Below are 144,179 nucleotides of genomic sequence, written 5' to 3'. Positions count from 1 at the left end.
TTTTAATATTTTCGGTCATTTTTTAGCGTATAATAATATTTCTGGTATTTTTTAGCACCTAATAATTTTTTTGGTCATTTTTTTAAAAAAATACGTCCAATAATAATAAAAACCGGTCATTTTTAACGCCTAATAATGTTTTCAGTCATTTTTATCGGTTTTGTTATTTAAACAATGACAAAATTAATAATATTTTTTAACTATATATTAAAACTGCCGCACGTAATCATTCTCCGACAAGTGTTGGTTTTTGTCGTAATTGGTAAAGGACAACATGACGACTCTCTTAGATTGAGATATTAAAAGCGTGCAACGTCAATAATTTAATGTCTAAAGCTTTAATAAAAAAAATTCAGCCTACCCCATTCCGTGTCACATGTTGTTTTTAAATTAATCATTAATATTTATTTTATTTATCATTTAATTTAAATTCAATATTATGAAAGTTTAGTATAAAATTGTTACTCACAATTGAATGCATTTAATTTATAATATTAAAAGTTAAACACTTAATTTTATTTAAGAATTTAATATTTTATTAAATCAATTATTGATATTTTTTTTGTTAATATGTGTAAGAGTGTGAAAAATGAAAACTAACGAAGACCGCCACTTCCTTAAATTGAAATAATGAATGGTCCCTAATTTTGACATACCATAGTTTTGCAAAGAATTCTTGGAATTAATGGACCCACGGTTTTTAATAGAAAATTGGAAGTGGGGGGCGGCATGGTTTTGACATTACATCATTTGATGCCAACAAGAAGAAAATGTTCAGATCAGATTCCTTGTACATGGGGAACTTCCAATTATTACAGTTTCTACCATTAAAAAATGTTTGGAGATTTTAATTTATTGTGTTAAGATAATAATAATAATATATTTTTATATTCATATCGGGTTGGATTGAATGTAGCCTTTTATCTTAAAAATGAGTCGAGTTTCAGATTGGATGATACATTTTTGAACTCGGATTGAGTTTGAGTGGAGGGGTATGCTTCTTGGGTTAGATTAAATCACGTTGACAAAAATTCAAGTTAACCCAATCTGTTGTCACCCCTAATACCTTCACGCTATACTCGATTTTAGATTAATAGCCTCTCCCAAATCCGACCCAAAACATAGAGTGAAAATGTATCTCGACCCTACTAATTTGACATTAACATTTTAAATATCAACCAAAAGTGAAATAAAAACACAAAGCATATAGAAAAAAAGGTAAATGCTTATTTTTTTAATATGGTGATGTCTGAAGATTAAGAGTTATTTTCGACGATCTCAATTATAAATATATTTCTCTTACTAAGAAAAAAAAAATGACATAATTGTATTTTGGTTTGGTCTAACAAGGAGGAAGGATATCAAAATTAAAAGACAATAACAATTTTAGCCTAACTTAATAGGTATCAAAGTATTTTTCAATGAAACAGACACCACTGAGAGCTAACCCAATATGTTATCACTCCTGATACCTTCACGTGATACTTGACTTTAGATTAATCTCCTATCGCACTGAGAGCAATTCATAACGGATGTCTTTCACGGAAGCTGCTCTCAACCTGGTGTTGGGGGCAGCCTACTACCCTATCTCCTCCTTACCCCATTACATATGAGAATAGGGTCAGCTATATCCTATCCCAAATCCAACCCAAAACATAGAGTGAAAATGTATCTCGACCATACTAATTTGACATTAACATTTTTAAATCTTAACTAAAAGTGAAATAAAAAAAGGTAAATACCTATTTTTTTAATATGGTGATGCCTGAAGACTAAGGGTGCGTTTGGTTAATGAAATGTAAGATTACCAGTGAGAATAAAAGATTACCAGAGAATAGGATTACTGAGAATGTTGTATTTTGTGTTTGGTTGGTTTAGCATGAATGTAAGATTACCGTGTTTGGTTAGAGGAATAAAAGATTATTAGAATATATATTTAACCAAATTGTCTTTATTATATATTTGTTTTTTAACAAGTTGGAAAATATTTATATATTTTCTTTAAACAAATTAAATTCATAAAATTCATATAAAGGGTAAAATTTTATTTTAACCCCTAAACTTCATATAAAATTTTAATTAGATTTTTTTTGTAAATCTAAAATAGTTTAAGGATAAATTTGTAATTTAACCTTCGTAGAATTTTTATTATTCAATGACAGAAGAATGATATTTTTGAAAAAAAATTAAGGGCATTTTAGTCTAAAACGCCGGTAATCCAACAATACCTAAGGAAAATGATGTAATGACATTTCCGATAATATACCCAAAAAAAATCTACTATTGGTAATAAAGCATTACCGGGAATGAGATTCCCGACCAACCAAACATGAGAATATGGATTCCATTCCTATGGGAATCCCACATTCCCTGAACCAAACATCCTCTAAAAATTATTTTCGACGATCTCAATAATAAATATATTTCTCTTCCTGAAAAAAACAATATAATTATATTTTGATCGAACAATACAGGAAGGATATCAAAATTAAAAGGCAATAGCAATTTTAGCCTAACTTAATAGGTATCAAAGTATTTTTCAATGAACAGACACCAAATTTGAAATTAAGAGACTTGAGAGGAATTGCTTTAAAATTTTGGAGTTTAATATCAACCAATGATAAAAGTACGTGATTTTCGATATTTTTTAAAATGTTTTAGAGAAATAACTTGTGGGAGGAGACAAAAGAAAAATCGATAATTAAAATTTTAAAAATATTTTTTATAATAAATTAATTTTGTATTAGTCAGATATTTTTATTATAAACTCAATTTTAATTTAAATTCTATTATCATTCTCTTAAATGTGACGTATCTTAATCTGAATCTAATTTCCTTTTAAATATAACCTTATAAATCAAATACGATATCAAAATTCATCAAATCTAAATCCGAATCAAAACTCATTATCTGTATCCCTTACTTTCCAATGATTTATGTCATTTTGTTGGTATGAATTTACTTGCCAGAAATGGAAACATCATTTATCATATAACCACCCTAATCTGTCATTTTGTGTAATTCTGTTGTACGATATCTTAATATAAGGTTAAAGAAAGGCGCAACTGAAAATTTTAATATTGTTTTAACATTTCTGGTAAAGTGCTACCTAAAATATTTTTTTTACTGAAAATGTTAATTTCGATACGTAAAATAATATTTATGATATTAACATTTATGATAAAAAAAAATAATATTTTAGGTATCACTTTATCAAAAATATTAAAAAATATTAACATTTCCGGTAATGTATTTTTTAACATTATATTAGGATGCATTTTTTAGACATCCTGTACATCTTTCTCTTTTCTTTACCTGACAATGAATTAGTGATTTAATTTTAATATTTTATTTATGAAACGCTAGAAGTACTATTAAATGGAGATGTTAATATAACAACAAATGACGATTTTTTAAATAATAAAAATTCACTAAACTCATTCAATACTCGGGTGGATGTGATAAAAATTAAACTTTAATTATAAAATATAAAATACTGAAAATTAAAAATGATTATTGCATGTATTCATGATAAAAAATATTAACTTTATAAGCGGTATTAAAATAGTGATAATTATTATATTATTTTTATTTTAAATTGATCATATTTCTATTATATTTATGAAAAATATTTTCATTATTTATGTATCAAAAGATTATTTAAATATCAATGTCTTAATCCACTTTTTCGGTTAACTTTTTCAGATAATACAGTTGAGTTTTTTATTTCATAAAATAATGCATTTTGGAATTATTTCTTCATCCATTGAAAGAAATAATTTCGAAAGTGTATTATTTTACGAAATAAAAAACTATTATTGAAAAATTCAGCCGTATTATGATAATATGAAAAATATATAATTATGAAAATTATATAATAAAAAAGTTTAACAGCTAAATTGGAAGAAAAGTATGTGTCGAAGATGCTACAGTTGGAGATGACATGAGTGGGAACATGACAATTTTGCATAAACCAAAACGTATTGACCCTTTCCCAATTGTCCGTATACCTAAACCAACTAAACTATCCCCGTTTCTAACTTAAATTCTGCCGATTCAAATTCTCAATTTCTCTATTTCAAGCTCTGCAACCTCCTCCAGTCTCAAACTAAGGTAATTATTTTACTTTATTCTTTTTAATGTTTGAATTTAGCGATATGGTGACGATCAGCTGGTAGTTGAGATTTTTATTTCGGATTTTAGTTTGATTAATTAGTTAAACCTTATTTAAGTTAAACTGTTATTTTTAATGATTTGATCTGGATATTGAGGCAGTGTGAGCTTCTTAATTAGTGAATTCGTTATATTTTTATGATTTTTTGTCAAGTAAAGGTGTAAATCATGTGAACTGTGAGAGGTTGGTTAGAACTGAGATATTGCAGAGGTAGACATGAGTTGCGGTTGTTTCGGTGGATCAGTTGTTCAGCGTAAACGGAGCACCGCTCCGTCCACCACCGGCGGTATAGAAGGTGAGGATTCTCTTTAGACTTAAAATATTATCGTCTAGAATTTTTCTTTTTTGAATTTTATAGAGTTATTACATTTTGATTTACTGCTTGTTCAAGAATTGTATTTCGGTTTGTTCTGTATTTTAAACATTATTATTGTGTTTAAAATGTTTGAAAAAAAATTCAGAGCAATTGCTTCGGAGAGTCGATCATTTCTCATACAATCAATTAAGATCAGCCACAGATGATTTTCACTCAAGCAATAAAATAGGGCGTGGAGGTTTTGGAACCGTTTACAAGGTGCTTTAAATTTACTTATATTTATTAGTTTATTACAAGGTGCTTTAAATTTACTTATATTTATTAGTTTATCTAATCAAATTATGCAGACTCAAATCTAAATTAACACGTTAATTGATTAGTGAAAAGTTGAGAACCTTGACGCTGGAATGTTTCGTAGAAACTATTTTATCTATGCTATTCTGAGTTCTTATTTTTCTTTATTATCTCCTCCAATTACCCTTCAAATGCATAGAAAAACTCAAAAAGAAATGAAACGAATATACCTGAATTCGATACATACCGGTACCCAAAACTCACACCGAGTTTGAGGAATATAGGCTTTAACTATGCATATTTTTCCTTTCAGTTTTATATTTTCTTATGTTATTGGAGGACCTTTATATCTTGTTGACTGCTGTGCACAATCACAGGGATATCAGCAAATCCTTTAGTACTGCTTAAAGTTTGATTTGATAATATTAGTACTGCTTCTAACTTCTATTGATTTGAATCCAAGTTCATCATTGCTATGTTTTGGCTTAGAACTGATTTCATAAAAGATTGAGAACATTAGAGAACTAAAACATGGACTTATTAACAGAAATTTAGCTTTCTGTTGCAACCTTCAATGGTGGCAGACTTAAACTAGAGGCTAGCTAGACCTAGAGGGTCAGGAATCTACAAGCTCGAATGTGATTTCCTAATATCGATTCCTTCGTTAAGACATTCTAGCGTTCACTTGTGAGTCAAACTTGGTGTCTGACTAATTATATATATGTTGCTAGGGAATTCTAAAAGATGGAACTGAAATTGCCGTGAAGACACTTGCTGCCCAATCAAAACAGGGAGATCGTGAATTTTTGACAGAGATCAATACTATATCAAATGTCAAGCATCCAAACCTTGTAGAGCTGATCGGATGTTGTATTCAAGGAGCGAACCGGATATTGGTCTATGAATATGTTGAAAATAAGAGTCTTGATAAAGTTTTATTAGGTAAGATGGTCTGAAGTTTGTGTTTCAATGGTGGCCAATAACATTGAGGAAGACTTGATTATCATTTTTGAATTCCTTGGTTTTCAGATCAAAGGAGTACAAATATTGAATTTGATTGGAGCAAGAGATCAGCTGTTTGTATAGGTATTGCTAGGGGTCTTGCTTTCCTTCATGAAGAACTTGTTCCCCATATTGTTCATAGAGACATCAAATCTAGTAACATACTTCTCGACAAAGACTTAAACCCTAAAATTGGAGATTTTGGGTTGGCGAAACTTTTTCCAGATAATATCACTCATATTAGTACCAGAATAGCGGGAACAACGTAAGTCGCTGCTTCTTTATCTGCTCTTCTTCTACGTTAGATTATTTTTCTGCTCTGTTTTCCTTTGAGGCTTTTTGTATTGTCATCCAGTATTTGACTTCTTTGAGAAGTCATTCTCAACATAGAATATAAAGATCCTAATCACCTTAGCATTGTCTTTGAAACCGAAGATGCTTTCATAGATTCACGTTTATTTTGCACACTTTGACAGCTCAAGGGGGAAATGGAATCTGTATAATCAGCATCACCTACATGTGAACAAATCCTTGCTTAATGTTGGGACAAAAAATTGATTTGGATAGCATTTGTATTTGCTTTCTTTATTTTCTTTAATGAGCATATTGTAGCTGAACTCGAACCTGATATCAAACAAGCTAAATTGCATAGCAAGTAGTAGGGAAAGAACTTAGTACATGCTTTATCCAAAGCTTCTCCATTATCCTATTTCCCTTATGGGTTTGGACTAAGTTTCCGTAGTATGGATAATCAGCATTTCAGCCACTGAATCTGTGAAGAAAATGCTGGATCTCTTGGTTTTTGTTTCTGATGAAACCCAAATCTCTAAAATAAAATTTGTATAATGATGAAAAGGGAAAGGTGATGATTTGTGCTTTTACTTCATTCTGTGCAGTGGTTATCTGGCCCCGGAATATGCTTTGGGTGGTCAGTTAACCATGAAGGCTGATGTTTATAGCTTCGGTGTACTTGTACTCGAAATCATTAGTGGCCGAAGCAGCTCAAAGACCGACTGGGGAGGCACGGGGATGCTACTCTTGGAATGGGTACGTGTTTATTTTTGTTTACGATATTTCTGTAGTTTTACCTTGTATCATTCTTCAATGTATTCAACATATTATTATTGTTTGCTTTGATAGGCATGGCAGCTCCATGAAGAAGGCAAGCTCCTCGAGCTTGTGGATCCTGAGCTCGGAGAATTCCCGGAGGAAGATGTCCTTAGGTACATGAAAGTAGCCTTTTTCTGCACGCAAGCAGCAGCCAATCGAAGGCCTTTAATGAGCCAGGTTATTAAAATGCTGGTACGAAATGTTCGGCTGAACGATAAAGAACTTATGGCACCAGGATTCTTTCAAGATGGAGGGGCATCTTCGAGTAAGAAGTCGATCGAATCGTCTGCCATGTCAAGCATTCAGATGAGTTCTGTTCCTGTCACTATCACTGATGTTACCCCCAGGTGAGCATCCAAGTGTTCTTTTTCTTTTCCTTTTTTCCGGCTATGCAGCCTTGAAAGCACAGCAAGAGGGCGTGGAGTTGTAGACTTTTTTTTTTTAATATAGGAAAATGAGGCTGAAAGCCTGATGTTGGCGCTGAATATCCCGTTAGTTTTAGTTATTAGTTTTGCAGTTTTTCTTGTTATATTTTGTTAATGATTATTATTAAAATTAACACAAGCTAAAGGGAAATCTTATTTGAAGGCATTCTTCATTCACAATCAGCTCTAATTACACCGTTATCCTATTTAATTTTAGGAAATTTTTTATATACATCAAAATTTTATTATTGGGGATGATTTCACGTTTTTAAAAAGTCATTGAGGAAACGATCGGAAGATGAATATTTTGCATCTATAAATATTTTGGATTTATAGTGATTTTACTTTTAATTAATTTTATTTTTACTATTTTAATTATTCACCCTAAATTTATTAAATTTGTGTACCTTTAAAGATAAGATATAATTTTACATATTCTTGAGAAGTCTTAAAATTTTGACTATTAAATTTGAATACCTTTAAAGACTTAATATAATTAATATAAGTAAAATGACTTTTTTGGCCCAATACGGCTGGCTAGAAAAAAATTAGAGAAATATAGTACCACCTTGACTTTTAATTTAATTTGGGATATACGGTATTTGTTATAATATATAGAACTCGTCACTTCGAGATGATATTTTACCCTTATGTGAGAAAAATTTCATAAAAAAATTAAATTTTATTAGAACTCGTCATCTCAACATTACGAGTTCCTAAATACTGTAGTAAATACCATAGATCTCCAATTACAAGTGAAGGTCTCCTATTTCCCTAATTTTTTTCCTCTCTTCCCTATTAAGCCAAAAAAAACCATGTAAAATTCCTTGCACCAATATCATTAAAAAAATGAAGCAAATTATCACTTATCATTTTCTTATAAAGTAAATTCTTAATATTTTTTATCTTTAGGGTTTTGCCCTTTTTTCTGTCCGATGGCACGTCTTAGGGTTTTGTTCTTTTCGTTTTCTTACTATTTCGACGTTTTTGTTTGCAACGTTTGGTGTGGTTTCTGATTCTTATTCTCGATGGGTGATTTGGAATAGTAGATGGATAATCTTCAATTGAATGAGGCGGAGGAGGATGTTTTGGAGTTGGACTCGGGGGAGAAAGATTCACTTATCTCCTATGATAATTGTTTCGTTGGTACTTTCTTAACGTCTAGTATGATAAACTTCCAGGTTATGAGGACTACGCTAGAAAATGTTTGGCATATGATAGGAGGCATATCCATATCGAATTTGGGGGAGAGTCGGTACTTGTTTCGTCTCTATCATGTTGTTAATGCTGATAGAATTGCTTTGGATGGCCCTTGGTATTTTAACTCCCACTTGTTGGTTTACATAGATTAAGTGTATCCGTTGGTTATGCCGTTGCATTTTGTTGGTTTTTTGGGTTAGGATAGTTGATTTTCCTGTGGGTTTTGTTTCGAAAAATGTTGTAAAGAATCTCGGAAATTTCATTGGACAATTTCTGGAATATGATGCTTCGACTGTGACATTGAGCTACAAGAGTTGTATTTGTATACATGTGCGAGTGGATGTTCGTCAACCACTTAAGAGGAAAAAGAAGATAGATTTATAGGCTGAGAAGCAAGGGTATACGTTGTTTCAATATGAAAAATTGAAGCTTTTCTGTTTTCTTTATGGCAAATTGGGGCATGAGGATGGGTTTTGTGCCCTTCGTATTTTAAGGAGAAGAAGGAGCTGGTATTTCAATGGGATGTGTTGTTGAGGGCACCACCACGTCAAAGAGGGAATCTACATAGCCTTTAGCTACGAGAGGATGATGGTGAGGACAAATCAAGCTCAATTTGAGGATTTGTGCGAAGTGGAAGGGCTGATGTTAAATATACGGGTGTGGTTAAGGGGGCTAATTTAGCGATGGCAACTAAAGTTAATGCTATGGGAACACATAATATGTCATTAGGGGAAGCAAACTGTCAGTTAGCTAGATAGACGTCTTCAGATGTCATAATGATTGGGGTCGATAAGGAGAGTCATATGGACAAGATTGATAGTAACAGACGCCAGCTTTTCGCCCTCAGCCTAATATAACGAGAAAAGGAGTTGGTTTTTCAGGGGAGCAAAATAAACCAGCGGCAGGCCTGTAGAATCAGGCCAGCCAATCTTAATGAAATTCCTAAGTTGGAATGTTAGGGCTTGGGGCAGCCTCAGACGGTTAAATACCTTCGGTATTTGCTAAGGGATGTTAAACCTTCTGTAGTTTTTCTGATGAAAATAAAACTATAAAATAAATATATAGAGATGGTTCGACGGATGTGTGGTTTTCCGAATGGAATTTATGTGAGTTCAATGGGAAGTAGTGGAGGTTTATGTCTTGGTTGGCGAGGTGACTGTGATGTCCATATTTAATCTTATTCAAACGCGCACACCGATGTCTTGATGTCAATAGAAGGTCTTACATGGTGAGTTACTAGTTTCTATGGAGCATCGGAGGAGTACAAAAAAAGGAATATTGGGATATTTTACGTCGTCTGGCACATGGTTCGGATGTCCCGTGGCTAGTTATTGACGACTTTAATGAAATTCTCTTTTCCACAGAAAAGCAATGGGGTGTTTTGCGCAATGAGAGACAAATGAAGGAGTTCAAAAGGGCTTTGGGAGATTGCGGATTGGAAGATATAAGGTACAGTGGATCTTGGTTCACATGGGAAAAAGGAGGAGAGAGGAGACTAATATTAGCACTACAGCAAAACTGATATGTAGCGGCGTTTTTAGCGGCGTTTGGAGAAGAAACGCCACAAAAGTTAAACATATAACAGCGTTTCCAATCGTAGCGCCACAAATTGATACTTTAGCGGCGTTTGTAGTAAAAACGCTGCAATAGAGTTGACATATAGCGGCGTTTTTACAAAAAATGCCGCAATAGGGTGGTAAATTAGCGGCGTTTATACCACAAACGCCACAATAGAGTATAAATTTTGCGGCGATTGAGCCAAAACGCCGCAATAGAGTGGTAAATTAGTGGCGTTTATACCACAAACGCCGCAATATATTACACACATAGTGTCGTTTATTCCTCAAACGCCGCAATAGTGATAATCAATAGTGGTGTTTTTAGACAAACGCCATAATAGTGTTAATCAATAATGGTGTTTTTAGAAAAACGCCGCAATAGTGATAATCAATAGTGGCGTTTTTTAACAAACGCCAGAATAGTGTAATCAATAGTGGCGTTTTTTTTGTATAAACGCCGCAAAATGTTAAATATATAGTCCTCATTTTCTCTTACCCGAACCCTAAAATCATTTAAACTCTTCTTCCCTCAAAGATTCTTCTCTGGTACAACAACAACTCTCAAACGATTCCAAGTGACGTCGTCGTTTGTATGTCCCGGCGACCAAATTGGGCCTCTCACCGACGAACTATAACACAATTGCACGGTTTGATCCATATAGAGTTTACAAGGATGAAAAACTTAACGATGCGTCGTCAAACAAAGAAAACAACTTTCCTACATCCTTTCCCCACGAATGACCAAAACTAAATTCTACTGAACAATATGGCGAAGACTGTTTATGCATAGCTTTAATGTTTCTAAATTGTAATGTATTATGTTGTTAAGCATTTTTATGCATACCTTATGTCTTAATTCAAATGTATGGTTGTTGTTACTTATATAAAGCTACATATATCAGTGAATTTAGTAGATGTAGAGCAGAAATGATTAGTTGTAAAATGAACTAATATTATGTAAATTAAATGTTATTAGCGACGTTTTTGATAGATTTACTTTTGCGGTATTTGTATCCAAAAACGCCGATAAAGAATAATATTTTAGTGGCGTTTTTTTTATAAAACGCCGTAAATACTCTTAATTTTGTGGCGTTCGGTAAAAAACGCCGCTAAAAAGTTATACTTTAGTGGCGTTTTTGGATACAAACGCCGCAATAGAGTTGTTATTAGGTGGCTTTTTTAATAAACACCGCAATAGAATAGTTCCTTAGTGGCGTTTTCGTAAAAAAATGCAGCAATAAAATAGTTCCTTTGCGGCGTTTTTATTAAAAACGCCGCAATATCCTGATATATAGTGGCATTTGTATAAAAACGCCAGTATTGACATGTACAAACGCGGCGTTTATGTTAAAAGCGCAGCCATTACATGCTACAGTAGCGGCGTTTGTATAAACAAACGCCGCAATAGTTAAACAATTTAATACCCATCATTCCAAATCCCTAATTTTCGTACCCATTTACTGAATATCGTTCATAACATTCTCTACCAGCGCAAACTTCTCCACCAGTGCAACCACCACCAGCGCAGCCTCACGTTGTCGTTGACCTTGCGTCCTTGACAACCCTTCTCTAATTTGGGTCCTACCAAAAGTTTCTCCACCAACGCAGCCACAGAATCGAAACGGTTAGTCAACCTTGAACCATCGATCGACCGAATTAAGGGTTGATTGATTTTTATTTGTTTCAAATTTTATGACAATTGAGTTTTGTAGTTGGAGATTGAATACCTGCATTTGTTCAAAAAAAAATTATTCTTGCCCTCGTTCAAAACATATTAGGTTTCTTGTAAATTCAAAAACTTTACAAATATAAGAAAACAACTGAAAATTACAGAATAATTCTAATATTTCAAGTTCAAAACTTCACAAAAACATGAAGTTACAGAGAATAAAACAGAGATATTAGTAACATCAGCAGTAAAAGTAGTTAATGTTCAGCAAAAGTTGCTACAATTAAACATTGTTACTGTTAGCATGAAAAAACCACAGGAGTATACACAATTTTGAAAGGAAATGTACAGATAAAAATTTGATGACATCACTGAAATCATTAAATAAATAAAATGGCGTTTCTTTAAAAACAAAGAGAGAAGATCAAACCTTTGCCTCACTTTAGCATGTTGAACCAATTTCATTATATGTTGTGAATTGTGTACAAAGAATTCAGCCGTGTGTGGAGGGGGTCTAAATCCCCAATCTGAAACTTGGATAAAAGCTTGGTAAGTGACATGTACCTTAGGAGTATGGAGTAATGTGGTAGATAAGTATAGGACTTAAGTGTTATATTGTATAAATTGTAGTTTGCACAATGTTATATGTTTTAGTGTCAAGTATTCTATTTAAAATTTAGAGTTTATGATTTTAGGGTTTAAGGTTTAAATTTTAGGTTTTAGAATTTAAAGTTTTATATTGTAGTGTTTAGCATTAAAATAGACATATTATATAAATTATTTGTTACACAATATGTATATCAAATACTTTCTCTAAATTAAGACTCGATATGTCACTCAAATACAAAAAAAAAATCAAATTTATTCAGTAAGAGTCTTTAGAATTTATTTAGCAATCTCAGTTAGAAATTGAGAAATCTTGTTAACTAGAAATCTTTGTACGGAAGAAGGAAAAGAGGGGTGGGGGTGAGAATCTGGAGCCTAGACAGTGAGAGCCTATATCGTGTTTGTATATGATCTAATTACTTTTCAATCTCAATACTTTTAAAAGCTCTTATTGAATTGTTGAGTGGAATGTAATGTTTGTGTTAATTCAAATCAGTATAAAAGTCTAGTCTCCATAATGGTCCGTTCATATGTTCTGTTTTTGTTAACATTTATGTAATTATCTGTTTCTTTTTACCTTTTTAACTTGCGGTTGGGTTGATAAAAGCGTGTGTCTTGATTAGTTATTCATTGGTTTGGTATGCTTCAGTTTGTATTTATACACTTTTGAAGCAACGAAAATAAGGTAGAAGTATTTCTACTTTGTGTAATGTGGTACTATATAAAAGCCATTAACTTTTCTAACCTGCTTATAAAAAATATTTCTTCCTAATTTATATAGGAGATCTTCTTGTCCAGTTTAAGTGCTTTGTAGCCTGAACTTTGCATTACTGCAGCATATGGGAATATTTTACCCACCAAGTTTTTCAACATTCTACCATTAGGTTAGTCTATGATATTTTTGTTAATGGATTTGGAGTTTAATGTTTCTGCTTGTTTGCCATGTCTATGTTTGTGCTTGTCTAATGTTTATTCTCCAGTCAACAAACACTGCAACTATTTTTTCTTTGAATGTATAGTAGTAATGTTATCTTTATTGATTCAACTTTCCATAAATGCTAGACTTCTAGTTTCTTTCATAAAAGATTGTTTCTAGTTTTGTTGACTTGAACTTGTGAAGCATCTACCACTTAGCAGGGAGGTTTTTCATTGTAGTTGGTGTCTTAACTATGCCAACTATATGTATTGTCAGATATTTGCATTATTAAAAATCTTTTGGTATTAAGAACAATGATATTGTTAAGGATAAATGATGTGCTATCTTACTTGAGAAGTTGCAACGCATCCTTCTGTCTTCTCAGGAACAGTCAACAAACACCCAAGTCTACTGCCTTTGTACCGTCGTGCTGCCCCTGTTCAAAGATCACTTCAGGTTCCTCGCTATAAATTTCATTGTAATTATGAGTGCATATAATATTTGTCATGGAAGTTTATCAATATTTCTCTTGTCATGGAAGTTTATATTTTCTTGATTACATTTGATACCTTGGTAGTACTTAAGACACTTATACAAACCTATGTTCAATGTTAGTTTATGATTTGATCATCAATAGAAGTATGTTAAAGTTTAATTTTTCCTAGAAATGTTGTTTGGGAATTTGCTTTGATTTTAGTAGAGGAGACATTGGGAGATAAAGACAAAACGACTGTAGCATCCATTGAATTCCTCGCAATACCTCTCATCATTTGCAAATTACTTGCTAACTCTTTGGCATTTTCCTTATTATTATGTCAAACAAGACAATAATGAATCAATCAAGTGATCAATCTAAATTAGTAGGATACTTTATTTTACATATTGTTTCTTGCATGAATATAGGGCTTTGATGGAGGAGATGCTTGAGTGTATGTGTGGGGAGAGATTTGGGGGTTCATTATGTGAATTTTTAAATTGAATTCTTCATGTTATAAATTACTTTAAATTAAAATATTGAAAAGTTGTCGAGTCAGAAAAAGATGCTAAATAAGTTTAAGATTTAAGTCTAACATAAACCAGAAATTACAATATTCCTCTAGTGTCAATTTATTATGATGTGAAATTAAATGTAATGCTTCTGTTTAGGTTCTAAATTTATCTATAATATTAGCAATTAACATTTGAATTTGAATTAAATTGGAAGTACTGAAGAGCCAAATGGAGAAGCGGCAAAGTTTTACAAGTTGCTGAATGAAATGAATGAACAACTTTATGAGGGATCAAAGTTTTCAAAGCTTTCTTTCTGCATTCGTCTTTTCCACTTAAAATGTCTAGGAGGGTGGACTGGTAACTCCTTTACGCAATTGTTGGAGTTACTAGGAGAAGTGTTTCCTTTTACAAAAATCTCTCAATCATGCAAAGATATTAAGAAAATGATAAAAGATTTGGGTCTTGGATATGACAAAATTCATAGTTGTCTGAATTATTATATGTTGTATTGGGGTGATCGAAAAAATCATGACTCTTGCCATGTTTGTGGAAAATCTTGATGGATGATTAGGGAGGCAAAAAATGTTACTGAGGATGAAGCTCAAGCACGATCAAGAAAGAAACCGATTAAGATTTTGCGATATTTTCCTCTCATACCTAGGCTACAAAGAATGTTTATGTCCTCCAAGACTGCTGAGTCTATGAGGTGGCATCATGATGGCAGAACCGATGATGGATTATTACGGTATCCTACGGATTTTTTAGCTTGGAAGTCATTTGACAACAAGTATCTAAGTTTTGCGAGAGATCCTCGAAATGTCAGGCTCGGTCTTGCAACTGATGGGTTTAATCCATTCAAAATCATGAGTACTTCGTATAGTACTTGGCCTGTTGTACTTGTTCCATACAATTTGCCTCCCTGGAGTTGCATGAAACAATCATCTTTCATCTTATCCATGATAATCCCCGGCGAGAAAGGCCCCAGAAATGATATTGATATTTACATGCAGCTGCTAATTGCAAAGTTGAAACAGTTATGGGAAAGGGTCGAAACGTACGATGTGTTGACGAAGGAGAACTTTAATTTACGCGCGATTTTATTATGGACAATTAATGATTTTCCTGCGTATGCAAATTTATCGGGTTGGAGTACCAAAGGTCGTTACGAATGTCCTTGTTGTGCTGTAGAAACATGTTCGAAGTGGTTGGTTAATGGAAATAAGTTCTCTTATATGGGACATCGTCGGTGGTTACCTGATAATCATAGATTTAGAAGTCAAAAGAATATGTTTGATGGTGATGAAGAGTTTCGAAATGCTCCTGACCAAACAACCGGTTCTCAAATATTCAGAATGTTGAAAAATATCAATTTTACTTATGGAAAGATGAATCAACCAAGTAGTGCACGATCAAAGAAAAATGCAAAGTAAGTCAATGAAAAGGTTAAAGTTGACGAACAAACTAATGATGAGTCTGATGAAGAGGATGATCTAAACGAGGTAGACTTGTGGAAAAAGAGGGGTATATTTTTCGAGTTGCCTTATTGGAAAAAACATATTTTGAGACATAATCTTGATATAATGCATATTGAGAAGAATGTTTGTGAGAATATTATCGGGACCATTATGAATGATGGCAAAAAATCTAAAGATAATCTTAAGAGTCGACTTGACTTAGTGGACATGGGAATTCATCATGATCTTCATCCGCAATTACATCCGAATGGAATAAATTTCTTGCCGCCATCTATTTTTTCTCTTTCGAAGAAAGAAAAAGAAGTGTTTTGCACGGTGTTGAAGGATATAAAAGTCCCAGATGGGTATGCATCAAACATTTCTCGATGTGTCAATGTTAAAGATCGAAGACTTTATGGTTTAAAGTCACATGATTATCACATATTAATGCAAGATTTACTGTCAGTAGCTATTCGCGGTTGTATGTCGAGTAAGGTGACGTCTTGTATAATTGAACTTTCTAATATAATGAAAGCCATATGTGGGAAAGTTCTAATGGTTGAAGAACTTGATAAACTACAAGATCGAGTCGTCTTGACTTTATGCAACTTGGAGAAAATATTTCCACCTTCATTCTTCACAATTATGGTGTATATGCTAATTCATCTTCCTCACGAAGCAATAGTTGGTGGTCCAGTTTTCTATCGATGGATGTACCCTATAGAGAGGTGTTATTTGAATTACACGTTTCAAATTACTACTGATTATACCTCTCACTCAAATGTATTTACGTAGTATGTTGTTTTGTGTATAGGTTCTTAGGCAAGTTGAAGTCTTATTGTCGTAATAAGCGTTATCTGGAAGGATCAATTGCTGAAGGGTATTTGGCAGAGGAATGTATGGCATTTTGCTCTAGATATTTGGAAGATATTGAAACAAGATGGAATAGACCAAATCTAAATGATGTGTTAAGTACTGATGACTTACCTCAACATTATTTCTTTGGAAGTTATGGTCAACCATTAGGGAAAGTTGAAATTGCACACTAAGATGACACGTCTTGGGTACAAGCACACCGATATGTTCTTTCCATCACGATTCAATAGATCCCTTTTTCACGTAAGTCTTTCAGACCCAATCCTAATGAAATCTCTTTATCTTTTATATTTATCAATATTTAACGACATAATATTCTTTATAGTGAGTTTAAAGAAGTATTGAGATCTTGAGCACGCTCCCGAAGATTAAATCAACGAGAGCTACATAAGTTATTCACATAAACTTTTCATGAATGGTTAGGCCAGACGGTAAGCAACTAAATCTTACGAAACACTTATAAATTATATACGTCTTGCTTTTTATATCGACATCAATACAAATTAATTCACCATTCATGTGTAATAGGTTTGGAGTGGGAGAGAAGTTAGTGAAGAAGTTAAATGGTTTTCTCAAGGTCTGAATAGAATAATTAAAAGATATAATGCCTTCCTCATTAATGGGTTCAGGTTTCACACAAAATCTCGTGAAAGATTAAGAAGGACACAAAATTGTGGAGTCATAGTTACTTCATCAACTACAATTTATGCTTCTGTAAGGGATAATAATCCGCAGGAGGGAGAGGTCGATTATTATGGAAATCTTACGGACATTATTGAGTTAGATTATTATGGAAAACGAAAGGTTGTGTTGTTTCGGTGTGACTGGCTTGATGTAAACAGATGTATAAAAAGATATAAATTCGGGTTTACAATGGTGAATTTCTCTCGATTAATTCACACGGGTCAACGTTTGATGGATGAACCATATGTATTTTCTTCTCAAGTGAAACAAGTATTTTATTGTCACGATCCAATGGCTGACGGTTGGTATGGTGTGCTTCGAAATACTCCTAGAGACTTGATAGACATCGGGGATGGAAGTAGAGATGACATTGAAACAAGATCAGAAAGTTTACCTCTACTACCACAAAACCTAGATGAAACTATCAGTAATACAACACAATTTCAATGGGTTCGGGAGGACGTTGATGAAGATATTTATGACAACTGACATTATATAAGACTTTTGTACGATTTTATATCTTCATTTATTTATTTATTTATAATGTTATAACCTTTAACATGTTGTCTTTTAATATATTCATTAATTAATTCATTTTTTATTACTCATGTTTGTTTATTATAGATATCATGCCGAGGAGAAAAATAAATGATTTGCGGGTTGTTCGAGCTTTTGAAGACCATGAAGAAAGAAATAACGAGGAATCGAATGCACTTGAGTCTTCCAAAGTTCCGGAAACTGTTGAAGAAGACATAGAAATTCAAAGTAATCTTCGAAACATTATTTACTACTTTGTTTATTTTCAAAACTGGCATTTAATAATTTCTTATATAGTTGAAAATGCTGAAACGCACAAGACTCGAGGACGTACAACTTTGAAGGAATTATACCAACTTCCTCCTGGTCATCGTATCAAAGTTTCAAGAAACGATGCCGGACAACCTATTGGCCCAGAATCACGTCTTCTAGTACGTTACTTAGGCATAGTTGGACGTAATGCGAATTTGTTACCGATCAATTACGAGTCATGGCACGAAATGCCTAATAGTAACAAAAATCAAGCGTTGGATTTTATTAAGGTAATAATGTCATTATAATTACATACTCTATAGAAATTCAATACTAATTTATACTTACGGTGCACACTTATTTGTTGTATAGGAGAAATTTTCTTTAGAGGTCTCTGACGATTATGTGAAGCAAACGTTAGGGATAGATGGAGGGATCACAAGAGCTCCTTAAAGAAGAAATACTTCAAGAATGATCTCAGCCTTGAAGAGAAGCTGTAAACAGTCCCACCAGGAATACTAAGGTACCAATGGGAAGATGCAGTCAGATTTTGGAGTTCACAAAAAGGACATATATGATGTATTTTTCAGAAATAATTGTAACGAATTGTAAATTATCATTAAAAGTGGTTGTTTGACATTGTAGGACCGAGAGCATATTGGTGTTGCTAGCAGGCAACAACAAAAGTTTATGCACACGGCTGGATCGAAGAGTTTTGCTTGTATAGCTCATAAGGAGGTATTATAGATTATTGAAATAGTTTTTTTGTATTCCATGTACATACTAACTCATAGTAATTATATTATGGTACATTGTAGGAAAATACATCCGGTTCTAAAGTTGGTCGAATCCAACTCTTCGACATGACACATACGAAGAAGGATGTCACTCCTATGACTGCTGACGCTGCAGAAATTATGGTACATTTTTTGGGTAGATGTTTTAAATTTACTTGACTTTATTTATATTTGTACCATGACATTTTTTATTTTAATTAATTATTCACTTTATTAGGAAAAATTGAGGGAGAAAAAGGCGGAGTATCATGTTACTGCTTCGAGTCAAGGTATTGTTAATGATGATGACATTGAAAACCAAGCTATTAACGATGTTTTGGGTCCTGAAAGATATGGTCGGGTGCGCTGTCAAGGATCATTCGTTACTCCCACCAAATATTTTGGATCCAGTTCATCACAGTACATGTCATCACAGTCTCGATCTTCCCACCAAGAAGTTTGTCGTTTAAAAGAAAAGTTGGCTGAGATGGATCAACAAATGGCTAACTTGAAAAAGGAAAATGAAGCAAGGGAAACAGAGAGAGCATCAGCAGAAGCAGCCAGAGCAGCAGAGAAAGAAGCAGCGACAGCACAGAGAGAAGCAGCATATCAACAGAGATGTGAAGAATTTGAAAAATGACTCAATGATATGATGCTGATGATTCAGAAAATGTAACCTCAGAATCCACCATCGTAGTCTCATTTATGTTATGAGCATTCTACTGAACCTTGTTTAACTGAACTTATATTACGTTAGTGAAAACTTTTATTTATTATATTGGATTTGATATTTTTTATTATGAATATAGAGTTTGATGTTATTATAGTTTTGTTTGTTGGATAATGGAACAGGTTGGAAAAAAAGTTTTGGGGTAATCAAGCATAATTTTTAGGACTATTAAATTCTATGTTATTTAGCGGTGTTTGTAACAAAAAACGCCGCAATATACCTTATATTTAGCGGCGTTTTTATCCTAGAAATGACGCTATATACAGACCTTTACCGGCGTTTTTAGCAAAAATGCCGCAAAACATCAATACCTACTACGGCGTTTGTGAGAAAAATGCCACAAAACATCAAAACCTACTGCGGTGTTTGTGGGAAAACGCCGCAAAACATCAATACCTACTACGTCGTTTGTGAGAAAAACTCCGCAAAACATCAAAACCTACTGCAGCGTTTGTGTGAAAACGCCGCAAAACAGCAACACCTACTACGGCGTTTGTGAGAAAAACACCGCAAAACATCAACATCTACTGCGACGTTTACATCATAACCTATTACGTCGTTTTTTATGACAAACGCCGTTAATTATCAACACCTATTGCGGCGTTTTTCTGAAAAACGCCGCTAAATATCAACACCTATTGCAGCGTTTGTGTACAAACGCCGCTAAATATCAATACCTATTGCGGCATTTTTTGTTAAAAAACGCCGCGAACTTTAGCGACGCTATTTTCAACGACGGTTTTTGCGACGTTTGTCTAAACGCTGTATGTGTTTTAGCGGCGCTTATAAACGCCGCTAAAGGTAAAAAACGCCGCAAAAAGCCTGTTTTGCTGTAGTGTAAGGAAAGATTGGACAGAGGGGTGGCCAACCCTAAATGGTTTGAACTTTTTCCTAATTTTCCCTGTCTCACCTAGTGCATTCCATTTTTTATAATTGTCCATTGTTGTTAAATTTTACGCCAACAAACCGAGATTGAAGATACTGACATTTTAAATTTGAATCCTTCTGGTTACTGGAGGAGACTTATAAGAGGTCCATCATATATGGGAATCTTCTTCGGGTTTCTTTTTTAGATAGATTAGACTATGTACATGGAGGGATGGATAGATGGTTTTAAAAGTTACAAAGAGAAAAATAAATTACTATGCAGGATCTACAACGTCGACTAAGAAAGTTGGAGGATGCATTCCCACATCGAATAATTTGGGCGATATGATAGACATTAAGTTTCGGCTTAATATGGAGATAGACAAATTTGAATTTTATTGGGAATAAAAGGTAAGGGCTAATGGCTTCGTAATTGATATAATAACACGACATTTTTCCATAAGTATGTGACTCAAAGGGAGCAGAAGAATAAAATTCTTTTTTTGGAATCATCGAATGAGGATTGTTTTGAGGGGGAGTAAAATTAAAGCTGAGGCTCGAAGTTATTTCTTATACCTATTTAGGATTAATGACAATAATGGTGCGTTGCAAATTTTGGAGGGTATCTCCCATTCTATATTGGTAGATTTGAATAATGGCTTGTTGAAGGATTTCTCGTATGAGGGTGCATATTTAGCAATAAAGAGTATTAGTCCTTTAAAAGCTTATGTTTCAGACGGTCTTGGTGTGATATTTTACCATTGGTTTTGACATATCTTTAGCGAGGAGACTGCTCAATTTTGTCTTGGTTTGATCAAAGGGTAGTATGAAATGCAGTCGGTTAATTTGATGCATATTGTTTTGATCCCAAAGGTGAAATCTCCTTCAAAACTTTCACAGTACCGTCATATTAACATGTGCAATGTAATCTTTAAGATTGTTTCCAAAATGATTATAACACGTATGCAGAGTTTACTTAATATTTGTATTGATGACTGTAGAGTACCTTTGTTATTGGTCGACATATTACATATAATATTATCTCAACTTATGAGCTCCTTCACACGTTTGTGAACAAACAATCAGGGAGGAGAAATTATTTTTCCCTTAAGCTAAGTATGAGCAAGGCATACGATCAGGTGGAATGGTCGTATCTATGAGAGGTGATGGCTAGAATGGGTTTCGCACACGGCTGGATTGAGATCGTTAGACGATGTGTTAGTTCGATCTCCTATTTAGTGTTCTTTTTAATTGCCTTTGTAGTAATTTCCATTGACATCTACTTTTTATACGTTTATGTCATTGGAATTTATGAATGCTTATAACTAGGGTAGCGGAGTAGTGTTGCCTTAGTTTAGGTTTTAACCCTTTTGACTTTATTCCTTCTCGTAGCTTGCTATCGCTGACTTCTGTGTATCATTCTTTGCCTATGAAGACTGTTCAACTATTTATTTATTTATACATGCATTGTATTTTATCTTTATTTTTAATTTTCTTATTGCCGGAGGTCTTCAACGGAAGCTGCTCTCAACCTGGCGTTAGGGGCAGCCTACTACTCTACCTCCCCCTTACCCCATTGCATATGGAATAGGGTTTTGTTGTTGTTGTTGTTGTTGTAATGGAGTTGTGGGGGAGGTTTTTCGTTTAGTGTGTGGTCTTCTCCAAGGTGATCCACTTAACCCCTCTCTTTTCCTTATATGTAGTGAAGTATTATCCTCTTTCATAAGACAAGCACGAAGTATGAGATAGTTGAAAGGTGTCAGGATTAACACATATGCATCGAAGTCATGCATATTCTTTTTATGGATGATTGTCTTCTCTTTAGAGAAACGAATGTGTAACACCCTAATCCAGTCCGACTCGACGATCATTAGATCATGATGCCACACGGGACCACCTAAGTGGCTAACCCATTTTTTTTAAATAACTAAGTATAAAACATCGGGTAAAAATCATCCATGGTAAACAAATAAAACATAATAATAAAGTTCACAAATATGAGAAAGCTAATATAATACTGAGTTTAAAACAACATAGTTACGACTGAATACATAAGGGTTCATAACTAGTACATGCCCTCTAAGAATAACTTATGACGTACATTGAATGCTCTGACTGATCTGATTTGCTACACTGGAATGTTTGGCGACGATAACTCCCCATGAACGACATTTTAACCTATGTACGGAAACACATTTTGAACGCTAAGCTTACGAGCTTAGTGCCTCACTAATAATTGTACTATACAACATGCATTCACTCAAAGCGCTTGTTGGTGGCATAAATATAAAGACATAATAAGTACTGAACTACTATATTGTGGCTAGCATCATGGAACGACCGAGGGTTCTGCATCTCATAGCTTGTGCACCCCTCTAGCCTACTGAAATACACTTGGGTACTCTAGGGTGAGATTCGAAACTACATTAGAAACGTACACCCAATTAACTTACACCGTCTAGTCTTGGATTATTTGCGCCCAAGTGGCTGTTAAGCGCCTTGGCACTGACTGGGATATCCATATGACTGTCGTATTCTGTTAAAGTGACTAGGGTTTCCTGATTGTGCCCCTAGCATTAAACAAGGCTAGTTTTATGTCATCCTAATTGTTATTATCCTAGTTGTTATGAGTTAATTACTGTTCTCACTTATAGTTTTATTTCATGGTATTTTAATATAAATAGGACCCATCAATCTATCCCTTTAAGCTCTTGGGTTCTCTACCTAGAACTGTCTATGGGTACCGATATTGGACCTTCAGTATCGGTATTGACCCCTTGGGTATTGATACCAACGTCTGGGTATTATTATTGCTAAATGGTCTTAGGTTGAGAAAATAGGTTGGTATCGATACCCGAGATAAAGTATTGATACCCTTGGTCTGTGGTATCGATACTTGCTTGAGTATCGATACTTGTTTGAGTATCGATACCAATTTTAGTTTTGATGTTTTAGAAAATAGTTGAGTATCAATACACCTATGGAGAGTATGAGTATGAGTATATGTATTGATATTATCTTAGTATCGACACCAAATTTGGCTTTGATGTTTTGAAAAATACATAGGTAGTATCGATACCTACCCCTGCTACCGATACCCAATGAAGGAATATCGATATTTCTATCCCTAAACTCTTTGTTATTTCAAGCCTAAAGAATAATATCGATATTGTTCTTTTAGTACCGATACTCATGACCAGAAATATCATATTTTGGGCACGAAAAATACCAACTTTTGACTCAAAACATCCTATTGAGTGTCCCAAATGTTATTAATCTCTTATTGATAAGTGTTCTATTTGATTAATATTTTATTATTAATTAATCCATGTTAGCTCTTTTATAGTGCTAATTTGGATTATTTACTTTAGATTATGTATATGGCTCTACTTCTTAGAAAACAATAATTAAATAACGAATTAAAGCAGATTTATCCTATTTATGGGAATAGTTTGCACCAACTCAGATTGAAAGATCAAGTTAGGCGTCGCTCTAATTAAATAATCCAATCAACAATATCAAAGAAGAAAAACAAGGCAAACCACAATTCTTTAAGAATTAAAAGATGTAATTAAAATCAAACACTTTAGATTTTATTATTTTATTTGGATTTTATTATTTTTATTAGGAATTTTAGTTTACTATTAATTAAGTATTTTAATGTAATTAAAAGTTAGTGTTTTATTTTCATTAACTTATCTCAAAGCTATAAATACCCTTTAGGGGAGAAACTTAAGAGATGTACTAGTGCATAATTCAGTATAGAAATGATTTTGGCTTTATATAATTATTTTCATTTTCATCTTTTCTCTCTTCCACGTGCCAAGTACGAATTCTATCATACTTTGCTAAACTTTTTCTTAGCCTATATTTGAGCTACGATTCAATCCGATCTCGCGAGACTCGCAAAAGCGTTTCATATCTTCATTTTTTAGTTTCAGCAGACAAAGAGATGCAATCGACGTTTTCTTTAAAAATCTCAATACCTTCAATCCAAAGAGTGTACGTTGATTTGATCGAAGTTGTGATCTACAGTTGGGGAGGAGAGTCGACTTGTAACAAATTCAATTCCCTAAGAACAAATTTTGAGGCGGTCTACTAAGAGAAATCAAGATCGAGTTCGATTCTCATCGAGACACCATAATCCGAGCACGAGTTTTTTCATCATTAAAGAAAGAATATGCGTTAACATCGATAGTTGTTGTTAATCTAAACAAGGATTAAATTTCAAAGATTGTCTTTGGGAATTAATTCATCTGAGAAAAGAGTAAGTTACAAGGGTTGGGCCTTGTAAACTGTAACCGGCAAGCACCTGAAGTAAAACTTATTTCAGTGATCGAGACGGATTGAGGCAAAGCAAAGCTGGTGGCTATTTCTCATCATAATTAATTTTTCGACAATTTACTTTTCATATTTTTATTGCTTTCGTTGCTTTAATTTTATTTTATTTTATTTTATTTACTTGATTATTTAAAACCTTTTTTTAATTATTCGTTTTACAGTTTTCTTGGTTCAAGATCAAAATAATCAGAATTAGAAAATTTTGAATCCCTGTGGATCTACACCCTTCTTCCATATTATGTGTTTTTAGAATAATTGTCTGAGAAAAATGATTAATTATTTGAAAATTACAATGCTTGTCACTTATATATGATTATAGGGGTCATAAAGAGTATAGGCACGCTGGAAAACAATAATTTTTGAATTCTACCATGAAAATGCTTCATAACTCATGCAAGCTACCAAACACCTAATAATAATCTATATATGGTAAAGTTGAGTTTAAAGTAGTTACCTTTTTGTTCTAAAATGTTTGAAACACTCAAGGTTCAACCAAGAGTGAGTTTCTCATTCCTCTTAGCTTTGAAGCTTTCTCTAACTTCTCTCACTAAGCAAGAATTCAAAGAAATAGTTACTAAAGTTGTTGGAAAGCTTATAGAAGAATTTAAAACATTTCAAGAGGCTAGAATCTCCCCAAAAAATGAGCTAGAACATTTTGGTTTTTAAAACTCCCACTAAGCCTATATTTTGGAAACTTGGTGGAAATAGGAGATTAATGGCTTAATTTAAAGCTATGAAGATGGAGATTATGAAACTTACCTTTAGAAATCCTAACTAGGGTTGTAAGGTCACCAAGTTAAGACATTTTATTAGTTTTTGGGGAGGAAGACTGAAATGGTGAAGAAGATGAGAAGGAGACAAAGTTTGTGAAGAAAAACAGAGGCATGCTTCAAACGGGATATAACCGATCTTAATTGGTTTTCGGCTTTTGTTTTTAAAAATGGTATACTTGTTTCCTCCTTATTTTAAGAATACCCAGTTGTTACATGATTGGGCCCATCCCAAGCCCAATCTCAAAGCTATCTTGAATACATACATTCTCTATAAGGCTAAAGGTTTTATTTAACCCAATCAAGTTACCAAAAACTACTAACCCGAGATTCAAAGCGTTATAACTCTCCCCTCCTAATTAAAATTTCATCCTCAAAATTTACCTGGATAGAAGAAGTAAGGGCACTGAAGTTGCATGCTTTCATCGGTTTCCCAAATTGCTTTCTCAACACCATGGTTCTTTTATAACACATTCATTAAAGGAATCATATTGTTCCTTAGTTCCTTGACCTCTTTGGCTAAGATTCTGATTGGTTATTCCTCGTAGGTCACGTTTGTACTCATATCGATCTACTATAGGGGTAAGACGTGAGAATGATCAGAACAATATCTCCTGAGCATAAATACATGGAACACATTATAGATGCACTCCAACTCTGGTGGTAAGGGTAACCTGTAAGCCAATGGTTCAATCATCTTCAATACCTCGTAATGTCCTATGAAATGGGGTCAACTTCCCTTTGCGATCAAAATGAAACACCTTTTTCCATAGGCAAACCTTGAGGAACACTTTATCCCTGAGAATTATATATCTTTACGCTTCAAATCTGCGTAGGGTCTCTGCCTATATGAGGATTCTCTCAACCAGCTCTAGATTAGTCAAAATTTATCTTCGATATCTTTAATCAAGTCTGGACCTACAATCTTACCCTCACTGAGCTCTATCCAACAAAGCGGAGTCCTGTATTTATGCCCATACAAGCCCTCATAAGGAGTCATCCGAATGCTTAATTGAAAGATGTTGTTATACACAAACTCCACTAAAGACAAGTTGTCATCCCAACTACCCTCTAGATCTATGATAGTGTACCTGAGCATATTCTCTAAGATATAGGTAACCCATTTTGACTGGCCATCTGTATGGGATGGAAAGCTATGCTAAAATTTAGTTTGGTTCCTAGAGACTCATGAAGGGCTCTCCAAAAGTGAGAAGTGAATCTAGGGTCTCTGTTTGATATGATGGATGTTGTTACCCCGTGTAGCTTCATTATTTTATGGATGTACAACTGAGCCAACCTCTTCAAGGTATAATCCATCATAACTGAGAGAAAGTGGGCTAATTTGGTTAAGCGACCCAAATTGCATAATGTCTCTACCTAGTCATTATTAACCCAGTCACAAAGTCTATGGTCACTCTGTCCCATTTTCACTGAGGAATCTAAATGGGCTAAAGTAAACCTGAAGGGACCTGATGTTTTGTTTTAACCTACTGACATACTAGACACCTAGTGACAAACTCTAACACTTCCCTTTTCATGCCCGACTACCAATACAACTATCGAAGCTCTTGGTACATCTTATTACTTTCAGGATGAACTCAGAATAGAATCCAATACGCCTCATGAAGTATCTTATTACACAACTAAACATCTGCGGGTATACACAATCGACCTCTAAAGTACAAAGTACCATCACACAACTCAAATTTTGATGTTCCACTTTGGTGAGTATGTTCAATCCGAGTCCTTAACCGATCATCTGAACTCTGTAGCCTCTTAGTCTAACCTACTAACTCTGGCTTGACTCATAACTCAACTAATAACATACATTCACTAGGCAAGCTCAAACGTGCTAAAAGGGCTCCAACTCTGACATCTACTTTGTGCTTAAGACATCTACCACAATATTTGCCTTACTTGAATGATAGTCTATCACATAATTGTAGCCCTTAAGTAGTTCAACCCATCTACGCTGCCTCAAGTTTAATTCTTTATGTGTGAGTTGGTACTTAAGACTCTTGTGATCTGTAAAGATATGTCATTTCTCATCGAAGAGGTAATATTGCCAAATCTTCAAGACAAACACCACTGCTTCTAGTTTGAGGTTATGGGGTTTAAGCTGGTGGGATGCATAGGCCACTAGTTTACCTTCTTGTATTAAGACGCATCCAAGACCTTTTAGCAATGTGTCACTAAAAATAATGAAGTCTTTACTCGACTCTAGTTGAGTAAGAATTGAGGCCTGATTTAAGATGGTCTTTAACTGTTCGAAACTTTTATGTTGCTTCTTATCCCACACAATAGGAACTTTGTTCTGGAGTAACTTGGTCAGTGGGGAAGCTATCATCGAGAAGCCCTGGACAAATCGGTGATAGTACCCGTCTAATCCTATAAAGCTACGCACTTTTGACATATTCTTAGGTGGCTCCCACACAACAATAGCCTGAACCTTCTGTGGGTTAACTATGATGTCATCTTCTGCCATGACATGACTAAAGAATTCTACCTCTGAAAGCCAAAACTCATATTTCCTAAACTTGGCATACAACTGACGGTCTTGGTGTATTTTGAGGATGATGTAGAGATGCTGATCATGCTCCTCCTCTGACCGCGAGTACACTATCTATGAATACCACCACAAACTGGTCTAAGTAAGGGTGAAAGACTCGGTTCATCAAGTCCATGAATGTTGTTGGGGCGTTGGTGAGTCCAAACGACATTACTAGGAACTCATAATGATTGTATCTTGTCCTGAAATTTGATTAGCTACGTCGACATCCTTAACTTTCAGCTGGTAATACCCAGACTTAAAGTCGATCTCGGAGAACACACATGCTCCCCTAAGTTGGTCGAATAGATCGTCAATCATCGGGAGTGGGTAACGGTTCTTGATGGTTAATTTTATTCAATTGTTTATAGTCGATGCACAACCTCATCGACCCATCTTTCTTCTTGACAAACAAGATCAAAGCTCCCCAACAAAAAATGCTTAGTCGGATAAAACATTTCTTTAACAACTCATGTATCTGAGATTTCAATTCCTTCAATTCTGTCGGTGCCATACGGTAGGGAGCAATAAACACAAGGATCGAGCCTGACATTACCTCAATGTCAAACTCTAATTCACGATCAGGTGGTAAATTCGATAACTCCTTTGGGAACACATCAATTATCGACCACGTGAGCTAAGAAGGCCTCGTATCCGTGATTGACCATCCTTAGGGATTTTATGGTCGATACTAACCTTGAACGACCTATATTCTCACTAGTCATCACTAACTTGGTACCATCATTTGTTCTGAGCTTGAGTTATCTTGCTTTGCATTTCAAACTAGCGTTGAGTGTGGACAATCAATCCATGCCTAGGATCATGTCGAACTCTTCACAAAGTAACTCCATTAAGTTCGCTAAGATTTTCTGACCTTGGATTTCTATTGGGCATCGTCTGTAGACTTTGTCCACAAGAACATCTAGACATAAAGAGCTCAATACACAAACTCATACCTCTAAGTTTTTTGTTGGAATTCTATCTCTTGAACTAGATAGGAGCAAATATAGAAGTGGGTGGAACCGAGATCTATCAAAGTTGTAACTAAATTGAAAACACTATGAAGGTATTTGAGATCACACCAACTGCATCACACTTCTCATGGATTCTCACCGTATACTATCTGGAGGCTACCCTTGGATCTGCACCATAACTGATCTGGCTATCCATCTGCTCTATTGTCCATATGCACTACTACTACCTCTCACTGGCCCTCGATCTCTCTACACATACAAGACTGACCTCTGAGTCATTATCGGGGTCACTCTCTGAACTTCAGACAATCTCTGATGAAGTGGTTTAAGGAGCCACACCTATAGTAACCCTTCGATCCCTAGTCGTACATCCTTGGATGCCTTTTCCCACACTGTGCATACACAAAATGAGTGAAGCCTCTAGTCAGCTCACTGGCACTAGATCTAGATCATAGTATCAAGGGTCTCCTACTAGACTCGGATTTACCTCCTCAATCCAAGCTCTATCCAGTCCTCTTTGACTATATTGTAAGGGGTTTCCCTGAACCCTAATTATCTCGAGCCCTCTTAATCGGGACCTGAACTGATCTCTCTAACTTGGAGGCTCTCATAGTATGCTTCACAGTCTCATTGGTCTGTATGTCCCTCTGGATCAAGACTTCTCGATCTTCTTTGAATTGGTGAGTTAAGTGAGCAAAGAATCTGGGTGGGTTTATGGTAAGAAGCAACAAAATGTCAAGATGTAAGCCCTCTCTAAATCTGTAACAGCGGTACTCCTCCGTCGGAACTAACCCATTCACATACTCCATAACTAAACGATCTCTCTAGGTCAAGTGTAAGAACTGCTCTCTCAAATCATTGGTGTACGTCTCCCTGATGTACTTTTGACGAAACTCTGCTAGAAATATCTCACATGTCAGCTTCTCTGGCTCTAATGCCAGTTCTATGGTCTCCCACATGTCAATAACGTCACATTTGAGTAGGGCAATGACACACTTAAACTTACCCTTAGAGGGTAAAATATAACTACCTAAAGGTGCAGAGGATCTTCCTAAGCCAATGGTCAGCTGCGATGGGATCGTCATCCCCTGTACCAAAGAACTCATTAGTCTTGTACCTATAGTCTCTCTATAAGGAACTTTTGGTACAATGTTATGGCTAGGGTGATGGTGGGAGAGGTGATGCTGTTGAGGCATTCGACAATGATCTAGAAATATGCCTAAGTACAGAGGTGAGGTCCCTGAAAAAAGGTCGCCTCCTCAACCCCTACGTCTACTAGAGAGTTATACTGGTCTATGTCTGGGACGAACTCTTCTTCGGAGTCAGCCGCTAACGAGGCGTTACTCTCGACTCTATCGTCCTAATTATAAGTTAGGCCATATGTTATCTGAAACTAATAGTTGAGTTTAACATAAAAATTTTCTTTTTAAATAACTGAATATAAAACATCGGGTAAAAATAATCCATGGTAAACAAATAAAACATAATAATAGCATTCACAAATATAGGGGAGCACCCAAAATATTCAAAATAATAAAATACTGAGTTTAAATCAATAAGTTATGATTGAATATAAATGGTTTATAACTAGTACATGCCCTCTAGGAATAACTCAATACGTACTTTGAATGCTCTAACTAATCTGATATGCTACATTGGAATGTCTGACGAAGATAACTCCCCACGAACAACCTCTTAACCTGTGCACAAAAACACATTATGTACGCTAAGCTTACGAACTCAGTGCCTTACTGATAATTGTACTATACTACATGCATTCACTCAAAGTGTTAGTTGATGGCATATGTATAAAGACATAAGAAGTACTAAACTGCTATATTATGGATGACATCATGGTGCGGTTGAGGGTTCTATATCTCGGAGCTTGCACAACCCTTTAGCCTACGAAAATACTTTGGGTACTATAGGTTGAGATTCGGAATAACATCTGTCGAGTCTTGGGGCATCTACGCCCAGCCAGTGATTAAGTGCCTTGGCACTGACTGGGATATCCATCTTATTTTTCATTACGCTGAAGTGACTCTGGTGTCTTTACTGTCTCGAGCATCAAACAAGGCTAGTTTTATGTCATTCTAGTTGTTTTTATTCTTGTTATTTTGAGCTAATTACTATTATCACTTGTAGTTTTATTTTATGATATTCTAATATAAATGAGACCTCTCAATCTACCCCTTTAAGATCTTGGGTTCTCTACCTAAAACTGTCAATGGGTACCTATATTGGACCTTTAATATCTATATTGATCCATTGAGTATCGATATCGACGTCTGGGTGTCGATAATATTGATTGATCTTAAGCTAAGAAAATATATTGATATCGATACCTGAGATGGAGTATCGATATCCTTGGTTTGTGGTATCGATACTTTCCTGAGTATCGATACCAATTTTAGCTTCGATGCTTTGAAAAATAGTTGAGTATTGATACTCCTATGAAGAGTATCAGTACCAAATTTAGCTTCAATGTTCTAAAAAATGCCTAGGTAAGGAGTATCGATACCCTACCCCTGATATAGATACCCTATTAAGGACTATTGATACTTATGTCCCAAAACTCTTTGTTATTTCAAGCCTGAAGAATAATATCAATACTTTTCTTCTAGTATTAATACTCGTGCCCAAAAATATTTTGTTTTGGGCACAAAAAATACCAACTTTCGACCCAAAACATCTTATTAAGGGTCGCAACTGTTATTAATGTCTTATGTATGACTATAGGGGTTATAAAGAGTCTATAAACATGCTGGAAAACAATAATTTCTAAATTCTACCATGAAAATGCTTCATAACTCATGCAACCTACCAAACACCTTATAATGACCTACAAGCAGAAGAGTTGAGTTAGAAGTGAGTTACCTTACTATTCTAAACTACTAGAAACACTTAAGGTTCAACCAAGAGTGAGCTTATCATTCCCCTTACCTTTGGAGCTTTTTCCAACTTCTCTCACTAAGCAATAATTCAAAGAAATGGTTACTAAAGTTGTTGGGAAGCTTAGAGGAGAATTTAAAATGTTTCTGGAGGCTAGAACCTCCCAAAAATGAGTTAGAACCCCTTGGTTTGTAAATCCCTACTAAACCCACATTTTGGGAACTATGGTGGAAATAGGAGATTGATAGCTTAATTTAAATCTATGAAGATGAAGATTATGAAATTTACCTTCAGAAATTCTAACTAGGGTTGCAAGGGCACCAAGTTAAGACATTTGCTTGGTTCTTGAGAAGGAAGAATGAAACGGTGAATAAGGTGAGAATGAGACAAAGTTTGTGAAGAAAAATAGAGGCATGCTTCAAACATGATATCACCAATCTTAATTGGTTTTCAGCTTTTATTTTGAAAAATGATATAATTACTCATTTGGTCACTTTTGTTTCTTCTTTATTTTATGAATACCCAATTGTTACATGATGGGGCCCATCCCAAACCCAATATCAAAGTGACTTGAATCCATGCGTTCTTTATAAGGCTAAAGGTTTTGTTTAACCCACTCGGGTTACCCGAAACTACTGACCCTAGATTTGGAACGTTACAGAATATAAGGGTAGCGAGTTTTATTAAAAGTATCATTCGGACTTATGGTCAGTGTTCTGGTCAGGTTATTAACTTTTATAAGTCCATATTGTTCTTTAGTTCGAATGCTATTGAAGAGAAAAGAGCTAATGTTCGTCGAATTTTGGAGGTTGATAGCACGATTAACCTGGAGAAATATTTGGAGTTACCCACGATGGTGGGTCGTAATAAAAAGGGGGCGTTCATGTAGTACAAGGAGAAGATTGTCTCAAGGATCAACTCATAGAGTATCCGATACTTGTCCAGGGATGGAAAGGAAAGTTCATTAAATCAGTTCTCCATGCACTCCCCTTTTTTGTTATAAACTGTTTTCTCCTTCCCAAAAGCTTGTGCATTGAATTAGAAGGAATAATTTTGGTGGTGTAAATCAGAAAACAAACATGAAATACATTGGTGTGTTTGGGAGGATTTGTGTGAGTTATAGGAAAATGGTGGGCTGGGTTTTCGGGACTTAGTAAAATAATGTGGCCTTTTTAGCTAAGTAGGGATGTCGATTAATTATGTCCCCATCTTTTCTTGCTAGCTTAATAATTCGGGTGAAGTATTATGCTTCCACTAATTTTTTGAATTCTGGACCAGGTTCCCATCCATCGTATATATGGCTTAGCATTTGGAGTGCCAGTTATTTGTTGGAGAAGGGGATTCGATGGAGAATGAGGTTGGGAGCTTCAATCTCTATTTGTAATTTTTTTGGTTGCCAATATACCCTCTAGAAAAAGTCACTTCGCCACAACAGGACTCAGTGGAGTTGGTTTCAGAGTTAATGCTAGAGGGTCATAATGAATAGAATGTAGAACTAGCGAGGGAGATTCTTCATGCAGCGGAGGTTGAGCAGATTTTAGATATTCGCCTCCCTTCGACTTAGATGGTCGATGCTTGGGTCTGGGGTGGGGAAAAGTCAATGATATATTTGGTCCGAAGTGGGTATAGGCTCCTGTTGAGTAGCAATTCCGATTCGCCTCAGCCCTCATCTACGTATAACAGAATTTGGGCAAGTTCTTGTCAACGTAAAATATCGTCCATTGATATGTTTGTTCGAGTTTACCCGTACCCCACAATTTTCTGCCCTTTTTATGTTTTTGTTTTGATTGATAATATTATTCTTTGTAGAAGTATACGCATTCTTGATGCAGGCAAAGACTCAGTGTATATGAAAGTGAAGTATAATGAAAAAGATTTTCATTGCCTTGTAATAATTGTAATCCCATCCCACTCCCAAATTATCTCTGTGTTAAGGCATTTTTCCTCATGAGTTTAAATAGGATCTTCTGTTTGGAGGACCTGATAGTTCGGATCAGATATCACTAATTATCATGTACATTAACCACCGACCAGTTCAGATCCGATATCACTGATTATCTTGTAATTAACCACTGACTAGTTTGGATCCGATGTCACCGGTGATCATTGCAAGAACAATTAAAATTGTCTATTGTATTTATCTTATACAATATTCAAAAGTGATTAAAGTAATATTTGTTGTTCTTAGAGATCACATGTTCGAGCATAAAAAATCACACCAGTATAATTGAGTATTTATTATCAAATGGATGAGAGTGTTTAGGATAAATATTACTTTGTAATCATGTTAACTTAATAAAAAAAGTTGGTAAAAGACAAATTTTATTATTTTGTTTGCATTTGTATTTGTACTTGTATATGTATCTTTTATATTCTATACAATCTTTATATAAAATAAAGGGTAAACTATGCGAATATTATTTTGTTTTGATCTGACCGACTTTGGTCACCTATTTAAAATTTGTGTTTGGCTCTTTACGTTATCGATTTAATATATAATGGTCCCTCATACGTTAATATATGTTAACATATTAACGGATGTTGACATGACAATTAAAAATTCTAAAAAAAACCACGTTAGTCAACCAGCTCTGTGGGTTTTGGGGTGAAATTCAGGATTAAGGTTCTTCTTCTACCCTAACTTGCAAAAGAGGATAATGAACTATAAAACCTCGTGCTACTTCAATTTCAATTACTTCGAGTTTTTTAAAAATTATAATAGCATCAATTAAATATGGATGAATGTTTCTGCTCAAGCCGTTGACGTTAGTGAGAAACTCGACCTTCTTATACGGAAAATACGATCGTCGTTTAACACATTCCTTTTGTGCTCAGTTTTTAACGTAAAGCTTTCTGTGAGCTGAAGGCGACGACGTTTTATCGCTCTTCTTCGCCTTTGGTTTCTCTTCGCTTACTTTCACTTTTGATTTCTCATCTCTTCTTCGTTTTTCTTCTCAGTTTTTCCGACGACAAAGAAGAAGGCATATGACGGTTTAAGAAGACGAACACGTCCTTATGTTGCTACTATATGGGAGCTTCAAATCTCTGAACCTCCAATGCTCGGAGAATCTCATTGAGTTGCTCTCCCGACAAGTGTCCTGTGAGGCTTCCCCTATAGTCCTTCCGCAATTTCGCCTCTCCACTCGTAGTACAGGCCCGCCAGCTCTAATGTGCTAGACGACGTGTCATTGTCACCACTCTCCACTTAACAAAATCAACTCATCTTCGTACAACTTTTTCCTTCCAAAAAAACGTTCAACGCCAACCTATCTCTTCTTCAGTCCCCTCCCTAGCAACAATTTCCTTCTGGTGTTGATGAGAATGGACAATGGGGACCGAAGGAGATATGGATTGACGTTAAACATTTTTCGGAAGGAGAAAGCTCCCGGAAAAAAATGAGTTGATTTTATTAAATGAAGAGTGGTGGCGGTGACAAAGATTAGATGGTGTTGGACAGTTGGGATTAGAGAAACCATGGTTTTCAGAATTGGACCGGTCAGCGAACCGGTTCACTGGTTCAACCGGTCGAACTGATCAGACCGGTCATAAGAACGGACGACGTCATAATTATTTAAAAAATTAAATAAAAATATCAAAAACATTTAATAAAAAATCAAAAAAATTTAGGTTGAATCGGTTCACGGTCCGGTCCGGTTCAAGCGGTTCAAAACTAGTTCGAACGATTCTTTGCGGTTCACTAAAACCGGTTGAACCGGGTAGAATGGACCGGACAAGGCAGCGGTTCCCGGTTAAACCGGCCAGTCCGTTTTCAAAACACTGAAAGAAACTTTTATAGATGGCTACAAAATCTTTATTTCTTTGCAGACCTTTTTGGTATATATGTTTTTTTCGAGAAATAGAGGAAGAAAACAAGAGTATTACGTTACAATTAAAAAATAAAAGAAAAATCATCGCACCATTCAATTAATTATTAAAATACAAATCCCCTATGTTTTTTTTCTTTAATACTTTAATTGTCACATAACGTTTTTGTCGAGGGTAAATGAGAGTTGACGATTGAGAGACTTAAATCGAACGGACCGATAATATAAGGGATCAAAAATATTTAATTTTTGAACATGTGACAAAAATATCAATCAAACAAAAAATGAAAGACTATTCGTATAAATTACCTTAAAATAATTTAGAAATACAAGATTTGATAAAATAAAATAATTTATTATTCTAGTTAAAATTGTTTGAGTAAATTTTAATAGATATATTTTTGTGAATTTGCTAAAATATCTCATTTGAGAATTGTATTTTAATATTTAATTTGAATGGTGTGATTGTTTTTTAATTGAATTAGTATCATATCAAGTTGTAATAATTCTACTAGAGATTCTTAATTTTATATGGAAAAAGATGGCAAATTTTTTTGAATAATGCTTTGAAAAAAATAGGACATGGAATATCAGGGTATGAATTAAGCAATTAGTATTGTCAGGATAATAGGATATGAGTTCGAGCAATTTGGAATCTAGCGATGCATAATTCAATCAACTTGTAATATCAGGGTACCAAGATATGATAACAGAGTATGGTTCTAACAACTTGTAAGTTTAGGGTATGAAAAATACAGACATATAAACATTCACGAAAAAAAAACAAAAATCAAATGAAATGCGTGGTGTACCATGCACCATGCATGGGTGTGTCGCATGGCACTCCATGCGACATGCATAGAAATCACATGATAATCCATGCGCCATGCAGGGTGTCACCAGGTAATCTATGCGTAATACCATCTACTCTAACATTCACTTTATTTCAACAAACAAATAATTCGAGGTGAATGTTATTCAATGATTTTTTTTTCAAAGTATTATTCAAAAAATTTTGCCGGAAAAAGACTTAACATACAAAAAAAAGTTTGATATTCTTAGTAAAGAAAGAATGAATTATTTTTAATAATTATTTATTAAAATAATTTATTTACGTAAATTAGATTTATTCAAAGAGTTAAATTAGTTTTGACTCATTCTTTTAGTACGAGTATAAACGATAAAAATATTATATTTTTAATTTAATTATACGATAGATAAATATTAATACAGAAATAAGTTTTTAAAATAATGAAGTTATCCACTCATCAGATTGGTCAGATTCATTAAACATAATTTATATGGCCAAATTAGATTTTTTAAAGATTTGAATAATATTATTTCAAAACGAGTTGTATAAAATGATAAAAATATTATTAAATAAAATAAAAAAAATTAAGGATTACTTTTGTCTACATAGGAAATTTAATTTATCAATTTTGTCTTTATTATTTTTTTTCCATCAATTTAGCCTTCAAAGTTGTTTACATTATTCATCCTAACCCTTGAAGTCCGTTGACTAATAAAACTGTGAGTATTTGGTGTTTGTCGATTAATAGATTAATTTAAAATATTTATTATATATAGTGATTAGAACAAATTTTCAAAATTTTATTATTTATTTCAGTAGATTAAAAGATTAGGTTAAATTTTTGAGAATTTTTTTCTAACCATTATATATAATAAATATTTTAAATATTTTATTACATGTCATATCATCATAAACCACGACAGTAATGTTGATTAATTTGAAAATTATTGGTATTGATAAACGTAAAAAATTAACGGTTTTCAAAACGAATTTTAAAGTTAAGATGAACACTCTAAATAACTTCAGTGGTTAAATTGATAAAAAAACGGTTGAGGTAAAATTACAAATTCAGTTTATTACAAAGACAAAAATGACCGTTAAACCTAAAATAAACTAGACACCCACTATATTAATTCGAACTTTAAACTAGCCCAATTTCTCCCTAAAGCCCAACAATTCTCACGTGCCAGCGAAACCACACGAGCTATCCATCTCCATGTTTAGGCATTTAGGGCCTCCTTTCCATCTTCTTCCCCATTTTCCAGCTTTCTCGAAAACCTTCTCCTAGTTCTGTTCGTCGGATTAAACACAAAGAATGACCGCAGAAATACTCTCGAACCAAAACGGCCCCGTTTCTTTCAACGGAGATCTGAGTAAGGGAAACTCTAACCCTAACTCCTCCGCAGCCTCCAAGAAGACCCGCGAGAGCGAACGACGTCGTAGGAGGCGTAAGCAGAAGAAAAACAAGAACAAGAAGATCTCCCAGAAAGAAAATGACGCCGCGGACGGTGGTGCTTCCGAAGCCGGTGACAGCGATTCTGGCGAAGATGTAACGAAGAACAGTTCCAATCACCAGCAGGTATCTAACCGTTTTCTTCTTTGAGATTTCTGTGCTTTTAGTTAATATCGATTTTTTCGTTGTTATTCGCCGGTATACATGTGTAATATAGTTTTTGATAGTTATGTATGGGTTTTCGATTTTCATTACTTATAATGGAATTGAAAATTTTTGTTCCGTTTAACTGTAGGTTGTAATTTGACAATTTTTAAATAGAAGTTCGTTGTTCCTCGTAGTGCACTTTAAATTAACTTACATTTGTTTAATATTTGATTTAGCGTTTCTTGTGATTCAAACTGTAGGTGATGGAACAAGTTGAAATTGAGTACGTTCCTGAAAAAGCTGAGTTAGATGATGGTATTGATGATGAATTTAGGAAGGTTTTCGAAAAATTCAGCTTCTGGGAAGCTGCTGGTTCTGAGGTAAAATGAAACTCATATATAATTGGTTAATTTTTTAATTTCCTTGTTAGTTCTCTAAAACCCTTGTGATTCTATTTATACAGGAGACGGATAAGAAGGATGAGTCTGCTCAAGATGCAGATGCTAAGAAGAAGACTGATTCTGATTCAGACGAGGAGGAGCAGGATAATCAACAGAAAGAGAAAGGCAGCATATCAAATAAGAAGAAGAAGGTTTTTGGTTTCTCATTCGTTATGGTTCTAATATTGATTATATTATAATATTAATTAGTTCATGCAATCACGCTGAAGAGTGAAAATACTTGTTTTGATATTGCTGACAGCTACAAAGGCGAATGAAAATTGCTGAATTGAAACAAATTTGCTCAAGGCCTGATGTTGTAGAGGTGTGTTTTCCTCTTGCTGTTTATTTGATGTTTGCTTCTTTTAATGGTTAGTTGATAACCCGTCTTGTTGTTTATATTATTTTCTAAACCAGTGTTAAAAAAAAATTATTGTCCAATGTCAAATCAGAGCACATTTGCTATGAAATTTTTATTTATTTTTCCTTAAATGATTTCCCCCCCTTTTTGCGGCTATTAAGGGATGTATTTTTCCAATCTTTTCCTTTGGATTATCTCATGCAATGCTGTTGGGATGATGCAACTCGTATGGAGAACAGTGTTTACTCTTGCGTTTATAATTCAATTGTTAATATTATTTTGTCAGGTTTGGGATGCCACTTCTGCAGATCCTAAGTTGCTGGTGTTTTTGAAGGCATATCGAAATACTGTTCCTGTGCCAAGGCACTGGTCTCAGAAAAGGAAATATTTGCAGGTTAGAAATTCTTACATCCCTCACTATTAATATGGGTCAGATATGCATTCATGATTGGTAGTTGTAATCTTCTGTGAGTGATTTAGGGAAGTCGGTGAGGGAAGATCAAGTCGACAAGGCTTCTCTTATATGTATATATGTACTTCTTGCAGGGGAACAGCTGTTAAAGCCTTGGAGCCTGGACTTATAGGTGTTTGCTGAAAGGACTCATGATTGATTTCTCTTTAATATGCCTGCCTTTTGGGTTGGGATATGGATACTTATAGAGTGGCATAACTTGCATGCTAGATGTCGGGGGATAATTTGTTAATTGATAAGGTTCTAATTAATCTGTTTTAGATTTTCAGATGCCTTTCCTTTGTGCTAAATGCCCGGGATAGATCCATCTAAAATTTAATTTTTTAAGTGACCCTACTTTGATGCAGAAGCTTCCTAGATATTATTAATAATTATTATTATTTGAACTTCTGTTTCTCATCACCTTGTGGATATTCTCTGTAGGGGAAGCGTGGTATTGAGAAGCAACCCTTTCAGCTTCCTGACTTCATTGCTGCAACAGGGATAGAGAAAATTAGACAGGTAAATTTAGTTCATTATAATAGCAGTTTTGTAGTGTCCTGTGGTTTATGTCGTGGAAATCTATATATTGCTTTAAGCTGAAATTGATTTTGAATGGATAATGACATTATTTTAACCGAATAAATGTTCTCTACCTGTCCTTTTCTCATTTAGGCTTACATTGAAAAAGAGGACAGTAAGAAGCTGAAGCAAAAGCAACGGGAGCGTATGCAGCCAAAGATGGGGAAAATGGATATCGACTATCAGGTTCCTTAGTTTCTTGCTTCATTGATTATTTCTTTTATTTTTGTAGATTTGAATTTTGATTCAACCCATTTTTAACTGTCGTGGAAAGTTAATCATCTATTCCTTTGTGAAATTATATTGTCATGCTGTTATAGCTAATGATGTTCTGGCTTCTGTTTTTAAGGTTCTTCATGATGCATTCTTTAAATATCAGACAAAGCCAAAGCTGACAACTCACGGGGATCTCTATCATGAAGGGAAGGAATTTGAGGTACACTTCTGCTATTTCTACATGGATAATAGGTTGCCTCCTATGCTTTTTCAATGTAATGAATGTTTCAATTAATTTAGAATTGATGTGCAGGTGTACAACATAAGTCTATGTGTTGAATTCTGAAGATTATAGGGAGTTAGGGGCATTGTCGAATACCAATATAATTAAATTTTGCTAATGATAGTATCATACACTGGACCCTAAGCAGAGGATGATTTTTTGGTTGCTGTAAAATTTCAAGTACTTTATATAAGTTTAGCTTAATTTGAACCTGTGATTTAAGAAATTTTTTCTATAAAATCTTTTGGGTTACAGAAACTGGTTTTTGCAGTGAACATTTTGTGGAATAAGTTATGCATGTATGCAGTCTTCTGTTGCTATTTTCATGTTACTGTGTGAATTCAATGGCCATCTAGTTGCCTGGGTGGCTTTTTGTTTTGCGGAAACATTCAACCTTTGGATAAATTTGAGCTGCTACTGGCTATTGTGATATACCTGAATGAAATGATATTGGCACTTATGTAGTTAATCTTGAATGACTAATGTCTGGTTATAGATGTCTTTTCAGTTTCTTCCCAGTCTTGAATTAATATTGTGTCTTTGGAATACAGGTTAAGTTGAGGGAGATGAAGCCAGGCTCTCTATCACATGAGTTAAAAGAAGCTCTTGGTATGCCAGATGGTGCTCCACCCCCATGGCTTATCAATATGCAGGTTAATTTGGTTAATGTTCTCAGTTTATTTTTGCATCTGATGTCTTGGTATTGTTGGTGTTATTAACTGGTAATTTTTTTTTGCAGAGGTATGGTCCTCCACCATCATACCCACATTTGAAAATACCTGGTCTAAATGCACCCATTCCTCCTGGAGCAAGCTTTGGTTATCACCCTGGTGGTTGGGGCAAACCTCCAGTAGATGAGGTAAGCCTCTTAGAAAATTTTCGCGTTCTGTGTTCTATTAAGCTTGAAAGCTATCTTTAGATGAGGTGATCTTTTTAATACACCTCCTTATAACTTTCTTGCTTTTTCCAACTTTCAATAGTATGGACGGCCTCTGTATGGAGATGTATTTGGAGTCCAGCAACAAGATCAGCCAAACTATGAGGTACTTCCAAGTTCCAAGTTTCCAATGAAGTTTTGATTTTGGATAATTTTAGTTTAGAGATGGATTAATATGCTGACACTTGGTTTTTTGCTTCTGTTTTGATCCTTTATTGGTATTGGTCTTCCTGTGAAACAAAATTAGTAACGTGGATAAAACAAAGTAAATAAATAAGAAAAGAACTATTAAGGGTGAAGTAGCATCTTAACATTATGCTCAACCCACACAAGTACCATCAACATTATTTTCTCCTTCTAGGAGTATACCAGCTTCTATAGACTGTTTTATGACGTTCTCCATTGCAATGTATTTAACTTCTGTCAAATTTTTTTGAAGCAATTGACTTTATTGGCAATATCCCACTATAAACATTCTTCAAAACCTTTCTTGGTGTGGGTTGTGTGCTTGACTACAGGTGCCATTTATATTAAAAATGAAAAGTAGCATTGATAGCTTCAACATTTTGGGTTAAACTTTTTTTTTGAGTCTGATTCAATTTTGCAATATGTTATTTCCTTGTATCTAATGATAAAAACCCAGGAGGAGCCTGTTGATAAGTCAAAGCATTGGGGTGATTTGGAGGAAGAGGAGGAGGAAGAGGAAGAGGAGGAGGAGGAGGAAGAGGAGGAGATTGAGGAAGAGGAATTAGAGGATGGAATCCAATCTGTCGATAGCCTTTCAAGGTAATAATATTCTACAATTTTCTTTCTGTTTAGGGTGTTAATCTTTTTACTGCCTAAAATTATCAGGGCAAATGCTTTCAGTTTGGTTTTTACTGATTAATAGCCATGATTTTTCTACGTTTTATGTGGAGTATTAACTATTTTATTGATGACCCCTCCCCCTTTTGACTACAGTACTCCAACTGGAGTTGAAACACCTGATGTCATTGACCTTCGTAAACAGCAGAGAAAGGAACCGGAGAGGCCTCTTTACCAAGTGAGTATTATACTTGAAACTTTACTGTCCCCAGTTGTCATTTATATCTCCCGTATATTGTTCTTGAGATTCCTTCTGACTGCATCATATTTGTCTTGTTTCTTTGAAGGTGCTTGAAGAAAAAGAAGAGAGGATTGCCCCTGGGACTTTACTTGGCACAACTCACACGTAAGAATATAATTTGTTGTTTTTTTATTTATGTTTCTATAGCTTCAAATCTTTGACTGATATCATGAAACTTGTTTTTTGCTTACAGATATGTGGTTAACACTGGCACCCAAGACAAGTCAGCTGCCAAAAGGGTAAGAGAGATGAGTAGTCATTTTTTGATCTTGAAGTTCCTTTACCCCTGGTTATGCAAATAAAGTTGTGCGTAGATTTAGAACATCATCCCAGATTTGCTACAATAGGCAGTTTTGTCCTTCTTGACAAACCTTTTGGGTCATTTGCAACGTTAATAAGTAGTATTTCCCTGCTGTAACTGGACATATCACCACCGACTCTGAGATAAACTAGCCGTTGTAAGGGGGTTTTCAACTCTGAATCCCTTGGGTCAAACAAATGCTTTTAAATGCTGAAATCAGATGTTTTATTTAGCCTGAAGTTGAAATCTTTGTGACTTAATTGGTTATGTTGCCATAATTTGACGTCTGATTATAAATTTTCTTCTGTTTCAGGTTGATCTTCTCAAGGGCCAAAAATCTGACAGGGTGGAAGTCAGTCTACAGCCAGAGGAGTTGGAACTAATGGACAATGTCTTGCCTGCAAAGTGAGTTGGACTCTTACGACTTTTACCATATAAGAATATCTAGACCCCAAAGTTAAAATCTAGTTTACTCACTTCGGCAAATTTCACAGGTATGAAGAAGCTAGAGAGGAGGAGAAGCTACGGAGTCAGCGTGAGGACTTCAGCGATATGGTGGCTGAGGTAAGGCTTACTGGAATCTTTTGGATGAAATTTTGGGTGTTACCGAATTTATCCAAAAATGTCGTAATAATAATAATAATGCTTCAAATATGTGATTGTTTCATTTCACATGATTTTGTAAAAAACTCGCTATCCTCCTGATTATCGTCTAAGTCTAAACAATAAAAGTTCAGTCTTTATGTTTGACTATGGTGGATTAGTTAGGCCTAACCTGAAGTTAGGTCTGTTGATGTGCTTGATACCAAAATTAGACATTTAGCGGAATGTTTTCAACAGTATCTCATACAAACTATCTGAAATGGAAGATATGTATATTTCTTAAAGATGGTTTAATAATTTGGAGTTGATTTGGGTCAAACCTTGATTTTTTTTAACTGGAATAATGGGTTGCAATGGATGTGTATGATTGTTAATTCCATGTATTTTGATGCAGAATGAGAAGAAAAGGAAGCGTAAGATGCAAGAGAAAGAAGGGAAATCAAAGAAAAAGGATTTCAAATTCTAGGTAGACCAAAGATTCCGACCGCGAAGGAGAAGCCGATTTGCGTTGCATCGCCTGTCAATTGAGAGAATGAGGCCCTTTTAACATTTGTGCTTAGATGTGCTGAATTCGTTTCCCCATGTCAACATATATGCTTGTAATAATATGAATATATATGAAGATTGACGCCAATCATGATGACACCTAAAATCCTCATTTGCTCCGACTGTGTTTCGGCGACGTAGCTTTTTTCCGGACGGAATTGAAAACGATACTCCTATCCTGTAACTTGTTGAATGCATCAGTAGAATGAGTGTAGAATGCTGCAGTTCTTTTTCTTATTTGAAGTAGTTGCTAGTCAGGTGAAAATCTTCATTATCTTCCGGACTGCAATTTGAGGGGAATACACATAAAGCCTATGCTTGTCCATGAATTCGCAATTTACGAAATCATGGAACCGACTGCAGTCCATAAATAGGAGGAATCTAATCAGAATTTTATTTTGGGTAACCTACTTTAATAGTCACTAATGTTTTGATAAGTTTATTTTTTACCATTAAAGTTTGAAGTCAGATTACGGTCACTAACGTTTTTGATTTCTAACAAAAAGATCATTCCATTACATATAAAATAACGTTTTTGATTTCTCAAAAGATCATTCCATTATCAATAAAACATCAAATAAATTGATGATGTGATAATTAGGGGACGGGCATGACTCCTCCACCCGAAATCCGACCTGACCCGTATAATATATATCTTCTACTCGACACGAACCCGACTCGATTTTTTGAAATAAAATCCAAACCCGACCCGAAAAAATAAAAAAATATATTTTTATTTAATAAAAACAGTGATTTAATTAAAAAATAATATATAAAGGGGTATTATTGTAATTATTCCTAAATATATAAGGTAAAATTATATTTTTTCCGGGTCGGGTCAGGTCGGGTATTTTTCACCCTAAACCCGAATCCGACCTGAATACAACCTTTAAAAAAACTCGACTTAACTCGAACCCGAATTAAAAAAAAAACGACCCGATCGGGTTGGGTCCATGCACATCCCTAATGATAATGTTTTGAAAAAAGTGTAATATTTAATTTTACTGTTAAATTATATCATTAAAACATCAAATAAAAAGACAATTTTATATTTAATTTGTCGTCAAATGATTTCTAATTTCTAACTCTTGACAGAGTCGAGAAATGCTCGAGAGAGATCATCTTCGTTTACATGGCTGACAACAAGATCGTTCACGGCTTTCGTCCCGCGTCTATACAAAAATGTAATACTTAAAGGTAATGCTTTTGAAAGTAATTGATTTCAGTGAAAATTGAAAGGTAATACTTTTGAAAGTATTAGATTTCCATAATATTGAATCTTTCGTATGCCGCATCAAATAAGAAATAAATAGCAGAATTCCCTCCGCAACAACATTGTCAAAGGATAAATGTGGGCTGCACAATTCCATCTTTAGCCCAAGGATCTCAGCAACGATCTCGTTCTACTCCAATAAACATAGTTGTTCAAACTTAAATCATCGAAAGCAATAAATTATCTTCAATCACTGCAACGACTCAATAATTCAGTCATAGAATCTCGTTTTGGTCATGGATAGTTCCGTTTGTGGATTTGTATATCACTACTTTGATTATCAACCCTCGTAACAATGTTAATCCAAAGTAGTGTCGGTCCTTAAACAAAATATCCGTACCATAACGATGTTCAAAGTCCCTCCTTATTATTAGTATCGATATTGTACGAATACAATTTGATACATTTTAAATAGTATCGATATCGATTGTTTAAAAGATTATAATTAAACATTTAATCCATGTATTTTATATTGTTTATGTTTTGACCTCAATTGATGTGATTCTTACACTTTAACCCTTAAAGTCATAATTAGTCTAAATAATTATCTCATATCAAATTAGGGTCAATAAAATATTAAATTAATTTTGATCAGTTAATGTAACATCGTCAATCCAATTCTCGACTAGACCGAATTGAAGGGGTCATACATAAGATAACAACTTTAGCATGAATTTACTGTAGACATGTGTCATACATTTTGGGATAAAAATTACTCTAACATTATAAGGAATTCAATAAATTAGTAAAAAAATATTTATTAAAAAGAATATCAAGAGAAATTTAAAAATTAATCTAAAATTTATCGGGACAGGGCGGGGTCGTGTTTAAGTAATACAATCTCGGGTCGGGATAGGGTATTGTACTGAGGGTAAGTAGTGCTCTTTGGAGAAGGCTTGTACCATTTGGAGAAGTCCTTGATTGGAGCTTACAAACAAGCCAAGTTAACTGAATTATCTTTGGGTTAAAAACAAAATGGTACAAGCCTTCTCCAAAGAGCACTACTTATCCCAACTAGAACCTTAACAATAAAATATAGGGTAAAGTACACAAATGTTCCCCCAATATAGGCACTATTTTATTGAGTCTCACAACTATTAAAAGTTATAAAATGGTCCCTCAACTATTGAGTGTTGTTTTGTTAAGTCCTTTGACTATTAAGAGTTATAAAATTGTCATCCAACTATTCTGATGTTCCAAACTCGTTTGAGCCAGACGTTAATCTGTTGATTGAGATATGATAAAATCTGATCCTAGAACCGTGTTGATAGGCACCAATAAAATATGATTTTATCATATATCAATCAGCAGGTTAATGTCCAACTTAAATGACCATAAATTTTTAACGAAAAATGACGAGTTTTTGAACATATGAATAGTATCCTATAATGGAGAGACAATTTTATAACTTTTAATAATCAAAAACTCAATAAAGAAATACTCTCAGTACACCATTTATGTACAATACCCTAAAATATATTTAGGGATGGACACGGGCGGGACGAGACGAATTTTTACTATTACTTAAACACGACCCTGCCCGATCCCGATAAATTTTATTGTTAAATGGTACAGCCTTCTCCAAAGAGCACTACTTACCCTCAGTACAATATCCTATCCCGACTCGAGATTGTATTACTTAAACACGACCCTGTCCGTCCCGATAAATTTTAATATTTCTCCCACCCTGCCCCCGCCTCAAATTTTAGATTAAAAACCCAACCCCAACCCGACCCAAATATATTAATATTTTAAAATAATATATTTTATAATAATATTTTATATTTATTTATTATATTTTAAATTATTAAAATAATATATTATATAATAATTTTATATTTTTAATAATTAAATAATATATTTTAATATATAAAAATAAAATCCTTAAAATCTTAAATATATTATATAAATATAAAAATTAATAATTTAAACCAAGTTGGGTCTGTTTTTTCCACCTTAAATCCGGCCTCGACCCACCCCGAAATTATTTTTCATATAACCCGTCCCGCCTCGCCCCCAAACCTCAAAAATTAAAAAAAACCGTCCCTATAGGGTCGAGTCGGGATCCGTCGATTCGAGCTTTTTGACCATCCCTAAATGGCTAAATATATTAACATGCCAAGTTCAAGTCTAAACATATACTAATATAAGAGTGATTCAGAAAAGAAAATCAAGTTTTATACAATCTCAAGCAGGGGAGTTTTGTTGTTTTTATAAGAGCTCTGCGTTCAAACTCGTGAAGCAACTTTCGATTTCACAGTCCATCAAATTCACAACTGGAACAAAAGTAGATTTAATTTACAAAGAAATTCGATTCCACAAGTTGCTAATGCTATATAAACACTATATGCTATACCTTACATATATCGGTGAAACAATCACTGATTTTCAGGATCAGTCTCGATTTCATGGGCCAGTTCTCTGGTCAGCCTATCGGCACGATCATCGTGTCCGCCGGCGAACGTATAGACCCGGAAAGCGAATTGGAAAGCCCTCCACAGCATTTTAGTGCACACTTTCTTTGTTGCTTCACCTTTTCCTTTGGACACTTCATTTCCTGCCAATTTTGCTTCTCTTCTCTCCTGAATTAAGTGAGGGAAAAAAGAAAAAAAACAGGCTTTACATTTGGTTGAGAAGGGAGACACAGAGTTATATTAATGACATTGTAGTCTGGGTTCGAGTTACCTTCAGTATCAACTCCATGCAGTTGGAGGAAACATCGACCATTGCTTCTTTGATTCGTACAATAATTTGGAAGTCAAAATCTATGTTGTGTGTCTTTAATTTCTTGGCTTCTTCATCCTTGGTTCGCTCCAGGGAGTCTATTTCCTTTTTTATCTGTTCAAGTAATAATCTGTATTAATGTCTATTGATGAGAACTGCATTACAAACTGTTATGTCAATTCAAGAGCCAAGTGATACCTTGTCGAAGTAACGTTCAACCTTCTCATAAAGCTGGGTTAAAGGAAGCTCAATCTTCATGTTTTGTAGCTCAGTCAACCTTGATTCTAACTTCAAATAAAGAGCCGCTGCTGTCCTTATTGCTTCCAGCTTTTTTCCAGGGAAGCCTTCAAACCTTGCTAGAACCTGCAAATTGCAAAATTTTGGAGGTCGTCCAACGATTCATGCGACAATTGGTTCATCCGTATGTAGAACGATAAAACTAGAAACAAGAGAAAATTTTACCTGACTTTCATCTGTTAAGTTCTCGAGAATGGATTCCACTGATTTGTGGAACTTTATTAGCTCAGACATGTCACTGGTTTTGAATGTACTGATGGAAGTTTTGATTTCTTTGATTGATTTTTCATATTTCTTAGCATCTTCTTCGATTTGTATGAAGTAAGTTGATCTGAGACCAAAACAAAGTGAGAAAAAAATATGAAGAGCCGCTTATTGGATTTTGATGCAAGATATATATACCTCTTTGTCATCTCTGCTAATGCATCAGCCATTCCTTGTTTTCCATTGCCGCTGTTTGCAGCACCACCTCCACCCTTTTTTCCATTAGCTGCAAAGGGGCCTCGCTTTGGAACTCCTTCTACTTTCCCCTTGAGATTTCGATATAGATTACCCATATGACTTGATCTCTTCAATCTAGTGTCTGCTTTCTTGGAGCGCACGCTACCAGGTAGAGGAGGCGGTGGAGCACCTCCATTCGCCCGTGACGCTCCTGGTGGTGGCGGCAGCATTGGTCCTGATCCTTTTGAAGCCATCATGGGTGGTGCTGGTGGTGAGGGTCGTATTGATGCAGTTCTAGTAGGAGGAGGTGGTGGTGGTTCTGTAATTGGTGCTGATATACTTCTGGGAAGAGGAGGTGGTGCTGGTGTAACTGGTGCTTCTTTTGCCACTACAGGAGGTGCTGATGGAGGGAGTGCTGCTTTTACTTCTATAACTGGCGCTGGTAATGGTTGTGCTGCTGTTACCTCTATATTTGGCATTGTTGGCGCTGGTAGTGGTTGTGCTGCTGTTACCTCTATATTTGGCATTGTTGGTGCTGATATACATCTAGGAAGAGGAGGTGGTGTTGGTGCAACTGGAAGTGCTGGTGGAGGGAGTGCTGCTGTTACCTCTATATCTGGCTCTGTTGGCGCTGATGGTGGTGCTGCTGTTACCTCTATATTTGGCTCCGTTGGCGCTGATGGTGCTGCTGTTATTACCTCTATATTTGGCTTTGATGGAGCTGGCGGCGATGGTACTCCGGTTGCTGCTGTTTCTTCCAATGCTGAACCCTGTGAGGGGGCCTCTGGTTCTTTTGCTTCTGAAATTGGTTGGGATGGCGTTGGTGGAATCTTCGATAAATCTTCTTCTGCTGCTGCTGCTGGTGGTGGTGGTGGTGATGCTGATCTGTCTTCATCAGCTTCTACATCTCCCGACAACTCAGGAGGTGGTGTCACTTCCGCCGGCGGAGTTAACAATGGTGTTATTGGTGGAGCTTTGCTTCCATTTATCGTTGTATCACCATATGCACCGTCTGAATCAGAAACTGGATCCTCTAGTGTCTCGTTCTGAGAGTTCAGATCCTCGGTTTCATCAACAAATTCATCATTTTCTTCATCTTGTTCCTCAATCAAAACCTTGTTTTGCTTCATTTCATCAACATCTTCACCATTTTCTTCTTTATCTTGTTCCTCAATCAAAACCTTGTTTTGCTTCGTTTCATCAACAACATCATTTTCTTCATTATCTTGTTCCTCAATCATAACCTTGTTTTGCTTCAAAAAACTGGGAACTTCATCTCCATAATCAGGAAGCATATATTTCAGTTGCTTAACATCCATGGGGCTCAGTTTCCCCACTGCTTGAATATTGACGGACAACACAACAGGCGAGGGATAAGAATGTTTTAATGGACCGTTCATCAACTGAGGCAGCACCGAAGTCGGTGAAGGGAAGCAATAGTCGCTTTCTTTACAAGGATTAACCTTTTGACATAAACCCTTATCATTCTCTTCATCTTCATTAATCATATCAGATTTCTCTCTTGCTATCTTAATCAACCCATTCAGTGACGCCACAGTAATTTCAACTGCCAAACGATGAAGAAGAAAGTGAAAACCATTATAAATTCCAATCAAGAACAAGCAAATTAACAAGGCAACTAGACTCTTTTTCGATACTGGAAACCGCAAACGAAAACGTTCCCAAAAGTTCTTGCAAGTGCTTCCTTTCTTCAAAAACCTTTAATCCCATTTTTCTTTGCAGTTTATCAGATTCAAACAGATATACATATAACAACAGGTAACATTCTCTGAGAAAATTTATTACATACCAAGTTTTTTAACACTTTTGTGCTCTTCATTGTTTATATCAAGTGTGCATTTGTCTATCCCTTCACCACTCATATTCGATACATCTGCTAGATCTTGCAATGTCTTGCAAAAGTAGATCAGTAGCTGTTTATAGGAAAATTCATGTAGATTGTTAGCATGAGATCAATCTTGAACTTATGCTAGAATCTAAACAGAATAACAGAGTTTTATGGAAAGGTTGCAAACCGTATCAAGAGGTAATTTTTTTAGTTTAGATCTACGGAACCGAGGTATGCTTTGAGGGTAGTACTTATGTAGATCTTTCACTGTTCCTATTATCATCTGCAGAATTAAGACATACTGGAAGATTAACTAAATGACTCCAAATGCATGAAGATTTTCGAATAAAACGAATAACTCGTCAGGGCCTAGTCAGAGTAATACATTTCAGGCTGATCATGAAGAGTTGCCTAAGAAGAAGGAGGCAATAAATGATACCTGATCTGTTGCTAAAGCTGTATTACAAGGTGGTAGATCAATGATGTCTCTAAATGTTATAATTTTCTTCCTAAGCTCCATCATCAGAATGAAGTTGCATTGCAATGGGGGTGAATTATCCTGATTGAAGCCCTTCCTTCTCTTTTGACTCTTGCATACCTTTGATAGAGAGGTACTTCCCTGTGCATATATACACATATATTCATGTAAGACCAAAATTTTCTTGAGGATTGCTGAGAAACATTATTGCATGATTTGTGAAGCAACATATAACATCATGACTTTTATCAAACATGACTCATGCAATCATTCAACAAAAAGAAAAATTGTGTTGAAATGGGAATTCTGTACAAATTTAACCATACAATAATCATAAAAAAAGACATTTTAAACAAATGAGCATGTTTTTCACATTGCCAACAACGGTGGGCTAGAGCCAGAATTTTATATTTCTGCAGACTGGACAACAATATATACACACACACACGCGATAAAGTACAATAAAAAAATCCAAGAGAGATTGAAAACATTTACCGGGACAAGTTCGACTGTTTTGGAACCAAAGAACATTGGCGTGAAACCACAGCATAGTGCACGCATGATCACTTAAAACGACGATCAGAATTCAATATAAAGAAGAAAGAAAAAAAAACGTCAATGGAACAATGATAGATGGACGTTGGATAATCTTAATAAAAGAAATATAAGAATATCCAAACGATAACAATCAAGAAGAAGAAACCCAGGTTCCAAAAGAAAGATCGATTTCGTGCAGCGCATTCGATCCCTGGATTTGTGACCTGAAACTCAAACCCAAAAGAAAAAGAAAAAAGAAAATAAAAAAATCTTAAACGACGAAGACGAGATGTTGTTTGAACATTGTTAGCAACTTTCTCTAAAAAGTTTGAACGTCAATAATAGAAATTTGCTTATTATGGACTGCACTCTCATCTTCTCTAACACTCCTGCTTTCTTGTGCGTGCTTTTACAAGTTAGTTGCTCAACCTCCTGCAATTCTTGGGTTTTGACCTTGTAAGTTTGGTACCATATCATCAATTCTTTTCTATTTTTGGTTATTCACTTTTGAAATTTCTTTCATATTAAAAGATTTAGTTTAATATATTTCGATTAATAGATCGGATATTATTTAATTAATTTTTAAAAAATATTAAAACTAATGTTATAAAATTTTTATGGTTAAGCATAAAGTCCTTAAACTATGCTCCATTTTCCTTTACGTTCCTAAATTATTTTTTATCAAAACAAATATTTAATTTTGTGTGATATGTCAATATTTTATTGGTTGAAGAAATTTTTCTAACTGAAAAAATTACTGGACTTAGAATGTTTACATATAATTGTTTAAGGATTTATTTGTAAAAAATATAGTTTAGAGACTTAAAGCAAAAAAGACATTTAAGGACTTATTTCTACTCTAAGCCTTAAAATTTTGAACTTTATTTGATAGAGTAGAAAGAAAATTGGAAGGATGAAAAATTAGAAGGGTAGAAAGGTGAATAGAATTAAAATTTTATTTCTATTGATTTGCAATGAGTCGAAACAAACTACTTAATATCTAACTCAAAAAGTTCGTTGGAAATTCGAAAATATAATATTTATTAATTTTTTTAATTAAATCATTAATAATATTAAAATTTATATGTTGTTTTTTAATACATTATAAGATTTTTATATACGTAAGGTTCAAGTTTGAGTTCGACCTTGTATCGAGCTCTATTTCAAGCTTCAATTGAGCTAAGTATGAGAATGTTTCTAGTTAAAAAATTTTCGAGCTCAAGTCAAACTTCAATTTAAATTTTGAGTTCGAGTCGAGTTTGACAATTTTAAACTCACAAACTTTTGAATTAAGTTGAGTTCGACTTTAAACATTTTGAATCAAGTAAATCTCAACAATACTCAAACATCGTTTGTTTACAACCCTAAATGTGAGTACAACTTTCTTTCTTTAGGTAATTTTCTTTTAGGGTTCATCATTTATGTCATTTTGGGGGCAGTTAAAGACCAAACCCACTAACTTTATGTTGAGATACCCTAAGCTAGGATACCTCATCTAATAAAGTGAGCCAATAAAACTCAATTGTGGTTAAAGCCTATGCTCAAAGCGATTTATAAAGGCCGTCACTCCCTTATTCGGTGACAAAGTACACGCAATAGTTATTAGTCAAAAGCAAAGAAAGATGCATTGAATTCATATATTATATATAGGATAACAATCCTTATATGTATAAAGAAAATGTTATGTTTTGATATCTAGTGTCTCCTGTTTTAAAAAATTATTAAGTAACACGTGTGATATTTATATTTTTTAAATAAAAATATTATTAAAAAATATGAACATGAAATCTGTCACTTAACGATTTTTTAACGATAGACGCCTAAAAATATAACGAAAAAAATATTAAATACCTATTTTTTTAAAAAAAATTATAGAAACCAATGTAAACAGATTCACAAGCTCTCCCTCTAGTAGCCCAACTCAGCTACTGCTACTACTACAGCCCAATACAATAGTCAAAATCTTCACCGAATCCGAATAAAGAACCCTTAAAAAAACCATCCACAAACTCTGCACCAATCATAGCAGATAGCAGAGCCCCCCATCCATCTCTTTCCTCCTCTTCTTCCTCGCCAAAGATGGTTGAACAAGAAGAAAATCTCAATTACTGGGGAAACATCTCAGAGGAAGAGTACTACAAGCAGCAAGGTATCAAAGGTTCAAAATCGTTCTACACTTCACCGAGAGGCCTCTCCCTCTTCACAAGATCATGGCTTCCCCTGTCTCAAAACCCTCCACGTGGCATCATCTTTGGGATCCATGGGTATGGCAATGACATAAGTTGGACCTTCCAGTCCACCTCCATCTTCCTTGCTCAGAAAGGGTTCGCTTGCTTCGCCCTCGACATCGAAGGCCACGGCAGATCTCAGGGTTTGAGATGTTATGTCCCGAGTGTTGATTTAGTTGTCCAAGATTGTCTCTCCTTCTTCAATTCAATCAAGCAAGATCCGAGCTTTGATGGGTTACCCTGTTTTTTGTATGGAGAATCCATGGGGGGTGCCATTGCTTTGCTGGTTCATTTTGCTGATCCCAAGGGTTTCCAAGGTGCGGTTTTGGTTGCACCCATGGTTAAAATCTCGGACAAGGTTAAACCCAGATGGCCAATTCCTCAAGCCCTCACTTTTATCTCCAATTTCTTGCCCACTTTAGCCATTGTACCGACAGAAGATCTCTTGCACAAGTCGATCAAGGTTGAAGAAAAGAAGATTGTCGGGAACAGTAATCCGTTCAGGTATAGAGGGAAACCCAGACTGGGAACCGTTGTTGAGCTCTTGAGGGTGACCGAGTTGTTGAGTCAAAAACTGAGTCATGTGAGTATCCCGTTTTTGGTTGTCCATGGCAGTGCTGATGTCGTTACTGATCCGGAAGTGAGCCGGACGTTGTACGAGGAAGCGTCGAGTCGAGACAAGACGTTGAAGATCTATGAAGGGATGTGGCACTCGTTGTTGTTTGGTGAGCCTGATGAGAACATTGAGATCGTTCGTAGTGATGTATTGTCTTGGTTGAATGATAGATGTAACACAAAGATCTGAGTAGGGTTTAATTTATGTATGATCTTTTGACTTCAAAAAGAAGATTAAATAATGAAACATATCATGTTTTATGAAATCTGAAAACCTGCCCAGAAACAAAAATGGAAATTCAATTCATTGAACAAAAAGAGCAAATCTTCTTCCCTACAAGCTCCAGCTCTGCTGAACTCAAACAACACAATGAACAAAGAAATAACATTAAAACGACAAACATTGATTCAACATTTAACCCAAGCAACATAAACCCACATGATGTTCTTACACTCTGATTGATTCCGAAACCGAACAACTTCGGTCATGTTTGCGGCTAAACCAGAACGGCAGCCACGAGTCGAAATTGAGAGCATAACTGGAAGGATCGTACTGTGACATGAACCGTTGTTTGCTTTGACTCTTCATTGCTTTCTTCAAACCTGCTTTAACTCCAAAATAAACTCATGCATCGTTTCTTCCCATATCTTCCCATGAAATCCATATGTTTTTTCTGTCATTGGAAACAAAATTCAATGACCCTTTAGGCTAAAATGTATGTCTTTTCAAAGAAACTTGCAATTTTCAACGGCAAACACTGGTTTTTATCTGGAATTTTACATTGGAGTGATGAGATTCTATCCGAAAGTGAGAGAGAAAAAGGGGTTACAATGGTCAGTGTGCAGTGGCAGTGAGACTTCCCTATTGTCGTAGTGTCAACATCTGATACGTTTGGTTTCAATCCAGAGTTTAAATTGGATGGCCATTGGGACCATTTCCCAGTTTGGTCTGCTGCCTGTGCAGTACTCAAAAGTCCAACCTTACCTAATGAAGTTAGATTCTTCTTAGCTCTTATAAATATTCGTATCCGATCTGAAAAATAGTCCTAAAATTATTGATGTCTCGGTCTTAAAAATAATATCAATTTCTTGTTTAAAACGGTTGATTTTATTCTTTTGATTCTCGTACGACGTATCAGCTCATTTGAACTCTCTAAACATATGATAATCTTCAAAATTAATCGAATATACATTGTTGGACGCATCCAATGTCAGACCTCACAGTCTAATGTCAAGCTACTTTCAACCAAATTGATGCATAAAAAACAAGCAATGCAAATTCCTCTTTAACTCGTCTCTTTTTGTCATCTTCAAAGCCATTTTGCTTTTAAAGATTCTACGTAAATTTCCCTCGTCTCATTTAACAACTCCACCCCTCGAATTCAATGCTTTGTGTTTAGGGTTGTTGTGCTCGCACCCGAATCCGAATTCCAGACAAAACGATGATGCAAGTAGTCAGTCCCTTTGAACGGAATAATGAGCCTTTTGAAATGGAAACAGAGGATATGGAAGCATGTTTGCTGTCAAAGGTGAAGTCCAGGGATATGTGGGCTAATTACTCTCAAAGTTCCGGCTACGCATCGCACCCGACATTCAACGATATCTGGCTGTCGATTCGTCTTCTATATCTGTTTCATGGAAGAGTGGTATAGTGGAAGGTAGATGATCCCTGCATCATTTCTGAAGTGAGAGGCCTCCTTTCCTTGCACTGGTTTTGACATGACACTGTACATATGTATGTTAAAGTTTTAGACTTTAGACATGAATATAGAAATGCTTCAAAATCATTTTAATACGAATAATTAACATATTAAAATACTTTAAACATGATTATAATTCACATAAAAGCTATATAAATACATGAATTACCAGTGTAATAAAATAAAAGCTATATAATTAACATATTTTAAACATGATTAAAATTAATAGTTAAAGTACTAAACGCGTTAAATTTTTAACAGTTAGATACTAAAATAAAACAATAACTTAAAATTAAGTATTATTTTAAAAAATTAAAAATTTAAATACTAAGATCAATATTAATAATTTGGTTCTAAATTTGTTGCTTACCCTAGAAAATTTTGGGTTTTGCTCTTCAATAAAGATATACCCGATTATAAAAACCAAAGTAAAGTGGATATGGACAAATACAAACAATACAATTAGTCCGTTTCAGTGTGCGAAAATCGTTAAATTACAATTGATAACTTAATTATTATAAAATTACAATTGGATCATTAAATTTCAAGACAAATACAAATAGGTCACACCATTAATAGATTATAATAAACAAATCATTTTATCGTTACTATTTTTTATTTTTAATAATAAGATGTCATGTCTTTTTACGATTAATTAATTGAATAAACCGTTTGTAACTTTTCTAAACTTGGTTATCCGTTTATAATAATATTAATAATAGCGCAGACTATAATGTATTTTACTTGCAAAACTAAAAGAATGTACAAAAGATAAACTAATAATAATACATTAAAACCAACAATCAGTTGCTATAGTAGAATGAGATACTAGATTCCTCAAACAAGATTAAGGGTTCGAACTCTGATGTTTATGAAACGAACAAATAGGATGCAAGGATCTGACACTACTCACGTGTTCATGATGGTAATGTCACTGATCCAAGGATCCGACACTACTCACGTGTTCGTGACGGTATAACATAGGATAATAGGATGCAATTAAAGCTAATTATGGAAGCTATTAGTATCCTCTTGGTGTTTCTTAATTAGCCTCAACTAATGCTTAACCTTGGAACTTTGAAGTTTGCCTTTGCCACAATCTTGGCCTAATGTGGTAATGTTTGACAAAAAAGGTTCAAGGCTCGAGTCTTGCTTGCCGGACTTCATCAAGCATAAATTTTGTGGGTTTCTAGTTGAGGAATGTAGTTTGGTTCGTGGCCGTTTTTCGATTCCTTGCTGTCCACTTAAACTATTTATGGTGAATGCTTGATGTTGATGTCGACGGTATTTCAAATGCACTATTATGAGTCGAGGTCTTTATAACCCAACTATATGATTAAGGATGTGTATTTATTGGATTATGATGAGCTTTCCTTGTTTAAGAACAAAGGAGTTGCAGAATAATATTTTGTTTTACAGTAAATTTATTTTCCTACACCGAGATCAATTGAGGAGCTTTAAACCTCCGAAAAGAGCAAACCCCAAATCACGATCGAAACCAATCCCCGAATCTTCTAAACAAACCAGGTTCTTGCTTATCGAACCGTAAAGCAGAGGAATCAAGAAGAAGAGGAGGGAAAATAGATGGGGAATGAAAGAAAAAAAGTAAGGAGTGAATAAAAAAACACTGAAATTGAGGGGGAAACGTTTACTAAGATTACCACGATGATCGCTCTTTTGATGATGTTTCAAACGATGGGAACACGAACATAAATCGACATGAAAAAGGGTCAAAGAAGGGATCAAAGGGAGCAAAATCGATTCAAAGGGTAACGAAGTCATATTATCTCCATATGCTCTTCGTCGACCCCAAATTGTGTTGAGAGAAAAATACCTTATTTTTCTGTTGTTTTAATGGATCGAATGAAGAAAAAACCAAACACAAAAGGATGAGACATATAAGAAAGAGGAAGAAAGCAAGACGACGAGGGGATCGGCGTAGGAGAAGCAGAGAAAGGTGAAGCATTGATGAACAGTACATGGCTTGACTTGGAACTCCCTGTTCGAAGAAGATTAACAGCAAGAAATGGGTGTGCGGCGGAGCAAATGGGGAAGCTAGGGGAAGAAGAAAAGTATATTGAAAAAGGGTAACAAAATTATAAAACGATCTCTAACTAGTATTTTACCCCGTGTTTCTTAGTAACATGTATTATTGCTCATAACATTTTGTGAGCTTTAACACCTGTATCTACCAGACTACCATTATACCAAGCAAGTAGCATGCAATTTCTTTTGAGATGATACAGTACATGTTTTCCAGGCCACTCTCCAACAAAAGCAACGAAACAAGCTATAAAAACCAATAATCTCTTCCATCGATCCGTATTTATTTCAAAAACTTATATAAGAAAAGGACTAGAATATTCATTTACTATGTTGTTCTTGCCGTCCATTCTGATAATATATTCCTTTAGGTTCATAGACCATCGGAGTACTCTACGTCGGGAGCTTTGGCCAATTTACCCATGTCCGCTCACCGCGATCGGAACCCTTTTGCCGAGGAAGAAGATGATGTCAACCCCTTTTCTGTGAGCTTCATTTCTCTTTATCCGCCGCCTTTATGATTTTCAAGTTCAATGAGTACATTATTTATTCTGATTACCGATTTGTGGATGTGATTCTCGCGATGTAAAATTTGCAGAACCCCTCACATAATTCACACTCAGGCTGCCGGCTCTTCCTCCTGAACCAGTCAGCTACAATTATGATCGCAATCCTGCCATTAACATGTCTCTCGATAGAGCAACGGTACGACGTTATTTTCTTCCTAAAATTCATAATATTTCTAAATTATGAATACAGTTGCCATGTTGTAATTACGGCTATAACCTAATCGAATTGAGTTTAAATATTGCTAATTTTGATTCTACTTAAATAGTTTGTAGTTGAGTTCGACTCGAGTAAATTTGCAAGTTTAAAATTGTCAAATTCGATTCGAACTCGAAATAAAAATTGAAATTCAATGCAAGCTTGAAAAAAATTAAACTCAAAACATTCTTAAACTTTTTCGATTGAAGCACGAACTCGAGCTTGAACATGAATTTTAACTACATGAAAACCTTATATTGCATTTAAAAAACATATAAATATATTGTTTTATTAGTTATTCATGAACTTTTCTAGTAGATATTAAGTAATTTATTTTGACTCGTTAAAACTCGAGTCGAGTTAAATATGAACCGTACTTTAACTAAATTAAATATGAGTAATTTGTGATTTATCTTGTCTCATTTACAAACCTAGTTGCAATAACTTTAAAAATTATTATAATACGACAGCTACTTAATATTGCGTTCAATGAAATTATCGCATCAGTTTCTCGGAATATATGTATTAATTATGATGCTTGAAATGTAGACTTTGAAGCAGAAAGAGAGAGAACTTCAAGCCAAGGAAGCTGAACTCAAGAAAAGGGAAGAGGTAGTTAATTCATTTACAAACATGTTAATAACATGTTGTAATTGCTATGTAGTCCCTAGAATAGATTTCCTGCTTTGCACTGGATGAAACCTTGCGTTGCCCTTTATCAAATTTCTTATTACTATTATCTTTTGGGGACATGCATGCAGGAAGTTAAAAAGAAAGAAGAAGCTCTAGCAAAAGGTAATATTTGCCATTGAAGTTTGATTAGCCTTTCTTCTCTGGGTATTTTTAACCTTGTTCAAGTTAGATTATAGTAGGTCTGATGATTGTTCTTAAAGTTGCAATGCAACTTGTTGTTTACATCATATGTTTTCATTGTTGCAGCTGGGGTTTTTCTGGATGTGAAAAATTGGCCACCATTTTTCCCAGTCATTCATCATGATATTGCAAATGAGATACCAAATTATCTACACCGAATGCAATATGTAGCTTTCTCCACTTTCTTAGGTGTGCAAGCTACTTGTCGAAAATGCATAACTTAGATTCGAAGCTACGTTGTTTCCATTCTTCATTTTTGTTGAATTAGCGTATTCGAAACTTATGTTGCAACACTTGCATACGAGTCCGAGTAAACCCTAGGATCCAAGACGAGAAAAATGATGAATGTTAAATTATGCAGGATGGACCCTGTGTCTTTCTTAGGTATGCAAGCTACTTATCAAAGTGTATAACTTAAATCCGAATCTATGTTGTTTCGATTCTTCGTTTTTGTTGAATTATCGTGTTCGAAACTTGTGTTGCAACACTTGCATACGAGTCTGAGAAACACCTAGGATCCCAGACGACAAACATGATGAATGTTAACTTTATGCAGGGCTGACCCTGTGTCTTGTCTGGAATGTCATAGCTGTTTCCACAGCAAGCGTCAAAGGGAAAGGTTGGATTAGAAACCTCTTTACTTCCTTTTTATAATCTTTTGGTTTTGATTGATAAATCCTAAATCTTTAACATTTTTTAGGCATAAAGATATGGCTCGTGGCAGTCATCTACTTCATCATAGGTGTACCAGGCGCCTATTTTCTATGGTATCGTCCTCTTTATCGAGCTTGCAGGTACTAACTAATGTTGGGGAAAACGGGTTATTTCCCACACGAACGTAGTTTTAAAATTGACCTAGAATGTCAAGATCAAAATCACCAAAGCTTGCACAGCGGATAAACCTGTCAAACTATTGAATATTGAAACACAATGAAAAAACCGAATAAAAACAATAAAGGAGAGAACACACCAAATTTACGAGGTTCGACGAGAATATCGTCTACTCCTCGGGCACCACACCGGATGATAACTTCACTATATCGCCAATATTACAACAAATGGAATTCTTTAGAATTCCCAAAGTGGGAGAATGAAGAATACAAGAGGAAGAGAGAACTTGTTTTTGGGATGATTTCTAATGGAAATACTTAGGCATATTTATAGTTGAGTTTTAATAACAATATGTTCAAAGTTTGGCCACCTACCAAAGAATTTTTCAATGTGTACAAGTTAGCCACCAAATATGAAATTCACATGTTCAAAGTTTGGCCACCAACCAAGATGAAATTTCCAATAAGTTGGCCACCAACCAAGATGAAATTTCCAACTTGTCAACTTAATTTCTAGACAAATCTAACAAATCTCCACCTTGGCTTGAAATTACCAAGCCTACTCAACTTCTTCAACTCCCCAAATTTGTAGTGCTCTAATTGCGCTCACAAGCGCCACACACCCGAAGGTGTTCATACTTTTAGGATGTTAATCAAGTTCAAACAATGATTGAACTTGATTACTGTACCACCTTGGTCATTATATCTGCAGGATTTTCTGATGTCGTAATTTTCTGAAGTATAATCTTTCCTTCTTCAAAGATCTCCCGCACAAAGTGATACCTCACGTCGATATGCTTAGTCCTTGAATGGTAGACTTGATTTTTCGCTAAGTGAATAGCGCTCTGACTGTCACAATAGAGACTAATGTGACTTTGAACAACTCCCAAGTCTTCCATCAACCCGTTAAGCCAAATTGCTTCCTTTACAGCCTCTGAAACTGACATGTATTCTGCCTCTGTAGTAGACAAGGCCACCGTAGATTGCAATGTAGACTTCCAACTTACTGGGGCTTTAGCAAGAGTAAACAAATACCCAGTAGTTGATCGACGCTTATCCAAATCACCAGCATAATCGGAATCAACATATCCAACCACACACTGACCAAGTGCTTCATCCTGTTCAAAAACTAAACCAACATCCACAGTTTGTTGGAGATACCGTAGAATCCATTTTACAGCTTGCCAATGTCCTTCTCCAGGATCATGCATGTACCTGCTCACAACTCCAACTACTTGTGAAATGTCAGGACGCGTACACACCATTGCATACATCAAGCTCCCAATTGCATTAGCATATGGAACTTTTGCCATATACACTCGTTCTTCGTTAGTTTTAGGAGATAATTGAGAACTAAGTTTCAAATGAGAAGCCAATGGGATACTTATATGTTTGGTATTTTCATTCATGCCAAAACATTGTAATACCTTTCTCAGATACTACTTCTGTGTTAAACAAAGCTTCCCTCTCTGTCTATCTTTGCTTATCTCCATACCAAGAATCTTCTTGGCCTCACCTAGATCTTTCATCTCAAACTCTTGATTCAACTGAGCCTTTAATTCTATATCCTTTTGACTCTTCGAAGCGATCAACATATCGTCAACGTACAAGAGAAGATAAATGAAAGATCCATCTTTGAGCTTTTGCAAATACACGCAATGATCATATTTTCTTCTAGTATACTTTTGCCTCCTCATAAAGCTATCAAATCGCTTGTACCACTGCCCCGAAGATTGCTTCAATCCATATAGCGATTTTTTCAGCTTACAAAACTATTTCTCACAACCACCATCTTTGTATCCTTGTGGCTGAGTCATATAGATCTCCTCTTCTAAATCACCGTGCAAAAAGCCGTCTTTACATCAAGTTGAGCTAGCTCCAAATTCAACTGTGCTACCAAGGCCAACAATATTGTAATGGAGGAATGCTTCACAACAGGGGAAAATACTTCATTGTAGTCGATTCCTCCTTTTGAGCGTAGCCTTTAGCTATCAACCGTGCCTTGTAGCGAACATCTTTCTTTCTATGAGATCCATCTTTCTTTACAAATACCCACTTGCATCCAATGGCTCTTTTACCTTTCGGTAATTGTGCCAGTTTACAAGTGTTGTTCTTTTGGAGAGATTGCATTTCTTCATCCATGGCACTTTTCCACTTATCACTTTCCAAGCTTTGTATTGCTTCTTGGTAAGTGATAGGGATATCATCATCAACAATTGGAAGAACATAGGCCACTATATCAACAAATCGAACAGGTCTACGAATTTCTCTCTTTGGCCTTGTAACTGCAAGTGGTTCTGGTGTCTCCAATGGTTCTTGGGTTTGAACCTCTTTATCTTTTGATTATTCTATTGGAGTTGAAGAATCAGCTGCATAAACTTCTGGGATCATCGTCTGCTGAAACTCCACCTGTTTTGGAGTATGCTCTACTTGCTGCGGAGTATTACTTGTCTGGACAGCTTCACTTGTTACCTTTTTTACTAGGGCAGATTCATCAAAGGTAACATCTCTGCTACAAATTATCTTCTTGGTGTCTAAACACCAAAGGCGGAATCCCTTCACTCCATGGGTGATTCCCATAAAGAGAGCCTTCTTTGCTCTCGGATCAAGCTTGGATTCCTTCACATGATAATAAGCAGTGGATCCAAATACATGTAAGGAATCATAATCAGTAGCAGGTTCTCCAGACCATACCTCCAATGGTGTTTTTCCTCCTATCGCTGATGACGGCAGACGATTGATGAGATGGCCAGCATATGTCACAGCCTCAGCCCAAAATGCCTTGCCTAACCCAGCATTAGACAACATACATCGAACTTTCTCCAATAGTGTTCGATTCATACGCTCTGCCACCCCATTCTGTTGTGGTGTACGTCTAACAGTGAAGTGTCGAACAATACCATACTCATGGCAAACGTCAAAGAATGGGTCACTTTTATATTCCCCTCCATTGTCCGTCCTAAGACGTTTGATCTTTCTACCAGTCTGGTTCTCGATCATATTTTTCCATTTCAGGAAAATTTGAAGCACTTCATCTTTAGACTTCATCGGATACACCGAAACTCTTCTGGAAAAGTCATCTACAAATGTTACAAAATAATGGTTTCCTCCCAAAGACGATGTCTTTGAAGGACCCCATACATCTGAGTGAATATAATCTACAATACCTTTTGTATTATGTATAGTGGTGCCAAACTTCACTCTCTTCTGCTTTCTCAGAACACAATGCTCGCAAAAGTTCAATTTGCAAGCCTTTGCACCTTTCAACAATCTTTTCTTTGCCAGAATTTGCAAGGATTTCTCTCCAGCATGTCCCAACCGCATATGCCACAACTGGGTTGCGTCCAAATCATCACCCCCGGAAACTGCTGCAACTGCTCCAATAATTGTACTACCTTGGTAGTAATACAAATTATTTTTCCTGATGCCCTTCATCATCACAAGTGTGTCATATGTGACTTTTAAAACTCATCTCTCATAGTGACTACTGAGCCTTTGGATTCCAAGGCTCCCAACGAGATGAGATTTTTCTTCAAACTGGGCACGTATCGGACATCCGTCAGAACTCTGGTTGATCCATCTTGATTCTTCAATCGAATTGAACCTATCCCAACAGTTTTACAGGCATTGTCATTGCCCATATAAACAACTCCTGCATTTAGTTCCACTAAATCGGAGAACCACTCCCGATTAGGGGACATATGATAGGTGCAACCCGAATCTAATATCCACTCATCGGAATGGAATGTTGTTGATGAAGCAAACAATGATATGTCAGAGTCATGTGCATCATGCTCTGCAACTAGGGCTGTAAATGAGACGAGACAGATCGCGAGCTACTCGAGATCAACTCGATCAAGGCTCGATAAATACTCGGATCGAATGGACTCGACTTGAGCTCGAGCTCGACTCGATTTCTTAACGAGCCGAAACGAACTACTCGATACTCGACTCGAACAGCTCGTGAGCAGCTCGAAAAAAATGTTATATTATAATTTTATATTTTTTAAAATTACATTATTAAAAATACATTATTGATAATTATAAAATTTTAAAAATATATTAAAAATTCAATAATACAACTAAGACATCTCATCCCTTATAATTATGTGATAGGGTTTATAGTTTAGTATTTAGGGTTTATGGTTTAGAGTTTATAGTTAGGGTTTATGGTTTAGTGTTTATAGTTTAGTGTTTATGGTTTATGATTTAAGGTTTATGGTTTAGAGTTTAAGGTTTAAGGTTTAGGGTTTAGGGTTTAGGTTTTAAGTTATGCACATGAAGCTAACATACAAATTATGCAAAATGATGTTATGTGATATGGTACTAAAAGAAAAATAAAAGTCCATTTAATTAAGCACATGTTAGATTACACCCTAAACCATAAACCCTAAACACTAAACACTAAATCCTTAACCCGATTATGTGATAGGGGTTAACTTATGAAGGTAACATACAAATTATGCAAAATGAAATTAATGAAATTAACAAGGGTTTATATGTAAATAAACTAATAAATCACACTTGGTCAAATCAATCAATAGGTCCATTATCAAAACAAACGGTGATCAAAACATAAAATAAAAATAAATTAGCAACCCAAATCATAAAAACGTAAACCTTGATTAATGACGAAATCAGAAGATTACAAATATAACAGGTCCTAAAATGGTAATACTCTATTTCTAAAACACGGCTTGAATACCTGTCCACTGTCCACGTTTCTTTGGTTTTATTTTTTCTCTTCAACTCTCTGTTTTTTGTATCCTCAAGTTTTCTGCAACAAACATGGGGACTCTCGATTATATTTCAAACTTTTGCATTGTCTCCGAAAGGAGGAGTAAACACAAGCCAATGCAGTACCTTTCTTCTTCTTCTTCTTTGAATCAACAATTCAAGAAACCACCTGCAAAACTCCACTTCCCTACTAATTGTGTCAAAATTTCTCAGAGGGGCCAACTGAAAGTTCCTTATTCTTATTATGAGCCTGCAATGTACTTTCAGTACATTTTTTAAACTAGAGCCTATTTTCTACTATCAGATTCGAATACTCAGAAGTCACCAGACTCATCAGAAATGAAAATATAAAAGAAGTTCGGCCAGTCCCCTGTTTTCGTTGCTTCCACTCTTCTGGAGAATAGTGGGCTTCCTCATAATGCAAGCCCTACGTCATTACTGAGTGAAGCTATTCAAGTCATAAGTTGTGGTTATGAAGATAAAACTGAATGGGGGAAGGAAGTAAGTGAAACCTTGAAATAAATCCAAGTTCTTAATCTAGGCAAGTTGTAATTTTATTAACATATGGTAATCCTAAAAATTTCAACTTGCAATACAGGTCGGCTTGATATATGGCTCGGTGACTGAGGATATCCTAACTGGATTCAAGAACGAGCATGATTTTTGTTGCAGAGCTTTCACAAAAGCAATCATGCTCCCTAAAGATCGATGATATTCTTTTCTTCAAAGCTTGATAATGTGACCATTTTATGTGCACAGGCAATGATGTTCTGTTGGTTGTAATTAAGATGTTGGAATCAATAAAAACAAGCTGCAGTGATTATTTATCTTCCTTAACCAATAAAGTTATAGCATAAGAAAAATGGAGAAAAGTCAATCCCCAACCAGTTGTTTTCTATTTCAGGGCCAGTAAGTTGAAATGGGTGTTGCCTAACATCCCACATCATAAAGATTTAAAGAAACAAGGCGAGAAGCAGCTTATAAAAGAAGCGGGATTGAACGTGGAAAAAATTACTTTTTGAGCTCAAAATTCGAGCTCCAATCGAGCTCAAATTCGAGCTTGAATTGAGTCTTGAGCTTTAATTAAGCTCTTGAATTTTTTTTAATTCGAGCCTTTTCGAGTTCGAGTCGAGTTTTAATATTATCTTTCGAGTTCGAGTCGAGCTTGAAAATTTTAGGCTTGCGAGTTTTCGAGTCGAGTCGAGCTTACATTTAAAGTTTTTGAGTTCGAGTCGAGCTCAGCAATACTCGAGCTCGACTCGACTCGTTTACACCCCTATCTGCAACACATGTATATGGATCAACTTTTCCTTTCTTCTTCAGCTTCGGACAATCTTTCTTCCAATGGCCTTTCTCATGACAAAAGGCACATTCATCTTTTCCCAGTCTGGACTTCGACTTTGATCTCCCTCTCCACTTTGGCTTTTGACTTTTCGAGCGACATCTTGCCATCATGGCCTCCGCTGCTTCGTACTTGCTCTCTTTCTTGGTTTGGAGCAGCTTTTCCTTTCTTCTTCAGCTTCGGACAATCTTTTTCCAATGGTCTTTCTCATGACAAAAGGCACATTCATCTTTTCCCAGTCTGGACTTCGACTTTGATCTCCCTCTCCACTTTGGCTTTTGACTTTTCGAGCGACCTCTTGCCACCATGGCCTCCGCTGCTTCGTACTTGCTCTCCTTCTTGGTTTTCTTCCTGAGTTCATAACTATACAAAGCAGCAGTTACATCTTTAAGGGTAACATTATCCTTACCATGAAGTAACGTTGTCTCAGGTGCTCAAATTCATCTGGAAGAGATGACAACAACATCAAAGCCAAATCTTCATCTTTGAAGGTTTCATCCATGCCCAATAAGTCTTCCACTAGCTCATTGAATGCAGTGATGTGTTCATTCATACTGGTGCCTAGTTGATAATCAAATCTGAACAATCTTTTCTTCATGTGGAGACAATTCTGAGAGCTTTTCTTCAGGAATTTTTCCTCCAAAGCTTTCCACATCTTACTTGTAGAAGTCTCGTTCTTGTAGCCATACTTCTGCTCCCTGAAAGACAAGATCGAATCGTGCTGCACGCCAAACGATTGATTGTTCCCCATTCTTTCTCCTCCATATATTCGGGTCTTTCTTCCTCAATGTCGATGTCTAGACCTTGTTGGAATAAAAATAAATCGTCTAACACCTCGCCTTACCACATGCCAAAATGACCGGATCCATCGAACAACTCCACCGAGAAATTTGTATTTGACATCACCCTCCTCACCGGTCCAAATGAAGAGCTTGATATCTCAATTGATCCATATTTTGGCATTTTAATTCTAACGAACAATATTCAATATCATGAATTGTATCTTTTCAGCAACGGAACCACCAGGATAACCTTAACCGAAGCTCTGATGCCAATTGTTGGGGAAAACGGGTTATTTCCTACACGAACGTAGTTTTAAAATTGACCTAGAATGTCAAGATCAAAACCACCAAAGCTTGCACATCAGATAAACCTGTCAAACTATTGAATATTAAAACACAATGAAAAAACTGAATAAAAACAATAAAGGAGAGAACACACCAAATTTACAAGGTTCGACGAGAATATCGTTTACTCCTCGGGCACCACACCGGGTGATAACTTCACTATATCGCCAATATTACAAAAATGAAATTCTTGAGAATTCCCAAAGTGGGAGAATGAAGAATACAAGAGGAAGATATAACTTGTTTTTGGGATGATTTCTAATGGAAATACTTAGGCCTATTTATAGTTGAGTTTTAATAACAATATGTTCAAAGTTTGGCCACCTACCAAAGAATTTTCCAATGTGTACAAGTTAGCCACCAAATATGAAATTCACATGTTCAAAGTTTGGCCACCAACCAAGATGAAATTTTCAATAAGTTGGCCACCAACCAAGATGAAATTTCCAACTTGTCAACTTAATTTCTAGACAAATCTAACAACTAAAACCCCGTTCGATCATTTCGAATTATGTTCTTCGATCTTTGTTATGTTTAATGAGTTATCTTCTCATAATCATGTTGCAGGAAAGACAGTGCGTTTAGGTTTGGATGGTTTTTCATGTTTTATATGGTAATGTGCATCGTTTTTATGTATCTGGTGACTAGTAACCCTTGCCAGCTTCCTATAACTAGCTATTTTATACCTTTTTTCCCTGTTCTGGCTTACAGATACATATTTGCTTCTGCATCTATGCTTCGGTTGCTCCACCTATAGTTTACGATGGATTATCATTCTCGTGAGTTACTATCCTAATCTATTTCTTCCATCAGCCTACCTATACTTGGATAGGAGTGTTTCAACTTTAATATACTCGCAACTGACATATTTTCGTAACTTGATTAAGACTTAATATGATGTTATGGGTGGTGCAAGGGAATCTTGAGTGCAATAAATGTTATGAGCCACCATGCTTTAGTTGGGGTGAAGTTAAAGATCGTTTCTTTCTCTTGAATCCTTTGATCAGAAATCAGAAATTAACAAAACATTTTGCATTTTCCTATTTGCAGATATTCTACCTCGTTGGGTTTGGGTTATTCTGCGTCGAAACACTGTTAAGCATGTGGGTCATTCAGGTATATCGTCGAACACCTTGAAATCATTTCATTCTTCCGTAAAGCATGGATCGCTTGATTTGATTTCGTGGGGGATTTCTAAGAATTACCTTTTTTTTACAGAGAGTTTACAGGTATTTCCGTGGCGCTGGTAAGGCGGCAGAGGGAAAACGTAATGCTGCAAGAGGAGTCGCCGTGGAAACAACACGATAATGAAGCAAACTCATCATCTTCATTCATGGCTACTTGCTTAGATCACTTTCTGTGTGAAACCTCGGTTATTCGATCTCGACTGTAAAAAATTAAGCTACTCAACTTATAAATATCATTTAATTATGGGTAAAGTATAGTAATGGTCACTGAGCTTTTTTAAAACTTTCATTTATGTCCCCAACTTTTAAAACATACAATACAATCCTCCAACATTTAGGTCATTTGCAATATGGTCCCCGATGTTATACTACATTTAGTACATTTGCAATATGGTCACTAAACTTTTCAAGCACTTGCATTTAGGTCCCCTAACTTTTAAAACTTGCAACACAATCCTAAATTTCATTTTAAACCCCAAATTCCTTTTCGATCTCAAAATTCCTTTTCGATCTCGAATTTTATTTTTCGCTTCTCTCTTCTCATTTCCAGCATAACTTTTCAGTCGGGGATGAGAAATTCTAATCTAACTTTGAATTATGTGGAGGTGTTGACTTGAATAAGGGTCCATTGAGAGAAGACCAAACCAATGGACTATCAGGACTATCAACGATTCAAGGTGTAATGTTAGATACATGTCATCTCAGGTGAATCATAGATGTTCGATGAAATGCTTGTGAGAAAAAAAATGGGATTAGAAATACAGAGTTGACAAATACTACTAAGATGAACTAAGTATCTTTGTTGAAAGTCACCAACAAAGCTGGAATTATTTTGTATAAATGACATATAATAATTTCTTCGTTTAATCCTTGTGGTTAAAGATTTTCCAAAAGATGATCAAATAAATGAAATCATAAACAGCGCATTCACCTCTTAGTCTCTTTCTCTCACATGCACTCTCGTTTGGTTTTTGTTCTTTAATTTTCCGCCATGTAAAATCGTAAACCCAAGCAGTGCTCTGTCTTTCAGCTTTTTTTACAAAGAAAAAATGGAGGAATAATTGTTGGAACGCAACACCGATTGCGTTTATTTCTTAGCCTTTCCCCCTCACTTGCAAGAAGGTATTTATTTTCTCCTTTTGGGCTATCCGAAAGTAAGCTTTTCCTCTTTCGTACTTTCCCATTTTCAGCTCACATTTTTTGTTTTTTGTTGAAATTTTTATGTTTCTGGAACTGCATGTCAATGATATGTATATTCAGTGTTAGTTTTGAACCAAAACCATCTAATTTTCGTTCTTTCTTCTTAATCAAAACTTTTAATACTCTTTATGAAAAATATTCAATTCATCAGAATAGAAGTGAAAGATGGTCCTAGGCTAACTTTTTTTATCTTATTGTTTGATTTTTCTTTAAATCAGGGAATTGATTGTGAGTATCGACATAGTGAAATCGCCAGACTCAATCCGAGATAATGCTGGTACTAGTTTACTGGGAATTGTATTGATCCTATCTGTGGTTTTCGGCATCCTGTGAGCTCATATTATTTTTAATAAGTTCATGTTGATTATGGGATTGATATATCGTGAACAAATTGGATTTTTTACATGTTTTGGAAATTTTACAGTTTTATTGTATTGAATTATAACTTTAGAAGACAATTATGTATGCACGCAACTCGAAAGTCATCATGACATGTAATATATTTGGAGCAGCTACTTGACCCTGTCATAATGCCTTTCGAGTTACGAAAGAGACTGAGAGGTGAATGCGCTGTTTGGTATTTCGTTATATTTGATCATCTATTGGAAAATCTTTAACCACAAGGATTAAACGAAGAAATTATTATATGTCATTTATACAAAATAATTCCAACTTTGTTGGTGACTTTCAACAATGATACTTAGTTCATCTTAGTAGTATTTGTCAACTCTGCATTTCTAACCCTATTTTTTACTCACAAGCATTTCATCGAACATCTATGTTTCACCTGAGATGACTTGTATCTAACATTACACCTTGAATCGTTGATGGTCCTGATAATCCCTTAGTCGGGTCTTCTCTCAATTGACCCTTATTCAAGTCAACACCTCACATAATTCAAAGTTAGATTAGAATTTCCTATGCATCTCCGACTGAAAAGTTACTCTTGAAATGAGCAGAGAGAAGCGAAAAAGGAAATTTGAGATCGCAAAGGAATTTGGGGTTTAGAATGAAATTAAGGATTGTGTTGTAAGTTTTAAAAGTTGGAGGCCCTAAATGCAAGTGCCTGAAAAGTTCAGTGACCATATTACAAATGTACTAACGACAGTGTAATGTCGGGGACTACATTGCAAACGAACTAAATGTTGGAGGATTGTATTGCAAGTTTTAAAAGTTAGAGGACCTAAATGAAAATTTTAGAAAAGTTCAGTGACCATGACTATACTTGACCCTTTAATTATTTAAACGTTATTCTCAAAATTTTAAATTTAATAATTAAAAATAAAAGGTTAAACGCGTTTTTGTTAATTAAATTGTACTATCAGTATCACATCCCTTCCAATTTTATATATCTAAAAGCAAAAATGATCAACAGTACTAATCTTCGTGAGCTTGCGCCAAACGTTTTCTCTATTTTTTTTCTTCTAAAATGTTAAAATGTTCTACAATGTAAAACTAGGGATGGGACCTTAACCCAACGGGTTTCAAACTGATTCGATTCGATCGGGTTAGATTTTTTATTTTAAATTTTGGGTTTGAGTCAGGTTGGGTCAGATTCGGTTTTATGGTAAAAAATATACGACCCGATTCGACTTAAAAATATATAATTTTATCTTATATATTTAAGAATAATTACAATAATAATTACCTATATATATTTTTTCAATTAAATAACCGTTTTTATTGAATAAAAATAATATTTTTTATTATTTCAGGTTGAGTCGGATCGAGTTTAGATTTTATCTCAAAAATCGAATTGGGTGAAGGATATATATTTTTCGAGGTAGGATCGGATCGGATGAAGGAAGTAAAATTTTTGAGTCGAGTCGAGTTGACTCAAACCCGACCTATACCCATCCCTAGGTAAAACCAGAAAAATATTAATGAAATGAAGTTAGTACGGATTTATTTAGAGATGTGAGATACATTTTACAGTGTATTTCAAATTTGTTATATATACATTTTTAATGAAACGAAGTTAGTAAGGATTTATTTGGAGTAAAAAATAGAAAAATCATAATTGGAATGAAAATAAAGAATTAACATAAAAAATACTACGAATCTCGACTCTATTTTTTTATTTAATTTCGGTAATTTTAAAAATTCATTCAAAAAAAATAACTTAAAAAATAAACGTCATAATTATATCACGACTTTAAGATGTAATAATGTATTCTAAATCCCTAAATAAATTCGCGAACCCATTTTTATTTTTTTTTCAATGTGCAAATCTGCCTTATTTCAATTCCTGAAATTAAATAATTAAATTATTTTTTTATCAAATCAATTATTCAATTCCTAAATTATTGAATTAGTTCATTCATTTTGAACTTTTCAACTTCATTGGTCTAATGTATATGTATAGCCACGGAATCTTCTAGATGTTTAAAACAGTGAAATATTTATTTTTAATATGAATTTTATAAATATATGATTTTCGTTGGAAGCAGAAGTAGGGATGACAAACGGGCGGGTCGGGTGCGAATACCCCTTCCTCTATCCTCATACACATTTAATATTTTCAAATCTACTACTTGTCCACCACCCATGAGGGGTAAAATTTTTCAAATACACACCCGTTCAAGCGGATACATTCTCAAATCCATCCCCACATCCACTACCAAATGGAGATGTACCCGACTAGACCCACATGACAACAACCTTAAGTTATAAATAAACAACAAACATAAAACAAACACGTCTATTAAGAACCATAATATTAGTCTCTAAAAGTATACCTAATATTTGGTTAAATTATAATTTATATCTTATACAATATTAATATTTATAAATTAGTTTATAAAATTATACTTAAATTCATAATGGTCCAAAATTTAATGGGTATTTAGTGGGCAGAGGAATGTGGGGCAGGCGGATAAGGACGGGTAAGATCTCAAACCCATCACCCACCTGCTACCCGGGTATCACTTTCTAAATCCACACTCATCTATTACCCACTAAAATTATACCCATCCCCTCTCCAATTGAAACGGGTACGATATAGAATCTACGAAATTATACGAAAGTTATTAAAGAAAATTAAGTTCAATTTTTTATTCCGTCGTGTGACAAAAATCCGAATTAAATAAGTGTTTAGTACAACTCATAAGAAAATGGGTAAACTCCACCAAAAAGTCATTTAATTATGTGTTTACTACAAAATATGTTCCTTTTCTAAAAGTTATAAATAAGTCTCTTCGGATGTCTAATGTGTCATAGTATAATAGCTTTTTTAATCTCTAAAACTTAAACATTTCATCATTTTTATCTTAAATAAAATTCATTAAACATTATGAATTATTTTAAAATATTTAAAACACATTTGAAATTAAATTACTTTTAAATTCAAATATTTAAAATATATTTTTTAAAATTTAATTGATATTGTACTTTTTAGAATACTACTAAATTATAGATTTATGCATGTTTTAAATTAAGTATAAAGAATAATATGTAAATAATTTACTGGTAATTCATTAAATACTTTGTTCATTTTTCCATATGAATAAAATGAATACACGCAACTACCACACGGGACGGCAGCCTTATTAACAATGTCTAAATTTTTAACGATATAATCATATTTTTTAAAATAAGAATAATTTAAATAAAAATTGTTGAGACTAAATTTAGCTTAAAAGTATGTCCAAATTAATAATAATATAAATATTGAGGGCTATATTTGTTATTATACCAAAGTAACATAATTTTCCCGCTGTTTCATCCTACGTTATATTCCCAACAAAAATTGCAACCGAAAAGTCCAACTTCTCCTTCCCTCTCTATCTCCTCAACCGCGAACCCGCGTTTTATCTCTCTAGAAAACTTCGCTCTTATTTCTGTAAGAACACAAAACTTATTCGAAGGGATAAAATTCTTGACTTTGAGCTTTCATTTAGCTTCTTATAAAAGCTTCTTCCTTTTTCTTCTCTCTAGTTTAGATCTTCATCATATATATTTATCCCATTTTCAATTTCCTTTTTAAAAAAAGGTTTTTGCAGAAAAAAAATCCTAACCCATGGCTGGTCGTTACGACGAAAACCCATTCGCTCAAGAAGAAGACGAAGTTAACCCTTTCTCGGTCAGTTTCTCTTCCTGTTGTTGGATGATGCTTTGGTAGCGAGCTCTCGTGTCTTCGTTTTATTTAAGACTCTATTTTCGAAGCTGTTAGGCGTCTGATGAAAAATTTATTAAAAGATTATACGTTGACATTAATTTTACTCACTGATCTGAAATTTGGGCTGAATTCATTTATGGGAAGTGTTTTGCTTGGTTGTTGTAGTTGATGTGATCATTTCAACGACTTTTATGTTTTCTTTGTTACTGAAATCGCATTAAATAAAGTAGAAATCAATATTAAGCTTGTTCAGTTCTTCAAATCGATTTTGTTTTAAAAATAAGCATTTTCCCAGAGCTAAAAAACATTTTCTTTTGCACTTTGATGAACCTTAATCCTTGAAATGAAGACTATGATGCATAATTTTACTTGGTTTTAGAACTTGATTCGCATGTATAAGTTAGTATACAGATGCTAGGCAACTTCAGTTCTAATATTACTCTTTGGTTTAAATAATTTGTGCCTGCAGGATCCCGCCGTGAGAGGGAAGGCATCTGGTCAGTCTAAATTTGGTGGTCTATTTTCAAAGGTAAACTAAACCCCTGTTTATAAAGTTTCAAGGGAATGTTTAATTCAAAACTTGTTGCCGAGGTTAAGACGAGAACTGTTTTTAGGACATATATTGACTAGAATGTGCATAAAATGTGAAATTTAGCGTAAGGTTTTGGTTGTTTTGTCTCTTTTATATCCATGGAGATTGGAGAGTTCTTTGAATTTGAAAGGCCGGGTTTTAGGCTCTTTGTCAATACATGGATACTTGGTCACCGATGATATGTAAAACCATAACTTGAGGTGATGTTGTGCTAAACTACCACTGTTTAATCCCTTGAGCACATTGAATCATAGTGATCAACCTAGAAACTTAGTTCTTTCTCTAATGCTAATAGGGTTAGGAGTTAGCTTGGATATGTTAAGGTTTAGGATGATTTCGTTCAGAAAAGATAGGTTATTTGATATATTTTTGTGATTTGGTTATGTCAAATTCGGCCTTTGAGCATTTCTTCTAAACATAGGTACTCCGGAAAGTTTTCTTATACTAATACTTGCTTCTCGAATATGTGTTACGAATAATTTTTCAGAATGTTCCAAGTGCTCCACCTGCGTCAAACTCGAGACTTTCACCACTACCTCCAGAACCTGCTGGTTTCAATTATGATCGTGATGCGACAATTGACATTCCTCTGGATACAACTTCAGGAGGATCATATCAGGTTATTGAAGACTGAAAACCTGTCTCTAAATGCTATTTCCATAGTTTGGTTAAGCGTTTAATCTCACTGTTATGGTTTTACGGCATAAATCTAGGATTTGAAGAAGAAGGAGAAGGAACTACAAGCTAAGGAGGCTGAACTGAAAAGGCGGGAGCAGGTATATTGCGGAAAGAAATTTTATAACTTTGAACTCATTCTTATTTTATAGATCATAGATTTTATTTTTGTTTCAAATTTGCTCCCTATCATATTTTATCAAACATTTAGAATCAAATGTAATGAAAGGCCAAATATATCTAAACAGTTTGTCTTACAAATTAGGCTTAATTCACCATTTCCCCTCAAAGCAACACTTTTTCTCAGCTTGCCCCTAAACTGTCATTTTCATCTCAGCTTACCCCAAAAAAAACGGCTAATAAGAATGTGACATGTGGCATGTGACGCCAATAATTTTCAGGGTGAAATGATACGAAAATGATAGTTTAAGGGGGCAAACTTAGAAAAAAATAGATTAGGGTGCCAAATGAGAAAAATTTTATACTTTGAGGGAGCAATCATGAATTAAGCCTACAAATTATTATTAAGACACAATTAGGCTGCTGATGGGATATCTTATGTGTTCTCTCCTTGTATTTTAGTGCCCTATGTTTTTTTGGATAGCTGTAAGACTCATCATTCATACTTGTTTGTTTCATAAATAAATCGAAAATGTGTATGTCGTTGTATTTAGTGTGCTAAGTTAGAGGGATGGTTTGAAGATGCAAGTTTCTGTTCATGCATGATTGTTCCATAAATAAATAGAAAGAGCTGAATTCGTTTCCTTCCCTTTGGCACCCAATGAATTATTGGATCCCTACAATTTTCGCTGATCATCTTATTCCATGCAGGAAGTGAGGCGGAAAGAAGAGGCAGCAGCAAGAGGTACCTTTCATTCTAATTTGATTATTTACATCAAAAACATTTAGCTTTTCTCATTGTTTCAAATTTTGTTGTTGATATCATTTCTTTTGCAAAATATTTTGACCTGATTCCATTTTCTATTTATGGTCAATTACTCTTGCATTTCTCCCATTAGCTAGAGTTTGACTTCTCTGTTTTGCAGCTGGAATTGTTTTGGAAGAGAAAAATTGGCCACCATTTTTCCCAATCATTCATCATGATATTGCAAATGACATACCGGTTCATCTACAAAGAGTGCAGTATGTCGCATTTTCAACATTTTTAGGTATGCAAAGTTTTCTGAAGGCTTATTTACCTTTTGTTATATTGCCTGGTCCATCTATGCATCACTCAATGTTCAATCTTGTTGACAAAAATGAAAATTTGTGATCGTTCATATGAGTTTATAACCTCTGAATGATTGCATTGGGTGATTATTTGTACTATGCTTTTATTTTGTTTAACTCTTTAGCTGGAAAAGGCTTTTTGTGTAAGTCATTTGATTACATGCAGTATGGTGATTTTATGCAGGATTGTTTCTGTGCCTTCTATGGAACATCGTTGCTGTCACTGCAGGATGGATAAGAGGAGAAGGTTAGTTTGGAAATGCACTTCCTTATTTATTGTTTTCCTTCGAATATATAATGTTAGGATCATGTTGTGTTTACTGTATTTATTATTGTTTAGGTGTGAGGATCTGGTTCTTGGCAATTATCTTCTTCGTAGCAGGAGTTCCGGGAGCCTATGTTTTGTGGTATCGCCCACTGTATCGTGCTTTTAGGTGCTCAACATACTCCACTCTGTTCCTTAATATTGCAATTCAGTTTTGCATACTAAACGTTGGGTTGCCTCTAATGCCAACTTCCATTGTCATTTTCTTAAATTTGGCTGTGTAAGTTCCTTGCACTTGCTAACCAATAATCATCCCTTATGCAGGAAAGAGAGTGCTTTATCATTTGGCCGGTTCTTCCTCTTTTATTTGGTAATACCTTGTGTTTCTTCGATAGATATGTTGCTTTTGTTCGAGGATTCGATGGGTACTGATCCTTTTATCACTTCTTTCCTGTTTATAGGTTCACATCGGCTTCTGCATCTTTGCTGCTGTGGCTCCCCCTATAGTTTTTAGAGGGAAATCACTAACGTATGTACCTAAACTATTTTTCTACTTATCACATTCTCTATCTTAACTTGGACTGATAAATTGCATCTATCTGTCTTTATTTGCATTACATCAATGCATTTGAGTTGACATGATGCACTTATCTTCTAAAATGTACATTTCTTCATAAATCTTATGGATGTTGTTTTGCCCTATACAGCGGGATCCTACCGGCAGTAGATCTTATCGGAGACCACATATTGGTTGGGGTAAGCACTTCCTTTTAAAATAGTGAAGCATTTAACCTGAGAAATTTATCGCATTGAGATACTTAGTGGGAATATAGATGGGAGCAAAAAGAATGAATGAATGATGTTTACTACTTAAGGCTCGAACTTCGCCATTGCAGTTCATGTTAGCAGAAAAGGTTTAACTGTTCTACTCTTGATTTCTGTTAACCATTTTGATGGAAATTTTAATTTGTTTGCATAGATCTTCTACTTCATCGGGTTTGGATTATTCTGCGTTGAATCAATTGTAAGCATCTGGGTTATCCAGGTTAGTTCAGCTTCTGATCTTGTTGGTTGTGACGATCACGTAAACGTGCAGGAACGGGATTCGTAATAACATTGGGTTATTGTTGGGTTTGCAGCAAGTATACATGTATTTCCGGGGGAGCGGTAGAGCTGCCGAGATGAAGCATGAGGCTGCAAGAGGAGCTATGAGGGCTGCCATATAATGCCACAGACTAGCTGCAACGAGATATACGTTCAGCCTCGTGTTTATTATTCTTCTCGTCCCTGGCGATTTGTTGCGCCGATCTCTGTAATTTATTGTGTATGTTTTCCTATAAATTTCTCTTCAATTTTTTTTTTTGGTTCTTGGAGTTTGATTAGCAGACAGCATATACAAAGACTTGAATGATTTATTTTTCATGTATAGAGAGTTCCATTTTGCGATTGTAAGCCAAGTTAAGACCATGAGTTTCAAGATGACAAATATGCTCGTCCCATCATATGAAGAGTGCAATGGGAATCAATAGGGACAGTGAACTGATACATTCAATTTAGGGTAAGCTAGTCGAATAATCAAATTCAACTTGCATCTTACTCTTGTTTAAAAATATTAATTTTGACATTATTTTTTATCACTTGTCATTAAATAGTTAATGGTGTTATAACATGACAAATAAATTAAATAATTATTAAAAAAAACATATTAAATATATACCAAAACGACATTATTTTGGATTTTTGTAAAAATTATTTTTACCAAAAATAACTTTAGGTGTTTATTTTGACCAAAAAAATAATTTAGGTACTTAAATGAAAGAGTGAGTATATTCTAAGTATTTATTTGTAATACAAACATAAAGAAAATGAGTAAAAAGAATGGAGACAAAGTATAACATCTTTACCCCAATCTAGTCGAGAATTGGATCGATGATGTCACATTAACTGATCGAAACAATATCTATTTCAGAAACAAAAAAAAATCGAAGATTCACAACCTTTAAGCATAATTAAGGACTCGAATAAGAACATTACAAACATATTGGTTAAATATATAAATCGATCATAATTGAAGGATTCCTTAAATAATTTATCTTACATAAGACTATTAGTATCGATACTAAACTACGAATTTATCTTACATAAGACTATTAGTATCGATACTAAACTACGAATTTATCTTACATAAGACTATTAGTATCGATACTAAACTATGGATACCATATTATATAAGTAGTTTTGATACTCTTGGACAGTATTGATACTAGATTGGTATACTATGTCACAAATTCGTTTGTTTAATATCAATGCCTATACTTGAATTCTAATATTGATGGTACGATACTGATACCAAATTCGAGTATCTATATCAAAATGGCACAACGTAATCTAAAATTTGCTTATGCTATCGAGGTGCTATCATCGGTAATATTAATACATCCTATTAATTTGGTATCGATACCACATGTACAATATCGATATTAGATGTTTTAAATGTTCAAAATCTTCCTTAAACATATTTAATAACTTATCAAACTTTACCTAAACCACGTATAGACAATGACAATTCAAACATACATAAAGTACGAATTTCATCATGGATTCATCAGTGTACATAAGACATCAAAAGAAAGCTTGTTGCATAACATTTACTCTTTACTATTTAATGCAATTAGTAACCACTATATGCATATCATATCTAGTCACTTACTAATCATGTTTTTCATGGATTAAAATATGGATTGCATGCTTAGCTTCTAACATCATCATGCCATCAAACATCATGAAAACATAGTAAAACATGAAATATATGTCTTAGTTATACAAATCAATAATGCAATGGCCAAAATTTGAAGTTAACATTCTAGTATTGATATGATCTATGGATGAATCAATTTATAAATTTCTTTGAGCTTGATATATGTCTCATCTACCTGCTTTCTTTGATTTTTATAAAGTAGACGTTTTTATTTTCCTCTCTGGTTTTCCTCCAGATTTCTTGGTGGTTGTAGGCTAAACGTGTGGAAAGAAAGAGATCAAAGGAAGCACGACGAACGATGAGAAGCTTCAACTTATTCGGGAGACTATCGAGAGCTTTTAATGATTATCCTTCGCTTTCTAAGATTATCGTCGTCTCTACCATCAGGTAAACTGCTCTCTTCATTCGCCGCTTCTTTTTCTATATATTTTGTTATGTTTATAGAAATACTTGATTTACTTTTGTGTTAACTAGTTAAAAGCTTGGCGAAGTGCTTGTTTGTGTTTCTATTTTAGTTCTCATTACAGATTTAGTAATATTGATTTGTGGTTCATGCTTCATGCTGTTGTTTTAGTAGATTTTCTGTGAATTTATGTTAGTTTTTCTCATCGATCTGGTGATTGAATGTTTATTAGATTTTGAGCTGAAAATGTAGCAAGACATTGGATATATGAAATGCTCTGTCGAAACTCTGAAAACGGAGCAACTGTCTGAGTATAGGAAGTGAAGTGTCATCTCTGTTCAATGGCCGGTGAAAACGAATTTGCAGTCACCAGATTATTTAGGAGTTTGAGTGAATAGTTTATTATTATGCTTATATTATTTAAAAAAAGAACTCTGTTTTACTTCACCTTGCTTGGATGCTACTTTCTTTACCTAATATGGTGGGAGCGAAGTAATAGATGCTTCAACCAGCGTCTAGCATAACTAGAAGCGCTATCTGGTAAACTAAAGGGAATTCTGAGAATGAGTTTAATACATAAATAACATTATGAGAGACTCTGTAAATCGAAGTTTCTCTGGAAATTGGGAGCCAAATTCTGATATGATCTCCTAAACTGAAATTGTGTTGCTGTTTTGCTGCACATTGCTGATGTTTTTCTTTTGCATGAGTGGCTGTTATGCAAGGTTCCTGTTTTTACTTCTCATAATTGATGCTATTCTTTGATACGGATGCGGTCATTTAGCGTAACATATGGTTTTCAGTAGCAGCTCAGCTGCTTCATCGGATAAATTAAAAAAAAAGGAACTTCTTAAAACAACTGTATTTTTGAAATTTGAAACTTCCCTTCAGCTAAGGCTGTTACTTTTGTGCAGTGGTGGGAGCCTTATAGCTTATGCTGAGGCAAACGCATACCATGACAGTTGGGGCCACATTGCTCATGCTGATGCAACCGCATCTGATGGTGGTCATGCTTTATCTGAAGTAGTTCCCAAGAAAAAGAAAGTGGTGCTGCTCGGAACTGGGTGGGCAGGAATGAGTTTCTTGAAGAGTCTGAAAAACCCTACTTACGAGGTGGAAGTTGCGTCTCCTCGTAATTTCTTTGTGTTAAGTGTTACCTGTGGTAAAGTAGAAGCTCGGAGCATTGCTGAGCCAATTCGTAACATCATCAGAAAGGTAATGTGGGTTTCCTATGAAGATATATATATATATATATATTGTGCAATTCAGAAAAAAAAAACAGTTCTTGATGGGTGCTGATGAAGTTTGCCTTTTTCATGTTTGAGCAGAAAAATGTTGACATCAGTTTCTCTGAAGCTGAATCTATCAATATAGATCCCCAAAATAAGAAAATTTACTGTCGCGCTACTATAGACGGGGAAGAAGAGTTTGCAGTAGACTATGACTACCTTATTATAGCAGTGGGAGCTCAGGTCAACACATTTAATATTCCTGTTGTCATGGAAAATTGCCATTTCTTAAAGGTAACCACTGTTTCCATGCTGCATTTAGGATTGGGGTATATGGCGGTAGGAGCCATTTCCATCCTATACCATTTTGTTTGTTTTCTTTTCCTTCACTTTAAGCAATGTGATTCTTTTTGCAGGACATTGACGATGCTCAGAAGATACGTAAGAATGTTATTGAGTCCTTTGAGAAGGCAAGCTTATCAAGTTTATGTGACGAGGAAAGAAAGAAAATCCTTCACTTTGTGATTGTTGGCGGTGGCCCTACAGATGTAGAATTTGCCGCAGAACTTCATGATTTCGTCAACGAGGATGTGGTCAGACTATATCCAAAGGTCAAAGACTTAGCGAAAATAACACTACTTGAGGCTACAGACCATATATTGAACATGTAAGAATGTGCAGTCCAATTCTCCTTGAAAATATGCACCAGTACTTAGTTTTTTCCATCTTCATTGTTATCCCTACAACTGTTATCACTGAGAAGCTTTAGTATTTTTTATCATATCAACGTGAAATCAATTTATAAGTAATTTTAGAAAACTTTCTGGATTCGTACATTCAAGGTATGTTGAGGTATTTATTTCACAATATGAAGTTTTCTGAAGCTTGTAATACATTCTTATTTTCAGGTTTGACAAAAGAATCACAAATTTTGCTGAAAATAAATTTGGAAGAGAGGGCATTGATGTGAAACTGGGGTCAATGGTCACAGGAATAAATGAAAATGAAATTTCTACAAAAGCCAGAGGTAATGGTAAAACAACTTCAGAACCATATGGAATGGTTCTCTGGTCAACTGGCATTCGGCCTCGTCCTCTCATAAAGGAGTTTATGAAGCAAATTTGTCAGGTAATAGTTACTTTTGGACCTAGGAATTCATCTCGTTGAATTCTTTCCATCCTCCTTTAACTGTGTTTCCAATGTCATTCGTACAGGTTTGTTTATGCTCTTCTAATTAACTATGGATTATGTTTGAGAAGGGTAATAGACGTGCTCTAGCAACTGATGAATGGGTGCGAGTTGAGGGATTTGATAACATTTATGCACTAGGTGACTATGCAACTATTAACCAGCGGAAAGTCATGGTACCTATTTGTAAAATCTGCCATCCCTTTATGACTTTTGATCGTCTGGTATTTATTTTTCTTTCTTCTTTCTCTTCTAAATTCCTATAAAAATATAGGAAGATATAGCAGAAATATTAAAAAGGCTGACAAGGACAACTCAGGAACACTTAGTCAGAATTTCAAGAAACCCTTGATGATATATGTGAAAGATATCCTCAAGTGGAGCTTTATCTTAAGAACAAGCAGAAGCGTAACATCGTTGATCTTGTGAAAGAAGCCAAAGAGGACGCTGCAAAAGAATCCATGGAGCTCAATATTGAAGAATCTTCCTGCAACAGCACAGGTAGCTATCCTACTTCATTTATTGCACAGTCGGGCTTAAAATAACGCCTCTCCATGACGTTACATGTTAACCATCTATAAATTTTTCAGGTTGCAAATCAGCCAGGTGCCTATCTTGCTAAGTGCTTCAAAATTATGGAAGAGTGCGAAAAGAATCCTGAAGGTCCCCCTTGGTTCAGGGGAACAGGTCGCCACCGATTCCATCCCTTCAGGTACATACTGAACTCATATCCTGTCTCGATGCATCGTTGTTGTTCGATGCAGAAGTAAATAGCTTATTATCTATTTAAAGAGCATTCCAATATTTGAGAGATGAGATCATTAAATCTTTTACTTGGGGAAAGCTGTCAACAAAACACCTCAAATGTGATGCATTAGTACAACAACCAGGGAAAATTATAAACCCTTGCCATGAACGCTGGTGATGCTGCTACAGGTACAGGCACTTGGGACAATTCGCTCCTTTGGGAGAGGAGCAAACAGCTGCACAACTTCCCGGTGATTGGGTCTCCATGGGGCCCAGTTCGCGGTGGCTCTGGTATTCCGTCTACGCAAGGTACCAATCAGATAATATTTATTCTTAATGTAACTCCGTATCTTATTATTTATTGTGGTGCTGATTAGGGTAGTGATTACGACATAAAATATCTTGAATTTTTATTTAATTTTAATATTTGGCTCATTTAAGATTTTTTCATTATTATTGTTATAGTTGTAAATGATGTATTTTAAAATGTTATTTGCCTATATCTTGATGGTTATTTTAAAAAAATATTTAATATATATATATGTATATACTTTAAAATTTTCAATCAAATAATTTTAAAATATATATTTTATAAAATTTAACCATTTAAAATAAGTATATAAAAATTTTAATGAGACAAAATGAATAATATAGTAATAATGTTATTACATTTTTATGTTAATAACATTAGACAACATAGGTTAAATTTGTTGTTAGCATCCTAAATGTCCAGGATTTAAATCGTCAGTATTAATCTCGATCTCTTTACTTTGTAAGGTATAGAAAATAAATTTAAATTTAATTGTAATTACCAATTAATTAAGTAAATTAAAAGAAAATTAAGCCCCAAGTTGTTCGATCCATCCCTACCACCAATAGTTGGATATCATAGTACCAAAAAAATAAAGAATTTTTGAAAGTTTAATAATTTAAGATGATAAATAAAATCAACATGTCAAAACGGCCCAGTTGGTTTAAGTCGCTAGTTTCAAGTACTTGACCGAATGGGCATGGTTCGAATCCCATTCTTGACAATTTACTTTTGATGTATAAACAATTTGGCTTAAACTAAAAATAAGACATTAAATTATGTCCTTTTTTTTAACTTTTAAGTCCTTAAATTATTATTTTTTATCAAAATAGATCCTTAATTTATTATATATTATACCTAAATTACTTTTTATTAAAAAACTCTAAATTATACTTTTTTGTTTTAAGTCTCTAAATTGTTTTTTATGTCAAAATAAATACCTAATTTTTGGTAACACATCAACATCTTATTGACTGAAAGAAATTTTTCTAACTGAAAAAATGATAAGACTTGGAATAATTACATTTATTTTTTTAAGGACTTATTTTGATCGAAGTAATTTATAAACTTAAAGCAAAATATATACATATATTTTTTAAATTTATTTTTACTTTAAACTTAATAGTTTCTAAGTCAACAATCACTACTCAGCAAATATATATATAAATAGAAATTGTCAGATTTATTTAAAAAGATAAAATATTTAAAATTATAATAAAATATAATTATTGACATAAAAAGTAGTTCACTTCTTATTAGACTAACTACATCGAACAAAATATAAATACGAATAGATCTAACTATATCGACAAATGAATCACAATAGATGATTGGACTACTGAAAGATCACAAATATTTGCATATTAGAATCGAGCATCATCAGAAAATTATCTTTGACTGCAAACTACGTATCCAAATCAATTTCGATAATTCAAAACAAAAACTAAATGAAACACTGGGTATGATTTTGAAAAAAAAAATTAGATTATCAAAATAACATGATGAAAATAAATGAGTGGCCAAATAGATAATTTACTCTTAACTTTAACTCCATGGCGAAGCCACACAATCCCAAAAGGTTATGTGAATAAGATTACAGTAGAAGCCTTTCGGATAAATGACTCGTTCAACTTAACAACACATCCATCATGGATGAATTCATAGGGATCTAGAATTGAAAAATTATTCAACAGATCGTGCAGACTACAAGGGTTAACAGTGATTCATAAGGGTCTAGAATTGAAAAATTACTTGTTCTTGAAAAAAATAAAGACTCGATGTTGAAGATCATGGATTTTGGATTGAGTTCAATGGATGAATTCACAAATTCAATTGTCGGGCTGTTTGGATCCATTGATTATGTTTGGATCCACGAAGAGTTACATCTGGTTATCAGATTATTTAGATCCATTGATTTGTCTTCTTGTTCCTTGTTGAATTTGGTATTCTACAATCTCAATATTTGAAAATTGAATTTTAGTTTGTATAATTGAGATTACTCAACTTCATTTTATCTCTAGATATCTCTCATTTTTTCTTTGAACTTGTGGTGTTACTATTTACTACCCGAAGTTGGAAATCTTTCATTATTTTTGAAATGCCACATGAGTCCTTGAAAGAAGGCAAATAGAGCAATGGAGCAAAGATGTAGGAAGAAGAAGCAAGAGAAGATGAACAACAATGGGGTTGAGAAGAAAACATATTAAAAATTGATAAATTGAAATGTTATCGCTAAACACAAAAAGACCCATAATTAGCATTTTTCTAAAGTATAAGGGTTAAAATAAAAATTAAACTATTTTACTAATGGGTCATGTGATCAAACTAACGACATTTAATTTCTAAGTAACCAAAACTTAATAAAACGATAACGTAATTGACCAAAACTTAATAAAACAACAACGTAAGTGACCAAAAGTGTATATATATGAAAGGATTAGGAAAGTGACCAAAATTTAATCCACGTATTATCTACATGAAAATGATATAATTTTAATTTTATATATTTACCGTGTCATGTCAGCAAACCGTTAAAAGTTTAACGACCGTCAACCTTCAGTGACCAAAAGTGACCTAGTATTTATGGCATTGGATTTTTGTTTATTGAAGTTAATTATATTTATACATTACTTTATCGTGATAATGACTCTCGAGTCATATTCTTTGTGGTTAATAAAGGATCTTTAATAGAAAAGACAAATTTAAAATATTATGAATTATGATGAGTGAATTGGTTAAAATTTCATATTATTTCAAGTTGTTTTCTTAGAAAAGAGTAGGCAATTATAATTGGCATATTTATCATAAAATATATCACAATTAACCATTGCTAATACCAATTTGTGCATTCACTTAGTGGGCAAACATCAAATTAATCATAAAATATAAATATAACTTATAAAGTTAAAATTTATAAAGTTAGGGGTAAATTATAGAATTATACAATTAAACAACTTTCGAGCTAAATTAATACAAAAATACAATAAAAACGAAAAATAATAAATTAGGTCTACTGCAAGGGCAAAGATGACCCAAACCTTTTTTTCTTTATTTATGTTGAATTCAATTTTAGTTCAATTACGAATATGAATAATGTAATATATATATAAACAAAATTATTAATAATTGTTTTTATAAAAGTTGTTGGTTTTATTAAAAAGAGAAAATATACAAAATTACAATTAAGGTTTAAAATAAATAGTCACTTAAGATATATAATGACCATACACGAAGAAAGTTTAAAAATCTAATAAAAACTCGAACAAAAGATGGATACGATCAGATCTAATCGTATTAGTAAATAACCACAAAAAGAGATCAAATTATGAAAGACCACCGACAAATTGAAAATTAGAGTGAGCGACATGAGAAAAACTATCCACGAACACACATTGTGTATCCAAATCTAAATCCAATAGTCCAAAGCAAGAAAGATCATCATGATAACAAATAAACACATCTTGATCTGACATGTCAATATTGATCTAATCCTAAAAAAAGATAAATGAAAATAACATCACACAACTGAAAACATATAGAAGAAAAAAAACATGCCATAAAATAGAGGAAAACACGTTATAAAACAAGATTATTAAAAATTAAAAAATAAAGATATGATATAAAAATAGTGACGATCGACATCAATACCAAAACTAATCCGTTGGAAACCAGAAAAACAAGAACTAGCAGCACAAGAAAAAAAAGAAAAAAACATTAATAATTTTAAATTCTTTTCATAGATAAATGGTTTTTTGAAAATATAGAAGATAAAGAAGTGGATAAGTGGAATTGAATTTGTTGGTTACTTTGTCCCTTTCAATAATCTCTCAATATATTTGGTGATACAAAAGAATCAAATGCTAATATTATTCCCTTGTCTTTCAAATGTGGTTAGAGGTGTATAAAAAATTCGAATATCTTATTTTGTGTAAAAAATATTCGAAATCGGATTTGAGAAAAACCAGGTAGTATAACCGGTTTGAGAAAAAATTAGACGACCGGATTTTTTACCGGATTAAAAACAGGTTTGAAAAAAACCGGATAAAAAACTAGTTTTTTATCCGAAAAAAATCCGGTCTGGGTTTAAAAATCCGGTCTGGGTTTAAAAAATTGGATGACCGGATTTTTTACCGATTAAAAACCGGTTTTTTTAAAAAATTATTTTTTTCAAACCGAAACTGGTTACACCAGTTACATCATCCGGCCCTCCAAACCGGTTATGATCCGAACCGGATTTTTTATAAACCGATTTTTTGGCTTAATGAAAAAATCAGATCGATTTTATTCGATCTAGATCATTTAAATCCGGCTATGTACATCTCTAAATGTGTTTGGTCCATCACGTCCTTCTTTCCCCCTTTTCATCATCATTATTCAGTATATAATTTCTTTCTTTCTTATACTCTCATATCCCCTATAACAATCAACTCACATCTCATGATTACATTTTATTTAATAATTTGATAGCTTTATTTTGAATTATTTAACATTATTTGATAAAATTTCGAAACCTTGATTTATAATTGTTTCTAAAAATAAAAATTAAATAAAAAAAAATTAATTTATAACGTTTTAGAGTTATGCTTGAAATACAAAATCCTTATTTTTACATTATGAAAAACGAAATTTGATTATAAAAATAAAGAAATTAAATTTTTTGTACCAAAAAAAAGAAATTAAAATTTAACTTGATTTAAGTAATTATAGTTTTAAAACTTATAAACCATCAAAATACTATCATTCGATTTGATTTTTAGTTTTTTCTTTGTTAAATCCTAATTTCAACCCAAAAAAATAAGGCATAATTAAAAATTAGCCTCTCAACCTTCACATGAATAGTCATTTTACCCAATATTCTTTTTTAGCATTTCAACCCAAACGATTTAATTTTTGTTCAAAATAGTCATATTAGATGAAAATCGTTTTTAACTAACGATCCAACTATGTTACTGATGTAGCATTGTTACGTCATCACTTTGATGACATGATATATGCCACATCATCAATTAAGTACATCTAAAATTACCACAACCACATTAACAATACGTGTTAATCATTTGTCAACTAACGATTTTCATCAACAGTGGTTATTTTAACCAAAACCAAAAACTGAAACATTAAGGGTTCAAATGCTCAAAGAAAAAAGAATAGAGGATAATGTGACCATTTGTGTAGATACTATTTTATCATTATGCCAAAATATAATTAATCAAACATTGGAATGAAAGAAAATGATATTGGGCATGTAACAGCCTCGTAGTATTCCGGCCCTGAATCGTAGTTTTGTATGGTCCTTACCCTCACAAAGGTGACTGAAAAGTCCTTCATGATTAATCCATACATGGATTTCATCATTGTTATAATTTGATGCAAAACATTATTGAATATACATATGCATTTAAACTCTCCTACGCAGTTTGAAATCTGGTAGGTCGGCGACAAAATCCCATTATCTACAATGCAGACAGTAACAACTAGCTGAGTTTTGAGTTTTTAGCTTCAAGTCTACAAGAACAGAAAATGCAGCTTCAATTCTCTTTTCCTTTCTTTCTTTTCTTTTTTTACAACAAAAGATTTTGAAATTTTCTCATCGTTCTTCCAAGACAACACCCTTTTCGTTACATGAAATGATTCAAGATGATTATATAAAACTTCAAACATAGGACAAGGTAACTGACCGAGAATTGCAGCTTTATGCCGAGTCTACTCCGTCAACCTGCTGTCGAGCAAGGTATCTTTCCCTTCGCTCTTTCTGCATGACATAAATTTACGGTCATAAGTAATCCATATCATGGAAGTAAAACATCTATAAGAATAATTTCCATCAGATGATTGCAAGAGAACTTACCCATTCATCTATCACAAGTCCTTCACCGATGAGCTTCGAACCAGCGTCCTCTGGAGGCTTTTTGCGTACCTCGACTGCAGCATCAGCATCAGCTAATTGGCGCTTCAATTTTTCCAGAGCCTTAAACACATATATTTAGACTAATTAGTTTGCTTGGTTTCGATAATTTGGTATGCATGACAAGTATCATGCAAGCGTGAATACAGGCACACTATATCTGATGGCTTAAGATAGTAAGATGGTAGCAATACTTACAGGGAAAGGGCGCTTGGGATCGAGAAAAACAACCCGTAATATTTGCTCTATTGCAACTTGATCCTTTTGCTCATCAAACTACAAAAAACAGGCACCAAAGATTTAATTACATGCTTTACAAAAATCCACCTTAAAGAAAAAAATAAGATAGGCAGAAGAGCAATCAATAATGTAGATGGTGAAAGAATATTCGCAATTGTGCATCAAACAAAGGGAGCCATACAACCCCCAAAAAATGATTGAAAAAACCATGCTTACTCTATCAAACTAGGCCAAATATCATCTTTTCAAGAGATTGTTATCCGATTAAATATTATGGCATACGTTACCTTCAAAAGTCGATTTACAGCAACAACAGGACATATCGATGACAAAATTGCAAAATACATAAATAAAAATGAAAGAACAAATCTGGATATAAAGCACAGTAGTTTCTTTTATGTTGCAGACAGAAGGTACAAATCCCATAAAGAAGAATATTTGGATAGAGAAGTTTTGTTCCATAGTGACATTTTATGCTTCAAATTATAAAGCCCTAGAAATACAAGAGTCAAGAATCCAAATCAAGCTATAGAATTGCTTATCTATAATGCCATCCTCATAAAGTTGTTTTTAGGATAATTTAAACACTATTAACCACAAAGAAAATATTATATGCACCAAAAGAATATTATTATATTCATCATAAACTCACTCGAACCTAAATATGGTAAAACTAGGGACGGACGCAGGAATTTATGTTAGGGGGCCGAACTTGAACTTAAAAAATTTTAGGGGGGCGAAATCAGATTTTTAATAGAAAATACATAGAAAAAATCTAAAATATATGGTAATTTTAGATTTTTAGGGAGGGGGGCGACCGCCGCCACCCTCCCCTGCCTAGGTCCATCCCTGAGTTATTATTCTTTTTCATCAAGATAGAAAATGGAAAAACATGTGGATCTTATGAAAACGCAGTTATACAAGAGAAGTTCAACTCACCAGCTCGGGAACATAGTCCAACGGACCCTTCACCTTGAGACTCATGATTTTAAACTTAACCCTGCTCTTCTGTTCCATTGGCTTTTCATTATTCTCCGGTTGCTCCACAAACTTAAAGACTAATAAATCCATTCAAACCAGGAAGAGAAAATCATAAGAATATTTCGGAAGACCAGATGAACCGTAACACATATATATTGATGCCAATGTGAGTACACACACAAAAGAGTGTAAAGAAGCAATTACCCGTTGCAATGATGCTCTCGCCTGGGGCAAGAATAGCACCCGGTGGGCGCATGAAACAACTCTTCGGTGCAGTGGTTTGAAACTAAACCAACAGATAAAAAGGCTCATCACAGTCATTACAGATCAAAGCAACAAAACAAAACAAAACAGCATTCCACTCCTATCTCTAGCTTATATAAATTATAATATAGCAAACATAGACAACAAGAAAGACAAAAAAATGAAAATTTTCTAAAGGTTTAATTTAGGTTTTACCTTGAAAGCCGTATATGACTTGCTCGTGTTTTTTATCCTCACCGCGCTCCTCACTTGTTTGCCAGGTTCATCTTGGGAAAACAAAATAAACAATTAAGAACAAGACAATTTAAATCTAGAATTATTTTTCAACAATTGGAACTTTTTAGACAATTTCTTTTGAAATGAATCAAATAAGAAATTTCCTGAATTAAGTCAAATTATTCCAAATAATTATTAGGAAAATTTTTAAAAATAAAATACAAAATTTAGTACGCCTATATCAGCCACTTTAATCAACAATCTTGATCCTCATAAATCTCTACTCTTAAAGTCTTGTCATCTTATTGTTAATTTCCAGAAATAAGCATCAAACAAACGGAAAATTTAGAATCTGAGCAAAGAAGAGTACATACATGGAAAGTAGAGCTTATTAGCCGGATCAAGCTTGAGCCGGCGACGAGTCGGTAAAAGCGACTTGGCGACGGAGGAAACGGAGTTAGTGGAGCCATGATGGCTGGATCCTTCGACATGAGGTTGACTTTGAGTATGCAGATTCGAAGCCGAGGAAGACGACGTGCCGCTACCGTTCCCGGTTTGTCTAAACGGCAGCTTGAAAAACCCCCAAACTTTGCCATCGGACGGTGACTTTTGGTCGGTTTCTATTGCCATCTTCCCTCTATCAAAACAATCACAAGCTTATGTACGGCACCGTTTTTAAGATCTCGAAAGCACAAAAGGAACCTTTAACTGGTAATCGAATCGAGAAACTTGTGACAAAGGAAAAGAGACGGAGAAAGAGCGCGTGGGATTTCAGCGCTTGGATTGTAGTGCATTTGACTTGTCAGAACTTGAAGTCCGTTTTGCCCTTTGCATTTAAACCAGATGGGAAGCTTTCCGAACGGCACCGTATTCCTTCACTGCTCTTCCAATTTTTACTACTTACATTTTGGTCAAATTTTCCTAAAGGGCTCTATATTATACATATTTGGTGAATCTAGTCCCTTGTTATACATTTATTATACCTGGTACTTTATTTTATTTTTTTTGAAATATGTATTTTCAGTTAAGAGGTCATTTTTATTTGGTGATTTTATCAAATAGTTTCACATTACATTTTTCAAACATATTTGGTATATATAAATTGAATTTGTTAATGACTGAAAATACATAGTTAGAAGAAACAGAGATTAGAAACAATTAGATTAACATAATGAGATCATATATGTCAAAAACATAAACTACAGGGAGTTTTCTAGAATTTGACCATAACATTTTTTGGTTTAATTTGAAATACAGTTGTTTCCGCGTTAATTTCCACCAGCTAATTTCCTGAAAACCGCCGCGAAAAAGAAAAGTCATGTCAACGTCAACGACGACTTTGAGGGTAAAACAGGAAATTAAAAAAATGCTTTTAGTTAGAGGAAGGTGATGTTTCTTTAGTGACGCTCTTAGATTGGACTATTAAAGTTGCTCTTATTAAATGAAATTGATATTTTTTATACTCATTTATATTTAATTTATTAATTAAATAATTTAGATTAAATATTGTAAAAATAATTAAAACATTTTTATTTTATTTATATTCATAAAATTCAATCATGTGATATTATTTAAGAAATTTTGTACTCCAACTTATAACCAACTTATTGTTAGTAATAAAGTAATTTTGATTATTCACAATTTATTTTTTATTAATAAATGTTTTTACTTTTTGAAAATTTATGAGAGAAAATTCTAAGTGAATTCGGTGTTAAGATGGCCCATGTTTTTATTATTTTAATTAATAGATGTTGGGTTGGCGGAAATGAATTTGGTGGATTTCATAGAGGGATGTAAAAAATTGACCCTAATTGTAAAATTAATTGAAACCAACTTGAGTCAAACTTATTTGAGACCTGAGATGGTGATGATCTGAAATTGATTCGAGTCTGAACTGGTGTTGATCTGAACCCGAGTTGGATTTGAAAATTTACAACCTGCACCCGACTTGAGAAGGACCTGAACCCAAATTCGACCTGATAATGTCACAACCGAACTCGACCTGCATCCGACCTGATAATGCGACAACCGAACCCGACTTACATACGACATGTCATGAACCTGAACCCAAAAATAACCCGACAAATAACTGATATTACCTTATCTGTTATCAACCTGACATGTTATAAACCTAATCTATAACTGACTCAAATTATAAATGATCCGACCTGTTATTAAACTGAATTGATATTTACCTGACTTGTAAGTTATAATTGATAAAGTTAGACATAATATTTCTTTCACAATTTATAATGCATGATTAATTATGATAATTTAATTGATGTATTTACTTTTTATACTTATAAATTGTAGCCTATAAATATATTCAAAAAATTTATTAAATTAACGAGCTGGTATTAATAATAAATGTAAAATAAATTAGTAATTATCATCATTATATTACTAAATTTACTTTAAATTACTAAATTGACTTTATATATTTATTAGGATCATAATATTAAAAAAATAATTATGGCTATTAAATTAATTTTATTAAATGATTCATGAATCATTTTTATGTAATAATTAATAGCTTAAATATAATTTATCTTAATTTTTTTAATTTATATATTAAACATGATTCTAATTATTGATAATATTAGAATATGAGATTAAAAATTTAATAATTTTATAAATATTGAAACTAACAAAATGTATAAATGTACAAATTAAATTTATTACAATTCAATACATCACAATTATAATTAAATGAAGTAAATAAATTTACGTTGAAATTTAGGCTCTCATATCTTATAGCAAAAGTTTTACAAGGTTGAAAACCCGACTTTGCTACTAGAAATTTTTTCATCGAGCTTTTGTTTATCTCAAAATATATAAATGTTGCCAACATGATTAAATTATGAGCATCATTTTAGTTTAAAAGCCAAAATAACACAAACATAATTTAACCATCGGTAACTAATTAGATAAGAATTTACAACAATTCAGTTCTATCATATTAACAACAACAATTTACAAGGCAACAATCAGCCAACAAACATCAATTCATCATTTAGACCAAAACTAATAAGCATTCAAACAATTTCTAATTAGCATTCAGACGAATTCCAATTAGTATTCAGACCAAGTCTAGTCAGTATTCATACCAATCCAATTAATAGTAAAGCCAAGGGAATACGATGGACAACACTGCCAAACATTTCTGATTTTACCAAACCTACAAAAGTTAAAACAATGGTAAAACATTCATTTATATGCTTACTGCAATTTATGAAAATTTATGTTTATTTCATTTAAATTATCAATTAAATGATTTTTTTTTGCTTTTATAGGATGCTACTATTTTTACATTTACAGCAAGCACATTTGAATGAATTTATGAATAATTCTTTCTTAATTATTCCCTTTTATGGTAATTTTTTTATTGTGTTTACTTCAATAAACTATATAATTTATATATAGTGTATATAATTTATAATTATACATAGTATATATATAAATATAAACTATATAGTTTATATATAAATTTTATATATTATATATATTAAAACTATATAGTTTATATATATATATATATATATATTATTACATATTATATATAAATTATATATATATATATATATATATATATAACTATATAGTTTATTAATATAAATTATATAGTTTATTAACATAAACTATATAGTTATATTTATATATTACTATGTATATATATTATGTATAAATTATATAGTTTATACATATTATATTATTATATAGTTTATATATATATTATATATTATAATTGTTTCAATTTTTTTCTCAATTTTGAAATGAATGCAATTTAGTCTATTTTACATATTTTTTTCACATTTTACAATTATTTCAATTTGATCCCTCTGTGTTGTTTAATTTATTTAAATTTAAATTTTTATTTGTAATTTCATTTTTATTCATTTAGTCCTTAAAATTATAATTGCATATGAAATTGGCCCATACTTATTACTTATTTATATTTTTGTAATTGTCTCATAACTTTTTAAAAGGGTATAATTTATTACTTTTTATATTAATTTCAACCTCACATTTTAAAATTATTTCAATTTTGTCCCTCATCAATGTGTGTTGTTTAATTTATTTAATTTTTTATTTGTAATTTCATATTGGTTCAATTTAATCTTTAAAATTATATTTTTTATCAAAATTGATCCACAAATATTTATATTTTTAGTAATTTACTCTCAATCATATACAATTACAAATTACAATTCAACGTTCACGAAAGACGAAAAATAATTAATCTAAAAATAAAAAATGACCCGACCTGAAGTCAATCCGTATCCGGTAAAGATCCGACCTAAATTTTATCTGCCAATGATGTGACCCGTCTGAACGAGATCTGACTGAAGTCCATCCGAATCTGAATTAACCTGATGTTTAACTGTTCCGTACCTAAACCGTTTTGACTTAAACTGACATCGATCCGAACTGAAATTAATCCGACTTGAACCCGAACTGAATCTGATGTCAAATCAACATGAAAATGACCTAAACTGATTTGACATGAACTCGACCTGATCTAAGTCCAACCATCAAAATGACCTGACACGATATGTATCCGATTTTACATGGCAAGAAAGGATTTAACTAAAACCTAAACGATTACCTGATTTTATATCTCTAATTTCAGTTGATATAATAGTTTCAGAATTAAAAAAAATAAAAGAATCAGTTGAATTTTACGAAAAATAATTGAACTAGAAATATAGTACATATATTAAACAATAATGTTAAATTTAACACCGGTTTTAATTTCAATTTTTTTATTTTGTTGAATTAAAAAATAAAAGAAACGAATTAGAACAAAATTTCACCCATAAAATCAAAATGGATAGAATGCTTTCACACATCAGATCAAGTTAGGAATCGATAAAATTTTATTAATATATTGGATTAAATTCGGAAACTGTCTAAAAATTGACTTGTCGTGTCCCCTTACCAAACCTAAATAGATGGGGTTATAAATCATTGATCTTTTCCTCTCTTTTTTTTTTAAAAAAAAAAGAGTTTTGTAATGTATTCCAAAGTATACATATTCGAAATAAGTTAGACTAAAACATCGTTTAAAGATTTCCCTAAATTTAAATAGAAGAAAAAGAATGTCTTAAGTCAATGTTCGAATGGGTCTTCGTTAGAGATGAGCACGAGTCGGGTTTTTGGTCTACCCAACCCGACCCGAGAACAATGGATCTTCCACCGGAGACTCGATCCGACCAGACCAAAATAAGATTTCACCCGACCCGATATATAACTTAGTAAGTCGACCTGACCCAAAATAATAATAATAATATTATTTTTATTCAATAAAAACAATGAATTAATTGAAAAAAATTATATATGGATGAGTATTATTGTAATTATTCCTAAATATATAGGGTAAATTATATATTTTTTCGGGTCGTATATTTTTCACCCTAAACCTGAACCCGACCCGAGCATCACACTTAAAAACCCGACCCGAAGCCGATTTTTTTTTAAAAATCCGACCTGATCGGGTCGGATCGAGTTCGAGTCCCATGTCCATCCCTAGTCTTCGTACCCGAAAACAGTCCGAGTTAATATTTGTTTAACACACGCTAGCCTCTATTACAATTCTCATAAAATTATAACCCACCAATACCCCACTTATGCGCTGACCACAGAATACTCGAGCTAGATCGCGAACCCATCTTCAGTATTACAAAATGCCAGACTCCACACATGTAAAGATTTGCACATTATGGTCCAGTTATAGCAAAACTTTGTAACAGTATGAGGCACTCACCACCCATATAGACTATAAAACAGATGTACCTCGTACACGTATCCAATCCATCCAACCAAGGACCCCCGAATCATTTCAGAAGTAAACCAGAAAATATATAGACATTGCAGCACTAGAAACCATCAGTCCAGATTACCGGACACAATCCCGAGCATCTACTAGCGATCGCATTATACATATCTTAGCTACAACACAAATCAGAAAATAATCGTAGCTGTAAAAGAACACCAGAACCCAAGGCAATTACCAGCAACCAGACCAAGCAACATCGTCTCAGGAACGAACTATACTTCGAACGTCAGTCCAGAGAAAAACAAAATCAGGCGAAATAATCATCCTCATCCTTTTACCAGACAAAACCGATGTTGCCTCTGGGAATAGTTTTCCAGGATTCCTCCTAGACAAAATACACCATAGGCTAGCCATCAATGGCCACACCACACACTGATAAAGAACCACACGAAGTAGATCTCTTTGCCCCAACCTTGCTTTCAAAACACATCATAATTAAAAGGAAAATCATAACATACACCAATCAACAACCCCATCAACCAACCTTGAGCGCACAAAGTAGAACACCACCAGGTCTTTAGCAATATCAACTTTGATTCCAGGACCCATTAAAGCATCCAACCTACACTTGCTACAAAAAACGGCCATCACAGACCAAGACAAGCCATTAGCAACCCTCCAAAACAGGGACATCAACAAGCCCAAGCCAATCTTGTAACGCCTCAAATCCTAGGTTAAGAGTTTTGGGCTAATCGGAGAGGGCATTGAAATAAATCTCTTAGCATGTAGGAAACCTTGACCTAAGTTTGGATGGAATTTGGGCTTGGACTAAGCCCATTTAGAGTTAAAAAGGGGATTTTTGAAGTAAGACCAAAACTTGAAGGATCAAGGGAGTAGTTTACCCAATTTTGTTATGAAAGACTGAATTCTTTAAATATTGGTGAGGTCACCCGTTGATTCCTCTTTTTCTCATCCATTTTGTCATCTTTTTCCTTCATCTTTCTATCATTCTTCCTTCCATTTGAAATCTTCAAAGGTAAAAATCATAACCTCCACCTCCAAGGCTTCAATTCAAACCCTCAATCTCTTCATTCCATCATGGTATCCAAAATAAGGGTTTTAGTGGGGATTTAGAAACCCATAGTAAATTAACTCGTTTTTAAGGAACTCAAGCCTTAGGAAGTGTTTTTAACACCCTTTTAAGCTCTTAAACACATTAGTAATTCATATGCTTGATTCTTGTCTAGTGCGAAAGATTGGAAAAAGCTCCAAGTACAAGGGAAAAAGAGAAGCTAGTTATTAGTTGAACTTTGGGTGTTTCCAACAATATAGAAATCCAAGGTAACTCACTTCTAACTCAACTTTACCAAATGTAACACATTAGATATGTTTTCATAGGTTGCATAAGTTATGAAGCATATTCATGGTAGATTCAACAATTGACGTTTTCCAACTTGTTTATAGACCTATTATGACCCTTACTTCCTTAAATAAAACTCTAATAATGTTTAAGAACCTTAGTAGGACTCTTGGGAGAGTTAGAGAGGCATTTTTGTGCCCAAAATAGGGCATTTCTAGGTTCGAATATCTGTATTGGAAGAACAATATCGATACTATTCATCAACTAGTTTAAAATAAGAGAGTTTTGAGAAGGAAGTGTCTATACTCATCTATAGAGTATTGATATTGTTGGTCAGTTTTCGATACTCGCAGGGTGGTATCGATACAGAGCACACTTAACAGATTCTAATAGGCAATTTTAGTATTGATACTCATGAGAGTATCAATACTGGGGTAGAATATCGATACTCCTAATAAGAATATCGATACTAAGGTATTTTTCAAAACATCGAAGCAAAATTTGGTATTGTTACTCATAATAGTATCAATACCACATTTTAGAAGTATCAATACTCAAGCTAGAGTATCGATACTACCACTTTTCTCTTAGGTCCCAATGGCTAGTTGATATCGATACCCAGAAGATAATATCGATACTAAGAGGTCAATATCGATACTATAATGGCTCATTATCGTCGGTACATACGAACAATTTTGGGTAAGAAACTCAGTGGTTTTAAGGGATAGTTTTGAGGGACCCAATAATACCCAAAACATGATGAAATAAAACTACAAGTGAGAACAATATAAACGCAGAATAGTTAGAAACAATAACAATTAGGATCACGTAAAACTAGCCTTGTTTGATGCTCGAAAAACAGTCAAGACACCCAAGTTACTTTAGCAGATAACGATTGTAAGTTCATATATATCCTAATCAATGTCAAGGTACTTCAATTGCTAGCTAGGCGTAGATACCCCAAGACTCTATGGAGTAAGTTGTTCGGGTTTTCCTTTCGTGATGCAATTCTAGATCTCATCCCAAATACCCAAGGGTATTTTAGGAAGGCTAGAGGGGTGTGAGCTCCGTGTTGTAAGCTCAGTGTTCGAAATGTGTTTTCCTACGCAGATTCTTAGGAAACTATCCGTGGAGCATTAACATCATCAGACTTTTCAGATCAGTCAAGGCTTCAGAGTATGTTTTGATTTGTATTAGAGGGCATGCATTACTGTAGACTCTTTTTGTATTAAGTCGTAACTCTATTTTTGTATAAAACTCAATATTGTTATTATTTTGGATATTTGGAGCTCCCATGTATTTGTCAACACAAATTTATTATGTTTTATTTTATCAATATGGATGATTACTTTATAATGGTTATAGTCATTTAAAAAAAAAGAAAATTTAAGTTAGCTACTTCGATGGTCCCATATGACACTTTAATCCTTCGATATTCAGGTCGAACTGGATTAGGGTGTTACAAATCTGTACAATACACACGCATCAAGAAACAATTAGAAACCAAAACCCCATTCCACAGTGAGCTGCACCAGCAATCGAAAAAGCTTATTATCTAAAACACAAACATCTGGTTGTTTGCACCACCATCCCATTCTTTACTGGCACAACACTGAAATTATTACATGAAATTGTTACTCACATCAGAGGACCAAAACGTTACTACAAGCCAGATCCCTTAGAGTGAGCCAACCTACAACAGACAATCTTTTCTCCATCACCCATCAATTTCACGCTTACACCACTCCAAAACAAGACCCAATAACCAAACAAACTAACATTCATACAACCAATCACAGAACAAGGTGCACAGAACATCTCAAGATAATTTCTTCACATTAAAATATAGTGCAACATATTTTTTTCACATCACTTGGATTTGAATCAAACAATTGGGACCCTTTAACTATTACAACAACACGACCATTATCAATTTCCACAACATCCAAAAGTGAGCAACCAACATCAAAGTAAAACAAAATATTAAAAATAAACAAAACCCAAAACACATTCCATCAATCTGCCAGCCAAATCATGAATCATCGCACTCCCATCCTTTTTTTCTAGAAAATAGCAAGACATGAACACACAATTTACTTGAAACTCTTGCACCACCCCAACTCTACCCACATCGCAAACAAAGCCCTACTAGAATTTCTTCTACTCATTAAGATCCTGCTATTTACCGTCCGACTAAGAAGTATTGGGAAGTCTTCTAAAATCACTGATGGAAGGGTAATTTCCTGGTCAATTCCAACTGTACCAACACCCGATCCTCGCAATGACCAGCTCGAACAACTTTTCTTCACTGTAAACGCTTTTGATGAACAATATGTCATTCCTACATAACCATATGGACCAGAACAAACCAAAGAAAGCTAGATTCCACACAGGCTTACATGATTTAATAATCGGCTGACCATCCCAAGCGGATCAAAAGGATCATACGTCACCTGGGAATACAAAATGGAAGTTCCATATCGACAACCATCTTATCTATACTCTCCAAATTACCTCGCATCGACAAACGAGGTGATTGACTGTCTCTCCTTCCTTTTGACTCATCACACAAACACTAGACTCCCTGGTTGTGATTCCCCACTTAACCAATTCCTCGAGAACTGGCAGTCTTTGTAACACTGCTCTCCAAACAAGGATCTCAACTTTCAGTGGTGCTAAATTTGACCACACTAGCTTCCAGAAATTATCACATTCGTCCGCAACATAGACTGCATTTGAGCCAAAATCACGTGGGGTATATTCACCATTCGAAGATCCTGACCAGCACACTCTATTCATGTCTTCACTACCTTGTTCCGCTTCATTTAACGTACGTATAAAAAAAATCTCATAAGCTTTATTCCCACGAGAAAAGAGTTCTCCTTATCTCTGTCTCATGCCCACCTTCCATTGACCTTACTGTCAAACTTTGCCACCTTCCCCCTTTTTTAATAGCTAAACCATACATCCGTGAAAATGCTAGTCTTAGAGACGGGTAACAGGTCCAAAAGTCATTCCAAAAGTCAATCGACTTACCATCCCCAAGGACAACTTTCAAGTTTTTTGACAACAAATCGTCAGGCTTGTATAAAGGCTTCACAACATTTCTCCACAACCATGACATTTTATTCGGGGTCAACTGAGATGGAATCAGGGAATCAGGCTCATATCCATGCTTTGCTACCATAATTTTCTTCCACAGACTGCAGGTTCTTTACCGAATCTCCAAATCATTGATCTTTTCGAATTTTTTTCTTCAAAACAATTTTTTTTGTTGCAACAGGGAAAATCAATAATTAACAATCGACAGTAATATGCATTGTGTTTTAAACAATTTTGGTTTTACTTCGGAGGATTTTTTTTTTCATTACATGGATTAATTAACAATTATATGCGTGTTTGAAAGTTATCAAGGATGTAATAATAGAAATAATTAGTGGGAATGACGCGGAATTGGATTTCCAATTCTAAGCATTGATGAGGTTGGTGTCTTGGTCTTAATCACCTACAACATATCAAATACAACAAAAACCAAAAAGAATAAAGAGTACCCATTATAAATAAAGGGAATTTCCTTGAAGTCTTGAGTATGAACACCACGTATGTAAGGGATAAATCTTCATTATCAAAAGATTATGGAATCTTTGAACATATACTATTTTGTATTCACTCTATATTTATATATAAAAGAAAAACAATCTTTATGAGTTCTTAAACCTGAAATTTCGACCAAACCAGCTTCTTCAAGAGAAAGGGCTGCATCTTCTTATTAAGGTTTTTTGCAGTGAAGAACAAGTTGTTGGCTGGTGAAAAACTGGTCTGGATTTTGGCTAGTTTTTGAAGATTTCTAGGATTGGATGCTAATGGTGTTTGATGAAGGGTTGTACAAGGTAGGTGTAAAATCATACTTTCTTTCCGGTTGTAATTTTTCAATCACAACAAGGCTTTATCCGATGAGGCAAAATTGGCTTGTTGGTGTATGGGTTCTAAGTCAATGGGTTGGGTTCAAATATGTTCCATGATGTTAATTTGTCCATGTATGTATGTACAATACTTGTCATGCATGAGGTGTAATATTAATCATACTAAGAATTCTTAGCGAGGTCAAGTGTCTTGTTCACTGGTTAATTTTAAGGGGAAGTATAAAATGATAAAATTTTTAAATATGAAATATTAAAATTATTAAATTATTTTAAATTATGATTAAATTGATATATTATATAAGTTTTAAAAATTAAATTATTATTATATTAAATTATGTATTTAAATATTTTAATTAAATGATTTATTTATGTTGTTTTTTTTAAAATAATTCATTTATTATCAAACACATAACTTTGAGTATACAAAAACTAAGTGGCGTACATGATAAAAAATTATTGACATTCTTTAAAGACCGAGTTCGTATATAAAGAGTATGAGTGTTAATTGTTAAAAAATTAAGAGTTATATTTGAATAAATATTGACTAAAAACATAATTGTGAGTATATTTTACACTTCTTTATAAGAGAATGGATAAGCACGAATGTATGTATGTCATTCATGTCATTCATGAGGTGTAACCTTAATCATATGAAACATTTTTAGTTATGTCAAATGTCTTCTTCATTTGTTAAACATAATGAAATTAGAGATAGAAAACATGATATGAGCAGACACAGTATGACTTTATGATCCTCCAGACCGCATATTTGTATTTCCTGATGGACATATGTACAGGTAAGAATTATTACAACAGTGGGGCTTAGTTAGGACCCCAACAACTCAAGTACATGACTGTCCTGCGAGACTCTTCAGCCTGCTTCAGCCGGTCGTTGTTGGCGGCGGCAGCCTTGAAAACCCCACCGGCGTTGACCGCAGTGGGGAAACACCTTGCTTGCCTGGAGGAACAAGAAGAATCCGTCGAAGAAGAAGAGGCAGAATCTTTGAGAGGCATAAGTTTACAATCAGACATGGATGCTTTAAGATCCACAAAAGAAAAAGATTAGATTTTAAAAGTATTTGCAAGTAGATGGAGCGTGGGTATATATAGAAAGAGCGACGAGGTCACGGGGAATTTTCCAACAGCGGAAAACGCGTCTAAAGAGGTGTTTTTTTTATTACCAAAGACAAAGACAATGACTAAGATTAGAGATAAGAGGATAAGGACAAAAGATAGATGTCTACGATTGATTGTTGGAAGATTCTTGTGGGATTTGACAACAATAAAATATCTCCATTTTAAGCCCAGTTTCAATCCACCATCGATAGCAGCCCAAATTGAAGGGGCCATCCAAAACCATAATCCATTAATATATGATTTTTGGGATAATTACACATTCTCTCTCTCTCTCTCATCTATTTTAGGGATTTATGTGGAAATTATTCAAAATTATATATATTATACAAGGGTTAGGATTCAATCATACAATGTAAAATTAAAAATTTTACACATTTTTAAGATTGTTGGATGAGAAGAAATCAATAGATGAGATTAACAGTAAGAAATAAGAAGATTTTCAATGGACAAAAAATAATGAGTTAATCTCAACCTTTGGTTTCTCTCAATCCGACGGTCCTAAAAAATGTAAAACTTTTAGATTTACACCGGATGTAAGTGGTTCCTAATCTAATATACAATTATAATAGTGATGAATTTAAATATATATTTTTAAAATAGACATATTAATAACATAATTTTTTTATATAAAATAACTACAGTTAAAATTTTAAAATATAGCAATCAATAAAATGTTATATTTTTATTATATATATATATTCTATTCATTACAATTATATTGTTATTATTTATGATTTGATATTAAAAACTGTATAGATATTAAAAACCCACAACTCATGATTAATCTGTTCCTGTCCAGTGTCCATAGTATATTTTGAATGTGTCCAAAAACAGTTTTTTTGGCAGAAAAAACCAAAATATGCCGTTTGGAAATCCTTTGTACAGCATAATGTAAAAAGAAACAGTCCAATGTCGCACACATTTTCCATTCAATTTAAGCCGAAAATTATTTGAGAGAATAACATCAAATTGTCCATATCAGACGCTTTCGTGTCCTGTAAACCGCGTATTAAATCTTCGCATCCTCCAACATGCGAAATATATCCAACGTGAGTACATTTTTCAGGTAAGCCAATAAAACAATAGGATAAAATGACCTCGTGTATTGTGAAGCTCGAGGTAGACTTTATGATCAAAAATATAACAAGATTTATAGGGGACCTCGTGACCTGCAAAGCGCGAGGTTATTTCGAATTCCGTATAGCAACCAAATTTGAAACGTAAAAATTAAATGAATATAATAAATAAATATAATAATAATAATAATAATAATTAACAATATTATTTATTAAATATAATAAATAATTAAAATAATAATATATAAATATAGTAATTAAAATAGATATTTTATAAATAATAATTATAATATATTTTGTAAACTTTCAAATAATGAAAAATTATATGCGTAAAATATTAAATATAATAAATAATTAATAATATTATAATTATAATAAATTTTAAAATTTAAAAGATAAAATTTGGTAACAATTTCGTGTCTTGCAAATCGCGAGGTACTGGGAACGAAATAAATTTTGCGTGTTTTCAACGTAACTCGCATCTTGCAAGATGCGAGTTGCATTTAAAACCGCGCTTCTTCGGGTGCGAGAAAGGCTATAAATAGGACCATCCACTCATATTCATCACCACACCCATCCTTGTCATGTATTCAAAGATTTCATATCTTGGCAACGAGTCTATTAAGACATGATCAAAGTCACAAATTCGATTATTGGAGGTAAAATGATGAGGTAAATTAATAATTTTTTTTAATTTTTACTATTTATTTATTTATCGATTTAGTTTATTTGTTTTGATATTTAAATAATTTTTTAATATTTATATTTCATAGGGATATGAATGTGTATTAGAGTGTCATATAAATCGTGACACCACCAATGCGAATATTATTAACTATTTACATTTAGCGTGTTTTAGATATATCAATAGTATAACTAGTGACGGTGTGAAGTTACATCATCCACTTATAAATGCGTTGGTGGAAAGATGGAGACTGGAGATGGACACATTTCATTTACCGTGTGGCGAGACAACTATTACCTTGTAAAATGTTGCATTTCACCTGGGACTGCCTATTGATGAAATAGTTATTACTGGTGTTGTCAGCGCCCCTAGAAACGTATGTGAGATATTGTTCGGAATTGATTTGCTTGATGATGCACGCGATGGTGAAAAAATAAAAATTAAATCTTTGGATGAAAATTTTAAGAACCTACCCCAGAATGCGGAGCATTAAAGTGAAAGAGGTAAATATAATTATTTTTATCTATTAACATTTATTAACATTTCAATTTATTTATTTAATTTTTTGGAAATTAAGTAGTTATATTATTTTTTGAAGCGATTTGCTCGTGCGCATATACTAAGAGTTATTGGAGGATTTTAATGCCAGACAAATTCCGAAATAAGGTACATCTGATGTGGTTGAATCATTTACAAAATTTGAGTGATTCAAGAAATATAAGTTGGGGGTCGACAATTTTGACATTTTTGTTCCGACAGCTTTGTAGAGCTGTAGATTCGACGAAAATGTCATTGGAGGGTGTTTATTGTTGTTACATTCGTGGATCTGGATCCGAATTTCATTTTATTTCCGATCCTTAAAAGACATGTCCCATATGAATTTCCATTACTTAAGAGGTAAAAAAATAATTTTTATCTATTTTTATAATGTTACTAACAAATAATACAATGTTATTGTATTAATGATAGGTGGACTGATGAAACCTCTCACGCCTACTTACCAACACATCAACGAGACTTAAGACTTTTGATCGATAAGTTTGGACATCAGGTAATAAAATATTTTCCTTTAACTTTTATCTTATAAATTTAGAATAATTTAATTTATTTGAGGTTTTTAGCTAACAAAGTTATGTAATTTTAATTTTACAGTTCCTGTGGACGCCTTACTGCGATGCATCTATTGTTGATTGTATACCGCATGAGATTCGGGTGACTAATATGCCTGTGTACATCGTGTCAGTCCCATTTATCTTGTATGAGATAGTCGAGTGACATCCTACCAAGTGCGTTCTTCGACAATTTAATTGTGTCCAATCGATTCCACCACATCCACATTGCTTGGATGAGTTACATCGATTGACGTGACAAGGGAAGATGAAAATTAATTGGGCATACCATAATGCAGTGTATCTGAATGAGTGGAGTTCGAAGATTCGAGAGGATGCCCATGACTCAACCCATCTTCGACCACAACACGACATACGATTATATATGGTGGTACCAATAACATACAAGACTGTTGCACAAAACGACAATAAAAAAACTATTCTCATCGCCTTCGCAATTGTCGAAAAGGAAGATATCAACTCTTGGGAATTCTTCCTTACGAACTTACAAACATATGTTCTATCACATGTGATGCAGGATATAGAATATGAGATTTGTCTTATTTCTGACAGAGGCACTAGTATCAAATATGAACTCCAACGTATGGGCCCGTCTTGCCAACCCCCCAATATTTATCACCTGTACTGTTTACGATATATTTCCGCAAACTATTTGTAGAAGTTCAAGAGTCAATATGAGTGTCAAATGGTGCTTCAAATGGATACGTCTTTCACCCTTTTTGATTTACCATATCTTTACAAAAATTATTTCAAATTAATTGTTCCACTTTTTATTGATAGGTTACACACAGTCCGTACGTGACTATGAGGACCTGATGCAGGAACTGAGACACATGAATTCTGAGGGCTTCAACTACTTTGCTTGAATCCCAAAGGAGAAATGACTTCGATCATTTGATGGGGGTAGACGGTATGGTCATATGACAACGAACTTGGCTGAGACAATAAATTCATCACTAAAGGAAGTGCGCCATTTGTCTATCACGTCTGTTGTCAAAGCAACATATTATCGATTGACAACCCTTTTCGCAACCTTGGAAAGACAAGCAGCTGATTAGATGGCAGGTGGCTACCAAATCCACCTAAATCTCCTTAGAAAATTACAAACATTCCAACACCATTTCAACGCGACGAGTGCCATATGCTTATCTCGCGAAATGTCATTATTACGTGTATTAGAATTTACAAGGCCATTGGAAGGCATACAACACAACACATACATGGTTAATTTATGAGAAAAAAACATGCCAATGCAGATTCTTCCAAACTTTCAAATACATGTGTGCGCACACCATTGTTGTTGCTTCTTCTGTTAAGATACCCTATATGAGATTTGTTGATCGAGTTTACTTGCTTGAAAATATATTCAAGGTTTATGAATACGAGTTCCCTCCAATTGGAAATGAATGAGATCCGAATAAAGATGATGATGAACCTACAATACGACCAGATTATGAACTACGACGAAAAAAACCAGTCGTCCACGGTCAACCCAAATTTTTTATGACTAGGATTTGGTTGAACATCAAGAAAGAATCAGATAACCGAAATTATGCTCTATATGTAGGAATCCTAGACACACGAAGAATAAATGTCCCAATCGCTTAGGCCCACGTATCAATTAAATGGGTTTTTTTGCATTATTTATTTTTTAATTAACAATACATATTACTCACATTTACAAGCCAACAATAACTCTCCAATATGTCTATCAAATCATTTTTTATTCTTCCTTCATAAAACCATGATTTCTAACCATTTTCAACGTCATTTTTACACCATTTAAAATGTCTTATATATGTTGGTATTATAGTCACCTAATAGATAAATTGCAACACTACACGTTTATAATTAAATTTTTTTTAAAAAAATTTAGTTTCCCACCCGAAAATAGTATCCGAACAAAGCTATGGACACTAAAGGGAGGGTAGGGAATCTATTGTCCTCACGCTTTGTAGGCCGCGAGGTCCCCCATAAATATCGCGATATTTTGGATAATAAAGGCTATCTCGCGATTCGCAATGCAGGAGGTCATTTTATCCAATTATTTTATTGGCTTACTAGGAAAGTGTGCCCACATTAGATATATCTTGTGTGTTGGACGGTGCGAGCATTTAACACGCGATTTGCAGGCCGCGAGGTCGTTCGATGTGGACGATTTGATGGTATTCTTCCAAATAATTTATGGAGTGTTAGGTATGGGTCATAAATATACCAGTAAAGAGGACATGAGATGGAGCGGAGTGAGCGAAGGTAACGCAGCGAACATCAACTGTCCTTACAAAGAAAGTCTCGTTGTGGGGTTACGAATTATGTGGGTTGGGGGTACGGCGGTTACGCCCCCGCGGTATGGTACAGGGTTGATTTTGTAATTATGTACCAGGGTTTTCTATTATAAATAGAGATGTAACCTAGACCTAAAAGATCATTGAATAAAACTTCTAGCGCCGCCTAGGCACCGAGGACGTAAGCACATTGCCGAACCTCGTAAAATTCTGGTGTTCTTTTGTTTTCTTTACCCGTTTTCGTCAATAATTGGTATCAGATATCAGGAGCAAAATTCGAAGTCGCGAAATTCGATGGTCAAGGTAACTTCAGATTATGGCAAACGAGGGTGAAGGATCTTTTGGCGCAGCAAGGGATCTTGAAGGCTTTGCGACCTACAAAGCCGACGTCGATGGATGAGGAAGATTGGGAAGAATTGCAGCAGCGAGCAGCAGGAACCATACGATTATGCTTGGCGGACGAGGTCATGTATCACGTCATGCATCTATCGTCTCCAGACAAAATTTGGAGGAAGTTGGAAAGTCAGTTTATGTCCAAATCCTTAACGTCAAAACTGTATCTGAAGCAGCGGCTGTATGGGCTGAAGATGCAGGACGATCACGATTTGGTGCAACACGTGAATGTCTTCAATCAAATCGTTTCTGATCTGGCTCGACTTGATGTGAAAATTGAGGATGAAGACAGAGCGATGATTCTGTTGTGTTCGTTGCCTCCCTCTTACGAACACATGGTGACTACTCTTACATATGGGAAAGAGACTATCAACGTTGAGGAGATTACTGCAGCCTTGTTGGCTCACAACCAGCGGAAGCAGAATGCAGGGGAAAGTTCTCAAGCCGATAGCTTATATGTCAAGGGTAATCGAGATCGTGGACGGAAGCCAGAGAAGGCAGGGTCCGGGAAGCGGAATTCCAGATCCAAATCCAGGGATAAGAAGACGATTCACTGTTACAAGTGCAAGGAGGCGGGACATATGAAGCGAGACTGTCCGAAGTTGAAAAAGCAGACTGATGAGAAGCGTGATGGCTCATCCAAGTCTGTGAACATGGTCGAGGATGATAATTCTGATTGCAGTGAGGGTGATATGCTTTCTATTTCAACGACAAAATTGACGGATGCTTGGATTCTTGATTCTGGATGTTCTTATCACATCACGCCAAATAGGGAATGGTTTTCGACATACAAGCCAGTTAATTCTGGTTCGGTTGATTTGGGTGATGATCGATGTTGCAATATTGTTGGTATTGGTGATGTCAGAATTAAGATGTACGATTGCTCCGTTCGGACGTTGAGTGGTGTTCGACATATCCCAGACTTGAAGAAGAATTTGATTTCCTTGGGCACTTTGCACAAGAATGGTTTTATCCCTAAGGCTGACGAGGATAGGGAAACCATTTGGATTGTTAAAGGAGCATTGACTATGATGAAAGGCAAGATGACTGCAGGGAATATCTACAGATTGTTAGGGAGTACCGTTGCAGGTGGAGTTCACTCTGTTGAGTCCTGTGATGATACGACAAAATTGTGGCATATGCGCCTTGCTCATCTTAGTGAACGTGGTATGGCAGAATTACACAAGAGAAACTTGTTGCATGGTGTCAAAAGTTGTAAGCTCGATTTTTACAAGTTTGTTCTTGGTAAACAGACTAAAGTCCGTTTCAAGATTGCGAAGCACACAACTCAAGGGATTCTTGATTATGTCATTCTGATGTATGGGGCCTTCCACGACATCGTCTTTGGGTGGATCTAGGTACTATGTTACTTTTATTGATGATTTTTCACGGGAAGTTTGGGTGTATTTTTGAAACAGAAATCTGAAGTTTTGAGAAGTTCAAGCTGTGGAAAGCTGAGGTAGAAAACCAAACAGGACGAAAAATCAAGTGTTTGCGGTCTGACAATGGTACGGAGTACACAGATTCACAGTTCCTACAATTCTGTAAGGAGCATGGGATTCAGAGGCATTTTACAGTGCGCAAGACACCACAACAGAATGGTGTTGCAGAACGAATGAACAGGTCGTTGAATGAAAGAGCCGGATGTTTGCGGTTGAATACGGGGCTTCCCAAACACTTCTGGGCTGAGGCTGTTAACATGGCGTGTTACCTTATCAACAGATCGCCAAAGGTATCGCTGGCTGGGAAAGTTGCAGAAGAGGTATGGACTGGTCATGATGTTAGTTTTGATAACTTACAGATTTTTGATTGTCCTGCTTATGTGCATGTACCTGCTGATGAGAGATCCAAACTTGATGCAAAATCGAAGGAGTGTATTTTTCTGGGTTACAAGAAAGGTGTTAAAGGATTCAAGTTCTGGGATCCAGTTGCGAAGAAAGTCTCGTTGTGGGGTTACGAATTATGTGGGTTGGGGGTGCGGGGGCTTCGCCCCGCGGTACGGTACATGGTTGATTTTGTAATTATGTACCTGGGTTTTCTATTATAAATAGAGATTTAACCTAGACCTAAAATATCATTGAATAAAACTTCTAGCGCCGCCTAGGCACCGAGGACGTAAGCACATTACCGAACCTCGTAAAATTCTCGTGTTCTTTTGTTTTCTTTACCCTTTTTCGTCAACATGGAGTACCCTATTTCTTTAAATAATTAGTTATTTGAGTTTTTAAATACAAAATTGCCCAAAACTTGATCAAATTTATGTGGTAATTATAATTAAGAAATAATCTCTTGAAAATATAAGTTGCAAATTCAATATTTGTCATATGTTCTTCTATTTCCAAATTATATATATAAATTATTGATAAGATGGATAATTCTAGAGCGAGTGATACACACTGATGTATACTATTAATGATGCATATCGATATGTATCATTAATATAAAATATGGTAAAATTCACAAATTATCATTAAATTTATTAAAATGATTTCATTTATCATTGAATTTATAAAATTTATAAATTTCAGGTTTTATTAAAAAATAGATAGCGACGTGAAATATTGTTAATGGTGTGACGTGATATGCAAAATTAATAAGAAATGTTTTATTTGACCCCTCAATTATAACTTAAATTTCGTTTTAATATTTCTTTCAATATTTTAAGTAATCATTTCAAAAGGAAAATAGAAATTTAGAATTATTTTAAAAATAATTTATTTTTAGAATTAAAAATTATAATTTTTTAAGTTTCATTCATCAAATTATTTTATAAATATTTTTATTAATAGTGATTATATTTCTAAAATAAAAAATTATAATTCTCAAGATCTGAAAAATTAAATTACCAAATAATGTAATTATTTTTTATTAAACGATGTGATTTAAGTATTTGACTTTTGTTTAAGACGTTTAAACAAATTTTTAAAAAATACATTGTACATCCAAAAAATTTTAGTATTACATCAATATGAAAGATACATCCAAACTTAAATAAAAATAGCTGAAACAATCTTTAACTTTTAATAATGTATTGAATAATTTATATGGTATAAATTCAATATTTATAATATGACACTAAAAATAATATTTAATTTATTTATATCCATTTTATTTTTAATTTAACGAACATAATAAAAATTATTTTAATTAAAATTATCAGTAAAATAATTTTTTTTAAAAGAGGATACTTTGTATTATAGACAAATGCAAATTACACCACCTCAAGGACCTCATTAAAAAACCTCTCTAACCCTAAGTGGAGGAAAAAGAGTAAACCAAGAGGTGGAAATGAAGTAATACAATGATACCACATAGCAACAAACACTATATACCCCAAACCACAACAAAAACTCATACGTACACCCAAACAACAAGAAATTAGATTAGAAAGGACAACAAAACCAAAAATCAGGCGAACACAACGGCAAAAAGTTTAATCTGAAAACAGCAGCAGAAACCCGGATCACCAAACCAGCTGATCACTACATACACCATGACTTCATCGATCTTCAACCCAGCACGCAATATATAGCATAAACATTCCTTTAGGAGCCAATGATCCTAATTTTAGCGAAAAATCACATAGAACAGAACCTAAGACTTCACGCAATCCCCGACAATCACGCACCAAAATTGAACGCAAATCTTGTGACTGGAGAACAAACACTAACTAACTACCAGAACTCAAACTTAAAGACAGTGTTACTCATTCCCAACATAAGCAACCCACCTTTTCTTCAAATCATAATATGATATAGAACTACCAAATAATTCAGAGGAATTTAGATCAGATTTCAGCAAATTGAATCTCTTCAACGCTCGATCTCTTTTTATTTTCTCAGATTTCGAAAGGACCTTGTCCTGAATATCCAATAGCGAGCCGAATTTCTTCTGCTTCCTTGTAATCCTATTGGTCAACACCTTTTCACTTGAATAAACTGACAAATCCATTACAGGAGACTTAGGCAAAGACTCCTCTTCCACTGTTCTGATTGATAACAATACTATACTCGGATCCTCCGAAGGCCTTAGACTACTGGAAAATGACTTGGGATGCCATAGTTCAACATCTCCGTTTGAAGCCAAGTGCCCAAAGCTGTCGACCATGGCCTCTAGTAAAATAAAATTTTAGTTATAATTAAAGAATCAAATAGGATATTTTATATTAATTTCGTATGCCACGTCACCTTTTTAACGATAAGTAATGGTATTGTCCCCATTTTATATAAAAAATTATTGTTTAATGTTTATTATATAATTTTTAAAAGTTTGATGTCTAAAAAGATCATTTTGATATAGTTTAATGTTTATTTATGAATTTTACCTTATAAAATTAGTGGTGAATATTAATGCTTGATATCCCTTCTAGAATTTTCCTTGATGGGAATTTATGAAGTACAATTAATAAACTATTAACCTATAGTAATCATAATGATTCTCGTGAAATTAAGAGGTGAGTTAAACTAAATCAGATCTCATTTTAAATAATAATTTCTCTTAACATTGATTTTCTGGTCTATAAATTTAAAATATAAGATTTTATTTTAAAAAATTCAAGTTTTTCATTATTTAATTTGATATTTATTCAGTTGTTTAAAATATTAAAATTACTAATTTATATTATAAATAATTTTTTGATGAAATAAAGATGAAGAAAATACACGAATTAAAACGCTGCTGTCAAAATACAGCCAGCAGCTTCTTGTTGCACCAAATCGACGACCTCCATTGGCGGAGTAGTAAAAACCATGTGGACTTTGCCCCTCGTTGTAGCTAACTTCGCTAACGTATCAGCCACCTTGTTTGCATCCCTGTGAATATGCTTCAAAACCACATTCCAATCCCGATGTATCAACCCCTTAACATAATAAAAAAGCGTGATGATCGAAGCTCTTCTATAACTTTCCTGCAACATTCGAACAACCTCCGAACAATCGGTTTCTACCATTACTTGCCTCTCCCCAAGGTTCCAAGCATGAGAAAGTCCTTCATGGATACCCCACAATTCCGTTTCAACAATAGAACAAATACCGATCGCTTTAGAGAATCCAATCATCCAACCACCATTCGAGGATCTAATAACACCCCTACATGTAGCAAATCCGTCACCTATTTTTCGTGAACCATCAGTATTAACCTTACACCAATTGAGAAGAGGCAGAATCCAAGGATCAATCGTATTCAACAAACGACGAGAAGATTAAGCTAATGATAAGGTTGAATCTAGTGCACTACTAGCTTCACGACTTAGTAGTCTACCCCGCACTAGTACACAATCATTCTCAATGTACTCCGAGTAAAAAATCCTCCTATTCCGGTCTTTCCAAATTAACCACAGAATCGATCCAAACAATAAATCCCAATTCTTCTTCTCTCGCATAAAACCCCGGGGAAGCGATATTAATCTATAACCATTCTCTAAGATCTCTTTTGAAAAAATCATCTAATTTTTCAGTTTTAATTAAAGATGCCCAAATTACCATGGAAGCTTGACATTGTTGAAATAGATGATCCGTTGTTTCACCTGAACGCCCACAAATTCCACAGCATGAATGAGAGGCCATATGACGTCTTACTCTTTACGTATTCGTAAGTAATCGATCATTCTCTAGTAGCCATAAGAAGATCTTAATCCTCTGTAACCCTCAGTACTTCGCTATTACTGCCCATACCTTATGCGTATCGTCACCTTGACATTCCCACTTCAGCACATAAGTTGATTTAAATGAGAAGTGTCGATCAACACTTCATTTCCAACCTAGCGTATCTCTTCTACAATTCTGCTGAGGAGGAATCGTTGCTGCCAGTCTATGCACAATATCGTTTGGTACTTTATCGATAGTATCCTCCCATCGCCATTGCCCATGCCATTCGACCATAGCAACTACCGAGCTATTTGGAAGATTGGCTCTCTCAGCTTGATTCACAATGTATTTTTCCAAGGGCCCCACATCGCTAAGCCAATCATCCCACAAAAAATTCACATTACGCCCATTGCCAATATTCCAAACCAAGCTTTGTCGAACATCTTGCCATACGTGAGAGATGCCCCTCCAAAGATGCGAGCTACCTGCACGATTAATGGATTCAGGGATCAAATCAACCCATTTATACTTAGTTCTTAGCACTTTTGCCCACAATTGATCGAGATTAACTACTAGTTTATAGGCTAACTTCATAAGGAATGCATCATTTTGAGTGCTTAATTTCTTCATACCGAGGTCACCCTTGATTATTGGATTGCAAACATTCTCCCACTTAACAAGAGATACTCCTCCTTCGGATTCAGTACGACCCCAAATAAAGCCCCGAATTAATCTTTCGATCTCATCACAAATCCCTTTAGGAAGTTTAGTAGATTGCGTGGAATAAAAGGGAATCGACGATAGTACTGCTTTTGCCAATGTGATCCTTCCTGCCAAGGACAAAGATTTTTCCTTCCACCCTGTGAGTTTATCCCGAACTCTCGAAACAATATAACTATACGATGCCCTCATAATCCGAGAATGCAGCAGAGGTACTCTAAGATACTTCCCCAAATTTTGAACTTCTTGGAACCCGAAAGCTAAGTTGATGGAATTTCTCAAATCCGATACCACATTATTCGATTAATAGATGGTAGATTTCTGAATGTTTATTTTTTGACCCGAAAACTTGCAGAATAGATCCAAGATGAGAGATGACCCACATTTCTCCATAGAAACCTCCTTAAAAAGTACAAAATCATCCGCAAAGAAAAGATGAGAGAGAGAAGGCACATGACGACATAGACGAATAGACCTTCATTCCCCATTACTGACTACTCTCGATATCGCATGTGACAACCTCTCTATGCACATCACGAACAAATAAGGTGAAAGTGGATCCCCCTGACGTAGTCCTCTTGTGGAAAAAAAGGAATCCGACATAGCACCGTTCCAAAGTACCTGGGTCGAGACAGAAGTTACACAACGCATAATAAACAGTCTTAGGCTCTCTGGTATGTGAAGCTCTTTTAATGTTTCTTCAATGAAAGGCCATTCCAGTTGGTCATAAGCTTTCTCTAGATCGATTTTTATGGCCATGTAGCCGATCCTTCCTTTCTTTAATCTCATGGAGTGCACTACCTCTTGCGCAACAATAATGTTATCTGTGATTGACTTGTCCGGAACAAAACTCGTCTGGGTCTCCGATATCCAGTGGCTCATCAGAGGCTTCAGCCGATGCACAATAATCTTTGTAACCAACTTATATAATACTGAGCATAGACTAATAGGGCGAAATTGATTGAAATATTCAGGTGCTTTAACTTTTGGTATTAACACCAAAAGGGTGCGGTTGAATTCATTATCAAACTCCCCTCCTGCAAAAATATTCTGAATCAATCGACACACACTGAAGCTTACAATATCCCAATTATTTGGTAGAAAAAATATATAGCCCATCAACTCCAGGTGCCTTTAGCGGACTCATGCTAAATAGGATGTCACGAATTTATTCCGTGAATAATGGTCTCGTAAAGTTGCACAACTTACAATCAGAAATTACCGGAAAACACCCCTGGACCGAGTACCCAACCACATAATCATTGGTACTAGTGAATAACTCCTTATAAAAATTAACCACCATCGAACAAAGCGCTTATTGATCCAACAACCAATTACCATCGATGTTTTGAGAGCACCAACGTAATTATACCGACGTCTCATCATCGTGCATGCATGAATTTTTTTTGTGTTTTATCCCCTGGAGAATCCATTGATTTCTAGACTTCTGAAACCACTAACTTTCCTCATTTTGAAGGACTTTTTCCAGCTCACTTTTCAACTTGGAATGCAACTCCATCAATCGCCGAGAATAACCCGAGTTTAAGGCCTTATCAATACCTCGTAATCGTGCCAGTAGTTCTCTTTTCTTCCTCCCAATATGCCCAAACACCTCCAAGTTCCATTCGGTAGCTTTGCTCTTGAAGGAATTGATATTGGTTAAGACATCTACATCCTTATTTCAAGCTTCCAAAATGAGGCTCTTGAATTGAGGATGATCTTGCCAAGCGGCAATAAAGCGAAACAGCCTGATTCCATGCATTCTCGTGATATTCTGTATTCAAGGTGCAACACCATAGTACCCGAAAATGCTTCAGCCCAACAACTATTAATGAGACAACGATCTAGCCGTTTACCAAGATTTCCTCTCCTCCACGTAAATGGAGATCCCTTATAGTTCACTTCTATTAATCCCATATCAAAAATAAAATCTGCAAACGACTTATTTACTCCTGATCCACGACTAGAGCCTCCCTCCCTCTCATCAGGGTGAATGATGGAATTAAAATCACCACCCATGATCCAAACTTCATTTTCGTCGGGAGCAAGGTTCATAAGATGTCTCCATACTAAGCGTCGTTTCTCCACTTGAGGACTCACATAAACTACCATAAAATATAACCATCGAGATACTTCAGCAGACCAACATCTACTATGAATAAATTGAGGCGAAATTGTTAGAATTTCAACATCAATCCCGTCTTTCCAAAGAATCCAAATTCCACCACTAAACCCATGCGCTTCAACTCTAAACGAATTTTGAAAACCGAATAGCTTTATCTGCAGCCGTTCCACTAATACGAGTTTCCAGCAAAGCAACAACTCCAGGTCGACTTGTCCGACAATGTTCATGAAACTAACATCTAAAGTTAGAGCTTCCAGCTCCTTGACAATTCCAAAATAGAAACTTAACCATTAGAGAAAAAAACCGAGAGAACACCATTACTGGGGAATATTCGGGTTAGTATTCTCGCTATCTAGGAGTGAGACTTCTTCCGTTACCGTCACCGACTGCTCCACTGCTGGCAGGATTCCTTCCTCCATTCCTTTTCCATGCACATTAGAAGAGCATCCTCCTTTCTGCGTTCTGCAATCACGTTGAGGATTCAACATCGTGTTTCGTAACCAATCCATTAGAATTGCCGGGGAGAACTTAAAATCTTTGTTCTTTTTTTTTTTAACTTTCAGCCCCTTGCTAATGTCCCACACCTCTCTTCTATTAACCTTAGTACGAGAATTCTGATTTGCACATTTGTTTCGACAATCCTCTGAAATGATAATCGCCGTATGGTTTCCTCCTATGAATGCATTGCGATGTGCAGTGACTTGAGGAAGCTCTCATCCTCCGTGGCTACCACATTGACCTGTTGAAATGTTCGATTGTTTCCAGCATTCACCGACCCAACTGGATGTCGTAGACTACTAACAGCCACCTCCGTTTCACCACGACTTTGTAATCGTTCCCTTTTGCACGAGTATCTGTCCGAGAACTGCTTCCTCTACGAGTTTTTGTTGTAGTAACTTGTGGACTTTTCCTGTGTGTTTTGGCTACTGCTTCCTCTATGATTGTTGTAGAATTTCTTTCCAAATTATTATTTTCAACACCTAAGACAGCAAAATGAGAGCCTTTCGCATCAGCGCTGCTTTCTTTATTAATTGTTGCAGGATTTTTCTTCATTCTCCTACAGTGCGTTTCGGCAATCATCCATGGCCCAAAACCCAATTCCTCATCACCTAAGACTTGATCCCGTTCCGCACTAGTACCACTTTCTGCTCCAACCTTGCTTGTATTTGCTTCTACCGATCCACAACTTTCCTTCGAATACCCAAAACCCCATATTAGAAACATATTTATTGCAAGCCTTCATATTCAATCTTTTACCATAAACCATCTATCTTGAGACATGGAATTAATGGCTTATTTAAATTTACTAACACTGCCAAACGAGCAAAGCGACCTCTTTCCCCAGAATTTGTGCTATAATCAAGCTTCACGACCTGTCCGATAACCGAAGCGTCAGCAGAAAATCGCTTTGGAGTAATATCGATATGGGAGGCCCGGTAACCTAACCCAAATAATAACTTGCGATGGATGCTTGTCCATTGTGGAAAAAGTACGACTCCATGGTTAAACCGTGTTGGGATTTTCGGAAGCTCAAATTGACAACCGGAACGGTTTGCAAAGAGGGGTCGAAACGGTTTTGTGTTTAGGGAGTAAGGAGATTGAAAGATAAAGAATTGCACAGTGATTTATAGTGGTTCGACTTTCCCAACCAAAGTCTACGTCCACTACCTTAGCTCCTCACCAAGGATTTTCCAACAAATTCACTAATGTGTTCTTTCTTTTGAGGATAAAGAGTAACCTTACAAACTCCCTAGTTTTTCGGGCTAAACTAGAACCTTTCCCTAGCTTTTACACGGGATTAGCTAGAACATTTCCCCTTTACAAAAGGATAAAATAAGTAAACAAGAAAACCTCTTTAAGGTAGGTGTTTACAAGATTGAGCTCACAAGAACAAAATATTTACAAGAGAAAGATGAAATAAGATTGAAAAACTCTTCTCTTGTGTTTGATTGCTTGGATAGTTGTTCTCTTGCTTCTTCAAGTGTCCCTAGCTTGTATTTATAGCTTGGAATGTGTTTGATGTTGTATATAGCCATTGGGGAAGTTTTGGAGCCGTTTTGGGATGATTTTTCTACTCAAAAGGCTGCCCATAACATGGTGCATCGATACCCATTCATTAAATTCAAATAAACTAGTCGTTACTAGCCGTTGCAGCCTTCGTGCATGGATGCACAGTAGGATGCATCGATGCACAGCAGGATGCATCGATGCACAACAGGATGCATCGATGCACAGCAGGATGCATCGATGCACTAATTGCATTCGGTGTTTGAGTGCATGGATGCACTGCATGGTGCATCGATGCACTAGTGCAGGTGCATGGATGCACTGCAGGGATGCATGGATGCACTGCATGGGTGCATAGATGCACTTTGACACCCTTTAGCATTTTGGCTCAAATCCGAATTTAATGGACTTTGAATTATTTTTGAAACCTTTTAAAACTTTGAATAAATTCAATTAAGTCCAAAAACATTTTTTAAATTCAATTCAAGTCCAGAAACCATTTTGCCTTAAATTGTTATATCAAAAATAGTTCAACAATCTCCCCCTTTTTGATATAACAAAACATTTGAAAAATTATTTTTGGCAAAACTCCCCCTTAATAAACTGTTTAATGAAAAAATATCAATTGTTAACAATTGTTGGAAAATATATGAAAATGTTAAGCTCCGCCTTTTTCATTTAGAAATTGAATTTTTCAAACCAAACTTCTCCCCTTTTTGTTATATAAAAAATAATTCGATCTTTGAAGTTCAAAATAACTTTGGAGAGTAAGTGATAAATTTTATATTTAAAAATCATTTGAAAAATCAAAGCTCCCCCTCAATAAATGCATTCCAATCAAAATTTAGCTTTAAGAACTTGACACTTAAAAAGAGATTGAATTTCTACAAAGAATAACAAATATGTTAGTAGTACATGAAATTCAATATATCCAAGTCTAAAATACTTTATGCAATACCAATTGTTGAAATTTGATATTAATACCAATTGTTTAAAATTAAGTGCTTTTGCATAAAGTTTCCAAAAATGTTATGCATTTTGAAAATTTTGATATCAATTGTTAGAGAGATATCATTTGCATTTAAAACCAATTTTGACCAAAATTCATTATGATGAACTAAAAATTCTGAAAAATTATTAAGACATTAAAATGTTCATCATAATTTCCTTTTAACATACATGAGATTAAAAATAATACATAATTATTTAAAATCAAAACTCATGCATGCTTAAAATTAAATGAGCAACCAAATAACCAAAATTAAAAGCATTAAGCTTAGAGGTTACCCATTCCTTTTTCATGTGTGGCTAGAGCATCTTGAATATCATCACTTTCATCACCATTGCTCCCACACACCTACAAGAGACATTTAAGTAGCTTTTGGTATCCAAATTGCTTTGGATCCTTGAACGTTAGTTTCAATGCCCCTTGTTCCTTTCGGAACCCATACTTGCCTAATTTTAAAACGTTTTCCTTTCTTCAAAGGACAAGTATGTTCCTTATGACCATGATATTGACAATGTGAGCATATTGTCATTATTGAACTAGATAAATTATTTAAAATGATTTCTTTTTATTTTGTTAAGCATTCAAGCTTAACTTTTAAATCAAAATTTCCTTTTTCAAAACTTCCAATTTTCATTTTTGAAAGCTCTAAATCCTTTTTCAAAATTTCATTTTGGTTTTCAAAATCCATTTTTGCTTTCAAAAGAAAATCGTTTTCTTGTTTATATTTTGAAATCATTTTCTTATATTTGGAATTCATGGTCTCAAATCCCAAATACAATTTATTATAAGCATCTTGTAACTCATCAAAAGAATATGAATTAAATTCATTTGAGTTAGAAGATACCTCGGGCTCTTCGCGAGCCATTAAAGACACCACCTTTGTTGGTTCTTCTTTCTTGTTTCCATGGATTTCCTCAAGCTTATTCCAAAGCTCCTTGGAACTTGAACATGAAGAAACCCCTTCATAAATTTCATGACCAAATGCACAAAACAACATGTGCATGGCCTTGGCATTAAGTTGAGCTTTCTTCCGTTCTTTGTCACTCCTCTTCTTCTCATTCTTCTTTGGAGAAGAGTAGCCGTTCTCGATTATCTCCCATGCATCAAGATCATTGGATTGGATGAATACCTTCATTAATTTCTTCCAATGATGATAGTTGACTCCATTGAAGTATGGAGGTTTGTCGGTTGGTAGGGAGTCTTCTATGTGGAACGAGCCGGAGGTGGAAGCCATCTTCTCGGTTGTGTCGGGAATTGTTAGAGCTTCTTCGAGGATCGTCTCAAGGTGGTTAAACCTTCTTAATGAGTTAGGCTCTAATACCAATTGTTGCGATTTTCAGAAGCTCAAATTGACAACCAGAATGGTTTACAAAGAGGGGCCGAAACGGTTTTGTGTTTAGGGAGTAAGGAGATTGAAAGATAGAGAATTGCACAACGATTTATAGTGGTTCGACTTTCTCAACCAAAGTCTACGTCCACTACTTTAGCTCCTCACCAAGGATTTTCCAACAAATTCACTAATTTGTTTTTTCTTTTGAGGATAAAGAGTAACCTTACAAACTCCCTAGTTTTTCCGGGCTAAACTAGAACCTTTCCCTAGCTTTTACACGGGATTAGCTAGAACCTTTCCCCTTTACAAAAGGATAAAATAAGTAAACAAGAAAACCTCTCTAAGGTAGGTGTTTACAAGATTGAGCTCACAAGAACAAAATATTTACAAGAGAAAGATGAAATAAGATTGAAAAACTCTTCTCTTGTGTTTGATTGCTTGGATAGTTGTTCTCTTGCTTCTTCAAGTGTCCTTAGCTTGTATTTATAGCTTGGAATGTGTTTGATGTTGTATATAGCCGTTGGGGAAGTTTTGGAGCCGTTTAGGGATGCTTTTTCTACTCAAAAGGCTGCCCATAACATGGTGCATCGATACCCCTTCATTAAATTCAAATAAACTAGCCGTTACTAGTCGTTGCAGCCTTCGTGCATGGATGCACAGCAGGATGCATCGATGCACAGCCTTGATGCATCGATGCATAGAAGGATGCATCGATACACTAATTGCATTCAGTGTTTGAGTACATGGATGCACTGCATGGTGCATCGATGCACTAGTGCAGGTGCATGGATGCACTGCAGGGATGCATGGATGCACTGCAGGGGTGCATGGATGCACTTTGACACCCTTTAGCATTTTGGCTCAAATTTGAATTTAATGGACTTTGAATTATTTTTGAAACCTTTTAAAACTTTGAATAAATTCAATTAAGTCCAAAAACATTTTGTAAATTCAATTCAAGTCCAAAAACCATTTTGCCTTAAATTATTATATCTAAATATAGTTCAACAATCTCCCCCTTTTTGATATAACAAAACATTTGAAAAATTGTTTTTGGCAAAACTCCCCCTTAATAAATTGTTTAATGAAAAAGATATCAATCGTTAACAATTGTTGGAAAATATATAAAAATGTTAAGCTCCCCTTTTTTCATTTAGAAATTGAATTTTTCAAACCAAACTTTTGGTAATTAAAAGTTTTAGAGCCGTTTGGGGATGATTTTTCTACTCAAAAGGCTTCCCATAACATGGTGCATCAGTGCACTATCATGGTGCATCGATACCCCTTCATTAAATTCAAATAAACTAGCCGTTACTAGCCGTTGTAGCCTTCGTGCATGGATGCACAGCCATGATGCATCGATGCACAGAAGGATTCATCGATGCACTAATTGTATTCGGTGTTTGAGTGCATGGATGCACTGCATGGTGCAAAGTATCAACAAATTCTAGAACTACATCTTCCTTAGTGACATGGTCTCTAATGAAGTGATGTCTTATTTCAATGTGCTTAGTTCTAGAGTGTTGGATGGGCCCTCGGTTAATAATCTTTGGGCCCTCGGTTTGGATTTGGATACTTGTTTGCGTTCGTGGATAGTTTTTTCATGTCACTCGACTCTGATTTACGATTTTATCGATAGTCTTTCAATAGCTTGATCCCCTTTTGTGGTTCGTTTGCCAATGTGATTAGATTTGTTTGTATCTATCCTTATTTGAGTTTTTGTTAGGTTTTTTAATCTTTCCTTGTATGATCCTTACGTGATCTTAAGTTGTTAATTTTGTGTCAATGATTTTAGAAAAATGTCCTAATTATATGCTTAATTTACTATTATGATTGTAAATTTTCATTGTAATTCGAAATATTTCCCTTTACAATAAAATTAGTGGCTTTTATAAAAACAAAACTTTTAGTAGTTTGAAATAATGTAAATTTAATTTAAGTTTGATCTTTATCTTTTATATAAAAAATTAACTCACAAGTTTATGATAATTAACTTGTCTTAAGTTATTCAAATTCAGTCGAATTTAATAATGAAAGTGATAAATCATAAAATTTTTCTATTACCTTATTTGTGAATTCTTGAGTTTCCAGCTTTGAAATATATATTTTTTAGATATGACTGAGATTAATATAATTATTTAACAGGTAAAAACTTACAAAAACAAATCCTCCGAAGACAAAACTAGAATAGTGGATGGACAGGTCGATAATATAATTTTCACCGTCCCATAATACGTGGTAGATTGCGGTTGAAAACCCTAATAAACCAATGCTCACAGCAGACATCAATATTAAGTAATATGGAAAATGTAACCACTGAACTAAGCCGAATGTCAAAGTCCTAAATATGTTACGTAGGAAGACTTTTTTATAGGAGACCCTTGGCTACGTCCAAATTATTTTTAGGCCCGCTATTTGTTGACACATGTATGGTACTATATACTTCCCATAATTATTGATTGATCTATTCATTGTGGAGCTAAATTTTGGTAAATTACAATCGAGAAGGCCTGGTCTGTCTCCCATCAAGATTAAGGGTGCCTGTGAAAATTGAAACTTGATCCAAGCATTATTTGTTTGCCCATTACCCCCAAAGTTCTTGGTGCATTTTACAATTAGAGAATGGGGTATGGGTTTTTTCCCTTAATGATTTCAAGTTTACGTCTTGACTAGTTTAAATCAACACGTGTCACACATTTGATTTTGATAGAATGCATGTACAAAAACTTAGACTCGAGACATTATTTAAACGTTATCAAACTGAAACCAACCCCTGTTGATATTCTCTGTTGAACCCTCTTGTTTCAACATGGTGAACTAACGAGGCCAACTTTAAATTTTATAAATTTATTTTAATATAAAATTATACATTTATCTTGTCTTTCAATAAATTATAAAATTATGCATTGATACATTTTGGGACGATTAGGGCCTCTTGGAACATAGATTGTTACTTCTAGAGGAAATAACCATGGAAGAAGCAGACGTAACCAATGACTTGAACTGAAAAAGAGTTCTGAGTTTAAAAATTGGTTCACGTTTATGCATATTATTGACTTTGTTATTTATATATTAGCTAACCCTTATTCCATATGTAATGGGGTAGGGGGAGACAGGATAATAGGCTGCCCAACGCCAGGTTAAGAGCAACTTTCGTGGAAAACCTCCAAATTATAAATTGCTCACCGTGGTACTCGATCCCACGACCATAAAATTAAGAACCTTGCGCTCTATCAACTGAGCTGGACGGTCAATTCTTTTGTTATTTATATATGTAATAGTAAAATGGTTTATGAATTTGGGTATAAGTTTAACTGTTCTGGAAATCTTTAGCCATCAAATTTGACCTTCAAAGATTCAACCTTTAATGGCCTTTCGATGCGCCAGAAGAATTAACGGATTTAGCTACAAAAGCTCCAGGATATTTTGTCCTTTCCAGAATCTTTGGAGTTCGCTTTTTGACCTTTTCCAAGCTTTCCAATAAAGAAGGCAACTGGGTGAGGCCCACCCAGAACAACCCGACTCCACATCTTCTCTAACATCAGGCCCATTCAAGCAGCCGAAGATCTCTTCTTTCTTCTTCATCCTCCTCCGCCGCCGGGTTTTACTTTCACGTAAGCAAAAGAATGGCCTTTTGGGCATTAAAAATGTACCCGGGCACTATTTTTTGATCAAAAGGGAATCATCCATGAGAAAATGCATTCAAGAACTTCGTTTTCTGCTGCTTCTTCAGTTGTTCACAGCCGTCGTACGTTAACCTCTTCAAAGCTCCCCGTTTTACCTTCTTTCTCTGTATCGCCATGTCCAGGTTCATCACTTGATCCCTTTGATATGTTTTGATTCATTTTATGAATTTTTCTGGGTTTCTTTTTTTAGCTTGGGTTTATGTTTCCTGGGTTTTAGGGCTTTGATTTCTCTTTTTTATATTAGAGATGAAATTATTATTTCTATCAATGAACTAAGAAGGCTTATTCTTCTGTTGTTTTAGGTGCATAAAATGTAACGATTCCCTTGGTTTAATGATTGCACAATGAATGATTAGAATTCGTGCTGTTATGTTTTGTGAATTTGGCAATTGGGTTATGAGTGCTTACCTTTCTTTGTAAGAAATTTAGAATAGCTTCTAAGATTTATAGAATTTGCATGGTTAATGATGAGAGAATTGTTGGATTACAGACTTTTGACATTTGCAAATATTAGGAAAGCTGTACAATCTGCTGTTTCAAACCATACTAGGACTCATTCGGATTGTAGGAAGCATGGAACGGTTGTTACCATCGGATTGCGCCGGCCACAATATCGCTTGTACTCCGATTACAGGTTCATCATTGGAGGAAAGCCTCCATTGTTATTGCAGAAAGCCAAGGATGGGTTGTGTCGAGGTTATTTTGCCAGGAACCATTCCTTTCTCTCTTCCAGTAGTGCAGTGATGATGGCTCAGCATGCCCAGGTTGCTTGGAAAAGGCTTGCTCGTAAATGTTCCGCCAGTCGTCATACATCCCCTGGCATAAGCAGGATTGCTCAAGCAGTCAGCTTAGCATTGTCTCGCTCGCATCTGATAGTTCCCGGTGTTCTTGGCTTGACATATGGACGAGTGGCACTGGCGCAGAGAACTTTAGTAGAGCCAGGGTATTACTCATCGCAGAATTCGTTCTCCCTGCAAGCACAAAGTGGACATGCTCTTGTTTCCTCTTTACTACTTTCAGTGCTTGAAGGTGTTGTATTGCTGGTGAGGGCTCTGTATCTTACAGTTTTGTTCTCTCCTAGTATAATAATGGCACCATTTTCCGATTCTTGTGGTCCTCGATTCAGGAAAAAGTGGCTTGAGGTTGTGCTTTGCACACTTGAAATGGCAGGTCCTGCATTCATAAAGTGGGGTCAATGGGCAGCAACGCGACCGGATCTCTTCTCTAGAGACCTTTGCATCAAGCTTTCGGAGCTTCATAGTAAAGCTCCAGAACATAGCTTTGCCTACACAAAGAAACCATTGAAAGTGCATTTGGCCGTAAGCTCTCTGAAGTTTTTGAGCAGTTTGAAGAGGAACCTGTTGCATCTGGAAGTATAGCTCAGGTCCACCGGGCTACTTTGAGATTTCGCTATCCCGGTCAGCAGGTCAAGCCCATGGTAGTTGCAGTAAAAGTTAGACATCCCGGTGTTGGCGAATCGATTAGGAGATTTTATGATTATCAACTCAGTGGCAAAGTTATCAAGGTTCATTCCAACTCTGAATTGGTTAAGATTGGATGAGAGCGTCCAACAGTTCGGTGTTTTCATGATGTCTCAAGTTGATCTCGCAAGGGAAGCGGCCCATTTGAACCGCTTTATATACAATTTCCGACGGTGGAGGGATGTTTCTTTTCCTAAGCCCGTGTATCCACTTGTGCATCCTGCTGTTTTAGTGGAAACTTACGAGCAAGGGGAAAGTGTCGCGTATTATGTAGATGACCTTCAAGGACATGACCGGATTAAGGCTGCACTTGCTCATATCGGAACTCATGCACTTTTGAAGATGCTTCTGGTAAGCACTTCTAATTGGGTTGCTTATGGTTCTCATAACACTTGTATGTCATTCCTAATTGTTGAGTTTTATAATTTTCTTCTTTCAGGTGGACAACTTCATTCATGCCGACATGCATCCAGGCAATATCCTAGTCCGGGTGTCTCAGAACAAGGCTTCTCGAAAACGGCTTTTGAAATCAAAGCCGCACGTCATCTTCCTTGATGTAGGCATGACTGCTGAACTTTCTAACGGTGACCGTCTAAACTTATTGGAATTTTTTAAGGCTGTTGCCCGTAGAGATGGACGAACTGCAGCAGAGTGCACGCTCAGACTATCGCAACAACAAAACTGCCCAAACCCTATGGCTTTTATTGAGGTGATGAATACAGATGCGCTCTTTCTGTGTGTATAAATTATCTTCTGCTTAGTTTTTTAATACCTTGTTTCGACAGGACGTCGAAGAAGCCTTCACTTTTTGGGGTACCCCAGAGGGTGATCTAGTCCATCCGGCCGAATGCATGCAGCAACTCCTTGAGAAAGTAAGGTGTCACAGAGTCAATATCGACGGCAATGTATGCACTGTGATGGTCACAACATTGGTTCTCGAGGTATCATTTTCTTCGATTTACATATATCCGGAATTTCAGGTCGATCCGTTAACCACCCATTTGAGACGTGGAAATATCTGTCCGGCTAGTCGAGTATGATCATTATTTCCGTTTTGGATAGTTGATTTAAATCATTACCACATTTCTGTTTAAATATGTAGGGTTGGCAAAGGAAACTTGATCCAGGATATAACATAATGCATACGCTACAGACATTGCTACTCAAAGCTGACTGGGCAAAATCTCTTTCCTACACTATTGATGGGTTGATGGCTCCTTGAAAAACATTATCGGACATGGTTTTCTGTAATTATTTGAAAGCTTCGCCGTTCATTTTTGTTTTGTCACAGCCCCCATGAATCACAGGTGAAAACTGTAAAAAGAATGGGGGCCAACACAAGTGGGAAATAAATTGTCGAAAAACCTATTCTTTAAGTTCTTTGCTAGTTTAGGGATCGGAACTTTTGATCTTTGCTATATATATATATATATATATTATTAAAACTCTTGAATGTTTACTAGAACATCTTAAGAAGATGATGACTTTATGCTATATAACTTTATTTCGCTATCTTAAAAAGATAGTGATGATAATCTTTCAGTGGGCATATGTTTACCTTTGAGTAGAGTATTTGCATGAACTGACTTATCTAAGTTGTTAAAGAAACCGTTGTTGTTCTTAAAGGTTATGAGTTCGAGTATCAACAACTGTAACAGGAGTGATTAAGCGTTTATTGTTAAATCGTTAAAGAGTATTTAGAATAGATACTACTAATACTGTGACACGTGTATCATTGATTAACTAGTAAGTTAATGGAAGTTCATCTTAATTTTCTTTTCTTTACTTTTCATTTAATGTTTCTTATTTCTTTGTAAAACGGTTTAGTAATTTAGAAATTAAAAGTTTTCATTTGATTTATTTTTTAAAATTATTTCTGTTATCTGTAATTAAAATAGTTTTTCTTCAAATTTTAATTATTTATGATAATTTAATTCAATTTATTTTATCTTTCTAAATTATTTGTGTTGAATTTAGATTTTAATTTTTTTAAATAAAAACAATTTTAATTAATGTGTTTTAGATATTATGCGGTAAAGTTTAAAAAATTCAGAAATATTTTTAAAATAATTAATTTTTGGTTAAATAAACAAAATAATTAATAGTTCTTATATAAATGTTAATTTATTTTATTATTTTAAATATATACTTTTCTATAGTACCAAAATAAAATTAGTTATAGAATAAAAAATAAAATTTGATTCAATTTGAGTTGGGGTGGATTTTAAAAATATGAATAAAAAAGTCTAAACACTATGGGTTGAATTAATTTTTGTTGCTCAATCGTAATTTTTTTATTGAACCATAAACTATCTAAACGCTATAGCATTTACTTATGAAATATAAACTATTCAAACATTATAATTTAATTTGATTAATTGTAGTTATAAACTTTTTTCATTTTGATTTTTATATTAATTTTCAGAAATAACTTTAATTATAACTTTTTTGAATTTTTTAACGTTTTTCGTAAATATTTCAAACAAATAAGTAATAATATTTATATAGTATACTTAAATTATTTTTATTTTTGTTTATGATACTAAATTTGTATGGTCTGACGTTGGCGGTCTAATCTTTCTAAATTGGACGGAAAGTCATGAACGGTAAAGTAACGATCGTTAACCTGTGTATTCTTGTGGGGAAGATAAAAACATAAGAAAGAGATATAAGAATGAAGAAGACATTAAGGGTGTGTTTGGTTGGGGAATGTGAGATTTTCATGTGAATGGAATCCATATTCCTCCGTTTGGTTGGCCGGGAATGTCATTCCCGGTAATTTTACATTACTAATAGTGATTTTTTTTTGGGTATATTACCGGGAATGTCATTACCTCCCTTTCCTTAGGTATTGTTGGATTACCGACGTTTTTGACTAAAATGCCCTTAAATTTTTTTTTCTTTCAAAAATATCCTTATTATGTTATTGAATAATAAAAATTCTACGAAGGTTAAATTACAAATTTATCCTTAAACTATTTTAGATTTATAAAAAAATATATAATTAAAATTTTATATGAAGTTAAGGGGTTAAAATAAAATTTTACCTTTTCATTAAACCTTTTTATATTTCAATTTTGTAAAAAAAAATTATATAAATTTTATGAATTTATTTTTTTATAAAAAATATATAAATATTTTCCAACTTGTTAAAAAAGCAAATATATAATAAGGACAATTTGGTCAAATATACATTCCAATAATCTTTTATTCCTTTAACCAAACACGGTAATCTTACATTCCTGTTAAACCAACCAAACACAAATACAACACAACATTCCCTGATAATCTTTTATTCTCACTGGTAATCTTACATTCTGTGAACCAAACGTACCCTTAAGGGATTAGTCTCAGTTGTAGCTATGAGGTATTTATTGTAACTCTAGATGATAGAGTCAAACATAGGATCATTATGACTACTTATTGGTTAATGGAATAAATAAATTTAGTTGTTACATCATATATTTCATTCTGATAGATCATTGGGGTTATTAGAGGTCTTGTTTATGTAATATATTTGGTTTGAAGATTACACTACTCTTGTGCTAGGAGGACATGAGTTCCTTGGAGGCTCTAATAAACGAAAGGATCTTTTCAAAGGTCTTTTCTGGTTGAAGGTGATCTTTGAAGATATAAGAAATTTTAAAATCTAAACACTTTTTTTTTTGACTAATTTATAATTCATAAGTAAATCTATGTATAGATTTGGGGTGGAATTTCATGGGATTAAGGGGAGTTTTGGCCCCGCCAATTTCTTTAAGTATTAATTAATATTATATATATATATATATATATATATATATATATTTGAAAAATAAATAAATTTTTTTTATCAGGCCCTCTCAATTTTTTAACCCCACTATAATAGAGTCCTAGTTTCGTCACTTGGTATAGATAGTTTATGATTTAATAAATATTTTATAAAATAACCTCAGTGACCAAAAATCCCAGATAATATACGATTTTGACCAACTTTTTTTGGATTTGCGAAAATGACCAACAAAATCGCAATGCGATCTCTAATTCGCGCGGTCCGTCCGTTTCGGGTCGTGGTCGTGGTCGTGGTCGTGGTCGTGGTAATACGTGTCTTCGACACGTCCGCGCGGATACTATCTTTTTAGAAAAAATTCTTAACTATCACAACGAATTTGGAAAATCGCAACGATAACTGTAGACTATCGCAACGCGAACTGGAAAATCGCAACGCGAACTGGAAAATCGCAACGCGATTTTCGCAACGAATTTGGAAAATCGCAACGACAACTGTAGACTATCGCAACGAATTTGGAAAATCACAACGACAACTGTAGACTATCGCAACGCGAACTGGAAAATCGCAACGCGAAATGGAAAATCGCAACGCGATTTTCAACTATCGCAACGCGATTTTCAACTATCGCAACGCGAAATGCAACGCGAATTTACGTTAGTGGAGATCACAATGCGAATTAGAGATCGCATTGCGATTTTGTTGATCATTTTCGCAAATCCAAAAAAAGTTGATCAAAATCGTATATTATCTGGGATTTTTGGTCACTGAGGTTATTTTCTCTTTTTTTATTCATATTTTTAGAAATCGCAGGACTCAAATTGAATCAAACTTTATTTTATTTATTTATTTCATAGTTAATTTTATTTTGATAATAAATAAAAGTATATATATTTGAAATAATAAAAATAACTTAATATACTATATAAAAATTATTAATTATTGTTTATTTAATCATAAAAGTAATTATTTTAAAAACATTAATTATTTTTTAAAAACTTTACCACGTAATATCTAAAACATAAACTAAATATATTTTTATTAAAATAAAATTAAAAAATTAAATCTAAATTCAACATGATAAAAGAAAAAAATAAAAATTAACGGAATAAACTATTTCAAATTTTAAAAAATAGATTAAATTATATATAAAATAAATTATGTAGAAAAAATATAAATTAAATTACTAAATTCGGTCATTTTATTATTTAATATTAATGCATGTCACAATGTTAATAATGGGGCATACAATGGGAGTAGGAGAATTCTGTTATTAACTCATAATAATCTATTTTATTGAGAATCTTAAGAGTTAAACTTTCAAGTTTCATCCTTATACCTTTTTTATCAGTGTTTTGAAAATTGGATTGGATCGGCCGGTTCAATCGGGAACCGCTGTCTGGTCTGGTTCAATAAGGAAATGATATGGCTTTCCATTTATCTACATGTCATGTAGCATCATCTGGTAGTTCTGTATTACTGAGCTTTCCAAAGCTCACTCTATTACTCACCTTTTCAGGTTAAAACAATTGTACCAGTGCATCTATAGACTTCAGTAAGGGAGTTCTTCCGGCGTGGTTGCAGAGTATGGTATTTGTGATTAGAGGGCATGTAATTGTATTTTGTTTTATATACGAGTTTGGAAATCTGTTTTATTTTTAAATAGTGATAAATGATTTTATAAGTTTACATGTTCTGATAAAAAGTTTTAAAATTTCCGCCATATACCCCAGATTTCGTTTTGTTGTTTTGGATCTGATTTCAAAACAAATCTTCAATTATGGGGAGTTTGGGAGCGCTTGTGAAACACCCGGATGATTTCTATCCATTGTTGAAGCTGAAATTGGCTTCGAGGCATGCCGCGAAAAAGATCCCGTCGGAGCCTCACTTGGCCTTTTGTTTCTCCATGCTTCACAAAGTCTCTCGTAGTTTCGCCTTCGTTATTCAACAGCTCGACACCGAGCTTAGAAAAGCCATCTGCATATTCTATTTGGTTCTTCGAGCGCTGGATACTGTTGAGGATGACACTAGTGTAGCAACTGATGTCAAAGTTCCTATCCTCAAGGACTTTTATCGTCATATATACGATCGCAACTGGCACTTTTCATGTGGTACAAAGAACTACAAAGTTCTTATGGACGAGTTTCATCATGTATCTACTGCTTTTCTCGAACTCGATAAAGGTTATCAGGAGGCTATCGAGGACATTACGAAAAGAATGGGTGCAGGGATGGCAAAATTCATTTGCAAGGAGGTTGAAACGGTTGATGACTACGATGAATATTGTCACTATGTAGCAGGACTTGTGGGATTAGGTCTTTCCAAACTTTTCCATGCCTGCGGCACAGAAGATTTGGCTCCAGATTCACTCTCCAATTCAATGGGTTTATTTCTTCAGAAAACGAATATTATCCGAGATTATCTTGAGGATATTAACGAGATACCAAAGTCTCGAATGTTTTGGCCTCGTGAGATTTGGAGTAAATATGTCAACAAACTGGAGGACTTGAAATACGAAGAAAACTCGGTCAAGGCAGTGCAGTGCTTGAATGACATGATCACTAATACTTTAATCCATGTGGATGATTGCATGAAGTACATGTCTGCTTTATGTACTCCGTCAATCTTTCGGTTTTGTGCTATTCCTCAGGTCATGGCTATTGGAACACTAGCCTTGTGCTACAACAACATTGAAGTTTTCAGAGGCGTAGTGAAAATGAGGCGTGGCCTCAACCCCACGATCCTAACGGCACTCCCTTCCACGTTTCTAGCCAACAAAACCATGCCCAGAAAAGAGCAACGGACGCCGAAAAAAACTGAAAGCAGTTCCTGTTTTTTTCTATTTAAAAGCAATGCTCGAGTCAAGAAAAGGGGAGGAAGGAATTGAAGGGGGTCCTCCATTTCTGTTTTGTCCTCATTCGGTTTACCATCAAATTGTGCGTTCACGTTTTGCGAGGCATGTGAAGTTCACTGACAAATACACCCAAATCACTGTCGACGCTACTCACATTATAAGCAAAGCCTTCAACTCCCCCTCGTGACTCCCCAGTACATACATATATCGCCATCAAGAGACAAATCCGAGACTCCAAATCCAAAAACCTCAAAACGTCATGAAACTCCATTTTTTTACTCTTCATTCCATTATTATTTTTTCTTTACCTTTGGTTCATTCTACCCACCACGATTACTCCGACGCATTATCAAAATCGATTCTGTTTTTCGGGGGGCAGCGTTTGGGTGTTTTACCAAGAGACCAACGTATGAAATGGAGGCTGATTCAGGGTCGAGCATTTCAACGCTGAAGAGTATATTAAACTGGTGAGGAAGTATGGACTGGAAATTTCATAGCCTGGTCTGGAGCCAAATAGAGGGTTAACATGGCAAATGACAAAGAGAAGGGGTGATAGTGAAGTTCATAAAGAAACAGAAGAGAAACCCGGATGGTGCAGTGATCCACATGTTCCTCCCTGTGCAGCGTTTGTTGAGGGCCCCTCACTCTGACTTTTCTGGACCAACTTTTGGAAGCACAACGTGCGTAGCAGTTCTAAGGAACATCAAACTTCTTGCGGCAAATACTGGTGATTCTCGTTGTGTGATATCAAGAAAAGGACGTGTCAATGGCAGTTTGGATCTTTCAAGAGCTATAGGTAATTCACTGCCCTGCTCGATAACTATAAAAAATAAGGGAACTAATTGAACTTGTTGATTTAGTACGTAGGTTTCCAAAACAGAGGGTGTATGCCACTGGGAACAAAGTGCTAGCATTATTTCATAATTTATTTATTTTTAATATAATTTCTAATATTTATTCAATATCCATTTTTTTTTATTATACAATCTAACAATATTATTGGCTTTTGAGGGGAATTTTTAATCAATCGAAGGTAAGTAATTTGAATTGAATTTTTAAATTTAAATTTTCGCAATTAAAGGCAACCGATAAATTAATTGGTACCGAAAGGGCGGTTCAAGGGTGCTAATCCTTCCTTGACCGTAACCGACTCCCGAACCCGACACGTTTCTGGTACAACGCAGATCAGGTAAGATGGTTTCCGACCCACCTAAATTTGTTTTAAAGTGGTCGGTGGCGACTCTAACCCAACTCATTCAAGTCGAAGCCCAATTCCTGGGCCCAACGGAAAGACGGTCGCGACAGCTTGGCGACTCCGCTGGGGACAGTAAGTGAGTCAGGCCAGAATTAATTTTCGGTTGTCTTTTTATGCGAAAATGGTAAATTTAAATTTTAATTTATTTATTCGATTCCAATTATTTATCTTTGAATATTTTTCAAATAAATAGTTGTATTAACGTTTTTTAATGTTTTCAGATTTTTCAAAATTGTCATCTCATGCTCTATACCCGAGCTCCGAACCCTATTTAAGTAGGGGTGAAAGCGACGCCTTCGTGAGAATTTATTCTCCGTGCGGGCCTAGCAAGTAACCTTCGGGATTCATATACCTTATGTCTTCGTGTGAATTTATTCACCGTGCGGGCATAAGGGAATGTATCCTCTTGAGTTTAACTTAGTCCACATGAGCCTGTAATGGGTTTAGGACTAAGGGTCTGGCAAGCCCAATGGGGCACCAGCAAGGAGAACTCAGGTACATTTCTTTAGAACCTAAACCGGAAGACTACAGGAATTAGAGCTCACCTCAAAAAACCTCATTTCAAACCCTAGGCTGCTTTGATATTATTTCCTGCTTCATTTTATGTTCAAATCATGTGAACTAGAAATTTATGCGGTTAGGACTTGTTCAAAATCAACTTACAGGATAGAGATCATGTCCGGGTAGGAATAATAAGCATGTTGGGTAGATATCATGTGGGGTAGGACTTTTTATTTTCATTATTATTTTTTTTATAATCCTTATCTCACTAATTTTTTTTTCTCCTCTTATTTTCCTTTTTTTATTATTCTATTTTATTTTTTATCATGTACATCATTCAAAAGGGGTGTTGATCCACTAAAACGTGTTTGTTAAACATAAATAATTTGCATTAATGGACAAAGGGGTTGTAATACAAGAGATGAAAATGCTAAAGACAATCTACAAGGCAACTATATGTCACATTCAATCCAGAAGACGTGATGCCCACAATTGAAGAGTATATCACTCTGCTGCATTATAAAGGACTCAGAATGAAACGAGTCTACATCAAGCACAATGAAAGTCTATCTTTGAAGAATTGACTGGCAGAAGTTACAGGGGCAAGATGAAGGTTACTGATCTTGGGAGTCATTTCAAAGACAACAATGGCAAAATGGTAGCTGAAATTGGAGACCATTGCTGACGAATTCAAGAAACAGACAAATGAACTTCGTATAAGTCCTATCAATTGAGGGCTCCAATGACATATTCATTGGGAACATGTTCAACAAAAGACAAATACCAGAGATGTAGTCATTCGAGACTTCTTGGACCAGTACAAAAGCAACTCAACATTTGCACGGTTCATCTAGAGAAGCCGGAGCGGTTCGATAGATTATTCAACCGGTGACAGAAGAAAGCAGAAGACTAGTCAACATGTCAGCAGCTGTCAGAATATTTTTGTCTCTTAAAATATAAAACACTTTTGTCCCAATAAAGATTATTTATAATAACAGACATGTTTTCGGATCAATGCCTCGAGCATTTCATGTATTTTTGCATCTACATTTCATTTTAAGCATTTTCATAAATATTAAATTTCTTCATGGATGATTCGATACAGTGTTCTCAGTCACGTGACACCACATGGAAGTAAGATTTTAACAATTAAAGAAAAAACTGAAATCAGTACAGCTGGAGCCTGATCATCTGATTGTAGGACTAAGCCTGCCATGATGATCTGAGAAAAGAGTCCCCATATCCTAAGGGCTACGATGTTGAAGTGGTGTACATTTACCACATAGGAAGCTCCGTATATTCCTCTGAGAACTGTGAGGCATTGAAGCACAAGATCCAAAACTTGATGGATTCAAGGGCATGGATAATCGAAGAAGGGAGTATTGCATCTACCATTTGCACTGAGAGTATTGTTTTGTTTGAACACGTTTTTTATTTTTCATGTTTAAACGACTGAATTTATGCTACCTTCTAAGGTGGAATGATTGAACGAGTTTTAATCTTTAGTTCTTCAAATATCAAATGAATTAAATATTCTTTTAATTATTCAAGAATTATAGATTTTGACATATGGCAAGATAAGACCTTTCTTATCTTGTCTAAAAACTTCCTCGATTTTTTTACCCAGAATAATTCATGGAGATACAAAGAGTCATATCGATACATTTGAGTCAATAAAGTCACACCATCGTCTTTTTAGATGCAACACTGATATCTTTATACCAACAAAACCTGCAGACGTTGAATGTTTACTTGAACATGAACCTTCATACCAGAATAAACAATGTGGGGCATCTCGAAGCAATCTTCTGAGGATGAGCCTGAGTAATTGAGGAATGTTGGGAGCATGAAACAGAAAGGAGAATTACTTCGAAATAATTATATCATGCATTAATTACATTTTTTCATGTGAATAGAATTAATCCTGAAAATTTATCCCTCTGGGGATATCTCTTCTGCGAGGACTTTTGTGTATGAGATGATGAACGGATTTGTTTCATTTATCCATATATGTATATATATATCCCTTGTTGTCCCCTTTTGAGCCTATAATATTTTTTTATTCTGATTCAACCCTAACCAAGGATCACCCCCACACTGGGGGGCAAGGTGGAAGAAATCTACTCACATGAGTGAAGACATAAAATCAGAAAAAATACCGAAAGGTGAACCAAATGCCAAGTGCAAAGATCAAATCAAATTAGAAAAAAAAGCAAAGAACAAGAATCAAAAAGAAAAAAAGAAGAAAAGAGAAAATAAACAAAAAAAAGGGATAAGAAGCACATGTAAAGATTCTCCCGAGTCAAATGGCGCATCAAGCTTCAAACTATGAGATTGATCAAGCATAATTATTCCAGAATCACTTCATTCGAAGATCCTTGAGCATCAAGAGAGAGACGCATACGAGCAGATTCAAATTGAGCAAGATAGGATTGAAGACATCAAAATGAATTGATCCTTGGTTCAATACCTTGAAACACTTGTTTGGGGCTATTTATCCTTTTCTTTCATAACCATGAACCATGGCCTACATTACGTTCCCTAAAAAGTCCCTTCTAATCATACATGGATTTCTAAACAGAAGAGACTATCTTCAGATTTCATCCCGCCCATCAGGATTAATTTTTATTTGCAAAAAAAAAAAGTTTTCTAAAATCTTTAATGCATGATAGAGAAAAATAACAAAGGGGGGTTCAAAATGTAAATTCTGAATGAAGTCTTGAAACCAAAGGAGGATTCGAGTTGAAAACCTGAAAAGGCGGCTTGAAAAAAAAATTGTACAGCTGAGGCGATCGCACAAATTCCTTGATAAGGCATCGCACAATCTGAGTGTGACCATGGAGGCTAGGAGTCGAAAAACACTTCAAGTAGAAGAGCATACAAGCTACCCCATCAAATCAGTGAACATCAAAGAAATAAGAAGGCCAAACCATTGACCAAACACAATAACCTGAGACTTTCTTATCATTTCCTTACTAAACCATTTCCCAAAGATAGCTTTGATCTTGACACCTGTCAAATAGCTATAGTTTATTGAAGGATTAACAGTGTAATTAATTCTTTGATGTCCAATGAACTCTAGTTTTATGATTCGTCTCAATTATGAAACCGAGAAAGGGGCAATATTTTCAAAACTTTTTGATCAAATATTTTTCAAAACTCTTCTACTTGATGTTTTCATATCTTGAAAATAAAAGAAGAAGAAAAGCACTTTTCAAACAAGACAATCTCTCTAGAGTGGATCTTGGTATTTGACATGTGGTTCTCAGACGCAAAGCTCATGTTTAAAATTAGTGCTAAAGTAATAGAGGGTATCTTTGAAGATTCAACATCAAATGTTGGGGCATCTTTTGAGATTCAACATCGAATATCAGAGCATCTTTGGGAATTCAATATCCTGGTGCAGATTATCAGATCTTCTGGAGGTCTTTCTTCCACATGCAGGAACAAATAGACAAAGAATGAGGCTCCATTTGAGGAGATAAAACTAATTCATATTGCATGCATCTTAGACATACTTAAGATCATCACATTCATCATTTTTTATACATGTTTTTTGCAGCTTTTAGAGTCAAGTTTCAACTTCAAGAAGAAAGATACTCAATTCAAAAGCACATTCAGAAATTGATGGTGGATGTTCAACTTCACAGCGAATGAGTGTCTGTCAACAAACAATTTTTCAGTTTCAGTCAGATCCAATTTCAACTTCATGGCGAAGGATATTGGACTCGAAACATCTACAATTTCAACTCCACGACGGAGGATATCGTACCCACACATCCACGATTTTAACTCCACGACGGAGAATATCGTACCCACACATCCACGATTTCAACTCCACAACGGAGAATATCGTGCCCACAAATCCACGATTTCAACTTCACAACGAAGGATATCGTGCCCATCTACACAAGATTGGATTTTAACTTCCCGACGAAGGATATCCAATTCAAAGCTCAACTTCACATCGAAGGGGCTTCCCAGTTTCATTCAGAGCCAATTTCAACTTCACGGCGAAGGATAATGGACTCGAAACATCCACGGTTTCAACTTCACAACGAAGGATATCGTGTCCATCAGTAACACCTATCTTTAGATTGGATTTCAACTTCACGACGAAGGATATCTAACTCAAAGAAGGAGTATCTGTCAACAAAAGACCTTCGAGTTCGATTACACTCAGCTCAAAGGCACATCATTTGCAGCATAACTCAAAGCTAGAAGAGTTATATGCCAACAAAAGACCTTCGAGTTCAATTACACTCAGCTCAAAGGCGCATCATTTGCAGCATAGCTCAAGGCAAGAAGGGTTATCTGCCAAAGACCTTCGAGTTCGATTACACTCAGCTCCAAGGCATATCATTTGCAGCATAACTCAGGCTAGAAGGGTTATCTGCCAACAAAAGACCTTCGAGTTCGACTACGCTCAGCTCCAAGGCATATCATTTGCAGCATAACTCAAGGCTAGAAGGGTTATATGCCAACAAAAGACCTTCGAGTTCGATTACACTCAGCTCAAAGGCACATCATTTGCAGCATAGCTCAAGGCGAGAAGGGTTATCTGTCAACAAAGACCTTCGAGTTCGATTACACTCAGCTCAAAGGCATATCAAATTTACAGCATAGCTCAAGGCGAGAAGGTTATCTGTTATCAAAGACTTTCGAGTTCGATTTAATTCAGCTCATAGGCATATCAACTGCATGGTAGCAACGAGGAACTACCTTCTGGAAGAATTTTCAAGCCGAAGTCTTTAATCGAGAAGAAGACCAAGACTCAATTCCAGGCTCAGCCTAAAGCCCAATTACAGTTACTCCCTAACAAATGTATCAAGTCTCAAAACAAAAAAAAAATGACCGGACAAAAACTGGTTGTCTTTTTCGTCTTTGCCCTATTCTTGTTAACACAAGAATGTGCAAAGAGGGGCAGCTGTAGACCCCATATTTTGTCCTCATCCACAGCATTACACCCATACAGCTCCACCAAGCTTCCACTAGCACATGTTTCCTGCCATTGCCAACTCACAAAGATAAAGATGCATGTGAACTTCTATCCAAAGCATCAACACAAATTGCATTATTTTAAAGTGAAAAATAATTGTAAAATTGGCTATAAAAGCCAAATGCATGTATGAACAAAAGAAGGGGGGAAAGAATTGTAAAGGGATTACTCTCAATTTTCAGAAGGGGATAGCAATAAAATACAGATTTTTTTCCAGCAATACTAAGGTAGTTCAGTTTATATTTCAATTTTCTTTAATTTATTTGTTCAATTCGAATGCAACTAATAATAAGAATTTTAGTTTGTAATTTTGTTCGTAGTTAACGTAAATTCCATGATTTAAAAAAAATTAAAATAGAGATAGAGAGTTAAGTTACCTTGCTGTAATACGTCGGAATAGAGGTTTCGTCGTTGTCGGGTCTAGAGTCGAGTGGTCGGTGTGGCTCTCGAGTTCACTGGAAATTTTGATCGCCATGGTTGCTCTGTCAAGGAAAAGAAAGCAAAAAGATTAGAAATGAAAAAACTAATCTGGTTCACGTGTAGAAGAAAGAAAGGAAAATATATAAAGCTTTAAATTTTTTTGGTTAAATCACTTGTCAGGCCACTAGTTTTTAGGAGCTTTATATTTTGTTCATATATATTAATGATTAAATCACGCATAAGGACCTCATGTTCTGTGTGTTTTATGCTTTGGTCCTATCAGGGTAAAATCACTTTTAAGCTCCCTTATTTTAATGCCTTTTGCACTGTGGTCATATATTTGTTATGTGTCGATATGAATATTGATTTTAATAATCTTCGAACTTAGCCACTGTTATTTTTTTTTATTTATTCGGATCCTTATTTATTTATTTATTATTTAGCTATTATTTTATGTTTTATTACATTTTAGTCAACATAATTAGATTTTATTTCAATTTAGGCTCATATATTTATTTTAAATTGATTGCTGAGGATCTTATTTGTTCATATTTATTTATTAGGTCCTTTTACTTTAATCCTTTAATTTTCTGTTTGTGCTATTTTAGTACTTTATTTTTTTTTGCTATTTAATCTATTAAGTTTTTTTTTTCTCTTGCAGCTCATTCCATAATTAATTCGATCGATCTGTGAATTTTAATTATTTCTAATTTCTTTTTATTTTTATATAAATTCTCTTTCACTCCTTTTATTTATTTTACCTATTTTATATTTTATCTTTTAATACTAACTCTTGTCTTTGTTGATTTTATTTTTACTTTATTTATGATTTTTTAGGAATAATTTAATTGATCAAAAGGTAAATAATAATGATCGAATTTTAAAATTTTAATTTTAATTTTAATTTTTGCAATTAAGACAACCGATAAATTAAATGGTACCGAAAGGGCAGTTCAAGGGTGCTAATCATTCATTGACTGTAACCGACTCCCGAGCGTTAATGCTTGTTTCCTACCAATCCTACAGACGCATGTGATATCTGATCTAAAGTATGATCAGATTGCAAATTGTTATTTTTTATGTAAAAGCTATGTAAGAAAATGGCTATAAATAGCCGATTGAAATGGAAGAAACAGGAGAGGAGGAAGAATTGTAAAAGGGATTACTCTTGTTTTTCAGAAGGGGATTGTAATAAATTACAAAAAAAAATTTCAGCAATTCCTAAGGTAGTTCAGTTTATATTTCAGTTTTCTTTAATTTTTTTTTGTTCAATACGAATGCAACTATAATAAATTTTAGTTTGTAATTTTGTTCGTAGTTAACGTAAATTCCACGAGTTTAAAAAAAATAATTAATAAAATAGAGAGTTAAGTTACCTTGCTGCAGTACGTCGGAGTAGAGGTGTCGTCGTCGTCGGGTCTAGAGTCGAGTGGTTGGTGTGGCTCTCGATTTCACTGGAAATTTTGGGACTCCATGGATGCTCTGCGTGAAAGAAAATGAAAAGGTTGTGGGTTGATATGTTACAGAATAAAAAATGGAAAGGGGGTTTTATTTGGGGTTCCGTGTTCTGGAGTTAATTCAGGTGGGGGAGTGCTTTTAATTTGAATTTTGGTTAACCTCATATAGGATTTAATTTATTGTCATCTTTTATAATGGTCTTTTTTGTTTTGGTCTATTTATGTTTAAGTCACTCTATTATCGCTTTTTAAAAATCAGTCAGTAAACTTGTGGTTAATCACGTCCAGGTCCCTCTAATATTACATTGTTTTTACATTCTAGTCACCGAAGTTCTATGTTTTTATTTTATTTCACTTTAGGTGCTTTTTCGTTATTTTCAATCGATCACCAATATGTTATTTTGTGATGATTATGCATTAACTTTCATTTCCTTTTTTAGTCACTATTAGTTTTTGATTTAGTCACTAACATGTATTTCTTGTTTTGTTTATTTCTAATTTTCCCACTTTATTTATATCTATTTACTTTAGTAACTATTTATTCCTGATTGAGTATGCTTTTTTTTTGTATGTTTTCTTTGTTTATTTCATTTAGCTATTATCTTATTATTCTTGTATTTTATCCAATAATATTTTACTATAATTTGGATAATCATGTTATTTTAATTTTATGTTTCACCCACTATTTTTTTTACTTTATTTTAGTTTAAGCATTAATGTTTCAATACTTTTATTTTATTCCCGTTATTACTTATTTTGTTGTTTCTTATTAGAACTCTACTTTGGTCATTATACTTTCAATACTTTATTTTAGTCATTATTTTACATTTGGTTTAATCTTGTTTGGTATTTTAATTTTCTGTTTCGCTATTTTAGTACTTTAAATTTCTATTTTTTTATTTAATCCCTTAATTTTATGTTTTTCTTTTGTAGCTTATTCCTATATAATTTGATCCATGAATTTAATCCTTTCCAATTTAATTTTTTTAATTCGAATTTTCTTTTATTCTTTTTATTTACTCTTTTTTTATTTAAATTTTAATACAACTCTTTGTGTTTGTTTGTTTTAGTTTTTTTTACTTTATTTATGATCTTTGAGGATAAATTTCAATCAATCAAGGTAAGTATTTGATCGAATTTTTAAATTTTAATTTTAATTTTAATTTTTGTAATTAAGACAACCGATAATTAAATGGTACCGAAAGGACAGTTCAAGGTGCTAATCCTTCCTTGACTGTAACCGACTCCCGTGCCCGACATATTTCTGGTAAAACGCAGATCAGTTAAGATGGTATCCGATCAACCTAATATTTTTTTATGATCGGTGGCGACTCCTAATATTTTATTTAAGTCGAAGCCCAATTTCCGGGCCCACCCGAAAGGCGGTCGCGACAGCTTGGCGACTCCGCTGGGACAATAGTGAGTCAGGCTATAATTAATTTTCGGTGTCTTTTTATGCGAAAATGGTAAATTTAATTTTAATTTATTTATTCGATTCCATTATTTATCTTTGAATATTTTTCAAATAAATAGTTGTACTAACGTTTTTTTAATGTTTTCAGATTTTTCAAAAGTGTCATCTCATGCTCTATACCCGAGCTCCGACCCTATTTAAGTGGGGGTGAAAGCGACGCCTTCGTGAGAATTTATTCTCCGTGCGGGCCTAGCAAGTAACCTTCGGGATTCATATACCTTATGTCTTCGTGAATTTATTCACCGTGCGGGCATAAGGGAATGTGTCCTCTCGAGTTTAACTTGGTCCATACAAACCTGTGATGGGTTTAGGACTAAGGGTCTGGTAAGCCCAAGGGGGCACCAGTAAGGAGAA

The 144,179-nt window shown here is 34.5% G+C and overlaps 7 protein-coding genes, 2 long non-coding RNA genes and 3 pseudogenes across 12 annotated transcripts; 8 read left to right on the top strand and 4 right to left on the bottom strand.

Annotated features, from left to right (window-relative positions):
* The first annotated feature begins 4,003 nt into the window (after positions 1-4,003).
* On the top strand, positions 4,004-7,381 carry LOC120204268 (putative serine/threonine-protein kinase). Its single transcript, XM_039204382.1, has 7 exons — positions 4,004-4,113; positions 4,333-4,469; positions 4,636-4,748; positions 5,516-5,726; positions 5,814-6,051; positions 6,683-6,833; positions 6,927-7,381. The coding sequence occupies exons 2-7, from the start codon at positions 4,391-4,393 to the stop codon at positions 7,245-7,247; spliced, it is 1,113 nt and encodes a 370-aa protein (XP_039060313.1). The 5' UTR covers positions 4,004-4,113; positions 4,333-4,390; the 3' UTR covers positions 7,248-7,381.
* Positions 7,382-37,838: 30,457 nt separating this feature from the next.
* LOC120204265 (splicing factor 3B subunit 2-like) lies at positions 37,839-44,237 on the top strand. 3 transcript variants are annotated; one of them, XM_039204378.1, is made up of 19 exons: positions 37,913-38,176; positions 38,458-38,577; positions 38,661-38,789; positions 38,900-38,962; positions 39,285-39,392; positions 39,894-39,971; positions 40,125-40,217; positions 40,381-40,467; positions 41,082-41,183; positions 41,270-41,389; positions 41,511-41,573; positions 42,111-42,253; positions 42,428-42,509; positions 42,619-42,677; positions 42,766-42,811; positions 43,187-43,278; positions 43,368-43,437; positions 43,871-43,957; positions 43,991-44,237. In XM_039204378.1, exons 1-18 carry the CDS (start codon positions 37,913-37,915, stop codon positions 43,940-43,942), a joined length of 1,791 nt encoding a protein of 596 aa, XP_039060309.1. In that variant the 3' UTR covers positions 43,943-43,957; positions 43,991-44,237. The 3 variants fall into 3 exon arrangements, with proteins under 3 accessions (XP_039060310.1, XP_039060309.1, XP_039060308.1); XM_039204377.1 differs by having other exon boundaries at positions 43,871-44,237; XM_039204379.1 differs by lacking the exons at positions 42,428-42,509; positions 43,871-43,957; positions 43,991-44,237 and having other exon boundaries at positions 37,839-38,176.
* A 3,272-nt stretch (positions 44,238-47,509) lies between these two features.
* On the bottom strand, positions 47,510-51,712 carry LOC120204055 (formin-like protein 3). The gene is made up of 10 exons (XM_039204146.1): positions 51,580-51,712; positions 51,046-51,225; positions 50,794-50,889; positions 50,568-50,691; positions 50,002-50,324; positions 48,719-49,872; positions 48,482-48,647; positions 48,218-48,382; positions 47,981-48,133; positions 47,510-47,877 (listed from the first exon to the last, which is right to left on the bottom strand). Exons 1-10 carry the CDS (start codon positions 51,643-51,645, stop codon positions 47,674-47,676), a joined length of 2,631 nt encoding a protein of 876 aa, XP_039060077.1. The 5' UTR covers positions 51,646-51,712; the 3' UTR covers positions 47,510-47,673.
* Positions 51,713-53,640: 1,928 nt separating this feature from the next.
* LOC120204266 (caffeoylshikimate esterase-like) lies at positions 53,641-54,665 on the top strand. Its single transcript, XM_039204381.1, has one exon. It carries the CDS (start codon positions 53,701-53,703, stop codon positions 54,652-54,654), a length of 954 nt encoding a protein of 317 aa, XP_039060312.1. The 5' UTR covers positions 53,641-53,700; the 3' UTR covers positions 54,655-54,665.
* Positions 54,666-58,629: 3,964 nt separating this feature from the next.
* Positions 58,630-69,189, top strand: LOC120204267 (annotated as a pseudogene).
* A 4,856-nt stretch (positions 69,190-74,045) lies between these two features.
* Positions 74,046-78,541, top strand: LOC120204262 (secretory carrier-associated membrane protein 3-like). Of its 2 annotated transcripts, none has more exons than XM_039204375.1 (15): positions 74,046-74,348; positions 74,851-74,914; positions 75,465-75,596; positions 75,691-75,753; positions 76,484-76,517; positions 76,699-76,821; positions 77,067-77,129; positions 77,223-77,316; positions 77,472-77,517; positions 77,609-77,676; positions 77,855-77,903; positions 78,127-78,192; positions 78,287-78,396; positions 78,428-78,478; positions 78,521-78,541. In XM_039204375.1, exons 1-13 carry the CDS (start codon positions 74,287-74,289, stop codon positions 78,371-78,373), a joined length of 951 nt encoding a protein of 316 aa, XP_039060306.1. In that variant the 5' UTR covers positions 74,046-74,286; the 3' UTR covers positions 78,374-78,396; positions 78,428-78,478; positions 78,521-78,541. The 2 variants fall into 2 exon arrangements, with proteins under 2 accessions (XP_039060306.1, XP_039060307.1); XM_039204376.1 differs by having other exon boundaries at positions 74,046-74,349; positions 74,855-74,914.
* Positions 77,608-77,851, bottom strand: LOC120204264. Its single transcript, XR_005523922.1, has 2 exons — positions 77,813-77,851; positions 77,608-77,713 (listed from the first exon to the last, which is right to left on the bottom strand). It is a non-coding gene; the product is annotated as an uncharacterized LOC120204264 (long non-coding RNA).
* A 1,535-nt stretch (positions 78,542-80,076) lies between the features above and the next one.
* Positions 80,077-83,838, top strand: LOC120203946 (annotated as a pseudogene).
* A 5,374-nt stretch (positions 83,839-89,212) lies between these two features.
* On the bottom strand, positions 89,213-92,146 carry LOC120204261 (vesicle-associated protein 4-2-like). The gene is made up of 7 exons (XM_039204374.1): positions 91,763-92,146; positions 91,368-91,438; positions 91,113-91,194; positions 90,867-90,985; positions 89,886-89,963; positions 89,631-89,750; positions 89,213-89,534 (listed from the first exon to the last, which is right to left on the bottom strand). Exons 1-7 carry the CDS (start codon positions 92,016-92,018, stop codon positions 89,475-89,477), a joined length of 786 nt encoding a protein of 261 aa, XP_039060305.1. The 5' UTR covers positions 92,019-92,146; the 3' UTR covers positions 89,213-89,474.
* Positions 92,147-98,356: 6,210 nt separating this feature from the next.
* Positions 98,357-125,558, bottom strand: LOC120204260. Its single transcript, XR_005523921.1, has 4 exons — positions 125,445-125,558; positions 106,882-106,891; positions 103,841-103,849; positions 98,357-98,368 (listed from the first exon to the last, which is right to left on the bottom strand). It is a non-coding gene; the product is annotated as an uncharacterized LOC120204260 (long non-coding RNA).
* Positions 125,559-125,714: 156 nt separating this feature from the next.
* LOC120204259 lies at positions 125,715-128,404 on the top strand (annotated as a pseudogene).
* Positions 128,405-132,585: 4,181 nt separating this feature from the next.
* LOC120204054 (squalene synthase 2-like) lies at positions 132,586-133,752 on the top strand. The gene has a single exon (XM_039204145.1). It carries the CDS (start codon positions 132,646-132,648, stop codon positions 133,750-133,752), a length of 1,107 nt encoding a protein of 368 aa, XP_039060076.1. The 5' UTR covers positions 132,586-132,645.
* The last annotated feature ends 10,427 nt before the right edge of the window (positions 133,753-144,179 follow it).

Source organism: Hibiscus syriacus, unplaced genomic scaffold (genome assembly GCF_006381635.1).
Source record: "Hibiscus syriacus cultivar Baekdansim isolate YM2019G1 unplaced genomic scaffold, ASM638163v2 tig00010533_pilon, whole genome shotgun sequence".
In the NCBI taxonomy this organism is placed as follows: Eukaryota; Viridiplantae; Streptophyta; class Magnoliopsida; order Malvales; family Malvaceae; genus Hibiscus; species Hibiscus syriacus.
The sequence above is the reverse complement of the archived record's forward strand: the minus strand, read 5'-3'. Positions and strand labels throughout refer to the sequence as shown.

Excerpts from the sequence above, each read along its gene's own strand:
- LOC120204268 (XM_039204382.1), top strand. The coding sequence starts at position 4,391 with ATGAGTTGCGGTTGTTTCGGTGGATCAGTTGTTCAGCGTAAACGGAGC. Across the intron at positions 5,727-5,813 it reads TCTTGATAAAGTTTTATTAG|ATCAAAGGAGTACAAATATT; the intron begins GTAAGATGGTCT and ends CTTGGTTTTCAG. Across the intron at positions 6,052-6,682 it reads ACCAGAATAGCGGGAACAAC|TGGTTATCTGGCCCCGGAAT; the intron begins GTAAGTCGCTGC and ends CATTCTGTGCAG.
- LOC120204265 (XM_039204378.1), top strand. The coding sequence starts at position 37,913 with ATGACCGCAGAAATACTCTCGAACCAAAACGGCCCCGTTTCTTTCAAC. Across the intron at positions 38,963-39,284 it reads CAAGGCCTGATGTTGTAGAG|GTTTGGGATGCCACTTCTGC; the intron begins GTGTGTTTTCCT and ends TTATTTTGTCAG. Across the intron at positions 43,438-43,870 it reads TCAGCGATATGGTGGCTGAG|AATGAGAAGAAAAGGAAGCG; the intron begins GTAAGGCTTACT and ends ATTTTGATGCAG.
- LOC120204055 (XM_039204146.1), bottom strand. The coding sequence starts at position 51,645 with ATGCGTGCACTATGCTGTGGTTTCACGCCAATGTTCTTTGGTTCCAAA. Across the intron at positions 51,226-51,579 it reads AAACAGTCGAACTTGTCCCG|GGAAGTACCTCTCTATCAAA; the intron begins GTAAATGTTTTC and ends ATATATGCACAG. Across the intron at positions 50,692-50,793 it reads AAAAATTACCTCTTGATACG|CTACTGATCTACTTTTGCAA; the intron begins GTTTGCAACCTT and ends TCCTATAAACAG.
- LOC120204266 (XM_039204381.1), top strand. The coding sequence starts at position 53,701 with ATGGTTGAACAAGAAGAAAATCTCAATTACTGGGGAAACATCTCAGAG.
- LOC120204262 (XM_039204375.1), top strand. The coding sequence starts at position 74,287 with ATGGCTGGTCGTTACGACGAAAACCCATTCGCTCAAGAAGAAGACGAA. Across the intron at positions 75,754-76,483 it reads AACTGAAAAGGCGGGAGCAG|GAAGTGAGGCGGAAAGAAGA; the intron begins GTATATTGCGGA and ends TATTCCATGCAG. Across the intron at positions 77,518-77,608 it reads GGTTCTTCCTCTTTTATTTG|GTTCACATCGGCTTCTGCAT; the intron begins GTAATACCTTGT and ends TCCTGTTTATAG.
- LOC120204261 (XM_039204374.1), bottom strand. The coding sequence starts at position 92,018 with ATGGCAATAGAAACCGACCAAAAGTCACCGTCCGATGGCAAAGTTTGG. Across the intron at positions 90,986-91,112 it reads CGAGAGCATCATTGCAACGG|TCTTTAAGTTTGTGGAGCAA; the intron begins GTAATTGCTTCT and ends TGGATTTATTAG. Across the intron at positions 89,751-89,885 it reads ATCCCAAGCGCCCTTTCCCT|GCTCTGGAAAAATTGAAGCG; the intron begins GTAAGTATTGCT and ends TATGTGTTTAAG.
- LOC120204054 (XM_039204145.1), top strand. The coding sequence starts at position 132,646 with ATGGGGAGTTTGGGAGCGCTTGTGAAACACCCGGATGATTTCTATCCA.